The sequence below is a fragment of the Cyrtonyx montezumae genome, unplaced genomic scaffold (assembly GCF_038088225.1).
Source record: "Cyrtonyx montezumae isolate F1298 unplaced genomic scaffold, pur_monq_1.0 scaffold_3, whole genome shotgun sequence".
Taxonomy (NCBI): Eukaryota; Metazoa; Chordata; class Aves; order Galliformes; family Odontophoridae; genus Cyrtonyx; species Cyrtonyx montezumae.
The window spans coordinates 89,639,714-89,758,889 of NW_027072034.1; the positions used below are offsets into that span (position 1 = coordinate 89,639,714).

The following is a 119,176-nucleotide window of genomic DNA, read 5'->3' on the forward strand; positions in this document are numbered from 1 at the left end:
ATGGACGTCTCTTAAGTACTCAGTGAACCACGTGGCCACTGGATTTTTTCCACTATGTCCATTAGTATTTTCTCATGTACCTCAGAAATCATTCTCAGTTGCACAGTTCCTGTTCTCAAACTCTTTTTATTTTTATTTTTTTATTTTTATTTTTTGCTTTTTTGCTTTAATGAGTGTAATGCAATATCAAGTCAGCTATTCTCTCACAATATGTTCTTTAAGAGATGTGGATGTTTATATGGTCAGGGAACGCTAGGAAATGTGGTAGTAGACATGATCAGTGTAAACAAAAGTATTTAGAAAGTATGTGAGATGTTTCTGATGGATAAGACTCTGATACAGTGTAGTCTTGATTACCTTTTAAAAGGTCTTCTCTGTTCAGTGTTGTCCTTTTTTATTAATAATCTGTTGTTTTGACTAGTTTAAAGATGGTTTTAAGAAAAGTGTTCTGGTGGAATTAGGTATGCTGTGTAGACAATAAACTCACCTTGACCTAAATTTTTGTGTCTTGTTTTTATTCATTCAGTGTGCAAAAGATGATGTAATTCTACAGCTTTTTTCTAGATAGATTATGTTAGCAGATATATAAAATGAGAACTGTTGCAGTTTTCCTCTAGAACATCATTTATCAGTAATAGGCAAATTCTGACATGTTTCTTTTCCTTAAATCTCACTGGATCTTATCACAGAACAAATTCCTAAATATGATAAGGTTCTGGATTAAAATTTCTTTTTTGCAATTAAAATGAACTCCCAGCAGGAGCAGGGAGGTGATCATCCCCCTGTACTCAGCTCTGGTACGGCCGCACCTCGAGTACTGTGTTCAGTTTTGGGCCCCTCACTACAAGAAGGACATTGAGGCCCTGGAGCGTGTTCAGAGAAGGGCAACAAAACTGGTGAGGGGTCTGGAGCACAAGTCTTATGAGGAGCGGCTGAGGGAGCTGGGATTGTTCAGTCTGGAGAAGAGGAGGCTCAGAGGAGACCTTATTGCACTCTACCACTTCCTGAAGGGGGGTTGTGGTGAGGAGGGGGTAGGCCTCTTCTCCCTGATAAACAACAGGACGAGAGGGAATGGCCACAAGTTGTGCCGGGGAAGATTTAGATTAGACCTGAGGAAGCATTTCTTTTCTGAAAGAGTGGTCAGGCACTGGAATGGCCTGCCTAGGGAGGTGGTTGAGGCACCATCCCTAGCGCTGTTCAAGAAGCGTTTAGATGAGGTGCTAAAGGACTTAATTTAGTAGTTGGGTAGAGATAGTGATAGGAGGATGGTTGGACTAGATGATCTTATAGGTCCTTTCCAACCTTATGAACTTATGAACTAAGTACATGTGAGTGCACATTTTTGCAACCAGTTTAAATTTTATTTAAATTTCCACTTATTTGTTGCATTTAAAAGTCAACTGTAGGATTTCATAGTTTTTCTTCCTATAAGATTTGAACAAACAGTGATTGAAAGGAAGGGGTTTTACAGTGAAGCCAGTGGGAAGAAATGACCCTCCAGACTCCTTGCTTAGCCTGTGATTGGAAGACAGGACAGTAATTCTCTCCCAGTTTCATGCTGTCTCATGCAAATGCCTATGTGACACTTGTGACCTGTAATCAGTATCTCCTGCTCCACGACACTGTAAAAGAAGGGACTGCCTCCTTTCTACTGCATTTAAAGCTTTTGAGTGCACATAGGGAGAACAAAGAGGCACTGAAGAATGACAGAAAAATATTAGGGCACTGAAGAAAAAGTTAACACCATCATAAACTGAATAATTCTATAGATAATAATGGACAAATGAAGAGAAATAAAATGAAGGAAAAAAAAGATTTATTGAACAAGGAGAACAAAAATACTTGGAGGAAGAGAACATGTTGCTAAAATGAAAAAAACATAGGACCAAAAAGAAGTATGTATGACCAAATAGAAGAAAAAAAATAATTGATGAGATGAGAAATATCTAAATTATGAGATACGAGTCAGGAGATACTGAACCTTCTAGTAAAAATTACACAAAATTGGAGCTGTGGCTTCAGGCAAGGTACTCTTACAACTTCACTGGAAAGTGATTCTGAGCCTTCCATTTCATCTGTTACCAGCACCAAAGATTGAGATTTTAAAGCATAGTGAGCCCTCATTTTCCTCCGGTCACCACTTTGACATCACCAACAACCTGCAGTGTTTCATAGGTATAACCTAAGAGCCAAAGAGTTGGAATATGTAAAAGCTTATCTTTCAAATTCCATTTGTAATTTAAAGCTCAAGAGATGCCCACTGCTCTGATTTCAGGTCTTATGGAATTAATTCTTTTCCCTCTGTACAGTGTTGAGTAGTCTACTGAAACTTCAGTGATATGCTCTGCAGTTTTGTGTTTCAAGAAGTTTTACAGAATGTCTGTTGTAGCTTCAATAAAAATGTGTTGAAAATGAGCTATTGAATATAGCATGCAGAATTTAAAAAATTAATTGGACAAAAGCCTATTCACTTTCTTTAGAGAAGGCTGGCTAAATGCTGAGAAGCTACACATGATAGTGTTAAGTTTCATTATGTGGCCTGTGTGTATCACAGTCTTCTTACGATCTGTAAACAGTTTCTTAAATGATAATCTTATGTGTTACACAAGGGCAGCCTGAGGAGGGACAGCATAGCAAAATCATGCTGTAAAGCAACTGCATGCTAGACTGACTGACTTTTGTGTATAAGAAAATTATGGAGGCAAAGGGAAGAAAGTATTGAGATTAGTATTGAGATTTCAGGAAAAAAAAAAAAAAAGCAATTCCTCGGTGTTTCCAATCTATTCCTCAGTGTTTCCAATCTCAGCATATGAATTAGATTATGTTATATATTTTCCGAAATCTTTCTAAGGGGACTGCAGATGTAGTCTCTTTCTAAGTACAGAATTTAGCTTCATGTTTCAAAGAAGATACCATTCATGCTTTTTTCAGAAGTCTTTTCAAATGCTTCTGTTGCAGTTGCTTTATTTTTAAATGTATCAAATTATGTTACCACTCTTCATTCTGTGCTGCTCCAAAGAAGCAGAAAGCTCTACAAATCTAATACAACCTGTACAAGCAGAATTAAATTATATCCCTGCTTACGACTACAGGAGCTCTACTGCTGAATTTTAATAGGTTTATAATTTTCTCACTATCTTCATTTCTTACAGTGCTTTGTACTGTAAATTACCAGTCACATCAGTAACTGCAGAACTGGTGTGAATCTCTGATAAGTCTCACTGAGTAATTTCCTTTTTTTTTTTTTTTTTTTCAATAGAAAACATTAGGATCTAACATCTATGAAGAGAGGTGTGAAGTATATCTTTTGTAAATGACTGTCTAGAAAGTAAGATAGAAGATACATGAAAAAGAAACAGGTCAGGAAAGAGTATAGCCTTGCTTATGCAGCTGACTGTTGCTGAATAGTTTGCATGTTTTCAGTCACTTGCAGCCATAAATACAGGGTAGTTTTTAGATAAATTGTCTGTACTACTTTGCACATAACAGCCAGACAGCTAGCACTAAGGAAAACAGACTAGGCTCTCATTCTTTGCCTTCCATGGCACATTTCTTCCAGTTAGGGGAAAGTTTATTTCAAAAAGATTTTGGAGGTCCCTTTATGTTTCTTGTAGAAAGATGACTATACCATGTTTATTCTACACCAACTTGAAATACTAAAAGAAAAATAAAGCAACCTCTTCCCCATTGTAATGTTTCTTAATATCATGATATTTTTTAAATATTCTCAGAGATAATTTACATTACATCTGTGTGCAGCTACAAGGGCACAGATACCACAATATTTTTTTTAAGAGTGAACAGCAAGTGATCTTACGGTCACAACTGGCCAGGGGGAAATAGTGAAAATTTATGAGATCTTTTATAAGCATGTGCCAGGAAGACTGTCAGGTTGCAGCTCAGTATGGACTTCAGGTGCCCTATGGCTACTGCCTGTCCAGAGCTGAGTTTGTAAGGAAAGGTAACTCTTGGTTGCAGATACATCAAGCCAAGATCTGTTAAGATGTTAAAATAAGTAAAAGATGAGAAATTTCTGATGATGTAAGAGCTATGTTTAAGATGTGCAAGCCAAAGAGGGGCTGCAGTACAGTACAGTAAATGAAAAAAGGGAAAACATCTGTCTCCTTTAATGTCTGTCCTCCTGTGGAAATGATGTGCTGATAGCTCTGTGTTACTAATGATTTTTTCCCCTAAGAATAAACTGGGATGTAATTTTAGCTTTTCCAAAACATAGCATGCAGAAACTACTGAAGAATTAGGACAGAACAGTGAAAGAGAAAGGCCATTAGACTGTCTACGTTTGGGACCACAGTTGCTCTGATTATTTTATAATGCTTACTAGAGCAAGATCTCTAGATTTTCTGTCTGGAAACAGAGTCCCTGGAAAGAAAAAGATTGATCTTTCTAATTATTAGGTTTTTCAGCACCTGAGCAGAATTGTGAATGGGACAAAACTTGCTGGAGGATAAGCAATGAATGCAGCACTTGTTACCCCCACACATTCAAACAGTAGTTTCCCTCCGTTTTTCCAGATTCCTCATGATCAACCTCTTTGCCTCACTAAAACGATTTTTATTTCAGTTTCTTTGGATTTCCTTCTTACCTGTGGCTAAGTATTCATTTTACCAGAGTGCCCCGACACTATTATGTGTTTTCCCAAGTTTAGTTATTGGCCTTACAAAACATAAATTTGCAACAGAAATCTGTAAAATTTAGATGTGATTATCCTTGATAGCTAGCAGCACTGGAGCAAAAAAATACATAAAGTAACATGCAGAACTCAAATGTGAGCCTAATTCGAACCTGAGGGTGCATGTTTCACAAGGGCCACTAGATGGCAGTAGTGTAACTGACAGCTGCAGCTGTTCTTGGAGCTCCTGGAGGAAATGCTGCGGGTTTCACAGCCTTATGGAAAGCAAAGTGTTTACCTGAAACCTCTCACTTGCCCTAAGTTCACCTGATCATCAGCCAGAAAGCATGCATACGTGGCCTGAGCTTCCACAGTTCAGGGTCTATGCAAATCAGCTTGGAGTTCTGTTGAAGAAGTGCTGAAGGTTTTCTGTTGAGCAAGATAGTCACATAGGCCTGCAGCTGGTATATCACAATTAAAATCACCTAAAAATAAACACATTCTTAAAAGCAATTATGAGTATGAGGGCTGCTCCAAAAGTAATGCCTTGTATATTATGTTGATCTGTGACATCAGAGGTATAGAAGCTGAACCTTCCCACCAATATGCCATTAAATTTTGTCGCCATGTTGGCAGTGGTGGAACAATCTGACATTATGACGTCTGACATGGAATTGTGTATAAAGCAAAGGTGTGTAGCTGAATTTCTCCGTGCAGAAAAAAAAATACATCCATTGACATTCATTGATACTTACTGACTGTTTACAGGGACCAAACAGTGGATGTTAGTACAGTGAGGTGGTGGGTAGTGTGTTTCAGCAGTGGCAACAATGGCAGTGGGCTACCTCCTCTAGTCCAGATTTTTATGAATGCAGCATACAGGCTCTTGCCCATTGATGGTCAAAATGCGTAGCTAATGGTGGTCACTATGTTGAAAAGTAGTGTAGCTGAGTAGCTGAGAATTGGCTCTATTAAATAGTGTTATTGTATTCTTTGTATCTGTTGTTATTTCCATGGAAATACATGGGAGGCATTACTTTTGAGCAATCTCTGTATTTAGTGCAAAGGTATTACACACCTATGTTCTCAAGCTTGTCAAATTTGAGAACTGGCTAGAGCACAGTCTCCGTGCTGGGATTTGATGAAGTCATTAACTTTTTATATCAGCAGTTCCTTGAGAAGAGTATTTAGGTAGTAAGAGAAAATTCAGTGTAGGTTTCTGCTTGGCTGGTGTCCTTGTAAGAGCAGGAAGCAATATCAGATCCCAGAATGAGATGGAATACAGAGAATATAGCCCAGCTGATGACTTCTGTTTCATATTTCTAGTAGCAAGCTGTTAGTCCAGAAAGATGAGTTTCCCAGGAATGTTTCCCTGCTAATATTGTCTAATGTTAGTGTTATGCAATCCACGTGATAACAACTTCAGTATACAGTCACCATTGTTGAAATTTATTTTTTTTTAAATATGTTTCCCATTTGAAAAAAAAAAAAATTACAGCTCCACAAAAGATTTTTCTGCCTAAGATGATTTCTTCAAAATACTTTTCCTTACTTTATAAGCTTCTTTGCTTGTTTTAGCAGTTATGCTTTATAAACATTTTGTTTCACTGGGCCAATTTAGAACACAGGCCATAATAATAGACTGACATGATATGCTACAGCAGATCTGAGAAATAAGAGGAAAAAGTAAAAAAAATAAGGAAGGTGAAACACTAGAGAAATAATAAATATACATGCTGTGAAGATGAAGATGATGTCAACAAAGAGAAGATGATTGTTATGGTTTTATTATTTTTGCTGTATTATTGATATTCCACATCATAACATCATGTGGTATATTGGGAGTTAAAGAGTCAATGCTCCAGCTCCATGGATCATTGATAGTTATGGATATGCCTGTCTCAGAAGAGAAGAAGAACTACATTCCCCAGAGGACTTTGCGATGCTTTGCGTTTTTACATATTTACGCTCAGAGGGAAAGATAAAAACTGTCTGCGGTCACGGGACTCTCTCTTCCCTTCGGGATCAAGCTCAGCAGTGGGTGTTTGTTGCAGCCGTCTGCCTTCAGCATTAGCGTAAGGCCTTCAGTTCATCGGATATACTCTCTGTTGCTCATTTTATTTGATTCATTAGCCTCAATTCCAATTATATTGCATTATATTGTGTTATTTTGCTTTCTGATCTCTTATTTAGTAAATTAGCTTTCCTCCTCAGATCGTTGCTGCCGTTATGTTCCTAGGCCTATCTCCCTTTTCTCTTTCCCCTTTCCCCTTCCCCGGGTTGTGGGCCCGTGGGTCCCCTGCCTCAATTGTCACTGTACCAGGTCAAACTGTCCCGCAAACCATTGACAATGATTAAACAATGGAAAAAGAAAACATGAATTGTTTTTAATGGTGATATAATAGAAGTAGGTCAGGCTAGACATGTCAGTAATTTCACCCTTTGAAAATGTCAGTTCTGAGGCACAGGTTATACCTCAGTATTAAGGGAAGATAAAAGGGGAGTGAAACAGACCCACTGCTGTATTAAATATTAATCATGTGGTTTAAGCTGCTAGAAAATGAAATAATTATATTTTAGCCTTCAATTATATATATATATTATAATATATATATATATAATATATATATATATATTGGTGTTAGAAAACAAATCAGTTTCAAAGTTAGGTCAGATCTCTGGCAACCCAGAATTTTTGAAATGCCTCTTCTATTATGTTGTGAAATCCTAATGCAAAGACACTCAGCTGTCTGATTGACCACTATTATGGTTAATTAGAGTGTCTGCAAAGCATAGAAGTTGAGATTTCTGAATAGAATATGATTATCTTTGGTTGCCTCTGTTACTTCATCATTTTACTAGCAATTAGGTTGTTGTTCAGTGCTAAAGAATACATCTTCCCTATAGTATCCTTGCTGATTGCCAAGATGTATGTCCTTTTTCATAAATATATTTTCAAAAACAGGAGGCTGGAAAGGAATGGCAAAACAAACATGTATTTTCTAAGTCTTCTTTTCTTTTGCTTTGCTTACTTACACTAGGGAAAGTGAGAGTCTGAATGGCAAACCCTTAGCAACTGAATAAAGAATCCCTTTACTCACACAAGGAGCAATACATAGGCAAAAAGAATGTGAACTACAAAATGCAGATGTATCTTCCTACAAGTGCTATCAGTTGGCCCAGAAAGAAAACCACTAGTCAGCAGAGCTTATTTATTTTATGTAGCTCAGATGTTTTGATCTTGAGTTTCCAAACATTATTGTGATATGGATTATGTGTGAGACGTTCCTTGCAGGTCATAAGTAGGTGGGTGGGATTGTTCAGTTTAGTTTCCTTTTCACTCTGCCTCTCACCCCAGTTCCTCTTCAGCCAAAAGCAGTGATAGCTGCAGAGCAAAGCTGGCCCTCCAACAAATCAGTCTGCAACAGTCCCACCAACCTCCCATCTAGACCCTGTGTACTGAAAAGATTTGGGTAAATAGGATCAGAAGAAGATCACAGTCTGCTTCATTTTTCAGAAACTGCGTGGAGGCTCAAGATTGCATAAAAACAGGTGGCTGACAAGGGATTTCATTCTCCCTCTATATTCAGTTCTAGTGAAAACCCCCAGAGTACTGTGTTCAGTTCTAGGGCCCCCAAAACAAGAAGGACCTAAACCTGTTGGAGATGGCCTGAAGTGGGCCATGAAGATGATCAAAGGGATGGGGCACCTATCTTATGAAGACAGGATGAGAAAGGTGGGGAGCAGAGAAGCATGAAGAAGGCTCCAAGGAGACCTCATTGCAGCCTTTCATTACCTAAAGGGTGCGGAGGGGCTTTTTACTAGGGCCTGTAGTGATAGGATAAGGCATAACAGCTTTCAACAAGAAGATAGATTTAAACTTTAGGAAGAAATCCTTCACTGAGAGGATGGTGAGGCACTGGAACAGGTTGCCCAGAGAAGATGTGGATGCCCCATGCCAGGAGGTGTTCAAGGCCAAGGTCAATGGGGCCGTGAGTAATCTATTCCAGTGGGAAGTATCCCTGCCCATGGCAGAGATTGGAACTAGATGTCTTTTAAGGTCCATTCCAAACCATTCCATGACTAGTACCAGCATGGCCCCAGCTGCTGTGGATGTCCGCCTGGTCGTGCCTATACTGCCTGCTGCTTTGTTTTGTCAATCACTGCTCTGAAGCAGTTGTTTTGAAACCACTCCCCATCTCTGCTGTAGATCGCTGAGGAATCATCATATGGCTTCCAAGTTTTCTAACCAAATTGTGTTTTGAAGCTAAGTCAGCGTACTGTGGATAACTGTAAAGAAAGTATGCCTTAAGACTTTTAAATCCTGCCGCTGAGGGGAGGTGCGGCGGCAGCTGCCTTGTGATGTCACAGTCCCAGTGACGTAAACGGCGGGGCGGGGCGGGCGCTGCGGCGCAGAGCGGAGGCGGCGGTAGTGGGGCCTGCGCCCACCCGTGTGGCCGTGTCATGGTTCGCTTCGGGCTCACCGTCGTCCGCCAGTGAGTACCGCCGTTGCACCGTGTTCCCTCGCTGCTTCCGCCGCGGAAGCGACCGAGCGAGCCTCTCGCTCTTCCTTTGACCTTGCTCTACCCTCCCTCCGCACCCATCCGCCGCCGCTGCCCGCGTGCACCGTGACGTTAACGGACTTCCGTCCCCCTGCCCATTGGCGGTCTGTTTCCTGTGCCGGGGCTGCCCCTCATGGTGCGGAGGTTGGGACCGGTATGTGACTGTGGGGCAGCGCGGCCCAGTGGCAGAGGGATGAGCAGAACCGGTGCGAGAATCGGCTCGCGAGGAGGGTGTGGTACCGGTGCTCCGAGCTCCGCTTTGCTGCGGTCCGGTCAGGGAACCGCTCGACCGGAGCAGGCCGTGGTGTTGCGTCTGGTGCTAATAAAGCTCACTGTGTGCACGAATCTGTTCTGGTTTGTGCTGTAGTTAACTGTCAAGATGAGTCAAGATGGGTCAGAATAGTACTGACTGAAGTGCAGCATTACACCTAAATTTAGTAAGCGTAGTTTATGAACTCTGCAGTGATTGGTCATAAGACCTTTCTCCTGCCAAGAGGTCTCAGATGAACCCTGCACACTTAGGGGTGAAGAGTTCATTTAGGAGTAGTAGTCTAATCTTCTGTAAAACGTTAAATAACTGACATTTGTGACTTCTTCAGAACTGTTAAGGTGAGTTTCAAGCTTCAGTGGCTATTAACAAAGACCTGTGGTTAATGACTTAGTAAACAACTTAGTTTACTAAGTATAGTAGCAGAATGTGAGATATAACCATACAATATAATACAGTATGGTTTAAATTTAAGCTAATAAATAAAGTAAAATGCAAAAAAGAGAGTTTCTGAAACCAAAGCCCTTACTCTAATGCTGTAGGTGAAGTGGCCAGGGAACAGAGAAGGAAGTCTCATGACTTTCAGTCTGCTTTATATTTTCCTCCAAATAGAAAACAAAAATGGAAAAACGAAGTCTTCTGAGAGCTGTGATTCATTCTTCTCTTCTGAGACCAGGAAAATGAAAATATAAAGAAGTCCATGGAGCTGCAGCATTAACTCTTTAAATCCCAGTGCACTGCATGATGTTAGGATGTGGTATACCAGTGGATAACCATGACAGGAATGTTGAGAGGGCTTTAAACAAGATTCAAAGGTGGAAGGGAATAAAACCAGGTCTGCTGGAGATGAGTCTGGGGGCAGCATGTCAAGGTTGGGGGCTGAGACCGTTAACCCACCCGAAGTGCGACTACAAGATATCTGGCATACAGCTAGGCAAAAACATAACATGATAAATGAACAGCTGACTGATGATTCAGGCCCAAAGAGTTCAAGGTTGGTTCGCAGCCATCCACTAGTGGGGATCACCAGGGCCCCATTTAAGAGCAAGTTCTCTTTAAGAAGTTTTCATGAATAATTTGGATGTAGGACTAGAAGGCATTTTGAGCAAGTTCGTTGATGATACTTAGTTGGTAGGAGCTGTTGACTCCAATGAGGTTGGAAAGAACTTGCAGAGATCTAGACAAATTAGAGAGCTGGGCAATCACCAGTTGTATGAAGTTAAGCAAGAGCAAGTGCCAGATTGCACACCTGGGAAGGCGCAACCCTGGCTAGACATGCAGACTTGGGGATGAGATGTTGAGGATCTTGATCAACGTGTCAAACATGAGTCAGTGGTATTTCCAGGCAGCCAGGAAAGCCAACCATATTCTGGGATGCATCAGGCACAGTACTGCTGGCTGTTTGATGGAAATGATTGTCCCACTTTACACTTGAATGGTGTGACCTTGCTTTGAGTACTGTGTGCAGCTCGGGGAACCAGAAGGATGTAAAACTATTGTAGAGTGTCCAAAGGAGGGCTACATGATGGTAATGGGTCTGGTGGCGAAGACATACAAAGATTTGATAAAGTTCCTTGGTTTGTTTAGCCTAAAGAAGAGTAGAGTGAGGGGCCTACATCTTCCACATGAGCTGGAGCAGAGGGGCTGTCACTGATCTTTTATCTCTGTAGACCAACAATAGAACTCAAGGGAACAGTATGAAGGTGGAACAGAGGAGGATCAGGTTGGATACTGGGAAAAGGTTCTTCACTGAGGTGATCAGGCCCTGGAACAGGTTCCCCGAGCAGTGGTCATGAAACCAAACGTGCCAGAGTTCAATAAGTGTCTGAATGACACTCTCATTCCTATTATCTGATTTTTATGTAATACTGTCTGGAGTCAGGAATTTGACTTGATTATCCTGCATGGTCCCTTTGAACTTGGGATGTTCTATGATTCTAAAGCAGGTGATGTTCATTCTGTTAGTTTTTCTGCAGCTCTACCTTATGCTGTGCTTCATCAAGGTTTGCTGCCTACTATACTATCTTTGCTTATCTCTCAAGTTAGCTTCCTTCTAACACACAGAAGTCCCTTTGGCTAGTACAGTAGAGGACTAAAGAGTTTTCCTACTTCTTTCCTCTTTCCAGTGAGGAAAGTCACTTTAGTATACTAATTAATGCTGCAGTTCTGATGAATTTAAGATATTACTTTCCTTTTTGTTCCATATGTTATTAAATATTGATGACGTGTTTGTAGCTAACTACTTGAAAATGAATTTTTTTTAAGTCTTTAAATATATCCTTGTGAAAGGTGGCTGTGCTATACTGTACATCATTTTTTATATTTAGACTTCTTCCATTTGGCATGTAATAGTAGTTGGTGAACCTTGATTAAAATTATCAAGTCATGATTATTTTGTCTATAATCTATTTCAGTGGAGAAACAAGATACAACAAAGACAAGATACTGCAAGGTTAGTATCAGTTATTCTATTAACGTCTGTGCAATTGAAAATTATTCTTCCCTGCAAAATGAGAAATCCCACAATCAACAACTGCAGTGCTAAATAAGAAGGCTGCTCCAAAAATAATGCTTTGTGCTCATATAAATTTGCACAAGTGGACCTGACCCACTATTGCTGTTGCCACTGTTGAAACATACCGTCTGCTACCTCACAGTGCTAACATCCTCTGTCTGGTCTCCATAAATATTCAGCAAGCATTGATGGATGTCAGTGGGTGCCATTTTTTCACATGGTAGAATTTTGTTACGCACCTCTGCGTTATAGTCACTTTCATGTCAGACAGTTATGTTAGACTGCTCCTCTGCTGCTGTCTGTCGCAAGGCAACGAGGTAACAGAATATTGGCAAAAAGGACTGCTGTACTGCTGACATTTGCCTCTGATGTTGTGGGCCAACATAATAAAATATGAGGCATTACTTTTAGCAGCCCTCAGATTATGTTTGAGTAGACTCTCTCAGCTTTTCTTGCTGATGTTTTTTTGTTTTAGGTCAAGGAGTAGATGAGCCACTTTCTCCAACTGGTTTCAAACAAGCAGATGCTGCTGGTTTATTTCTCAGTAATGTGAAGTTTACTCATGTCTTCTCAAGTGACCTCCTTCGAGCAAAGCAGGCAAGTGCTTCTTGAGGAAACTGAATATAATTACAAGTTTCACATTTTGGTGCTTATTTGCTGTTGTTGATATAAAAATAATACCATGAAGGAAAGGCACGGGCTATTTTAATGGATTTAGAACTGAAGGTTGAATTTCATCAGAATTCTGTGTGTATGGAAACTTCAGTGCATGCAGCACACTTAGGAACTGATGAAGACCAACTCATAGGATGTTGTGCAATGTTTTCCTTATAGATTTGCCATTATTTTATATATGCTTATGTTGTGGTTTTGTAGTTTTGATGCCGGTATTCCACATCAGAACATCATGCAGGCAGTTAAGGAGTTAATGCTGCTGGGAGCAGCAGAGGGGCAGAGCTCCGCACCGGACGCCGGGCGAGCTCTCTCTCTCTCGGCTGCCGTGGAGTTTCAGCACGTGTGTTTCCCCTGCAGTTCCTCCCTAACGTAAGCTCCCAGTTTTTGGTTTGGAAACTGTCTCTCTCTTAGTTGTTCAGTTTTATTAGATTTAGTAAAGTTACTGTTCCTTCTCAAATCGTGCCGTTGTTTTTTTTTTTGGGGGGGGGGTTTGTAGACCCATCTATTGATTCCGTTTCCCCTCCCGGAGCGCACGGCTCTGCTTGGGCGCCGCGTAGCCACTGGCGGTGTAGTCTTTTTTTCTTTCCTTTGTCTCTCCCTTCTCTGTTTCCCTTGGGTCACTGTCACGGATAACACCGTGACAGCTTATGTCTCCTTGGTAAAGGAGTAATTGGGCTTTAGAGGTAAGACAGATCCGTTTGTTTGTTTATTTTGAAGGAACGAAGCAAATTGGCAGGATGTTGTTTGTACTGTTTTATGTATTGCGGCTATTTGTTGTGTTTTTCTAAAGAATGCAGGCCAATAAAGCAAAAATCAGTCTTATGGTGAAGTCTATACAAGTATCGTTAAATGTGCAGAGGCACTGGATTTTGGCAGGAACATGATATCTCTCACTTTGACGTGCTATTTTAATAAATTAAAGAAGAAACACTCTCAGTTACTGAGTGGAATTGCATATCGTTTTGTGTGCAAGAGCATAAGATGTGGGAAAATAAAAGGGGGGAATCGAGAATACAGAAGTTTTTTATGTAGTAGCATTGATCAACTAGCTGTTCTTCAAAGACCACATTTGCAGTGCAAGCTTTATGATTATTTCTGTCTCTTCCTGATTCTGTGATTTCAAGATATGTGAGAAGGCACATGATTGAAACTAAGAAATTCTTGAAAGCTTTGATTCCTTGCTTTTTTTCACTTCTGCTGCTTCAAGAGACTATAAAGCCATGTTGTAAACAAGATCAACAAAATCTAGGTTAGGATCTTTTATTTTTAACAGATTATCTTGCTTGTCTATTTTGCATCTCAGTCCCACTTATAGCAGCATATTTTAAGCAGAGAACAAGCTAGAAGTGGTGAGGAGTGAGAACTAGAAGAGATGCACAAGTAAACAGGTGCAGGACATGAAGAGAGTGGCTTTGTGGGGTGGCCTGAAAGCAGGAGTAAGGAGTCAAAGAATAGTTCCAGAAATCAGCAGTGTGGATGAGAACAGGCAGATGTGGAAATAAGAGAGGGCTCATCAGGAAGACTGGGATTTGGTATGATCAGAGTACATCTCAAAAAGAGCCATAAGATTAGCAGAATGTGATGCAGAAGTCAACAGAAGAATATTGGGCTCATAGTTATGATCTTGCCATTGGGACAAATCATCAGCAATAGTGAAAGTAGATTCAGGACTGGAACGAAGTGGGCCTTGGAAAGAACAGTAGAAAATTTTTGAGTCCTTTTCATGTATTACATGAGGCTATTATCCCTTCGATCACTGTGATACTGTGAAAATTCAGTAATGTTTCTGAAACAGGCTAGTATTTAAGAGTGGATGGTGTAGGAAAGGTGGAAGGAGGTGAGTATTCAAAGCAGATTCACTTAAGTAGATGGATCGTGAATCTTCGTATTTAGTGTTTACAGTTCATAGTATGAATTTATGCTCAGTATATGAATGTAGTCTATTCTCCATTCTGGAGAAATTTCTGGATATAATCATAAAATTAGCTGTATTATTCATATATACAAGGAAAATGATTCACACCTGTCTGAATTTTGATAGTATCGTGTGACAGAAATTTGAAGTTGCAACATGAAGTCTTTCATGAGCATTACTTTGGATAAGTCATATAATCTTATAGTACAACAAAGCTGATTATTATTTGACATAATCCAAGGAATGTTTTCAAAATGAGTTCATTGGATGCCTGTTTGAGTAGATGTGGACATTTGCTAAAGACTTCTAGCTATGGTTAGCAGTCAGTATGTGTGTGAATCCGTACCACCTTCATGTTTTGTGGTACATATAGGAACAGAAGCATATTAATCATCCTTTAGTTCCTGTTACTGTCTATACAGCAAGAAGCATCCAACATTCTAGAGCCCATATTAAGGAATACTTTTTACAGAATGGTATCAGAATTTCCTCTTATCAGGTTTCTTTATTAGCCTTATTTAACCCTCCTTTCATCCCCAAAATCACATCCTTCCATGGAAAAGAAATATACAGCACAAAACTCAAGACATCCAGTCTATTGTTAAAAGCAAACAAAACCCTCTGGGTTTTACATGTCTCTTTTTGGCCAAGCTATGAAAAGATAGGTGAATACAATAACCTAATCTCTTATTTTTTTCAAGTGTATCGACCAGTGTGTGTCTCCTATCTGACATCAAGGCTGCCACTTCTGTATATTGTCAGCAAACAATTTTTTCTGCTTTAAATGCTTCAAGAGTATAGCTGAGGTTCAGGTAGGATGTTATGAAATACTTCTCCAAGAGAGTGGTCAGATGCTGTAATGGGTTGCGCAGGGAAATGGTGGAGTCACCATCTCTGGGGGTGTCTGAGGGACATGGTTTAGCAGGAAATATTAGTGATAGGTGATAGATGGACTGGATGATCTGAGAGGTCTTTTTCAGCCTTGGTGATTCTATGATTTTTTTTAGGTTTGTTAAGAAGCCAATTGCTAGGTACTGTTTCATGTGTTAGATGCTGGATTTTTGCCAGTTGTAGTAAGTGATCCATTTTTAGAAATGCATTGATTGCAAGCACAATCTACATATGATGTAGATCTCTTAAAAAGTAATGCCTCCTGATTATTTCTATGGAAATTACAACATACAAAGAGCACAAGAACAGTTCTCATAGAGCTACAAAACACTTTTTCAACATAGTCATCTCCATTAGCTATGTGTTTATCTCCAGTGATGAACAAGAGCCTGCATGCCTTGTTCATCACAATCTGCATGATTGACTGATGTGGCTTGTATTTCACATTGCTGTTGCTAATGTGTGAAACGTACTGACTACTGCCTCCCTGTGCTAACATCCACTGTTTGGTCTCTAAGTATTCAGCAAGTTTTGATGAGTGTCAGGGGGTGCCATTTTTTTTCCAAATGGAGGAATTAAATTACACAGCTGTGCTTTATGTGCACTTCCACATTGGATGTTGTTTTGTCAAATTTCTCCTCTGCTGCTGCCTGTTGCATAGCAACAAAACTAAATGAAATATTGGTGGGGAGGTTCAACTGCTACCACAGTACCACTGATATTTGCCTCTGATGTTGTGGGCCAACATAATAAAATCGGAAGCATTACTTTGGGAGCAGCCCTCATACAAGTAAAGAATGTGCTGACATGATTGTTTTTTGAATGGCAGCATGCATAGTAAGAAATGTGGCTTTTTTCACATTTTAAATTGTACTGCTGTTATGGGTACTAAGTGTCTCCAATTGTTCTGGACTTCAAGTTGAGAAAGATCTTTCAGAAATTTGCAGCTTTTCTCCTTTTATGACCTCACACAGGCAATATGTACAGTTTTGACACTACTAGCTGGAAATTTTTAATCTTGTGTACTTGGGATCTTGGGTACATTAGTAGTACTAATGTAATTAGTACTGAATGTGGTGTTGTAATATGGTTTAGGCATTCCATGAGAAAACAGAACCACTCATTGATGTAAGTTTATATTCACTTTTTAGACTGCTGCCACAATTATAGAAAAAAATAAGTTCTGCAAAGATTTGGAAATCAAGTGTGATACAAGACTTCGAGAGAGAGTAAGTGCCTTAAGAATTTGCTTAAATACTGAATATTGTAAATGAGATTTGTTGCTACTCTTGATTTAGTAAATGGTAGATTTAGCAGTGAAGAGTGCTATGTGATGTGTTTTTAGAATTGATTTCTTTACCTGCTACTAAAAATTGTCTGATTGCAAAACTGAAGGAAAGCCAAGATTAAAGTGATAGTGGTATAAACTGTGATGCTCTGATTTAAGAATTGTATGGCTTGAATGTGAAGAGAATTACTTTTTATATATAGGGCTAGGAAACATAAGTTAAATGTGTTCCCTCTTTCTCCCTTCTCTAGCCTGATGTTAACTTTTTATTTGTTTATACCTTTTAATTTGCATGGAGACCAATAGAAAACTTTCAGCTAGTTGTGGAACAACCTTCTTTCCCGATTAGCCCTTTTGCCTCGTTACAGGCATAATAATGATGCCTATTTGTTTTTAACTGTTTTTATCAGAATAAACTCGGCTGTTGGATGTTTCTGCTAGTATTAATCATTCTTTAGGTGCTACACTAACAGTATCAGCTGAATTTTAAGTAGGGAAATGCTACAAAACAAAAAGTGAGATGGCATACTTGCAGTAGTTGTTTGAAGAGCGGAATGTGATCTCAATATTTTCCATTGTGATCCCCTTTGTCACAAATTCTGGTTCACCCCCTTGAATCAGCAAGTTAGGTGCCTCCCAGTATTCTTTAGTTACTTAATTACCTGGTATTTTCAAAAATGTTTTGAGCTGTGATAGAGAGTTTTACAAGGTATAATCTTTTGTTACTTTTTTCCCTTTCCTGGTGTTTGTACTAATGAGTAGAAATTCGAGTAAAGTTTCTGCAGGCTACAAGTTTTAACGCAATGCTCTGAGTAACTGAAATTAAATTTGAACATCATGAAAAGAAGCTAACTCCTTTATAAGAACGTATGTCATTGATTCTTTTAAAAAAGCTTTATTCTCTTATGTCTTGCATTCATGAGAGAAGTCCAGAAAAGTCTTCAAGATTAGAATCTTCAGTAGTTTCTGAAATTTTTTCTTTACATCTTAATGTTCTTAAACTGTGAATTTTGCTTTAGGGAAAAGAATTGAGAATCTAAAGTAAAAGTGCTTCAGTACAGTTAAATTCTGAAGACTATAGTAAGTTATTATGGCAGCAAACTGCATGTCCACAGCATAGAAATCAAAAAATTCTCAGTAAGTAAGCATGTGTCTGTGTCACAGTCATCAACATCTAAATCTGTGAAATTGCATAGCTGAGGGTTTTGACTGTAGAGCATAAGTCCTTACTTTATCAAAATATTCATAATGATAATGTCTTCAATGTCTTCAGACCTTCCAAGAAAGGACCAAAGCTATCTACTTGGATTCATTTTTTCATCTGTTAATGTTAGTGAAATATTAATCTTCAGTGGTAGAAATATTAACCTTTATTGCTGCTTTTAAGAGATGTGCCATGGAGATACATTCAAGATAAAAAATGTTAATATGCATCCAAGTGTATCTCTTCTAAAATACATTAGAGATTATAAACATTAATTTATGATGTGAGTACTTTTGATCCACAATGACTAGTTACTGTAAATGTGTTGTTCTTGCTGTTTCTCATATGTGCGTTTCATTTGGAAGTGATTTAGTTTCATGTTTTGATCTTTAATTTCATGTTTTGATAGTTCATTTGCATGTTGTTTTTAAGGTCATTTTTGTCGTCTGTTCTCTAAAAAATCTGTTTGTAGAAGGAATGTATGTCCTGGAAATGGAGAATAGAATTCCTTCTGTCTTGTGGAGGTTATGGAGAACTGTAGAGAAAATATTTGTTTCTTTTGAGTAGTCCCTTGTAATATTTCTGCGAATGAAGAGTAAATGGAGTTTATCCTCCTGTGAGGTGCTTGCAATGCAGCCTCAGTTGAATTTTGTATACTAAGAATTTTGTGTAGTAGAAATGAGTGTCAGAAATATGAGTCCAAAATATATGTAGAGAACCTCGTCTGCCAACATTGTGATAAGCTTCATGTTATCTAGAATCTAGAAAACAAATCTGGGTGAGAGATGTTTGCATTAGAAGTGCTATATCTTGCTAAATTCTTAGTAATTTGCCTCTTACAGAAATATGGTGTTGCTGAAGGAAGGCCTTTGACTGACCTCAAGGCTATGGCGAAGGCTGCTGGAGAGCAGTGTCCTGCATTCACACCTTCTGGAGGAGAAACACTGGATGAAGTGCGGTATTTATGTATTCGGGCCTCAGTTTCTAGGTCATTTCATTAGGGCTGATACAGCTATTACTTATTTAGGAACATCTTAATGAAAGTTTAGTCCAATTGATAGTAGTTATTTTTCCAAGCTAAAAACACTGTTTGACCTAGTGGTAGTGGCTACCCATTAGAGAATTTCTTTAGAGGTAAAATATTGATTCTGATGTTGATTCTTCATGAAGCTGTTGTATGCAGAAGGATGGTGGCAGTTGCTTTCAAGCTTGCCTTTGAAGGGCAGAGCAGTTCTTAAACAGCATTCAGTAACTTAACCACTAATTTCTGAGTCTTGTCAGTGATAAAGCTTTTGATTGAGGTAGTAATATCTTGGGTTACTGAAACTTGAAATCTCTTAAATTCTTCACAATATACTGTTCTGACCTTTCTATTTAGGTAAGAGAACGTGCGAGGGATTTTTTTGAATTTCTGTGCCGGCTAGCTGTGGAAGTGGAACAGAAAGACCAAGAGGTGCATGGGGCAGCAAGCAGAAGCTCAGGAATGTATGAAGAAGGGTCAGTTTTCCCTTGGACAGGTCACTGCAGTGTACATGAACTTAGCTCTGCTAACAGTGAAGCTTCTGAATTGTTGTTAGATGCCAATATCTTGGTGGTGAGTCATGGAGCCTACATGAGGAACTGGATTGGTTATTTTGTTTCAGATCTCAAGTGTACTTTGCCAGCAAATTTAGCAAAGACTCAACTGTCTTCTGTCAGTCCCAATACAGGAGTTAGTCACTTCATAGTAAAACTTGAAAATAGAACTGTTTTAAAACCTGAAATCATATGTGTTTGTCTTAATCAAGATTCTCACTTGGTGGATGTTGGTGCTGAATGTGTAGCTCCAAAAATGTTTTAAGAGTTTTTATAGTGGACATAGTTCTCAATTATTGTATAGACTTGGAAAAAGGTATCTACAGTAATTAATGAGACTGACTGGAGTTTTTGACACTAAACTGCATAATGGAAGACACGCGTACCATCTTAAGCTAACATATGGTACACATGGTCCTAGAACCTTTATCAGTTGATACTGGAGAAATAATACATTAAAACGTTCTTTGTGAACAGAAACATAATACTTCCAGTCACTTGCATGTCTGCTCTTACAGCACGTACTTTTAAAACTGCTTTTTATTTGCCCATAATTATTCTGGTTATCTCCAAGAGAAAGAATTAGGAGTGGAGGAGAGGAATGGAACCTAGAATATAAGCTATACTGTATTCTTGTTTCATTGCAAAATGGTATATTGTAATATTAATATTGCTATAAAAATAACATTTTTTACTATGGTAACATAACTTAAAAAGGAGGATTGCCTAGTGGAACAAGTTCGGTACAGAGCCAGGTGATGTGTTCTTGGCTCTGATACTAAGTAACTGTGAAACTCAGGGCAAATCTCTTTTCCATTTGTAAAATGGGGATGATGATACACCTACCTCGCAGGAGTTTTTTGGTATGAAGTTGTTAGCACTGTTGAGACTTCTTACTGAAGAGCACTGCACACAACATAAGATATTTATTTTTAATTATAAGCAGAATGAGCACGTAATTGAAATGCTAATCTGTATTTTGAAAAGTAACTTTATCAATGTTGCAAACTGTGCTGACTGGAATCCTGTTGTCAATTCAAGCAATATACTTAATGGATGAATATTTTGGCCTAGAATTATGCAAGTTTGATTGCTTGATGGTTGGTTGCTTATAGTTTGTGTTAGTGCTGCATTCCTTCCCCACTGGGTTGTCTGTAGTGTTACTGTGTAAGCTTATCTGACTTATTAAAAGGTATGTGAAGGTTATAAGTCATTTGCATATTTTAAGCTTTAAAAATAAATGCTCCTGAATAGAACTCCATTTCCTTGGAGATCATAATTCTTGTTAATAACAGTTCATGAAGCCTTGCCCAGATAATATAGCTTCTGGTTTTTGTTTTCTGTTGTTGTTTTTCTGGAAAACTCAAGGCTATTCTTCAGTAATTAGATGCTGTGCTTTTTTACTCATGAAAGGCTGATGGATCAGTGCTATTCTAATTCTTATACACACACACACAAAATAACACACTGATGTTAAAATATCAAGGATAAATTGCTAGCAGTTATATTAAATCAACTATTCAATTTAAGTCTTATTTTTTTCTTAATATGCTGTTCTGTGTATTTGACCCTATTTGGCTCCTTTGTCTCGAAGAAGACACTTGAATTTTGAGAAGGAAAATGAGATTGTTATTGTTTTGTTGAGTACATAAGTACATATGCCTAAATGCTCCCCAACAAAATAAAATAAAATAAAACAACCAGAATTGTTCAGTCTGACTGTAATGATTGTACTTTGCTTCCTCCCATTCTGTGACTGCAATTCAGTAGGTAAGTTCTCTTAGGAATCAGGTGAACACTGAATGGGAGTCTGCTTCTGTTCTTTGTGTTGTTGCTTATTTGTTACTTAAGTGTAGAGAGTAAAGATGAAGTGTTCAGCATTGTTGTAATCAGAGGTAGTATTGTACAGCAGAGTTCTCCAGAATATGGAAATGAACCTATTGCTTTTACTTGCAGTGGGGCTTGTTTTTATAATAAATTATGGGGAAACCATTTGCTGCTGTGATTGAAAACTTGTCCATAGGGAGGAAAGTAGTTTGCCTGATGCGTAAATATGGATGCTAGTAACATGTCAGCAAGGATTTGTCATTCAATTTGTAGGACATTTAGTAAGGACTGGACTCTTTTAAAATTGTATCAGCAAGCTGAATTTGGAGGATTTCTACATTGGTACTACTGATTGGTCAACTACTTTATTTATTTACAGATACAAAGGAAAGCTTCTTATGACTCCTATTTTCCAATATGAGATAATTCATGAGTGTACAGGAATATCTGGGAAGGTTTTATGAGTTAAGGTTTTACAGCAATGTAGGATCCTGGAAAACTTAAAGATTTCCCAGTTACATAAAAACAAGCTTTAATCAAATGACTTAATATAAGCAGTCTTTGTCCAAAGTAAAGATGTTCTTGAGTATTTCTTTGTTGTTATTAAAAATTTTTGAATTCAGATAGTCAAAATAAAATGTTTAGAAAATTAATAATATTTTTTCAAAAAGCCAACCAACTTAGCCAGCTGTTACTGATATTATGTATGATTATATATGATTGAAATTATAAAGGACCTATTTCATCAAAATAACAGAGATGACAACACTAACATAAGGAATTAGTCATGTTGAAAAGCATCTAAAGATTTTTTTCATAAAAGAACAGCTACTGATTTCTTGGCATGCTAAAGGAAATCCACAGGAATGAAAATGGGAATGTGAGCTTTTACTTAAAATGCTCAAGCTTTTCATGAAGTGCAGTCCATCACAGTTCATATTTATTTCAAGGAAACTAGTTACGTAGCAAGGGGCGTCAAATTGCTTCAACTTTCTGTAATTACCACATCCTGCATTTTGTCAGCCAACTGAATTGACCAAATTAACGAAGTTAGAACTTGTGTCCTTTATCAATTAGATAGTGAATGGAGACTTAATACACTTTACTACTAAAGTCAGGAAATTATGTTGGATATTTCAAAACACACTGGCAATGTCTGCTTTTGTTTGTGTTTCTTTTTCTTTCTTGCTACCTTTCTTGCTTGATTACACTTTGCTTCTACTGATGAAGTATATGCGTTAGGGCAACTTGTACATATTGGTTAAATACTTTTCTATTTCGTGGGTAGCATTTCTCAATTAGAGTAGTTTTGTGGCTGTTTGGAATGTAGACCCAGCCTGGGAAATGTATGATTATGATTTTTTTTTCCAATGAAGTTATTATTAAAAAATGGTATAAATTTTTTTGCTAGCTCTAGGCAGGCAAAAGGTACAGTAGTGTCATGGAGTGAAAGTCCAGTTTTCTACATGGTTTCTACATTAATGAAATAACATTGCTGGGTGAAAATGTGTGACCCAGAATCTTTCCAATAAGGCTTTTTAAGTTGTATGAGCCCACCATTTCTAGTTACAGGTGGTATGCAAGATACAGGAAGAGGTCTTACATTATTGCATTGTGAGCTTTACTACTACAAGTAATACTTCCAATCCCTAGAAAGTGTTGAGAAAGCTGTTCCAGATATCTGAACAGATCAGTGAGATTTTTTTTAAGTGTTGTGAGACAGATAATGTTATTAACTCCCTAAACGCTACACTTCACCATTACTGAGAGAGCACCATTACTGAGAGAGCGTAAGCAGTCAAGAATGTTCTTGTGGATGCTCTGTTGTATTTTTTCCCTACCTCTCCATTGCTGAAGACATGATACTGGCTTAGGTGACCCTGTAGCCTACTTCTAATACAGTGCCTACTTCTAATACAGTACTTTTTTTCTCGTTGTTACATTTGTTGTAAGCTTCTCTATGAACTAAAAAGTAAATTGGTAATCTTGGAAGCTTCTGAAGTAAACTGTAAACATTGTTTTACGTAAGTGTGTATAGATCTTGTCTTCTTAAGTCTTGGAATTGAAGCTAAGATTAAATCTTTTTTCTTGCTCTTGTAATACAGTGAATTTCTTGTACATTTGAACTCTGCAGTTTATTGGGATCATGGGAAAGGAGAACTGGAGTTGTAGATGATCAGCTATTATTCTCAAAGAATCATAAATATTTGAGGAATTACTTAGTGGAGAATGAAGTCTTTTCCTTGTGAAATGCCAATCTCAAATTTGCAGCAGGAGATAAGATGTAACTGTGGGATGCATTTTCTGTAGTAGTTGCCAAGATGTATGAGAAGTTGTGAAAGCAGGCTGTGAGCTATTAAACACCTTGCCAGGATGATAGGAATTTCAAGTGATAAGGAAGAGGTACTTTTATTGGGCTACAAAGGTGAAGGGTGTGGAACACCTCTCTCTGGAACACCTTTGAAAAAAGACAACTCGGAGGGGATCTGATCGTTTCTATAAATATCTGAGGAGTAGGAGGCGAAGGACGAGGCTGGACTCTTCTCTGCAGTGCGTGGCGATAGGATGAGGGGAAATGGTCACAAACTGAAGCATAGGAAATTCCGCACAAATGCACGTAGGAGCTTCTTCAAAGTAAGGGTAATGGAGTGCTGGAACAGGTTGCCCAGGGAGGCTGTGTAGTCTCCTTCTCCGTAGATATTCAAAACCCACCTGCACACCTACCTGTGCAACCTGGTCTAGGGAGCTGCTTTGGCAAGGAAGTAGGACTAGATGACCTCTAGAGGTCCCTTCCCCTACAATAGTGTGTGTGTGTCTGTGAAATGTCAGAAACATTTCAACTTGTTCATGTAGTGGCCTGTAGTCAGATCTGAAAGAACCAATGCTTATTCTAAATTTATCTGTTAAAATGATTAAAATGTGTATTTTGATAGCATGGTGTTTTTTTGTTTGTTTTTGATAGCTCAGTTGAAAAATAGGAAAGATGGCTGCCACAATCACCAAGATCAAGAAACTGAGTCCATCTTAAGGATAATAATTATCTTAAAAGTTATCTTAAGGATAATAATTTTTTATGCTGAAGGGTTCAGTAGTAACAGTGATGCTTCAAAATGTAGGGAGTCCTTGTTCATGTTCAAGCAGTGCTTTAGGAGGCTAGGCTTGATTTGGAAAATGTGACAGGAGAGCTGAGTACAAAGTTCCTTGCATGAAAGCACACTTGTTTCTTAGTTTGGGCTCCACTAACACCATCTGCCAGCAGGTCTGCTATATGTCTAGCAGTCATCAGGAATGCTTTTTGGCAGAGTCCATTGGTAGTATCCTCTAAAGTTCTTTTTCAAGATATTTGCTCTATTCCCACAGTTCTCCACTGAGTTTATGTTTTCCAGATGTAGTCCTATACTTGCACTAGTGGTTTTGGTTTTTTGTTAGTTTGGTTTTAGTGGTTTTTTTTTCTCCATATATTTATTTACACAATTTAGATTAGGTGCTTTCTCTATACAGGTTTTTGATATCCAGTAGACAGCCTTGAATCCACAGTTCACAAGCCTGGACTTGAAATATGACAGGTTTTCCCCAGATGTGTCTCATGAAGATTTTGGCATTGAGCCTCATATTTTTGTATATAGGATAATCCAAGGCAAATAGCAATAGCTTGTGCACAGATCAGCTGCATGTATGGCAAACCTCTGTGGATTATCTACACATGCATGATAAATCCAGCACTGTTCATACAAGTTTAGTGTATTGTGATATCTTTAGTGTCACAGACACCTGTAGGATTCCCTAGCATGTAGAAAGCTGTATTTGAGTCTCTGAATGTCCTACCTGAGTACCAAAAGCCTATAGTGCAGCTGTTGGAAGCACAGAGAATAACAGCAAAGGATGTAAGAATAAAGACCCAGAGTGATACTAGGACTCCCAAGGATAAAGACACAATCTGTGAACAGACAATTACAAAATTACTAAGATCAGATTTAAGATCAGACTGTCTCAAACTTGCATCCCAGATAGGCAGAAATTATGAGAAAGGTTTCTAGGCCCAGCTGCATGGATAATCATCTGAGTCACTGTAGGGCAGATAATTCAAAAGGATGGAATTCAGAGGAGATATCGCAGAGGATGGTATATTTCTGTAAGGCTTTATATAGATGGTACACAGGCTACTGGTAAGTAAAGGGTGGCTCACCTTTTATGATGGTTGAGGCCCACCGATGACTCCACTAGGGAGGGATCTCCAACAAGAGATCATTCCCTGGTGGTGGTTAGCCCTTAAAATGGGGTCTGGGAGAGGTGGAGCCAGACTCTACCCCTTCCCATCACACAGGTACGTTACCTTCACCTGTGCCCCTGCAGCTGACTCAGTGCTCGCCTCAGGTGATCAGTCAGTGGTTCAGGCCATGATTCAATAGTTCTCATACAGTCACTAACAGTGAGAACAGTTAAGAACTGGAGAAGGTGTTGAATCCATGCTGGCTACTACTGATAACCTTCTTTTCTTCACTGGCTTGGAGACAACATTCAGAGTAAACTGCTCCGTCACCTTTACTGGGGGGGATCTGAGGCTGACTGGCTTTCCTCCAGCCCTCAGGCACTTCCGTTTTCCATTACCTTTTCTATATTAGATAAAGAGTGTTTCAGAAGTCACTTCTGCCAGCTTCTTCAGCTGTCATGGTTGCATCATGCTGGGGTCCACAAATTTGTTTCAGTGCATTAACACCCTAATTAACACCATAAGTAGGGCACCTTCCCTAGTCGGTTCCCACACTACCTGTGTAAAGAAGTTGTCATCCACACATTTCAGACATCTCCAAGTCTGTTTCTTCCTCTCTGCGTGATTGCTGTGCAGTATGCTTTTTCTTATTTCCCTGCGCACATTAACTCAACAGGTCCCAAGTCAACACTGAGATTTTGATTGTGTGGGATACTAAGTGAAAATAACTGATTTATTTTTTATATATATAATACCTTGACATCTGTGCAGTTTCTCATATGCTTCAATACATATTGCATATTTCTGTTGTGCTTCTTTCTCCTTTTATGTCGTAAATATGAAGTTATAGCAATGGGAGGAGAAAGGGATCTTGGAGGAGAGAGAAGAGAACCCCACCTACCCAATCTCTCTCCCACTGAAGCCCACTAACTTTGAACCACCAAATACAGTAGTACTGTGTTACATAGTAAGTAATATGATACTTCTCTTGGTATTGAAACCATGGAAGATGTGAGAGATGCTACTAATGGCTGTCATTAACAGTTATAGTACAGTACAGACCACCATAGATTATCTATGGTGAGGGAGCACTGCAAGGAAATAATTTGTCAGACCCACAAGTAATTTGTCATTTTGAAGATCTCTGTTAGGTCTTAGTGGGAATGGGCACCATTGTGTGAAAGGGATGTTCTGTAAATTATTTAATCTGTGATGTGCCTGGTGCAAAACAAAGCCTGAGTACTGCAATATGAATGGAGTTAGAATATTTTATATGAGCAGTAATAAGATAGCAGCAACTGTAATTTGCCTAGTCCTAAGACCTTGAAGCCAGAATCTCATTTCCTAGTAAGGCTGAACTGCTAGACCAGTTGTTTTTCATTGCTATTCTGTTGAAGAAGCAGATCACAGTAGATGTGACAATCCCTTCTATTTAGACCTATTAAGGCTTTGTTTTTCTCATATTTCACACAGTCTTCAGAGGTGTGGTGCATGAAACAGCCAGGAATCAGCAATTTTTAAAGTTCAGAATCACAGAGGATAGTAGGACACGCATTATCAGACACAAGAAGTACTGTTCTTCATTATCAGAATCTTCATTATTAGAATCTAGCCTGACATCTTATGTATTATTTCTATGAAAAAGGTTGGATGAAACATATCATTTTCAAACTGGTGTCAGGATGTCAAATATGCTAAGTAAACAAAATGGAAGAACCTGGACCTTGAAAGAAAGTGCACAAACATCAAAAGTACAAAGATGTTCTCACGTATCTGCCATGCTGAAATTTTCTCCAGCTATATTGATTTTTGATGATATTGAACAACAGTATAAGAAGTACTTGTTCATGCAAGTTCTTCTGGAACAGTGAGCCCAAATGAACAACACAAAAAATACCATTTTTAGTGAAGGAAATATTTATTGGTACTTTTATTTTAGTAGTCACTATAATAGTCACAACAATTCATTGTTATAAATATTTATAAATATTCTGTGGGACTTAAGACCCACTCAAATAAATAAATAAATATTGAAATATTTAAAAAGTAATGTTTTCTAACTAGCTGGTGATGGCCAGCATCTCCATTGAAAAAATAATTATTTTGAGACTTCAATAAAGTTATTTATAGTTACAAATGCTTTTTTGATGCAAAATTTACTGTGGATTCTCTCAAAGCATAAGGATTAAATCTCTAAACAACACTTCTTACCTTCTTCTAATGCACTGATATAGAGATAGAATAGTGTTTTTACCTCAGATTTTTGTCATCAAAGCTTGCTATAGATTGAGACAGAACATTTCATGATTCAAACTGTTGTAGCTCTGTTGACTTTGAGTCCTAGAGAACTCTGTGGAGCACAAAAAAAATTATGCTTGTGTAACTGTAGTAAAAAGTTCTCAAGGAGAGAAAGACAACAATGGTAAAGGAATTAAGTAAAATTATTAAACTGGAACATAAAATCATGTCTTCCCACTATACTGACAAGAAGATAAAAATTCTTGTGGTATTTTAAATAAGCAAGAAAACACATAGCTATCCCCTGACCTGCAATTCACCAATCCATTAGAAAAAATTCTTTCCTTTAAAAACTAATTATAAATATGATGATAATAAATAATAATTTGTGAGGCATAACACTTGATCCAATACTAATCCTGTATGAATTAAGAATTTGCACTATGTGGCAAAACCTTTGTAGCAGCTGAGTAAGGTTTATTGTAATGTAACTACATGGAGGTTGTAGATGAAAATATATTTTATGTGTATGTATTTATATATGTATGTGTAGATTATTTAAGATGCTGTCAGCAGGACAGACCTTGCACTGAATCTAGAATAATTTCAATGAAAACAACACAATGGGCCTTACTTTTGATCTTGTAACACTATTGGAACTTCAGTGGCTTCAGTGAATTATTTCACTAAATAATAGCAAGAGAAAGGCTAGAATCTAGCCTGACATCTTATGTATTATTTCTATGAAAAAGGTTGGATGAAACATATCATTTTCAGACTGGTGTCAGGATGTCAAATATGCTAAGTAAACAAAATGGAAGAACCTGGACCTTGAAAGAAAGTGCACACACATCAAAAGTACAAAGATGTTCTCACGTATCTGCCATGCTGAAATTTTCTCCAGCTATTGATTTCTGATGATATTGATTTCTGCTGGAGTACATCAAGAACTTTTTCAAAATCACTCATATTTAAAGTTCCATGAGTATATAACTACAAGCACGTGAAACAAAGGAGAAAAATTGCTAAATATGTATACAATATTCAGAATTCTCCATTAAAACCAGTGAAGCTATATCAAATTAAATGAATTTTCACCTAAATTATGATGAAAAACTCTACTCTGCAAATATCCTGTCTTAGCTTAAGATTGGTAAACTTCAAATGTATATATGGAGGTTACATTTTGGTAACTAACTTACTCATTACATACGTCAATCTAGATGCCTAGATTTTGTCAACATTTAGAGATGTGATATTAAAGTCATTTCACCCTTAGATACATAAAGCATCTGATATCTGCTCAGAATTAGATAAAAACTTTTATGTCAAAATTAGGTGTTCCTTTTCTAAATACATGCTTAATTCTTCCCTCATTAGATGAGAGTCGGCATTAGCCATTAATAATTTGCCTATGAGACGTAATTTGAGGGCATTTTTTTTTTCTCTTGGAGAATTCAGCACTGTGCAAAATTAAACTAACCTATTTGGCATACTATTGATCCTGGGTTAGAAACATGCAAAACTAATTAATGTTTCTATATTATATTTCTATATATTCTATATTATATTTCCACATCGTGTTGCTATAACTAAATGAATAGACAGGTGTGATAGAGGACTTGAGAGCATGGTGAGATTCAGCTTTTCTTTTTCCAAACCTCAGCTTGGATTCAATATGTGACAGAAATGATTGTCTATACAGGACCATTTGATCCCTGTCAGCTACTCCAGTTTTCCATGTGCACTTCTTTTTTTGACACTGGAGTGGTCACTTTTTTGACTTCTATAGGCATGAAAGGAGACTGAAGCTCCAACCTCAACAGCTAAAAATATATATAGTAAGTTTTTTATGATAATGTAACACACTGTTGCTCAGTAAGTCTGCTGTGCTTGCAAGTGAGCTAGTAAGAACATTCTCTACCTCTTCTGGAGTTTCAAATGTTTCAGGGCTCAAGTCTTCTCCCAGATACATCAGTAACATAACATTACTTCCTCATTACATTCAAGTGAATTCTATTGTTCACTTACACATACTAAAGGTAATTCAGGCCCTAAAATATTTGGTTTCTATTATTATTCTTGAAAATGGACCTTATTTCCAGTAAAGCAGAATACAACACTTTTTTTCAGTAAAATATTATGTATAAGGACAAAATTTGAAATAAAAGATTTTTTCCAGTGTCCTTTAGGTTTCTAACAGCTGCCTTGAGGGTTAGAAATCAGAGTGTTTTAGGTACTTCCATCTATTATATTCATCCATGTAATCAATTTGCAAGTAGTTGCAGTTATCTTGTAATGTAAAGGCGAGGACTACCATACCTCCTGGCATCCATCATAGCATGTGGATCATCTGGATTGACCACATCATTCTGATTGACTCTCATGGGTTCTCTGGGCACGTGGAAAAAGTCCATTTGCAGCTGAGACCCTAATGCAGCGACTTTTCTCTGTGGGACCAAGATCTGGTGAGGATCCATTGGATCAATATCTGCACTTCTGGTGTTTCTGTGGGGTTCAGGTGTGTTGAATCGAAACAAAGGAATTTCATTTCTCCTGGACAAAAACTGGGAGTATGGTGGTGGATTCATACCAGGGAAGAAAACTTGCTTAATTCTGCCTAAGCTAACCAGAAAATTGTGCTTGGGAGATTGGTACACATCATATCCATTTTCCAGTGTCCTCTGGTTGAACACGCAGTCCTCTTGATTGAAATAATGCTTAAGGGGAAAAAAAAAAAAGAACAGGTGAACAAAGGGATTTGGTGAAAGACAAGTACCTGTTAAAGAGGAAAAGACAGATGGAATCTTACAGAAAGTGTTTTCTGATCTTTCAGGTCTGTAACTCAGACAACTCATGTTAATCCAATATGGATGTCCACCTGGCCTAGGGAGCCTGCTTTGGCAAGGAGATTGGACTCGATGATCTCTGGAGGTCCCTTCCAACCCCTACAATTCTGTGGTTTTCAACAGAGGTGTTATTCAGCCAACACTGCTTTTCACAGAGGGCTGCATTGTTTGAGCTACCACGAATCTATACTACAGCAAGACTACAAGATCTCACTGGATCTCTTTCTGCTTTCATATATTCCAGCAGGAACTCAGATAAGACAAGCTCTTTATCAGCTCTACAATTCACTGCAACTAAAGAAGTAAGACAGTTTAACCTAAATGGCAGGCTCTCAGTTTGCCAAAATCTGCATCCTACTGCTGTAGTTATACAGATTTGCCCTAACTAAGGAAATGGGTTGCACATAGCAGACTGTGTCTTTCACCTGTGAAGGTAACTCACCGATCCAAAAATGTCTCCTTTCATGTCCATGCATAGATAGCGTCCACTCTTCACACCTGTGATTATTACACAGCCAGCACCCTCAGATTTGATCATTAGGGCACCTGTTTGTGAAAGCAAATATGTCAAATCCAGAACTGCATTTTACACCATATTCTCGCCTTACTGGTCCTTACACTGATTATAAATGTCCTCTGGGGAATTTGAACCTGTCTTCCATGTCAGTTGGGACTATTGTGCACCCTAGATCAGGTTAGATGTGGCTTTGTTTGATCTTTGGAAAGTTCCTAGAGTGGAGATACCACTACATCTCTTGATGCCCTTTTCCAGTGCTGCACTAACATTCCAAATAATTTTTTTTTCTAACATCCCAATTGAAACCCCAAACTCCACTCTAGGACCATTTTCTCTTTGTTCTGTCCCTGGCCATGACCAAAGTGTGTATGATTGCCTCATTTTATGACTGCCTGTAGTGACTGCCCTGTGTTATTCACCTTAAACTACTTTTTACATCACATAAACTTAGCTCCCTCAATCTTTCCCAAAAATTCTTATGTTCAAGGCCACTGACTATCCCAAAAATTCTCTGCTAGACCAGTTCTGATTTCTCTACATCCATCTCAAACAGAGTTTTTTATAGTACTCCAACAGCAGGTTCATTGGTGGCAAGTAAAGGCTGAAAAGTAACTTCTCTTGATCTGCTGACCACAATAGATGGCTTGCCATCTTTTCAAACTGAGTTTGTGCCCTCTGTAATACTTAGTCTCTACCCAGGAGGGCTGCACACATCCAGCCTCCTCCCAGCCTGTGCAGCACTTTGAACTTTTTATTTACCTGGAATCTCTGTAGTAGTGGTAGTGTGGTGACCTGGCAGAAATCTAGTCACCTTCCCTTTCATGATCCCATTAACTGTTTGATTTCAACCCCTCCTGCTCACTCATTCCAAATATATGAGTCTTTTATCATGACAGATGCAGGCAAAAAAAATTTTTTTTTTGCTGTCTGTTTTCTCTATTGCATCTCCCTGTTCATTGCCCATCATGCCTAAAAACAAACTTTATAAAACCCATACATATACAGGAAAAATAACAAATATCAAGACAGAGCAGGCATTCCTACAAATGCTTCCTCAGTAATTCCTTAAAAGAGAAATAATGGAACTTGTTTATTTTTCCTCTTTGATGAAATAAACTACTATAATTGTATTTTGTTCCATATATTATTTTGCAAAAGTATCACAATATATGTTTATTGAATATATTGTGGATGCATTCAATATATTGAATAATTTTGTGGATGAAGGTACACAGTAGTAATAATAATGAGTTTATGATGCGTAGCTACTTGTGATCTGAGTGCTGCTAAGGGAGAAGCAATTTTGGAATATTATCTAGGAACTCTGTGTCCTAAACAAAAATGACTTACCACAAAGCCAAACCAAAATACATCCCCTTTATTTTTTAACTAGCTAATGTGTTCAAGCAAGTATTCAGCAAAGAATATCTGAATTTTCCATGAAAATAAAGTATAACAGAACCTTTTAGTTACAAAAGAGAATGATTACTTCTTACGAACTTCATAGCACTTCATTTATTACAATCTGGACTTCACAGTTTCCCCCCATTTTGTCAGCTGTTGCATGCTCAGTTACCCACATTCTATGCACAATTGAGTGCCTGCCATGCAACTGCATTAAATACACATTACTAAAGTTTCTCTTATAAACCAATTTTCAATTAAGAGTGGTACTGATACACTTGGAAGAAAATGACCTCATTATAATAGTTAGAATACCTCCACCCCAAAATAAATATTTTATGACCATAATCAGGTTTCCACAACTACTGTGGAGATTTTTCTCAGTGCAATGCCATCACTGCAGTGTGAAGTAGCTCTCTGGGACATGTCAACACTAACTACTAATAAAAAATTCCACAAGAAACTGTGGGTAAAATCATGAAGTGAAGGATAATTCAGATAGAAATTCCCCACCTGTTTTATTTCTTTGAAGCAAATTATTTGTTAAACAAAATGAGTTTTATAATTGTGTGTTTTTGATTCTATAGCTCTGCTCCTCTGTCTGCATGCCTGAGAAGAAGATGTAATTTTCTACAGGTAGTGAGAGAGGAGAAGTATTTTTCTCCTTCCCCTGCTCCCATGAAGACAGAGGATTCATAGTAAGTTACTTACTGTAAATGGTTTGGTGAGGAACACCACTGATGTGGCCATCAGCATTGATTTGGAGATGGAAGCTGTTCCTCTCTGAAGAAGTGTACAAGTGCATCAGGTGATCTTCATTCCTCCAGCCGGAATTCAGCAGTGGAGAGGAGTTGGGGAAGGCAACTGAAGCCTTCAGGATGCAAAGCACAAGCAGCATGTACTCCAGGCAGCTGTAGGGACTGGTGTGTGGCATGGTTCTCAGCTCTTAGTGGCTGTTCAGGATCTGAAACTTGATACTCCTTTGTGCTTCCCACTTTCCCTTGTTTGTCTGTGTCTGTAGCGAGAATCTTCAGATAAGTTCCCTTCTTTGCAGGGGCTTATAAACAGCAGGAAAAGTGACATCACACAGGAAGAACAGAACTTGTCCACATCCTTGATTTTTGTCAAAGCAACATTTTAAGCTTTCCAAAACCTCAAGGGAAGGAAAGCACGTAGGATCTCTGGGCAAGGTGTAGGGGGAAAAAATATAAGGTTTCTAAAGACAGCTCATGAAAGCTAATCATATGTTCAAATGTTATTGACAAACTTGTGACATCTGAAAGTTTCTCATGCCCCTACTGCTAAATACAGAAAGAGCAATCCACTGTAATTTCCGTGAAGAGAAAGGAATGACCCATTAAACTTATCTTTTTTTTTTACCCTCAGATTTAGATTTCTACTTCCTCTCTTGGTTTCTAAACTACATTCAGATTTGTTGAAAACAGCAAAATAGAACAAAAAACAAAAATTAAAAAAAAATCACAGGAATATCAAAAGCTGATATTCTGTTCTGTATCCAATTCCTTCATTATGGTGTGAGTTTAGCAGCGAGCTTGTTGGACTGATTCCTGTGTCACCAAATTTAAGCAAGTGAAACTTGATGTGGGCACACCCCGCTCCAATTAAGCTCTCCCTTTTATTTCTCCTGTTTGAATCACTTAAATCATTTGGAGTTGACCAAACAGCTAAAGATTATCTCCAGAACACCTATAATTGCTAAGTTTGTTCCCTCACTGTATATTTGGTTGTTAGTCTTTTATAGAGACACATAGGTTAGCATGGCTAGAAGATCTAGGATCTGAATCAAAACAAAATCACTCATATTGGCACCTTTCTATTGCTTCAGGTATAGCAAGAAAGCTTGAAAAAGCTACAAAGGGATGTGAGTAAACTGACAAGTAATTAATGTAAAGTGATGTTAAAATTGTTCCAAGATACCACATCTGCTTTTCATTTGTCCTGTCAATGTACTATGGTTTCATCGACAACTTTTCTGATTTAAAAAAATATTGTTAGGCTTGTTGTATAAAAGTACTGTATTAATGGGAAACTGGCTATTCAGGTTAAACAATAGCGATAGGAATAGTCATCAGAATATGCTGTATTTAGTTATTTGTTTGTTCGTGTGTTTCAAAAATGAATATAGAAAAGAGTACTAAACAATGATTGAATCTGTTTTTAAGGAGAAGCCTTGAGATTTTAAGTGTTGCAGTCCTAGATTCACTACTTTCAGGCAGAGATGTCAGCAAGTTACAGGTTTTAATTAGAGACTGTGTAAAGTTTTTGGCTCCATTAATACCTGTGGAGCAGTGCTATCAGCACAGGATATATTATAGCTTAATAAAACTGTGATAGTTGATCTGATTTTTTTTTTTTTAAGTTTAGAATTAGCAAAACTCTGCCAAATTCTTCTGTCACACCTGTGTAAATCTAGAAACTTGCACCTGTGTAAATGATACCATTTTTCAGCCAAAGTGTGTAAGGGTCAGGTCTTAAACTGAGCAGACTGACGAAACTGTCTTTACTGAGAGGCAATCTAGGCTACAAATATTTCACTGGTTGTAGCATCTGAAATATTTTGCCATCTTAATTTAAAAGCTATCTTAGAAGAAAAAGAGTCTTTTTTTTCCTGTTTTGTTTTTTAAGTGGTGTATCTATTTAGTGCTCAAAGTATTTGCTAATTTTTTTTTAGTCTGGTACTCAAACAAATATTTTTATTCTCTTCCATTTGACTACTTTAGAAATGTGGATATGAATACCTCAGAAGCAGCTATAAAGGTTTCCACAAGAGGTACATAAGAGTTATTTTTTATTATTTGTGAATGTAGTTTTTCTCATTCAGTTATTTCATATGGATCAAAACCCCTTCTGTGCTTATCATTATGCAGTATTCTGAGTTCTCTTTGACAGCTGCATAGAAAGAGTTCTCAGGTGAAAAACATTCAGCCCATTTCTTAGTGTATGTCAGTTTTGACAGAATAAGTAGGCAATCTCATCATCAGCCAAGGGCCTTTGTGCTGTGCAGCAGCGATGACATAGCATGTGAATTATGTGGCTAAAATTACTTCAGAATTACTGTATTTGTTGCTCTTTACCACTCCAGATTTATTTTTAATGGAATCTCTTTGAAACTAAAACCTGGTTTAAGAAATATTTACTGTGGAAATTTTGAATCATTTCTGAATCTGAAAATCTGAATAGTAATTGATGAAGCCCATGACTGAACCAAGTAATGTCCAATACCAATACTTCTACGGCAAGGAAAATAGAAAGGCTTCACAAGCTACTGCAAGACTGTTGTATAGTTCTGGACTCCTTCAAAGCAACATTAAGGTCCAACTTTGTGAATAGCAAGACTAGATAAATAGTAGTATGTAACAGTTTTTCCACTAGGAAAATGGGTACTGATAGCACATACTGCAAGGACTGATTAGGTTGAATGGAAGCATGAAAAATACGTGTCTTGAATGCTACCCTAATCCAGATTTTAAATCACATAATGGCTTCTCAGATATATTTGCACCTCTTTGCAGCCACAGTATTTCTTTGTGTTGCCTTCTCACCTGAGAAAGATCCCGTGTGACACACAGTGCCCGGGACACTGAGGTTCATCAACTGCTAGGACACTGATCCTGCACCTGGCCTCTGTTGATCTTTGGCCATTTTCACAGCTGGCACAAGTTGGTGTCATGCCAGGAGTGGTTGGGAAATGCATTCTGTTTCAAGGAATAAAAGCAGGCTGATTTTTATCATCTTTATTGACATTTTGGACTCATCAACATGCTCATTTTTGCAGAAACTAGGATTTGCTGGCTTATATTATTTTAAACTTAGAAATATAACCTAAAGGTTTTATTATTATTATTATTATTTATTTTAACATTAACATTATCCATTCCTTTGCCCTAATATACTTCTTTAGATGTCAGACGCTGACTAACCCATTTGTCTATCCCAAACATGTCTGTGTCTCTTTGTCCCTTCAATACCCCTTGCTCCATGGTTTATTCAGCCATTTTCTTCCTCTATGGGGAGAGAGATGAAAATAAACTTAAAGGATGGAAAATTAAAAAATGATAATGAACTTAAATGAAGATTGAAATGAAGGTAATGTCTTCTTGACAATTGATAATAAGCTCAAAAATAAACTGAAAAGTTGTTGTATTTTTACAAACATACATAAGAAATTTAATAGAAGAAAAATTTCACAGTCACACAAAGGACTTTTAGACCTGCATGTTGGCTGTTACAAGATTATGAAAAATAAAATAAAAACCTGCTGTACAAAATGTCTGTAGCTTCAGTCAAGAATTACAGAGCATGACACACATATATGCCCCCTACATGTCAGCCATTGTAAAATACTGTTTTCTGTTGAGCTGCTATGAAAGGTCTGCAGCTTTTCTCTCCAGATTCTGAAATCTGAACTAAATGACACTTTGTCTTTTACTGGCACATCCAGTACTGTTGACCAGTGTATCTAAGTAGTGTTGTAGCCTACAGAGGTGTATTCTTAATTGCTAAGGTTAGCTGCTTGTCAACTGTTTACAGGATGGTACAGCCTGGTTCTTTGACTAATAGGGTGGGGGAACCATGGACCCAAGTCTCAGGGAAGGGGAAAGGGAAAAGAGGAAAGGACGGGGAGATGGGCCTAAAAACAAAACAGCAGAGGAAAGCTTATTTATTAAATACAATAGCAGAATGCAAAATAACACAATATAATACAATATAATTGGAATAGAAGCTAATAAATCATATAAAATGAGAGAGAGAATGCCCAAAACCGAAGGCCTTATTCTAATGTTGAAGGCAAGACAGCTAGGGAGCACATGCTGCAGAAAAGCAAAAGGGAGGTGTCTCCTGACATGTGAAGTTGTATCTTTCCCTCTAAACAGAAAATGGAAACACAAAGTAACACAAAGTCCTCTGGGATAGTAGTTCTTCTGTTCTGAGACAGGTATACTCAGAACTGGAGCATTAACTCTTTAGTTCCCGGTGCACGACATGATTTTATGATGTGGAATACTGATAACAAAAATCATAAAACCATGACACTGCTTCAGAACCAACCTGGCCAGAATTACAGAGACAGATTGTGAGGTTCAAGGGGATTTCAGGAGGTTCCTTTGGCTGGAGAGCCCCAGGAAAGCAGAGTGCTCTGGCAACTCTGACAAGAACAGTTGACGTAGCAGGGGCATTGCCAAAGCAATGGTACTGCATCCATGTCCTTTGTCTTAGAAAAAGCTTCTGGGAGGGCAGTGACGTGACCAGGTACACTGAAGATATGGTAGCTCATGCAGCACCCACAGCATACTGCAGCAGCAGGTGTAGCAGGATGTGGAAGTACTGTCCCTCCTCACTCAGGAAACAAGCTTACCCATTGGCAGTCTCCAAGACCACAGATTTACCATGGTCTCCGTCAGGCAATGAAGTCGTCCCACAAAGGCTGTGGCAACCCAGACAGAGGCCCTGCCCAAGAATGTGGTTGTTCAGGTCTCCAGCTGCAGGTAATGCCTCAGCCTGCTGCTGCCTGGGCAGGGTGGTAGAAACTCCAGCTGTGTGAGGTGTGAGTAGGTGGAAGATTTGTTTTATATGGTGGCAGAGCTCAAGAAGGACGTGAAGAGGTTAAGAACCATCGGGGAGTGTGAGCAAGAGATGGACTGGTGCAGTAACTCCCTGGCATGCCAGAAAGAAAGGTGTCAGGGAGATACCCCTTTAAAGTAATGATCACCCTGCCCCATCACTGTTTGGCAGAGGAGGCGGAACTTAGAGACAGGGATAGTAGTTAGACAGTCCCAGCTCGGCATTGTGGGTGAACTCCTTCCCCATCAATCTTACTTTCCCAGGTGCCCCTGAGGAATAAGTTTGAGGCACTGGAAATAGAAGGGGAGGTGAATGATGGGGCAGGGGAAGGTTTGCCTAAGATGTAGCCAAGGGCAAGGCAGCTGACTCTGCATCTCCAGACTGCTTCTGCCAAGAAAGACAGAAGGGTTATTGCTGTAGGTGATTCCCTCCTTGTGGGAACAGAGGGCCCCATATTCACATTAGACCTAACTCACAGTGAGGTGTGCTGCCTTCTAGTTACGTAAAGGGCATAACTAGAAAACTCCCAAATCTGGTTTACCCCTCCAATTACTACCCATTACTGATAGTTCAGGTAGGCACTGATGAAGTAGCTCAGAGAAGCCTGAAAACTATCAAAATAGACTTCAGGGTTTTAGGGTGGTTGGTTGAGGGAGCAGGAGCCCAACTGGTATTCTCTTCTATCCCTTCTGAGGCAGTGAGGGACACAGAGCAGGTTAGGAAAACCCAGTTAATGAATAAGTGGTTGAGATACTAGTGCTGCCACAGGAACTTTGGGTTTTTTGATCACGGGACAATTTATTTGGCACTTGGCCTAATGGCTGCTGATGGGTGTCACTTGTCAGAGGGAAGTTCCCAGCCCAAGAGCTAACAGGGTTCATTGAGAAGGCTTTAAACTAGGTGGGATAAGGGAAGGGAATGCAATGAAGCTCGCTAGGGTAGAGTGAGTAGTCTGGGGCTTTATACTAGGTCCAATGGGGGAAGAGAGTTGAGTGCTTCGAGATAGAATTGGGGTGGCTGTCATGCCAGGAGACCGTGGGGAAAAACCTCTAAACTGTTCTGTAGGATCTTCTGGGAACTCCTCAGAGGAGGTAATGTTGCTGACCCCCCATCCAAAACCTTCTCATGTGCCTGTGAAAGGCAATTGTTTTTTCTTATGGCTCAAAGCTCACTATTCGACCTTTAAGAAAAGCATGGTGCTTGGCCCTCGTTATCAGGAATGGGCTGGACACAACAGAACTGACATAATTTGCGGAGTGTTTCAGACCATATAAGTGTCCTACAAAATGAGGCTCATACCTGAGCCAGAAAAGGAAAATCATCTATTTGTGCAGTACTTAGGGCTGATTTAAAAGCTCCTTTGGAGTTCCAAGATGAAAAGCATTTGGCACAAACCCGAACTATACAAGCATTGCAGGAATAAGTTAAAGTAACACATGAACTGGTGAAAACTCTGAAGAATCATACAGTAAATCTTGAGGGACCAGTACAAAGCAAGTGAGGTGGTACAGCTTTGTTGCAAACGGCCTTAAAGGGGCTGTTAATGTGTAAGTATACCAGTGACACTGTTATCTGTAGTTCATCTCCAGAAAAAGATGTATCCTCTGGAAGGATTGAGAGAAATAAAGGCAAGGCTAGACAAGACAGAGGCAGCCCAGTTGTGTTCTTTGCTAAAAACTGAGTATACATTTGACAACAGCGATGATCTAGACCCTCAAACGAATGCTAAATAAATTTCCTACTCGGTCACTGAATTCACAAAATTGAGAAGAGATTTTGGCTGCTTTCCAAAGAAATCAGAGTATATATGGATGGTTAGTCTCACTGGTGGAGACCAAATACTATTAATTGAGGAATGAATGCATTAGAAAGCTCACAACATAAGGAAACAATCTTTGATTTAACACCTTCTGCCTCAAGGCCCCACCACTCTTTCCCATTACTCCTGTGAGTCACAATTCAGTTGCAGATATGCTAGAGAAATCCTCTTATCTCTTTGGGCAGCCTATGTTGGTTGACTCACAAAATGTGTGGCAGTTCCCCTAACCTTAATGGAATCCCTTAATAAACATGCTTGGAAGGCTAAGAACACACAAGAAAAGGAATATAAAACCAACACTTGCTGGATTGTTCCCTCATTTTAACCATAAAAAAAAAAAATCCCAAAAGGCAACTTGGTATCTTGTTTTGCTTTTCAGAAGACCACCATGGGACCTTGACTGAATGCAGAAAGGCTGACAGCCGACTTTGTTCGTGTTTTGTGACAGAAAAAATTTCAGTTTTGAAAAAATTAGCTATTTGACCATGCTAGAATGCTGAATTGGTTATGTTATGTATTTTGGTTGCAATAGTACTGTTTTGTGTTGTTGTGCGTGTGGGTGGCGATGGATGTCAGTCATTGGATCTGTTAAACTTCAATTTTGAGTTCAGAGTTTTCACAGGTCATCCTGGCTTTCTGGCCACTCCCTGCACATTGATACCATTCTATTTGTCCCTTTTTTATCAAACTGAATATGATTTGCATGCAATTCCTCTATGTTGTTTCCAACTTCCTAATAATGAACTAAGAGACCCACCTAATATCTGTCAGATGTGGTCACAAAAGAAACCCGTCATAAAACCCTTTGCAACATCATGTTACTACTGTTTCTCAATGTCAGAGAGTTGTTGATTGTAACACCAGTTCAGAAGTTCAAATCAAAATATGGTTGTTGGAAAGTGTCTACGTTTTGATAAAAGATGTCTGTTTCTAGGATTACCTCTCTTGTGGTTTATATTGTGAGGAATCCTACACACATTATCCCATGGAAGTTCTATAGACTGTAACAATACTTGAATTGGCCAAACAGGTATATATACCTCTCAGCACTTGAATTACTTTGGAGATGCTCAAATGGAAAATTATATTCATGTTTAACTTCAGAGCAACATGCAGTGTTGCAGTATGGTATAGTGATACCTTCAGTCTCCCTAAATAGTGTGTTCTGTATTGCTAACTTCAGGATGAAGAATTTCTATGGTATTAGAAAACATATTTGTTCCATCTATGGTCCTGGCAAACCACTAAATCATCTTTGAAAATATTACATGGTAAGTCCACATATTGTCAAGTTGGACTAGATATGCTTTTGGAGAGTTAAACTCACAAGCATAAGAAGTACTGAAAATGTCATTGCAAAACCAGTTGGTGCTTGATGTGTTCTTGCTCAAGGAATAGGGTGGATGTGGCATGTTAATTTTCACCTGATTCTGGTTTACCACCCTTCCACAAACACTAGAACTTCTCAGGTGGGGAAAACAGCTGACACATATCAGACTTCTATGTTTTTTGTTGTTGTTGTTGTTGTTGTTTTTGTTAATTGGACCTCTATTATTTATTTATTTTTAATTAGTTGGTATAACTATTGTTAAATATATGTTTGTTCAGCTATTTTCTTCTTCATCATTTCACTTTCTCCCCTCTATTTGTTATATCGTATTCATGTCACCACTCCTGAAGATGAACATTTTGCTACTCATTGATTAATTTGAGCCACCAGGTAGTGCTTGTGTCAAATTGAATGACTAATTATTGTTTAAAAACTGATGATGATGCTAAAGTCATACGTGGAGTCCCCTGCGAGCCTTGTCATCCTAAAGGTGAGTCATCTTCTCTTTTGTATTATTTGTATACTGTTTATATAGAACTACTTAAAATATACCATCCTCTATACTATCTCCTTGTGGAGTACCATCCTTGGGAGTTATTTACCCCACAGTAACCAAATCCGCTTCTGCTGCCTCTCAGAGGCTGAGCCCTTTTTGACTCTAAACCTGAGGCGCAATATCTTGTACTTCGGTCATTTTCCCAAGGAACAAACTTCTCTTCAGTTAAATACATGGACATTATTTCTGTTTTCTCTTATTCAAATTTATGGAGAATATTCATTCAGTAAATAACACAAGCAAGACCAAGAAGAAAAAAAATACAAAACAGAATTGAAGTTCTTTCCTTTTTCAAACTTACCTTGTATTACATGGCCAGTACTGACCAGATCCTCAAGAGTCACTGAAACATCTTTAGATAACGGTCTACATCTTTCTGTCAAAGATGTCAAATATCCCCTGCTATCTTTAGCAACAGTGGGAGTGGGACTAAGCATTACTAAGCCAGAGGGCTGAATTGTTTCACAGGAGTTTATTTCCTCTTTCAAATCACTGTATGAAACTGAGAAACTAACTTCACCCTATTGTCAAGCTCTTGCACAAAACTGTCTAAAATGAATGTCCAGGTATTCCTGTGAGAGGCTGGAAGGGGGATCTGCAGTTTATAGACTCTCTGCCTGTATCAGCCAGTATCCTCTGAGACTTTGTTATCAATCCATCCATTAAAAAAAATCATATTGTTCTGCATTAGCAAAAGTGCAGCAAACAGATTGAAGGAGGTGTTTATTTCCCTTCTGTGAGGCCAAATATGAAACTGACTGTTTTGGGGCTCCACGTTGCAAAGAGAGATGTTAACAACTTGGAGCTTAGCCAGAGAAGGTCCTCTAGAACTGGACTGGAGGATGAGATAGAAGGGCAGGCTTTTGGATCTGGGATTGTTTAGCCTGGAGAAGGCAATGGGGGAAATCTAGGTAAAGTTTCATTATATGAAGGGGAAATTATTTTGTTAGTATGTGAAAAACAGTTTGATGGCATATTTACCACATTCCATTTATAAATGTCCCAACACAGAATGTATGTCTGACACAGTTATTACATTATCATTTTTTAGTGTCCCCTGCCTACAAAATACTGCACCTTGTCCTCTGTCATGTAAGAAGCTTGTGGCATAGCTAAGCACTGATTCTTGATTTCCCAAATGCTACTCCACAACCTATAAACTGTTAACTGATGCCTCTTCACCTACAAATCTCCAACATGAACCTTCTCTCAGAACCATCTTTCTCCTCCATTTATGGAATCAGAATTGTAGATTGCACAGAATTGTAAAAATCCATGGTAATCTCTTACTCTAATGCTATTAGTTTCTGAAAAAACAAACAAACAAACAAAAAAAAACAAATGGTGATGTATCTCAATCCAGTTTTTATTTAAGCATTGTATGATCGTGCATGTATGATTGTGTAGCACAGAGTATCTGGAAAATGCTTTTACTGTGTGAAACATTAAATACTTTGCCAAATGCATCACCAAAATCTATTAAGAAGAAAATTTATTTTCTCCAAAGCATTTGATGCAGAATCCTGCTAGGATATGACAACCTTTTAACAGAAAGAAGTACTTCTCTTTTCTGATAATCACTCACCGTAAGTCACTGTGAAAAGCAAGTGTCAAGGAACAGCATGGGCTAGGTCTGCTCCTTAGCAGAAAATGACCTGAGAGCTGAGGTGAAAAATAATAAGAATAAATCACAAGTATAGCTGGTCAAGTCCTCACCAGCCAGCAACTGTTTCAAAACTGTCAAGGTGGGGAATAGGGCAGACACAGAAATGATGATCAGATCCACTCACAAAACGATGTCATGGTGGCAAGAAGGTCTAGAGTTTAGCAAATAGGTCCATCTGTCCATCAGGATCAGGTCCAGTGATGGCTAGGGAGGTCCACAGTTACAGGACTGAGCAGAGGCCAGGCTGGAAAGTCAGCTCATAATTTTTGGTACAGATCAATGGATTTTATGGCTGAGCTAGAAATGAACTAGGAAAGAATATATGTTGAAACAGCTTATGTAAGAAGTGAACTACTATAGAGCCCTTGGCCATGGATGTGGGAAGAAGTTTTAGGCAAGTCTGGCCAAGACGATCAACTGAGATTAAGTTTTTCGCTCACAGGGTGGTGACACACAGGAACAAGTTGCCCAGAGAGGTTGTGGATGCCCTATCTTGGGAGGCATCCAAGGCAAGGCTGGATGTAGCTCTGGGCAGCCTGGTCTAGGGGTTGTCAACCCTGCACACAGCAGGAGAGTTGAAACTAGATGATCTTTAAGATTCTGTTCAACTGAGGCCACCCTTTAAGACTAATTAATGTCCACAGTCTCTGGCAGCAGACTCCCCTCCCAGTGAGGCATATCCTCACACAGATCTGGGCTCAGGAATGGTTTATTTGTTGAGGGGAGTCAGTGGGTTTTCCACAGCACAGAGCCAGCACAGGGACAGGATACTGGGAAGGGACATGGTAAAAGTGACTTAAGCCTGAGTGGTAATGACAGTAATAGTGGAGTTTGGATTGCATTTGATGAGCTTGAGAGATCAGATGGGCCCAATGGGGAAAATGAAGTTCCCTTAAAGGGCTGGTGGTGTGAGGAGATCAGAGCCCATAGAGAGTCTGCTGTCTTGGGAGAGTTCATAGAGTCAGGGCATCTCCATAGTGCTCAGTTTGGGAAAGCCTAAGCTCAAGCCAGAAAGTCGATTTACTCAGTGATGCTCATCTCTTCAGCTCTCCTGTTGTGATGAAGTGGGAGATGAGATCTGATCCTCACCAAGTAGTGAGGCCATTGAAAGGGCACACCCAGCCTAGTACAGGCAAGACAGGCCAAGACAACCTGGATGTGTATTACTTGCGTGATCTTCTGAGTTTAGTTGTTCCGTGGCAGGCTCAGGGAACCCTTCTGCTTACACAGGGCTTTCCTGCTCTTTGAGAAACTGTACCAGGATCTCTCCTTTGATGTTTTTCTTATCATGGTCTCTAGAAGACAGGCTCTTCAGAGCAGCTGGTGACTCTTAGACTCTTTAGTGCTGTACCAAGTTTTAGTGAGGAGGAAAAATTTCCTAGAAGTCAACTAGGTTAGATTCTATGGGATTTCACAATTTGCCTCTCAACTCTAGTCCAGCTCCTAAGATCAGTGCTGGGATCCTGTGAATAAACTCACAGAGGTTGTACTGAAGACTTAGATTAAATATAAGCAAGCCTGAAATGGCTTCCTACTTTCATTCTGGTGGCATATATAAGCTTGGATAGGAGAGAGGTCAGCCCTTGCTTTCAGACATCACAGAATCACTGAATGGCTGAGATTGGAAGGAACCTCTGGAGGACATCTGGTCCAGAACCTGCTCAAGCTGGGGCACCTAAATCAGGATGTCGTAGACTATGGTCAGGTGACTTCTGAAGATCTCCAAGGATGTATACTCCACAACTTCTCTGGACAAGAAATGCCAGCCTGTCACTTGCTAGTAGATTCACTTTTAAAGAGGTAAAAAATTGTCTAATCTCTAAAATGTTTCACATATCTGTGGTTTAAAATGACGAATTCTTTTTCTTTTCATACAACACAGAAAATATGAAAATATTAAATGAAACTTTGTTTTCTGACAAACTTTCTTGTTCTAAAAAGGAAATACGTGGAAACTTCTGATAAGTAAAATAATTTCAGGTATCACTTTTTCAATGTATTCATCTATATATTATAAGGAAAGTAAATAATTTTTGTTGAGTTTTAATTGAAAACCTATTTTTGTTCATTCAGAAAAGATCTGGCTTTTTTTATGAAACTCTAGAACAATAATCTGCTGCTATTGTAGAAAAATTGAGCTTGCTCAGTAGTTGGGCAGACAGCTGGTAGTAACTTTTCTACAACGTTGTAAACTTTGCTGGTGAGCTATATTTCTGCTCAGTATATTTCCTAATAATTTTTCACTTCAGTATACCTATTTCTGCATGTGTAGACTCCTTCCATGTTTTTGTTTTTTTAATTTCCTCTTGAAGTTGTGGTATCAGAAGGTGGCACACTGGCCCCTGGCAGGCAGTGCACCTATATTTTCCCTGCAGCTCCTAGTGTTTCAAAGTGCGTCACTGGTAGCAGATAAACAGGAAATTGTATATTTTCTGATCACTTGTGGCTCCACTGTTCTATGTGAAATAATGTACTCAGTGGAATAAAGGAAGAAAATGTTTTCTTAACATTCTTTAAAATTTCTGTGTTCAGAAGAAAAAGGCTGCTGCTTTCTGCTCTCCTCAAGGTGCTTTGTGCTGCTAAACATTATTTCCTGACATAGATGTCTTCTGAAACAGCAGGGGGATACATTCAGCCTTTTCATTTTGTGTCTTTTAAAGTGTTTCTTGTGGCATTGTCTTTGATGGATAGGATCGAGCTTTACTTTCTCAAAAACCTTGGCAAATCATCAAGTTAGAAGATTTTGAGAAAAAAATAATTTTCAGTATAATTTACATGCCAGATGTTACCAATAGTAACTCATAAATAACATATCCAAAAGTCAAATACTCTGTTCTATGGCATCTCAGTTAAAATTTTGACTCTCCTGAACAAGGGTGCAAAAGATGCTGACATGCTGAAGGCCTTGAAGCCCAAACCCAGCCCCTGAGGTCCTAGCTACCTTTTCTTCTTGTGACTAGGCTCACGGTACAGAACTCATATCTACTTTTTGATGCCTACCTGTTAAATGACAAAATAGCTACCAAAGTGCAATAATAGTAACTGCCAATAAAAAAAAAATGCAGTAATCAGTCTCAGGAAGCCAGACTCTTTGCAACTGTCTCCAGCACCATAGGTGTTAAGGTAGTGCTGATTTTGGAAAGCACTGCTGCTGCCCTATTCTCTGAAAGTGCTCTGGATTTGCACTGAGGACAGGCAGTTTACCTGTCTCTATCCTTGCCTAAATTTCACATGCCTACACACGAGGAAGCTTTACATCTTGGAGTTGTTGGAAAGTCAGGGAACTGAATCCTTCATATGATTTTTACAGTGATCTCTGCTGGTAAGAGTGAGTTCCGGTGGGAAAGACATTTTCTGCTAGAGCACAGGCCAGGTGTAGTTTCTACCAAGGGATGATAAGAAGGAAGATGCTATTAATTCTGAGTGTGCTTTCCAGTAAAATTCAACTGCATTGTTCACCACTTCAAGACAGTTTTCTCTGTTTGACCTCCTGATTGACCAGATTGAGGTTAATGAATCATGAGGATATCACAGAGGCAGTGGCTATAGAGGATTTTTCCTCTGAAGTTGGACCTGGTTTGATCTGAAAGTTGACTTGTGTCCGCCAGCAGTTCCTTCTACTTAAATATCTGATTTGATGGCCACGATGTTTCCAGGGAATTACCCATTTAACTTGTAGCTTTCTTCAAATAGATAATATTGCCTGCTGTTTCTTACATATTTATTTATTTTTACATCTATTTACTTACTTTTCAGTCTTGCTACCATTGCTGAGCAATTTTTGTTGGCTTCAAAAGGTGTAGTGATTTCTGTTTTCGTGTGTGCTTTTCACAGTGTAACCTGTCAGCTCAGATCATGTCTATCAGGAGTTACTGACAACCCAGGGTCATGAGTATCATGAGGATCATCCCTCTGTACTCAGCTCTGGTGCGGCCGCACCTCGAGTACTGTGTTCAGTTTTGGGCCCCTCACTACAAGAAGGACATTGAGGCCCTGGAGAGTGTTCAGAGAAGGGCAACAAAACTGGTGAGGGGTCTGGAGCACAAGTCTTATGAGGAGCAGCTGAGGGAGCTGGAATTGTTTAGTCTGGAGAAGAGGAGGCTCAGAGGAGACCTTATTGCACTCTACCACTTCCTGAAGGGAGGTTGTGGTGAGGAGGGGGTGGGCCTCTTCTCCCTGATAAATAACAACAGGACGAGAGGGAATGGCCACAAGTTGTGCCGGGGAAGATTTAGATTAGACCTGAGGAAGCATTTCTTTTCTGAAAGAGTGGTCAGGCACTGGAATGGCCTGCCTAGGGAGGTGGTTGAGGCACCATCCCTAGCGCTGTTCAAGAAGCGTTTAGATGAGGTGCTAAGGGATTTGATTTAGTAGTTGGGTAGAGATAGTGATAGGAGGATGGTTGGACTAGATGATCTTGTAGGTCCTTTGTTATACAATCTGACTATCCAGTAAATTCCTTACAATCTTTGATCTCTTCCAGTAGCTGATACTCAAACTTACAAGCCCCTGAGTCCTGCAAGCTCAGTTTCTTTGCTAGTGCTCAGACTTCCTTGCACACATACACAAACACATGCACTACAGATTCTGCCAGTAACTGGACTTAGATGCTGAGTCTTGCCAAGCTGCCCTTGGATCTCTAGACTCCCTTTTGCCCTATGCACAGACATACACAAACAACTGTGTATGCCTCTAAATTAGTTGATGCAGACCAATTGCCTCTCAAGTAGCTGAGTCCCAGACACTACTGTCTCCCCCGCAGCTGACTCTCAGATGCTCTGATTGCTGATGGCTACACAAATACCTGGCTCTCTTTATTTATTTGTTCCTTGGCAGAGAAGTCCTACTTCTGTACATATTTGCTTGTACATAGTACTGTATCAATCTCTTTGACATGGGAACTCAGATTTCAGCCCACTCTTATCCTATTTGTGGCTAGTCCATTGTGACACAAACAAGTGCACACACTGATGTACCTACCTGCACAGTAAGTATTCTCTCCATCTACCCAGTTGCTGGCACCTCAGACTCAGTCATTTTTACCCAGGAGCCCCTTGCCAGCAGCTGGTTTTAGACCTCCATGCACACACATCCACATGGAATAGAGCCCCTCGCTCAGGAAAATAGGAACAGAGTTAAATAACAAGAGAGAAGACAATATGGTGTGTAGGTGCTGGGAATGAACTAATGAGTGTACTGAACACTAACCTGTTTATAAGCAACTGGCCCCCTTTTTCTCCTTATCCGTTTTTCCATACTTTTTCCTCTGTAATCCACCCTCATCCCCCTTTTCCGCATCTATTTTCCTTCCTCTAAACATCCCATATTTTGACCTGAACAATCCCCAACTTTCCCACTGAGTCCCATATCCATGGTAGGCAATAACCCCACTGCATCTGTAATGTGATGTGGAAAGAGCCACAGTAACTGGCTCATCTGGTGGACCTCGCATCCAGACAAAGATGCTGATCATCCTCATTAGTAAATGCCTACTTCTCATTAAATAAATATAGGGAGAAGAAAAACTCAAAAATGCCTACTTGTAGCAAATTATTCCGTGCTGTCAATCAAAAATAAAATGTGTTCATCTAAAATTTGACATACAGAGATAAAGAATCAATATTAAGGAAACTTTCTTCCTTCAAACTTGTTTTATGTGAATGCCCCTAATCAACTCTGTACATCTCAAATGCTTTTTTTTTTCCAAATTAACACATTCCCTTTAATTGTAATACAGGTTTGAGATCATATTATCATAGAAATGTTAGTTGGAAGGACCTCTGGAAGTTACATAGTTTAACCCTCCACTTGGAATGAGTGTTGCCAGGTATAGAAAAGATCAAGCTGTGGCTGACCTTCATACTGTATTTCCAGCCATAGAGAGAGACCCAACTGATCTAATGTATGAAGATCACTATAGAGCTAAGAATAATTCTTTGACTAGGGTGCTCTTTTGAATAAAATGGATGGTGTCTGACCTTCTGCAATGGATTTTTTTTTCTTTTTTTTTCTCTTTCTCCTTTTTTCCTTTTTTTTTTAAACTGCACTTTAAATATTCAGAAATTTCCCTTCTGCGAAGAAAACTTGTGAAAACTTGAATAGCAACTGAACAGCATAACTAAAGTGAATGAAGCGTGGAAGAATCTATTGTTTTGTTTGATTTTTCATGAAATTTACATTACCTACACCAATATACTATCCAAGGGAGATTTGGGAATTATATGCTAGAATGGTGAGGAGCTGTATATATATATAATCACTGGAAAACCATACGTCTATTGGAGCTTTAACTATGTTTTGGCATTAATCTGGCACTCTTTTGCTTTATATCTCAGTTTTGCAAGGATGAGGTTCATAACCCATGGTTTTCAAATGAAATTGAAAGGAGAAATGTTAGCAAATGATGCCTTGAGACACTAGTGACACTGAGAAAATGAGTCGGAAAATGAGGCCCAGACTAGATTTTGAGCTGTTAGATCTGGCTGCTGTATACATTTTCTACCTTTTCTTTAGAACAGTTAAAACTATTTGATGTCATAGAATCACAGAATCGTATAAGTTGAAAGAGATCTCCAGGTATCATCAAGTCCAATCCTTGTGCTAAAGTAAGTTCCTCAGAGTACATTGCAAAGGAAAGTGCCCAGATGGCTTTTGAATATCTCCAGAGAAGACTCCATAATCTCCCTGGGCAGCTTGTTCCTGTGATCTGTCACTCTCACAGAAAAGAAGTTCTTCCAGTTTCTGCTTGTTTCCCTTTGTTCTATTTCACACCACCAAAAAGAGTCCATCCCCATCCACCCCAACAATCCACCCAACTGTCACACTTTAGATATTTCTAAACAATGTTGAGATCCCCTCTCAGCCTTATCTTCTATCAGAGATACTCCAGGTCCTCCGCTGGATTTTCTCTAGAAGATCCCTGTCCTTTTTGAACTGAGGAGCCCAGAACTGAACATAGTGTTATAGATGTAGTCTCACCAGGGCAGAGTAGAGGGGAAGGATTACCTCCCTTGACCTGCTGGCTACACTTACATATTTCACACTCATTCATCTTTTAAACCACAGCATATTTCTAGAGTTAAAGGGGAATTAAGACCTGGCCCCATTGAAAGTAATACAAAAATATCCACAAAATTCAGCAGTGCTGGGATTTAGAATTACCATATCATAAAAAGCCCTGAATTTGGCTTAAACATGTGGCTGAATGGAGGAGACTAAGTGCAAAATCATCTTGTTTAATGGTATTCAACAAAACACCATCATTTAAAAGCTTTGTGCTTTAAATTTTTGATTTCTGTGATTTCTGTGTAAATGGCCTTTAGAGAGGAAAGAAGCTTAAACAGATTCTGTAGGAACTATCTGTTACAAGTTTTCTCATTCATCATATTGAAAGCCTTTCCTTAGCATTGTTTTCAATCATCCTTTTGAACACAGTGTTTTATTTTTATAAGTATTATTCTGTTGATCAGCAAATAATTTTCTTACCTTCACAAGGTTTTTCTATTTTGGAGGGCATGTTGTTTTTCTTGTATGTCAGAATTAACACATGCTCATAAACTGAACTGTAGTTAAGCTGGTAGCTCAGAGTTAACAGTCATAGCAGAGCAACTGAGCAATTCAAGTCCAAATCTTGCAGTTTTCAAGGGGTGAGAGAATGGCTGTTATAATATGTTGATCTGACTGGAAGCCTCTTGAAAAGGTCTTGTAAAGCACTGAGTGAGTATGTTGGTGTTCTGTAGTATGTAATGGAGTTTACCATGATAGAACACAATGTCCACACGATTTAAAATAATCTTAACATGTCTAGAGCCTGATAATGTTCCCAGGCAGAAAAGTTTTTCTCAACTACTTCTTGTCTTTCCGTAATCTGCCCTAAGATTACATAGTGTATAGAATGTAGTTACAGTGCCAAACCCTTAAATCTGCTGCCTGTCTTCTGAGTGACTGTCTACCATATATAAATCTTTCAATCAGTTGAGTCCTTCAGTTTTACTATTGACTTGGTAGAATAAATTGTTCTAGCCAATGCCAGGTTATTTTAGAAGGACTAGATAATCTGATACATAGAGTTTCACTTTCCTGGGTGTTTCCTGACAAAAAACAAAAACTTGTGGTAACTGGGTCATAAAATTTTGTTTTCTATACTGCCATGGTCACTTGCGTGCCATGAGCTAATCATACTGAGAACTGGACACTCTGGAGAGTTGGGCAAAGAGGAACTGTATAAGACTCAACAAGTGCAAGTGAAGCATCCTACACCTGGAAATGAATAACTGAGTACAGGTTAAGGGCTGGCCTGCTGGAAAGGAGTTCTGCAGAGAAGTACCTGGGATGGACAACAGGTTGATCAGAATGTGCCCTTGTGGTCAAGAAGGCCAATTTCATCCTAGAGAATGATAGAAAGAACACGTCCAGAAGGTTGAGGGAGGCTCTCCTCACCTCTAATCCACACTTGTGAGGCGCCACATCTGTAATACTGCATCCAGTTCTTGGATCTTCAGATGAAGAAAGGGAAATCTTAGAGAGTCTAGTGAGAGCTATGAAGATGATCAGAGGCCTGCAGCATCTCCCTTATGAGGAGGTTGAGAGACTTGGATTGTTTAGCCTGGTGATGAGAAAACAGAGAGACCTTACCAACGCTTATAAATATTTACAGGGCAGGTGTCAAGTGGATGGAACCAGGTTCTTTTCAGTGGTGCCCAACAAGAGGGAAGAAGGGCACAAACTGGAACATAGGGCATTCCACTAAAACATGGGAGAAAATTTAGTGGCAGAGGAATAGAACAAGCTGCCCAGAGTGCAGCTTGGAGTATGGAGTACTCAGTATGGAGTCTCCTTATCTGCAGATAATCAAAACCTGCCTGGACACTTCCCTTTGTCTTACTCTAGGGAACCTGCTTTATTAAGGGCTTGGACTAGATGATCTCCAAAGCTTCTTTCTAATCACTACAATTTTGTGATTCTGAGTGGAGTGCTACACACATCACTTAGCTTTGCCTGCACATCATCTTTGATGGGATTCATGATAACTGCCAGCTACCAAATGTCTTACAGGCAGTAGGTACTCAAGACTGTCTATCTTGAGGACTGTGCGTAGTGCTCATTATTAAATGCAGACCTGAAGAATCAGCGGATCAGATGTGCACAGCAACTTCCATCTGCTGAAAAAGATCAGAAATTGACAGTGCACCAAAGAAAGTAAAATATTGTTTAGTATTATTCAGCACTTCCCTATTATTTTATATTTATATTATATATTATATATTTATATTATATTATCTTATATTTATATCATTTTATTATATATTTATATTATTTTATATTTATATTATATATTTATATTATTATTTTGAAGGTTTAGAAATCAAGTGAAACTTGCAGAGGTGCGGCAATCGCCAAAAATATTTTTATCTGCAGTTTGTATCTCTTACCAAGAAGGCTCCATAAAGAAGAAGCTGAGCAGGCTACTTATCAACAGAAGAGTGGTGTGTAGTATTTTGCATTTAGTAACAACAGCTTGCAGGACTTACCCATGATTTATGGACTGCTTGAAAGAAAGAACCACTTCCATGGACAAGAAGAATTACCCAAAATGGCTAAAAATATATCCAAAACAACAACCGGTTGTCAAACAGTGGTTTTCAAAAATCTCATCAACAGAAGCATTCACATACTGTTATGTAGCTCGTTAAGCTTGAGGGAAAGCTCATGTCATTGACCTTCTGCAATTTCCACTGTTCATTGGTGAACAAGGAAAGATTTATGTCCCAAAAAAAGGTGGCTTAGTTGGCTTGTGCTGGTAGGGATTTTGCTGTGGAAATAGTCATGCAGAAGAGTGATAATATGGATGCACACAAGCAGTGGCTGAAGAAGGCAGGCCCCTGTTTGTGGAGTGATGCTATTTCTGCCTGGATTTAAAACTGTTCTTTGGAACAAAGTTGAAACAGTCACTATAAATTACTTGTATGAATGAGTACAGAGCATTTTGGAGAATTATAATTTATGCTGGGCAGATGCTGTTATGGTTCAGTTTAAGGCACTTAAAATAAGACTTTTGGGAGACTACCAAACCAGCTTCAAGTCTGTTAACTACTCAGTTCAAGACACTAAATTTATATGTACAGGCTCCACTACTGTGAGGAGAACAGTTCTGGAACTCCAATTGAAACCACTAGGTTTCAAAGATGTTCTGATGATATTTAACATTGCTGCAAATGAAGCAATGTACATTAGGAAAGAGATGATAATGCCATGTAACATACGACTCTCCTTGTTCAGACCTGAATAAATTCTAATAAAGGATTTACTACCCAACACTTTGTCTTTCACAGTAAAAACATCTTGAAGGGATGGGGGAATTTTTCATGGTAAGCTGACTTGTGTGCATTTGAAACTGGTCAGCATATCAAGCCAACTTGGAAAAAAAAGACTGTCTGTCTGGTTCCAGATGATCATGCATGTCCTTCCCAAAGACAGAACAGTAGGAGGGAGAAATCAATCAATTACTGGATTGATTCTCTGCTGAGAAATTGGACAGGAAGACATGAAGCCCTATTTTGGTCTCCACTAGGCAGCTTTAGAGTGCTTTATAAAACAATAGCAAAGCTGTAACCTCATGTTATTTTGTGAATTACACAGGGGATGTCCCTCCATTCACAGAGAACTGCTTACACATTATGAGACTGATTTCTAAGCTTTTTAGAAATAATGCTTCCACAACTTCTACATATTTTACTTTGCTCAGTTTTATCTCTGTACATTAAGTTAAAACCCTTCTTGGAACATGCAGTAGAAAACTGCCTCCTGCTTAATCTTTAAAGATTAGGAAGAATATAAAAATCTGGAAGATTCTAGAAGACATCAGTGGCTTTTCTGACAAGTTAACATATGATCCATTAGTCTGCTTTGATTTCATTTACTGTTTAAAAAAGCTTTTAAGATTTAAAAAGCTGCTAGCTTTTTTTTTTCTTTCTTTTCTGTTACAGATAATATTTCATTAGCTACTCATATTTATATGCATGCATTACAAATACGACAAAATAACTTTATCCTGTTCTGTGGCTTTTTTTCCTTTACAGGTGCAAAAACTTTTCCACACTGGAGAATATTACCCAGTCTTTCCTCAAAAGCATCTAATATTGGTCGATAGCATTGTTTCTCACCTACTCTGAAATCTGAGAAACTGCTAAGACAAGATCCTGCATTGCGTACATTTGTCTGTAGTGCATCTCCCATTGAAAAAAAAAATCACAGTGAAGAAAGTGCCCAGAGGAAGGTTTGCTTGCTATAGTTATCTCATCATTACCCTTAAGATGCACTTGAATTGTTAGAGTAACAAGGTCGAACTTACTAGACCTACTTTACATCTTATGTTGACTAGATTCAATGGCTTTTATATTTTAAAGCCCTTATGGTGAATGACGTTTTTTATTACTACTATTGCTATTGCAGCAGATCTGTGAATGGAAATAATAAACTGTGAATCACTTGTATTTTCCTAGATTCAGGACTAATCTCCAGGAACTAATCTTTAAAAGAGCTTTACAGTTTTCTTACGGGCTCCTCTGTAGCCTGAAGTCACCAGAGCAGCATGGACTGTGCAAAGAAAGAAGTTACTGCATTCCAAATGGGAAATGAAAGTTTGTAATTCTGCTGTCCATGTTTAGCTGCTTCTCATGTACAGAAATGTTTGGGAATGTAAATTTTATCAGGAACTTAAAAGATCTGCTTTTAGGTATTCATAAACTAACCTTCATTTAAAGAATTACAAGCACACAGGCAAATCAACTGGCTATGTCTGAGCTCAGTCAGATTATCAATTAGGTTGTCTTCATTAGACATGCTCTGACTCTAGTTATGTGCTGAGTTTTTAATGTAGATCTTGACAAACACTATCAATGTATAGTTTCCCAATAAGTATAGGAGGAAATCTGATTCTTGCTTAACTTGTCAATTTGTTTTTCTCCATATGGAGATGCTCTTCTACAGACTTATTCACTTAAAGAATATTGATGAAGGTAGCCCATGGAGGTAGTCTTCAAGCATAGCATATTTTACATGGATACTTAGTTTATCATTGTCTTGCTTTTTCTGACTGACAGGAATGATTTTTGAATGCAGCTCATCATGATGCATGCTTGCTTTGCTCCACCTACTTCTGAACTCTGCGGTAAGTTTACAATTTCATGTTTAAACACAATTTTAGCATAATGTCAAGCCCTTGCACTTACACAAGCAGAAACAAACTTGTTTGTAATTGCACTTAACAACACAATCTTCTAATTTTGTGGTCCCACGGGACTGCAATTTTGTGGTTGCTACTGAAACCTACCACATCCAGTATGCAGGATGAAGTAACAAGTTTATTTTTGTACAACACTGATGGTCATCCTGATACCACAATGAAGAAAAGATACAAGAAGAAGGTAGACATTTTTTTACATTTCTGACTTGGCCTGAATACCAGGTAGTAGCATTTGGGTACAGAAGAAATAAATATAGAAGAAATAGTACTAATTGTGGCTTTTAAGACCAATTCTCAAAAATATTGTACAAAGATAAATTAAAACATTTCTCAAACAAGGGGAAAAATGAGGCATAGAACAAAAGAACTGATCAGCTTTGTGCTCACATAGCTCACTCACATGCTCACAGTCCTAGGTTAGCTGTAATTTCACAGAATCACACACAGGATCACAGAATTGTAGAGGTTGGAAGGGACCACTAGAGATCGTCTAGTCCAACCCCCTGCCAAAGCAGCTCCCTAGCCCAGGTTGCACAGGTAGGCATGCAGGCGGGTCTTGAATGTCTCCAGAGAAGGAGACTCCACCACTTCTCTGTGCAGCCTGTGCCAGTGCTCTGTTACCTGCACTGTGGAGAAGTTTCCATGCACATTTATACAGAACTTCCTATGCTTCAGTTTGTGTCCGTTTCCCTGTGTTCTATAACCATACATTGCTGAGAAGAGTCGAGCTTCATTTCTTTGCCTCCAGCACCTTAGATGTTAATTGACGTGGATCAGACCTCCTCTGAGTCTTCTTTTTTCAAGGCTGAACAGACCCAGGACTCAGCCTTTCCTCATGACGGAGGTATTCTAGGCCCTTTATCATCATTGTGGGCCTGCGCTGGCCTCTTTCCAGGAGATCCGTGTCTCTTTTGTACCAGGGAGCCCAAAATTGGACACAGTACTCCAGATGAGGCCTCACCAGGGCAGAGTAGAGCAGTAGGATCACCTCCCTCAACCCACTGGCCACACTCTTCTTAACGCATCCCAGGACCCATTGGTCATCTTGGCCAGCAGGGCACACTGCTGGCTCATGGTCAACCTGTCATCCACCAGGACACCCAGGTCCCTCTCCTCAGAGCTCCACTCCAGCAGGTCATCCCCCAGCCTGCACCAGTGCATGCGGTTATTCCTCCCTAGGTGCAAGATTCTACACTTGCTCTTGTTAAACCTCATCTGGTTCCTCCCTGCCCAGCTCTCCAGCCTGTCCAGGTCTCACTGAATGGCAGCACAGTCTTCCAGTGTGTCAGACATTCCTCCTATCTTTGTCTCATCAACAAACTTGCTGAGGGTGGACTCTGTTCCCTCACTGAGGTCATTGATGAAGATGTTGAACAGGGCTCTGCGCCAATGATCATAACCCTCTGAGTTCTGCCAGTTCTGAACCCATCCCACCATCCACTTTTCTTGCTGTAGGGAAATTTATGTAACAATGAAAAGTGTTTTCTCAGTGTGAAGCTTTTGGATAATTCCTGCAATTGATAGATTTAACAAGCCTTATTTTCTCTTACTTTCCATTCATTCCTTTATTCCTTTACTTATTTATTTCACAAAACATACATTTTAAATTTGTCTCACTCTGGTTTCAGTCTTGGCATCATCTTATTTTCCAAAATTACTTTTCTGTCAAAATTGCTACACCAAAATTCCATGTAGGCAATTAGGAAAAAAAAATATCCTTCGAGATTTCTGATTGTATCTTTCAACCTGAAGAAACCAAGTCCTGCTGGCACATGGGGTTATTTATATAAAAGGTTATTAAAGAGAATGCTCAGAAATGACCAAATTAATTGCAATTGTTACAATAATATTTTTAAACAGTGCTACATAGATTTTTCCATGCATCGTTTCTCTAGTTGCTGCACCATGGTGGGTTGTAGAATGTACTCAATTTGAGGATCACCTCCCTTGACCTGCTTGGCCACGCTTTTTTTAATGCACCCCATGATCCCATTGGCCTTCCTGGCCACTAGGGCACACTGCTGGCTCATGGCTGGCCTGTCGCAAACCAGGTGACAAATTTCCTCCTTTTAGTTATATTCTCTCTCCATAACTGCCTTTGGCGGCTTTGCTCACCTCTCATACAATGGCAAAAGTTGTAAAATTACATATTGCAGTTGTTATTCCAGTTTAATTAACTTATGTTCTACCATATAGAGTGAACTATTGTAGACGGAAAGATCCAATTTCTTATCTCCCTAGAGCAGCAACAACTCCCAGCAGTGAAACTGCTGGCATTACAATAGTGCAAAAACATTCTGGTGAGAACTACGTCTATAAATCTGTTCTTTCTCTTCATAGCATGAACAACTTATTTAATGCAAGCCTAGCCACATGCACAATTCAAGACATTTTTAAGCTATTCAATAGTGTTATTCTTTTAAGGAATGCTGATGTACATACGCTAACAGAAAATTTGGCTCTCTTTTCCTCTTAATATCAAACAGTTTCTTGTGGACCAAATAGGATTTCTCACATGGCTGTATTTAAATTGCTGTTTGTGGTACTACTGGCCTGTACAGCTGCCAGTGCAGATTGATCAGAAATGACATTTTAGGTAATCTAAGTTCTGTATTCTGTTTTTCTACAACAAAGGAGAGCTAAAGACAGCTGTTAATACTACTTTCTGAGAACACACACACCAACAGGAGAAATAATAGATTTATCAAGAATTCTGTTGACAAATTTTGGCAGGTCAATTCAATGTTTAAAAGGTATAATCTTCCATACAATTTTAAGCATAACTAATTAATTAGTTTCCTTGCATAACCTCTACTATTTTGCCTTTCCAAAACCTCACCACAAGATCCTGTTCTTTTTCTTAATCAAAGACCAGTTGGTTATTAGAGTGAATTTTACGTATACACCACTGATACAGAAATCCCACAGCTTCAAAAAATTAAAAGTTTATCACAGAAGGTAAATTTTTTCTTCAAAAAATTCTTGCATTTTTACAGCAAAAATTTCCAAATTAAGTAGCATGTCTTAGAATTTTGTTAAAGTAAAAGGAGAACATGGATGCGGTTTTTATTAGTAAAAGCCAGATGATTTGCTCAAGGATTTTTGGTGTTCCATGGGTTATTTGCTGGTAGATAAACAAATAGGAGAGAAGAAAAAAAAAAAAAAGCACCCAATTCCACAACCCAGACCTCTTTTATAACACAGAGTAAGTCTTACAAATGATAAAAATAAAGAAATAATATTCTCCTACCAAATCTTTCAGAAACAGAATTGTGGTTAAAGCACTTCCTTTTCTTGTACTGGAGTTTGATTTCAGCTTCCAACCAGCAATGTAAAATGAGCTTTAATAGGACTGATAAAAATTCTTAAATAAATGTACCTCCTTATTTTCCAGAAAAGCAAATTAATTCATTACTTGCATGACACTTTTTTAGAAGCTGCTGGCACAGCAAAAGAAATCATTTGATAGCTCAGCAATAGGTATCTGATGGGAGACTTCTGAACAGCATGAAGGATTCAATAAAAATACTAAGCTAAGAGTTTGTTACTTACATAGTGAATTTATAAATATTGTGAACTTATTTCTATCACTTTATTTCTATTATAATTCTAAATTGTAACTTCCTTAGAACAAAATTTTACATTCTTCACATTTACTAAACTAAGTAAGATAATAAGTCACACTAAAAAGATATAATTTCAAATTGATTTGTAATTTTCAAATACAGAATCTGGCAACCCATATAAAGATTACCTATTCAAGGCGAGCTCTGCCAGGATTTCCAGTTCCTTCTATAGAACAGATCTGTGGACTGAGACCTGAGACCTCTGAGACCTCAGCTGCTTTCTTGTGATGCTAACTCCTCTTGGAACACCGTAAATACCAGCTTCAGACAGGGCTTTCCCTATGCCTCGTCTCTACATTTAAGAAATGTTTCCAGTCACCAGTGTTCATAAACAAGTCAAAAAAGCTTTAGTGTCCAAGACGAGGTAAAAGCAGCTTTTCCAGCTTCCCATCAGGGGAGGTAGGAGGTTATGAGATTGTTTAATTTTTAGGTAAAACTTGAATCCTGTCAGAAATAAAGAAATGTCATGCAAACATCCTGAGCTGTCTCCCTGTCATTTCCAAACCGATTGTTTAGTGACAAAACAGTAATACGCAGCAAAATATACTTGTGCAATAGATTCCAGAATGCTGTTGTGTTATCACTAAGCTGAGTGACAGACGTGAGATGTGATTTCTTTAAAGAGAGCAAAAAGATGATATACAATAAAATAAGTGATAATTAAAAATATATATATTCAAATTATAGTTACATTAATTTGATTACTTTTTAATAATTCCAGTGATTTACAAAATGCAACATGTTAAAGAGTTCTTTCATATTTTTCATTTTATAATTGTTAAGTGCTGAAATAAAGCAGTAATACATTTTATTTTGTGGTCACCTTGGAAAGATGACTCTGACAAATGATATCAAAATTATTCAAAGAAGATACCTGACATTTCTTTCCTCCTTTAACTATCACTGAGCAAATTCAGAAAGTGTTTTTAAAATGAAACAACTTGAGTCACCTGTTTTGCCCAGAAGATCCTTCTTCTTCCGTAAGTTCTTATTCCTACTATTTGACTATGAAAATCATTTCTGTGGATTCTGTAAGACACGCTGCATTTAATGTCTTTCAGAAAAAACATAAGGAATTCAACGATTATGTGTGCTGACAAAGAATGAGAGGTAAAAATGAAATGTTAACATTCAAGTACAGTTAGCATTTTATCTTCTATTCCAATAACATTATTCTTGAAATTGCAACAAATACCGATTCAGAATCACCAGGCTTCAGAAAAAAGACATTCCAGTACTGATATTCCAGAGCCTCTTCTTCTGCCAACAGGATAAATCCTGCTGTTGCACAAAATTCAGTGCTTAGAGGTTAGAGTTAATGTAGAAGATACTCGGAAGATTTGGGGGAGCATGTTACTCAGCTGATAAAACAATTCTTCAGAAATTGCCTGGAAAAAAAAAAACCAAGAAAAAATAAACTAGTGTCATGGTTTTATGATTTTTGGTACTGGTATTCCACATCATAGCTCCAGCTCCGTGGATCATCGATAGTTCCAGGTATACCTGTCTCAGAAGAGAAGAAGAATTACATACCCTAGAGGACTTTGCGATGCTTTGCGTTCTTACGTGTTTACGCCCAGAGGGAAAGATAAAAACTGTCTGCGGTCACGGGACATTCTCTTTCCTTTGGGATGGACTCAGCAGTGGGTGCTCGCTGCTGTCTCGCCTTCAGCATTAGCATAAGGCCTTCGGTTTATCGGACACTCTCTCTTGCTCATTTTATTTGATTTATTAGCTTTAATTCCAATTATATTGTATTATATTGTGTTATTTTGCTTTCTGATATCTATGTAGTAAATTAGCTTTCCTCCTCAGATCGTTGCCGCTGTTTTGTTCCTAGGCCCATCTCCCTTCTCCCTTTCCCCCTTCCCCTTTCCTGGGGCGTGGTTCCGTGGGTCCCCCACACCAATCATCACGGAACCAGGCCAAACCTGCCTGTAAACCGTTTACAACTAGTAAGCTTTTTTTTTTTTTGCTGTACTTTAGAAGAATTGAATCTCTCTAAACTTTATTTCTTTACATTTAAAAGTATCATTTTTCATAAGGTCAAGATCTTTTTTACATAATGCATGCTATTATTCAATTTAGTTCAATCAAAAGATCGACCAAAATAGTGTTTGTGTATTTATGTGTTCCCAGTAGATTTCTTGTTCCAAGTACTTCTGTCTAGAAGAATGAGACTAGTGCTCTTTCTTATATACAGGACTCCTGCTCCCTGAATTCCAGAATTCTATTCAGCTTCATTTATTTTTGGCTTTCTCCTTGTTCGTAAGTTTATTATTTTGTGAACAAAGTCATGTCATTTCTTTCCTAGCATAACACTGATTTTTTAGACAACTTCCAGCACCACTTCTCATAACAAAAACAAAACACAGAAAACCACCACCACCAAAACCAAAACAAAACAAAATCTCAGTGTTTATCACAGTTGGAAAGATTCCTGTTTTTGAAAATGAGTATAAGCCCCAAATTCATTCATTTAGGAATCTTTATTACAATTAACTTCAAACATATAGTGTAACAATTTTGTGGAAGCATGACTGAACTCTCTTCACTGCAATTTTACAAGATATTCAACAATAAGACTAACAAAAGCCTAACGTTATTATAATGCAATGTTCATCTCATCTCTTCAGAGAAAACAAGAGCAAAAAGTATCCTTTTCAAAGGTTAAATATTCATTGTTTGTCAAGACAAGCTTCCCAGTTTGAATTCTTAGTACTCCCAGAGTATTCTAAAGGATACCACAAAATATAAAACCCTTTTATTCCTACTTTGTGAGCAAGGAATCAAAACAACAGTGACTTGCTTAAGCTCAAACAAACAAACAAAAAAAACCCAACAGGACACAGGAAGGAGATCAAACCTAGGTATACTGACATTTAACTTCTTGCTTCAGTAGTCTCCTAGATACAAACTTAGTTTAACATACCTGTGGTACCAAGAATTGTACAGTCCGAGAAATTCCTCCATCCCATGAGGCCATTTCCATCATGAAACCTAGAAAACAACAGTCATATTACATGGATTACTTATATGATCTTCCATCCCACTCTTACCTAGCAATAAAGAGGTTAGGAGGAAGTTTTCGTACACTGTCAGGATTTTAACTGTTTTAACTATTGCCATTATTTGTAACATTCAAATCCAAATTGGTTAATCTACTTTGAAACCTTATTTAACTGGAAAATCTAATTAGGAATTACTGAGAAAAATTGAACACCCTTGTAAAGCAAATACCCAGCTATAGTATAGAAGAGTGTATGTCAGCAGAAGTGAGAGGTTTCTCCAAACGTGATTCTACAATTTCTTCCAATAGTTTGCTTTCATTTGAGAAATAACATCTTTAGCTCTGATATCCATATGAATGAGTGCAAGCCTAAGTGTGCCAAAAGTCCTCTGGCCGTCTGGCAGGAAAAAAAAACTGCCTGAACTAATTTATATGGAAAAAACTCAAGTGTTCATTGCTTAGCTTAAGATTTTGATTTTATGCTAGTATTTCTAGGGAGCCTGGTTTAGCAGGGGGGTTGGACTAAATGATCTTTAGAGGTCCCTTACAATCCTTCCAACTCTGTGATAACTGATGAACTACAAGGTCCACAGGAATACATCAGTGTCAGTTAAGGATTTCTGGAAAAATACTTGTATAATGAAAGTGGATACATGGATGATATTTCACTGTGAATCACTAAAGGTCACAACAGCACAAGGTTCCTTAAGTACGTAGCGGAGAGAACACTACTTTAAATGCTCTAAATGGCCGCTTGCTGTATTTAAGTGCAGGACACAAGAATGTAGTAATAATACAACTGGAAGCGACAGTTAATAAATGCTAAATCTGATGATTTTCCAGCAAAGAGAACAGCTAGCGTTAAACTAGACCTAAAAAAAGCATGTGCAGTTCTCATTGTTTGAGGAAATTAAAATTAAAAAGACACTGGAAAGTATACTGACAACTGTTAGTTCCTGCCCTCCTTCAGAGATTGCTCAAAAGCAGGGCTTTTCTTTTGCCACATATGATTTGTAAAAATATTTTTCTTCATTACAAGTGTGAGATTATTTCTGATGCTTAAACTAGTCCCATAATAACATGGCAGTTCATAATTTTAAAGAGAAAATAACATTTTAAGAAACAGTAAGTTACTGAGAACTTTTTTGGAGCAGAGGGAATACAGAGCTTGAGCTAAGGCTGGATGTCATCAACTCTAGAAGTGAGCTGAAGAATTCACTAACATACCTTTGACACACTTGAACACAAGTTCTGCCCTCTTTAAGCACCATGGAATGGTCATTTCCTAAAAATAAATGAATAAGTGAAAAGGCTCAATGCAAATGGATCAACCAACAACAGCAAGAAGAAAATTCTTTAAAATAATAAATCGCCATAGAAGAGTATTTTCCTGTCAAGTATTTGAGCAGCATCACCGTTCATGAAGAAGGATTCAGTTTTCTAGAGAATTCTAGACAGATGTTTTATATTATATATATCACATATATATGGATATTATAAGAATATACATATTTTATATATATTGTATATAACATCTGCATAAACATCAGAAAATTGTAACTGCCAGATTTGTGCTTCAGTTAGCCAAGAAGAGGCTCCTTAAACAACTTAATGGCAGTACCTGATGGTTTCCAGGTATTCCTAATGATTCTGGTTTGGGCCTATTGGCATACCTATGCACCTTATGTAAAAACTTCCTCCTCTAAATGTGAATTTTTTAAACAAACAAAAGCCACCTGAATCTGATGAGTGACTTTCAGATAAAACCAGCCAGCAAATTCTTACCTCAAGTTAAATAACAAGATAGGATATGAAAGCCACGCTGGTATAAGTTACTGCAATACGCGGCTGTGTGCACTAGTCTAAACAACTTAAGCAACAGTTAAAATGTTACAGTACATAAAGCACTGTTTTCCTGTAAACTATTACATGAACTGTATTAAGTTGAGTATTCCTAGTTAAAGGTGGAAAGGCTGTCACTGTAAGTACTTCTCAGAGAAAATAAAATCTGTAATAAATAATATTCATTTGTTCTGATATGCTCTCCAACATAATGTGTACTTTCTAGTCTAAAAACAGGAATACACACAAGGAATTAAATTTATCATTCTAAGTATCTTTTCAAATTTATGCTTTACATAATTTTCTTTTCACTTATTTTTTGACACTGCAGAATAAATATGTTAAAACCAGACTAAGTTTAGAAATATCTTTCCAGACAGATTTTTAATCACATAAGCCACTACATCAAAAAATGCTGCTTTTAGGTTACATGAAACAGTCAGAACAATGCAGACAACACTATTTTCATTTCTGATCTTTAAGGAAAAAACAGTTTGTCTTTGTTATAATTTAACTGCCTACGTTTGCCTTCTGTCACAAACAATGTAGGTGTTCACTGCTAGTTTTGAGCACTGCTTTGGCTTAAGTTAAAAACAAATGTCTAAAAAGAAAGTCTCTAAATTGCCCTTAATGTAACAGAAGTACATTATGTAATCAATAAAAGGACCTAGCCTAAAAAGGACTGATGGAAGCAGCAGGATATGACACTATTCCTTGGACTATTTCAGAGGAACATAGATGCTAAATCTTGTGGGCACTCAGGGAAATAATAGGTTGAACCTAGAACGTCATACTATGCAAGCCACAGGAACAGACAATGACACAGTAGTGATTCAGTTACAATCTATCTTTAAAAAAATATGTTCTCCTGATTTTGACATGTTGTTATGAATTTTCTCTATACGTAAATTAATAGTGCTGAAATCAAAGGATTGAGGGAATACCAATTCAAAATCAGCACAAGGGATAGGAAAACACAAAAACCTATCACTTTTGGTAAGCTTTCCTTAATGACATTCCAGAAAGTAAAAAAATGAAAATAAATGCCTGGGGCTTTTGATTTTATTTACTGTAGAGACTATACACCACTCCATTTTAGGATGAAAAGATCTGCTGTCAGATTGACAACAACTTCTGTTGGTAAAAATAAAAAAAGATCAACTACATTCATTAGAAAGATACACTGCAAAGCTGCATCAACAGACTCATTACATGGGATTACAGCTTTTTTAAACTTATGAGCACGTTTAAGTCTTTGCAGAAAACCATGTCATAACCAAGTAATGAAAACACTAAATTCCAGAAACCTTTTGTGGAACAAAGATTTGAAATCCTTTTTCAATGGTTAATTTCCAGAAGTAATGAATTAGCAAGGTTTTTACTTGAAATACACCTAGCAAACACCTACGCATTATATGCGCAGCTACACATTTCAAGGTGCAAAACTGTAAAAGTTGAAAAAATAAAGGTTAATATACACGTTGGTAATCTTTCTCATAGTTGTCAAATCTTTTGACTTGCCTGAGACACACTGAATGAAGAGAAATTGTCTTAGGCCACATATAAAATATATAATATAGTAACGTATGTAAGTAACAAAACATTTTTTTTGTAATTTTTGTCTTGTAATTTCATATGCTTTATATTTTATTATAAAATATTTAATTTATTATGTTGCTTTCACATGAAAAAAAATTGCTGTTAAATACACAATTCAGTGAATTTACAGTTTCTGATAAAAAGTGAATAAATGTAGGTAATACATGCATTCTCTGTAAACTTGCTTTTTGCACGCCTGATTAGCAATTGATGTTTGTTTAGGTGACTATTACAAAAATAATAATCAAATACATACTGTATAATTAATTAAAACATACTGCTAATTACAATGTTTGTGAGCTTCTGGAGATGTTGAAAATTACAAGGTTTGTCAGCACTGCACAAGAATTCTGGGTATTTCTTCCCACTGATCACATTAACACAGTAAATTATTTTATGAAATAATACAAGCCCAATTTTAACAATTAAATAAGAAAACTGACACGCCTGATTAATAACAAAGAACACGTCTTCACAGGCATGCACATGTAGGTAAGCTGAAATATGTTGTGGTTTAACCCAGAAGGCAGCTAAACACCACACAGCTTTTCACTCATTCCACTCCCCGCCAGCTCCTGCTCCCATTACTGGAATGGGAGGAGATAACTGGGACCAAAATGGAACTCATGGGTTGAGATAAAAACTATTTATTAAGACTAAACAAAAGGAAAATAGGAACAAAAATGTGATTATATATATCTGTGTGTATATATATATATAAGAAATATATATTAAACTACAGGGCAATTAGTTGCTATGCATTGAATGGAATTCAGCTAATCCCCAAGCAGCTGCCTGGCCCCTGGTCAACTCTCCACAGCTCTATAGCCTCCTGCATGGTGTTATATAGTATGGAATAAACCTTTGCCCAATTCAGCAGCAGCTCTTCTGCCAAGCAGCCTGGCCTGGTCCCAGATATGCTGCTGTCAATCAGCAACAATCAAAGCACTGCTGTGCTATTCACACTCTCTCAGCTGAGACCAGGACAAAATGCCAATACTGGTAATCACTGCACTTTATTTGCCAAGTAGCACGTGTGCATGCAATGTGTAAAATATCTGGCTCAATTAAAATGAAATTTAATTGATTGTGTACAGCAGGTACAAGAAGCAGAGTTAGTCCTGCACTGTACCCTCCTCTTTACAACATTCCATTGTCATCTACACAGTCTGTGCTCAAGCAAGTCATTAAAAATATCACTGAAAAAAACCAACACTTTTGTCTTAACTTACAGAATCCTTAGTTAGAAAAAATCTTTAAGGTCATCAAGTCCAACTGTCAATTCACCACAACCATGCTTACTAAACCATGTTCCTAAAGTGTCAGATCTGTGTGTTTCTTGAACGTCTCTGGGGGCGGTTACTCCACCACCTCCCTGGGCAGCCTGCTTCAATACCTCACTATACTTTCTGAGAAGAATTTTTTTCCTAATACCTAATACTGGTACAAAACAAGGCCACTACCTCTCATCCTACTGCTAGTTACCTGGAAGAAGAGAACCAACTCCCAGCTCACTACAGCCTCCTTTCAGGTAGTTCTAAAGAATGATGAGGTCATCCCTGAGCCTCCTCTACTCCAGACCAAACAATCCCAGCTCCTTCTCCTTGTAAGACTTGTGTTCCAGAGCCTTCACAAGCTAAACTGCCCTTCTTTGGGTATGATCCAGGGTCTCAATGTCTTCTTTCTTGCAGTGAAGTATCCCTAAAACTGAACACTGAACCACTGCTGAGCATAAAGGGACAATGACCTCCTTAGTCCTGCTGACTACACTGATTCTGATACAAGTCAGGTTGTCCTTCTTGGTCACATTGGCATACTGCTGGAGTATGTTCAGGCATCTGACAAATAACACCATCAGATACTTCTCCACCATACTGCTTTCCAGCCACCCTGCCCCAAGCCTGTAGCACTGCATGGGGCTTTTGTGACCAAACGGCAGGATCCAGGATTTGATCTTGATCATATAACTGGCTTCAGTCACCAATCCATCCTATCCAGATTCTCCTGTAGGGCCTTCCTGATCTCAAACAGATCAACACTCCCTCCCCAGCTTGTGGTCATCTGCAAACTTACTGAGGCTGCACTCAATCCCTTGGTCCAGATCATCAATAAAAATATTAAACAGGACTGGCCCCAGTACTGACCTGTTACCAGTTGGATTTAAGTCCATTCCTGGTCCTGGCAATCCAACCAGTGAAGAATATATCTGACTAAACCATGACCTGCTTCTCCATGAGAATGGTGTGAGAGACAGTGTCAAAGTCTTTACTGAAGTATATGTACACAACATTGATAAGGAAGGTCACCTAATCAGAGAAGGAGATCAGGTTGGTCAAGCAGAACCGACAGATAGTTTCCTGAGAGCCTTGAAGTGTCCTGTTTTCTTCTGTGTTGCTTTACGGAAGACAGCATAAAATGGTCTGCATTGAAACTACCAAGGAACTATGCCAGCTCTAGTATTTTTAGTGATGCCATCTTTTTAGGACCATTTCATTCCTCAGTTCAGTTTATATTAATTCCAGAATAATAATCGGACATTAATATCCCTGTTGTCTTAAATTTGATATTGTTTGTCTTCCCCAAATATCAAACACAGTTTCTTTCCTGTGTTAAAATTAGTGCTCAGAAAATAAAAAATAAATCTGGATTTCTTGCTGTTCTAGTCATAAGAAAAATTAAAGAAAACAGAACCTGATTTTGTCTTACAATAAATAAATAAATAAATATAAAAAAGTAGCTTTTTAGGAAGTTCCAATAATAATGAAGTGCGATACACTCCTTCTGTGATGTTATAAACACTACTCATCCAGCCATAAAAGAAAACCTTTTGGAAACACACAAAGCAAATTCACGATGAATGCCTGCCACAGAGAAGGTGGTAAATATCTCTGCAGCTGTGCTCCTGGTTAACCACTTTACAAAAACTTTTTTTTTTAAAATGTATGTGGTAAATGTAGACTCAAAACTGGAGCTGCTGAAGGCACCAAGTTCACGCTAACCTTCAGAAACCTGTTATTATTCACTTCTCCCTCAACAACAAGTCACGGATTTGTGAGTTTCAAATTCAGTCAGTCAGCTGCAGTGTAATTGGCAATGCTGCTAATGCAGTTCATTCAATTCAGTTTGGGCTTACCATACAGGCCACTATCTGCTTAATCCATAAATACTTAAAAAGTTTAATATTAAAGGTAAAGGGTTTTACCAAAAACTTTTAATAATCCAGCACCACATAAATAGGTAATTCTTCAGTTTCACACATTCAGCAGCAACACTTTCTGAAAGCAAACACATGATCTTATTGTGTTCTACTTGATTTTAAAATGCATACATATAATGCAAGCTAAAACTAATGTGTTTAAAGAAAGAAAAAGATGAAAATAGTCATTTGGTGACTTGATTAAGGAAAAAAAAAGGTCTACACATTACTGAAATGCAGTAATTTGGTTACACTAATAAGTCAGGCTGCTGTCCTGCAGAGTTAGTTAGTTAGTTAGCTAGTTACCCTAGAAAGGGCACTAATACAAAGACATAGAAGTATATTTCTGAAATAATATAATCTGCTACTAACAGTTAATGCTTACACAGAAGAACATCCTTTAGAATTTTCTCTATATTTTGCACATTTTTAACTTCTGCATTGCTTGAACTTTCACAAATCTTGTAAAAGGGGTTTGTTTTATATGTGTTCAGATCAAATTTTGTTAAAAAACCCCCCAAAAAACAACGAAGAAATGTTACTCCATCCAAAGATGAGCCTTTTTCTTGCTATGAGTCACAAACTTCTACAGAAGGAATGGCAGTCTCAACATTTGTAAGGTTATTTAAAAAACAAAACAAAACAATAATAATTATACACATAGAAGGATAACAGTAATAGCACCGTTGTTTTTTTTTTTTTTTTCCCTTATTTCTTTGATTCTAAACTTATCACTTAAGGAAGTGTGGCATATAGCTGTACTGCCTGTCTGCTAGTCCTGTCCCCACATCCATTTCTTTTCCTGCCAGTACCTTTTGAACCAGATCTGACAGAGAAAAGAAATTGCCTAGTATTAACTATAATTTATGAACTGTGAGAGAACAGGTGAGAGACAAGTTCCATGCATTAGTGTCCCACAGACAAAAGTTCAGTACACTAACCACATGTTTATCCACAAAGTACTTCTCAGTTTGCAGCTTTTCCAGCTGGTACACTGGGAACACAGAAAGGAAACAAGGGCAGAATCTTAAGAATCTTATAGATGGTTAGCCATGAAGAAGGTGAACATTCAGGACAAAGGTGAAATCTGGTTCCTGCTGCATAGGGCTGAGGTAATAAAGAATGGTGTTTAGGGATAGAGAATTCAAATTTCTTAAGAAATCAATCATCGCTAGTTATGCTGTAGCTAAAAAATTAGTTTTAAGATTTTCTAGGATCTGGTATCACTACTGTATCTTGCAGTTCCTAAGCAGCAAGTGTTGCCAAACCACTTCTCTTGTAAATACTTGTGCAGCCATGGCAATAAGCTGGATCAAGGAGGGGTGGGATTAAAAATGAAAAGATTCAGCTAACTAAAATGCTTTAACTGGTTCAGTTCCTTAACTCAGGTCACCATATAGATACCAATGCTATCACAATGATGTGGCAGGAGCACATGACTGGGATCAACTTCCTCATCTATATCAAACAGCACGAAACATGCCTTTTCGAAAAAAAAAAAAGGCAAACAATTGCACTCTAGAAGCCAAAAAGAAAACAGATTTACTTACTTCTGACATATCATGTACCAACAAGAGAGGAATACTAATGGTAGTAATGTCATGTGTGCAGCAAACTTTGAGAATGTTTCTGAGTCCCATGATTGCAGGATCCCGAGCATTTATGTTTCCAGATCTTACATTATCATCCACACAAAGATGAAATGCAACATGAATTTCAGAAAGATTTGAATGGCGAGTGATATAGAATTCTCCTGCAGAATAACGTAATAGAAGAAGGCAGTGTATGAGGGTAGTGAACTATACTGAAACATATTTGCTATGCAGCGTAAGTGTAGAGTCAGACAGTTAAAGAGCCAACAGAAGTACACAACATAGATCAGAACACATACCTAAAGAGAGAAATAAAAGAAATGAACTGATATAAAATTGCTGAGATTATCATTGTTTTACATTCATCCAGCACTCAGTTCTCTGCTTTGATGAGTTCCACTAGCATCACAGACACCTGGTGTAGTAAGATGTAATAGTGTCAGTACAGGCGGATATGATCTAAACATAGTACGAAACAGAAAAACAAACACAGAGGAGGTATAATACTCAAAATATATTATGTAAGCACTGAATTGCAGACAGATGTGGGAGGCGGAAATACCAAAAATTGATGGGTTAAAATAAAGGATACAAAAAGTAAATGGAAAAAGGGTAAATGGTTATATTACACACATGATACATACTAGAATACAAAGGTATCAGTGATTATTAGAATTTAAAATAATTTGCAGCAATGGGAAGGTGAGTTACAGATTTGTTTTTGAGAAGACATCTTAAGGGAAATTTTTCAAATAAGTTTTCATTTATCAACAATAATGAAACAGCAAGGAGCAGTGAAATTCACGTTTCTTCATCTTACCACTGTTGGAGAGCAAAATGTCTATACTGGAGTCAACAGAGAAGCAGGTATATGATAGTCCTGCTGTTTCAGTCAACAGATAAGCCTCTTTCTTTAAACCTAGTTTCACTGGCAAGTCAAGATACTGCCTTTGCATTGGGATATCTGGAGAATTGGTATATAGTCCTTCCTACTGACTGCAAAGGAGGAAGTAATCCACAGCAATGACCATCTAAGAATAATGATATAAAAGTCACTGCACCAAGATTTTACCAGGATTTATCTGTTAAGAATCCAGAGTAGATTTATAATCTCTTAGGCTACCAAGACATAAAACAGCCATGAAGATAATTTTAATAACCCCTCATATTCAGCTATGGATTATATGGATTTATCTCATTTCCTCACAGCTGAGCATTTATCTTTAAGCTCCTCTGCAGCTTCCTTTACTAAAAATCACAACATATTCAAAATATTTCCTCTTTTAGAGGAATGAATTCTTACATTCAAAGATCAAAAATAAAATACCTTCTAAAATGCTTTACTGTGTCAGAACAGTAATCATTTTCTGAAAGAAAATAGTTTGCCAGTATTTAAGCTTCACCTTTTTCCAGGATCCTCGGAGATGGTTTTTTCTCCCCTCAAATTCTGAAAACAAATTTTAGGCATAGAGAAGTTAAGTGATTTGCCCCAACGTCACATGATGTGGTAGCAAAGCTGGGAATAGAAACCAGATGTCCTGACACCCAGTTCTCTGCCTTAGCCACAAGAACGTCCTTCTCCTTTGATTGAGGTCAACTCAGGTTTAGTTTATAATTTATGTTCTGAGTTTTGAGCTAAAAATGTGCATCTATAAAGCACAATTTGCTGTAAGAAGAGAGGGGAAATGCAATGGAACTCACCTTGCAAAATATTTGACTGGTTACGTTCAATATTCTTGGATTTATCATCAATTCCACTATCTTTGTTTCCTGTATACAAATGAATAATACAAGTATTAAATATATCATGTACTAATGTATTATCTGCTTTAGCATATGAGATGTACTGAGCTGATATGTAGCTTAAATTTTCACATAACGGTGGGGGATGAAAAGGAAGTGCTCTTGCTCTCTTCAATAAATGCTGAATTCAATCTTGAAACAAATCATTAGCTGCCTTCTCCAGTCACCCTTAATCAGACAAAAAGAAACATGACGTTCTCAAACATATTACTAAATTCTCAAAGTTAACCCCACAACTACATTGTACATTGCTATCACTTTTTTAATAACACATCTACTTAAAACAAATTTGTTCCTAATAGTAAAAAATAAAATCAACAAAAATTTGCATGAATCATCACTATAAAAACATTTATCAGTATTTTACTTAGACTACAGCTATATGCAAGTTCGTAAGATAACTTGTTTCTTCATGTACTCTTATGGATCTGTTTTTTTTACTGATGTATTTATAAGTAGTTATCTGCAAGAAAAATAAGATTTCATGATGTACAAGTACTGCTTCAACAACATGTACTCAGATGATTTCTGGGCCATTTATAAATATAACTGCAAAGAAACCATTGTAAGAGACTATTATTTTATGCCATTGCCTCAAAGTTTGCTGATTAACATGTCCAAGCAAGTCCTGGGCAAGGGTTGTGAAATCCTTTGTCTAAGGCACAAGCAGATGGGCATGTCCTGGGGCAACGAAAGTAAAATAAGCTGCAGCTCAATGGCCTCTGAACACTTTTTTGTGTGGTACATCTCCGTGGGAGATAGCCATCTCAGGAGATGCTTGTCTGGCATCCTAGCACGGGATTTGTCAATGTAGGCAGGAAAAATGGAGGACAAAAGAGGGACTGACTTCCATGAGAGGGGGTGTTCTTCCATCGGAAACCTCATGAGCTGATCCCTGCTGCTGAACTCCCTCCTGGGCCTGCTGCCTGAGACATGCTGCCTTCTCCTGGACCTCGCCACTCCTTTGAGGTGTTCTACCATCTGAACCCTCACGAGCTGATCACTGTTCGTTGCTTCTCCGGTGCTGACTGACGCTGTTCCTGGACTTCCCCCGCGCCGCTTCTCCCGTGCTGACCCGGTGCCGCTTCTCCAGGACAGCTGCTTGCTGCTCAGGGCTGCCCGTCGCTGCTGCTGTTCTCCCCGCTTCTGCCTCGGACCGTCGGAGCCGCTTGCAAACCGGACCGCCCCTAGGATCCTGGCTGGTGACTTTCCCCGCGTTGTACAAATCCTTGCTTCTTTCCTATCTTTTCTATCGTTTGCCTTCCCTTCCCCATCACCCTTAACAAGTGTCCACCTTTCCCACCTCCCTGGTCAGTATTGGTAATGAACTGGTCGGACCAACATTTGAACCTTTGTTTCTTAATCTCACGCCGGGTATACACAATCTAAGAACCTTAGCTCCTTTATATTGGAGCATGACAACCATCAATAAGGATTTAGTCAGCACTAAAGAGAATACAATTTTAGTGAATGCATTGTTCGGTTTCTAGCACTTATTTATAAGGAGGGGGAAAAGTCACATGTTCTACAATTTTCAAAGCTTTTCATTTCCACAGAAAGAAAAAAAAAAAGTAAAATAAATTCCATGCTGTCATAGCCAGTTTAAATTGCAGAGAAAAGCATAATGAGCCTATACACTTTGCAGGCGGATTGTGATGTAAAGCTAGTAATGAGTGTGACTAAAAACTAAGGACTATTCTTTTTAAATGTTATGTATGTGATGTAATCAGAGACATCACACAGACCACGTGAATATGTAGTCTGTAAACACAGAATTCCATGCAGACTTCTTTGAGTTAACTTATAAATTAGAATATCACGTTTTATAGGTAAGGTAGCAGAATAAGAACAAAAATAAGTTGACCATAACCACAAATATTCCACTGAGGGCTATTATAGTACAGTAAAGAAAGTAATTTTGGTTGTCACTGACCATGATGCTTTTTCGACTTATTGCTACGCTGTGCTCTGGCCTTAAGTACAACCTTCTGGACAATTTCAAGTTGTTCTTGAATTCCAGGAAAATGAAAATCTGTGCATTCTTGGCAAACAGTTGCAAAATCTAGGAAAATAAAAGATTTAAATCAATGTCACAGGGCAATGCTAAGTAATATTACATAACTCAGTTCTAGCATTCAAGCCATGCCAGTTACAATGGTAAAAAAAACAACAACAAAAATCCCCTAAAACCAGACCAAAAAAATAACAACAAAAAAACCAAAGCTCTTTGTATTTCACTTTAAATCCTAATAAACAATAAACATGGGAGAGACAAAGCACCTATTGAAATAATAGAATTATTTTAAAAAACAACACTGCTTAGTGCTCAAACAAAATAGTCTATACAAAAAAATCAAGAACAGTAGCAGTAATGTGTTTAACTGTGCTTTAAAACCAACCTTCAATCTGCAATACTTTATTAAAACATATATAGATTCTTCCAACAGCAACTACTGCATTTCAACAGCAACTACTGCAAAATGACTGCTGTTAATTAAATTCATACACAGTTTATCTAGAAATTTTGAATTACTGTTCTTTCCTCTTATGTTCTCAAAACTATTCCATTCTCTGAAGAAGAGTACCATCAGCTGAAGAGAGCTGCAAATCTTTTTTCCCAAACTGAATTGATAATTTCACTAACATAATCAGCATTACATGCTGCCCCTTGTAACCGGTAATCTGAGTTCCAAATCCTGATTTCTATCCTTTTCTCCAAACAAGTCAGTGACTGTCAGAAAAAGCCATTAGCAGGAAGTTTAACTAAGCAATTCTGACTTGCTTCCTTCTTTGAGGTACCTGATCTAATCCTCTTGAAATACTTAATACACTTTGATATCTGAAGACCACCATATATACAGGCTGTGATAGGAATAGGCAGGATATAAAGAAAATCTTAATATACTTCATGTATTGTCTCCATCATAAAACATTTTTGAAATGCTTTACTAAATTCTGGTGTCCAAAATCAAAGGAAGAAGCAGCTCATATTCCAAAAGATTGTTTTCTGGCTGCATCGAGATAAAATAAAGCCAGGACTGAAACAAACAAACAAAAAAGCTGTCTCTTATATTTAAACTAAACTAATTGTAGTTAACTGTTTGAATGTGCTATATTCACATCTGAGTCATAACACCCCTACAAAATCCTAATGTAAGAGATTTGCACTAAGCAATGTATAAATACCAAATATGTAAGGAGATAACTCCTGCACCTTACAACAAAAAGCTGAATGAAATCAACATACTGAAAGATCAGTTTTCTGTTGAAGGCTATTTTTCTAGAGCCTAAGTTCAATTTCAAAAGCATATTCTGCTGCTTATTGTTTAGACATTGTAAGAAATAAAGTCTACCCAGAAAACACCATAGTCACGACTTTCAGTCTTGCTAGTACCTCACACAATATGTTTAACTTTGACATAAATTGAACCATCCTTGGATAATAGATTTATCAGTGATGCAATATAAAAATGTTTGCAAGACAACAAGAGGTAGCAAAACATACTAAACAAGAAGCACATTCACTAGCTTCCTCAATATGAAGTTAAACAAATAGAATCATAGAATCATTAAGGTTGGAAAAGACCTGTTAGATCATCTAGTTCAACTGTCTACCTACCACCACTGCCACCCACTAAACCATGTTCCTTAGTACTACATCAGCCAAGTAAGTTGCAAGACTTTGTTGGACTGGAGCCCATCTCAGCCTAATGTTTGCTAAGTTATTGATGTTGCTCAAAATAATGCAGGATGCCTGGGAAAATAGCTTGCTCATAAGAAGCTCATCTGTACCATCCTTTCCTAATCTTGCAGAGATTTGAAAGTCATTCTAGCCTATCAAAAACAAAAGCTATTAGATCTGTGATCTTCTGTTTTACAACAGAAGTAGAAAACCACTTCTACACTTTTGTAACCCCAAAAATCTAAAGCACACATACCATTAGCTTTATTTAAGCAACAACATCAATGTACTATTTAAAGGTCTTCTCTACAGTATTTTTGCCAATGTTATGAACTTTCAAACCTCCAAGCATATTTATACCTTAGATGGCCTTTTAATAAGGAGAATGTTTTCTGAGTAGTGCTCTTGTAAGAAATAGATTTAACTGTTTAAAAGGAAAGTTTTTTCTCAAATGTGATTATTACTGACCTTCAGTCAAAAGCCACCACTCTCACCACATAGAACATATGAAGAAATACACCCAAACATCAATTGCTGCCTCAAGTTGTTTGGGGTCTAAGTATAACCAGATGTTTATTATTGATTTAATATATTTGACTAGATTAGAGGAACATAGATGTGAGACATTCCTTTCTGCAACATTTTTAAAAAGAGTGATGGTGCAACAGTTACGGAAATTGCTCAGTTAAGTTTGACAAAGTTATTTCAGATCTAAAAGAAGTAAAAACTTACTGAGCATTATATTTTATTGATTGGCTGGCAGTCCCTTACTTTCTAACTCTCAAAACATAAGAGAGTTAGAAGACCTTATTGATAATTAGCTAGTCTACAGTAGGCAAATCAACATTAACGATTCTACTCTTAACATCCTCCTTCCTAAAAAGCAAAACCTAGGACAGAGGTGAAAGTTAACAGCATATCAGAGTTCAAATTCCTTATTGCAACTCTGTTCTCCATCTGTTTTTGCATGTATTACTCTTCTGTGATATCACACACAAAACATTAGGTTCTCTAGCAAATTAATTTTACTGCACTTTTAGTGAGAGAAGACAGCAAGTCTTTTAAGAGTGACATTGGCTTTTAATGGCATGTTGTACTCCATTAGAAGACTCACCTCTTTTAATGCCGCTATATGAACTGATACGGTTATCAACCAATAAAACCAGGCCACAGAGAGAAGTTGAATAGAGGGACATTGCAGTTTGAAGTCTGTGAAGCTTTACTCCATTTCGATGATTACGTTTATGTTTACAGAAATCCAGCATGTCGGCTCTTAGTAATCTCAAATTATGCATGGTCTTCAACTGAGCACCTTCATGGAATATAAATAATTTTAATACAAAGAGTAAAGGATGAAACTCAGGATTGTTATTAAAATGCTAGGAACCAAAATGCTCCTCTAAGTTTCACCAGAAAGACCCATAAGGGAAATATAAAGAATAATACACAAAGTTCTTAACCAAATACATAGTTTCATATGCATATCAGCAATATATAAAAGAGAGTAAAAATGCAATACGTTCACATACCATTACAGAAAAGGCATATCTATACCTGAAATGAGTATTGTTCCCTATGAGAACACAAGAAATTAAAACAATTTCAGAGCAGTTAAAATAAAAAGCTTTAAAATCTTTAATGCATAAACAAAAGTAAAATAAAATAAAATAAAAATAATTTTAATAAATCAAGCACCTATTATTTTAGGAATCAAATCAACACTCATTTTTATTTTTTGATTGTTATGTATTTTGATGTCACCATACTTTTCTATACTAGTCACCTTAGAAGAAAGGAAAAAGATTTACTTTTAGAATGTTTTCCAGTAAGTTTTTCAGATAGCTGGACACTATTATAGTTCATGACGTACTGTACTTCTCTTACATACGCAAACAACAAATATAAAACAATCTTAGTATGTAATAAAGGGCGAATAATTCTAAAGAAAGGAATTAAGATGGAATAGTACAGAGGATGGTATATTTCTGTATGGCTTTATACAGTTGGTACATAGACTACAGAAAAAGAAAAGGAAGGTTCATCTTTATTATAGTCAAGGCATGCTGAGAACTCCACTAGGGAGGGATCTCCAATAAGAGATTCTTCCCCAATGGTGGTCACACCTTAAATGGGGTCTGGGAGAGGTGGGCCAGACTCCACCCCTTCCCATCACACAGGTACGTTACCTTTACCTGTGCCCCTGCAGCTGACCTGTGCTTGCCTCAGGTGATCAATCAGTGGTTCAGGCCATGATTCAACAGTTCCCATACACTCCACCTCTTCATGACATGAACCACTGATCAAGTAACTAAAGTGTGAGCCCTCCTTAATACAGAGACCCAATACATTGCGACGCTTACATAACTGCCCATCGTGATGCATATCGGTGTAATCCAGGATGAGTGATGATGGGAAAATAGATTGTATTCTTCTTTGGGCCAGTACTCGGTGGTGTCTACTGGAAGCATGCAGTCACATGGTGCAGGTCCATCCTATGCTTCATCAGTCCCTGGCAGACCATCACCAGATGTTGCACATGATCTTATAGCAACTCTGGAACACTTCAGCATTATTTGGTTCCTTCCAGCAACTCATAGACTCACGGGGAGTAATATAGGTGTTTCAAAGGTATCAAGAGGGGAAGGTCCGCCCCCCAGGGCAAGATACAGGCTGTATTCCTGTCTTGGGTCAACACTTCAGCTTGTACAGTGGCATGCCCTGGCTGCCTGTACCAAACCTTTTGGCCCAATGTCTGTGGCTGCACGACTGTATCAGGCACCAAAGGGGGTGTCCTGATCTGTCACAGAGACATGATAGGGGTCCCTTTAGCAATAAGGACTGGAGTGTTGACCACTATCTCAGCAGGCCGTGTACCAATTACCGGAGGAACTACCAAACCCCCCACCTCCAATAATCTCCCCCAAGGTGCAAGTAGGTCGCACCATCGTGGTCCTACCTGCACTTTCCAAGGCCATCTTATTTTATTCATCATTGCACCCGTGAAGTGACTCCCTTGGTCGCTCTCAATGACTTGTAGTGTCCCGTAGGCAGCCATCAATCTCGTGAGTGCCTTGATGGTATATGCCTGATTGACTTTTGGTACTGGATAGGCCTGCATTAGCTCACTTGCGGTGTTGACACAGGTTAGGGCATATCTCGCCCCATCAGACCGAGGGAGGGGCCCAATATAATCAACCTGCCACCTCTGTAGAGGATTGTGTCCTCTAGCAAGATGGGCTGTTGTTTCAGGCAATGACCTCGGTCTCATTTTGGAGCAGGCGTCACAGTCTCGGCATGCTTGTGCAATGTCCGATAGTTATACGGGCAGTCCCCATGCTTTAGCGGCTGCCCACATGGTCTTCTGCCCAGCATGTCGCAGCTTTTGATGTAGCCAGTAAGTGATGTTCTCAGATGGTGAGTTCTCGACCCATATAACTCGGGCCAGTGTGTCGGCTTCATCATTTCCTGGTGACTGTAGGGGTCAATGACCAGAAACATGGTAGATATGTACAGTTCTGTGTTTAACTGCATTCCATATGTCTAACCACATATCTTTGCCCCAGATTGGTTGGGAGTAGTCCAGTCCTGGGTAGCCCACAGCACGATCCAAAGAGTGAGCCCCCGATACACAGCCCAACTCTCTGTGCAAATATTCAGGATACCATCACCAGGTTCTTTGGTTATAACCATTCACGCAGCCCACAGCTCTGCCCACTGGCTGCTTTGACCATCCCCCTCTTCAAACCATATTTTATCTGTGGCATGATGATATGCTACTGCTCTCCACTTTCTTGGGTTGCCCTTGCTGGACCTGTCCGTGTACCAGGCATCTTCAGGAATAGGATATTTTCCTTCCTGGATGGGACTCCTTTGTGGCGGAGCAAACAAGGTTTGTTTTGGTGCATCACTGTGATATGTCACTGGGCCTAGAATCTTTTGGAGTTCTTCTTTCAACGGTGAGGAAGACAGACTACTCCTCTGAGGTGACCCATCATGCCACCATCTGTGCCTGGGCCACCCCTGTCTTAGGAAGGTGGGTCAGATCTCTTACCCACCCTTGAATTGGCAGAGTGGTCTTAACTATAACTTCGGCCGTCTGGGTTATTGGCTCTACCGTTTGTAATGAGGAATAGGCAGCCAATAGCTGTTTTTCAATCATATTATATCTTTCTTCTGCTCCATGCCAGACCTGAGACCAAAATCCAGTGTGGGTCCAAACAGAACTCTGATGTTGCCACAGGCCCCAGCCAAAGCCATCCTGAGTCACATGAACATCCAATTCAGCTGGGAGAGTAGGATCAAATATACCCAATGCCTGGGCTTGTTTAACCACCTGTTTTGCTTGTTGAAAAGCATCCTGTTCTGTTCTCCCCCAATCCCATAACTGGCCCTTTTTTGGCCTGTTGAACAATGGCCTCTGAAGCCACCAATGGGTTCAGTATGGAGACCAACATCCCATAAAGGTGGAAGGGGGCTTGTTGCAATATTAGGTCTTGCATACCTGCTGTGAATTTCTCTGTGTCAGGGCCTTCAAACGTGTCAGAGTACATAGCCTCCCTCATGCCCAGTTCTCGAATATATTTTTGGAGGTCCTCCATAGAAGACCATAGACCAGTATTAAGTGGTATGTCTGTTTTATCAGGCCATGTCAAACGGCATGCTGCCATCAACCAATCTATTGTAGTATGGGTTTCATTAGTATAGTGGATGGCAGTGTACAATCATTGCCTTAAGGCGGGATGTCAACTTGGACATCTCCATTCCACTGACTAGTACACTTTCAGCTCCTGCATCCCATAATCTTAGGAGCCATGATGGTATGCTCTCTCTAGGCTTCTTGATGGAATCGCTGTACTAGGTCCATCAATTTACTTGCCATGTATGGGTGAGCTCTTACATGTAAGCACGTTTCAGCAGGGGCCACTGGTCAGAGGCACCCCTGCTAGTCTATCTTTTCTTTGTTTTTTGAGTCATGATTGGTCAGATCTCAAATGGATCCATCATAGACGGAGCTTCAAGATCCGATTTAGAGATCTTACTCTCTGAAGTATCCAGATTCGCTATCTCAGGGACCTGGGTATCCTCAACTGAGACAGTATGTATCTGTCTTGTTGGGACATTCAGTCCTGGTTTTTTAGTTGTTAATGTACCCAATTGCTGTTCTAGTTTTTCAGTGTGGTCCCTTAATAACTGGTTTTCAGTCTCTATGTTCGTATTTGTTGTTTCTAATTTATGCAATGCCATTATTAGAGGCCAAGCTACCGCAGAAGCGGCTAGCCGAAGCTCCTTCCTTAATAAGTATATTTTTCTGGCTTAGATAAGGATAATCTGTTAAACGGGCTGGAGAAGGAGAGACGGAGAGACATTCCCTGTAACCCACAGGGGTCCCCATTTTTCAACAATGGTGGCCAAACCATAATAGGGTGACCCCATAAACCCTGGAATTTGACCAGGGATTGTTTGGTCTAGGGGAGTAATGTTCTCCTCCTGCCCCAATGTTCCAAATGAAAGGACATGTTTAATATATATGTATTATTATTTTTTTAAGCCTGCCTGGCTCACCAATTGTAGGTCAGATAATTCTAAAGAAAGGAATTCAGATGGAATAGTACGGAGGACAATATATTTCCATATGGCTTTATACGGATGATACACAGACTACTGGAAAAGAAAAGGAAGGTTCGTCTTTATGATGGTCAAGGCATGCTGACAGCTCCACTAGGGAGGGATCTCCAATAAGAGATCCTTCCCCAGTGGTGGTCACACCTTAAATGGGGTCTGGGACAGGTAACATACCTTCCCATCACGCAGGTACGTTACCTTCACCTGTGCCCCAGCAGCTGACTCAGTACTTGCCTCAGGTGATCAATCAGTGGTTCAGGCCATGATTCAACAGTTCCCATACAGTATACAATAAATACACTGACAATTAAATACTGTAAATAAGACACTGATGTATAATTTACTAGCATCTATTATTACATCTTGGCTTTGCTGTCAATTTATTTTACTTACCCAAGTGAATAGTAAAACTTTCTTCTAAAAGTCTTTGTTCTTCATAAATTCTTCCATTTCCTTCTAGAGATTCTCTCAATTGACTGGGCTGAACCTTAATTTCATCGCTAAAACAATAAGACACCAACTGAAAAGTTTATACTAGCTTTTGTTCAACACCAACAGTATTCCACAAAGGCTACAAAATTTTTTCTCAGTTAGTCTGTGGAAATCAAGAGACTAAACCTATATGAATGAACACCACATATCTGAAGTTTTACCTTTCTGTCATGCTGCAATACTTATCTGCGTTTCAGGAAGAGAAAACTTCACTATTAGATTTATATTACGAGCCTTCTTTATATATAGACTGAAGAATAAAAAAACCCTCAATGTCCAGTTACAATACAATGATAATAACATGGAATATGAGAGAAGAACAGAGTAAAAGAACAAGGTGGTATGGTAGTAGATGTTGAACCTTCCCAACAATATTCTGTTCAATTTTGTTACAATGCAAGAGATTGGCAGCAGAGGGATAGTCTGACAAAATGGTATCTGACATGGAAGCGTATATGAAGCATGTCACTGAATTCCTCCATGTGGAAAAAATTGCACCTATTGACATTCAAAGATACTTAATGAATGTTTATGGAGACTAAGCCGTGGACATTAGCACAGTGAGGCAGTGGGCACTGTTTCAACAGTGGTGACAGTGGCAGTGAGTCACCTCCACTGGAGCAGATTTTCACAGTAGTGGCGTGAGCGCTCTTGTTCATTGGTGACAAAAATGCACAGCTAATGGTAGTGACTGTTGAAAAACAGATTTTTTTTGTAGGTGAGAATTTGCTCTATCAGAGTTGTTCCCTTAGAAATATATAGGAGATACTACTTTTGGACTGAACTACATAAAAGTATGTGCATACATAAGCAACTATCTTTCTATCTCCAAGTTTCTAGTTGATCTATGACAGACATCCTATGCAAAACTTCCACATGCATTAGGGACCTATAGTTCTCAGAACTCAACACAGTCTGAGTGACCACACTTTCTGTTATAATACTTCATATACACTTCACATCTGTTAAGATGAATGGAAATGTCTGATACTAAGAGTACAAAAATATGAAGACCAATCCCTATTTTTCTCAGGGGCACTAGCTACTGGACATCTAGCTGCTCATTTCTTCTGGATTTCAGTTTAGTACCTCCAGCTTGGTCACATCTTTCAACAAAAGCTATTCACATAACAAGTACGGACTTTGTAATTTTACTGTCTTTGAAGCCTCATGGAAACACACGACAAAGCTGAAGCTTTATGGAAAAATATTTAAGGACTGGGCATAGTTTGAGCAGACCGGCACTGTTACAGCAACGTTTTTATCTAGTCAGTAGCTTAGAAAGAAGTCAGCTTGACTGACAGGTGTGCAGTCCTAGGAAAATATTCTACAACTAGTCTGAAAACTGCAAAAGACTTCCAAACACTCTTGAGGAAAGTACTCAGAAATCTAAACAGACATCTATTGTCTTCCAATATATTTCCCCTCATCTCTCTCTCTTCATGCTCCATACGCTTTGCATTCCTATCCTGAAAGGAAAGACTAAGGAGGAAATACAAACTACTTTGTCACTTCATCATGTTCCACGGCATTTTCATCCTATCACTGGCATCCACTTGGTTCAAAGGTTTCACTTCCTCATAAATCCTTACTACATCCACCTAAACTACCTGCTCAGGCTCTTTTACCAGTAAGAGATATGAAAAAGCATCGTGTTTTACTCCTTTGATTTTAAAATCAGTAACAAAGATGGTAGACACTAATGATAAAGAATAAGGATCTTCCCAAGTTACAAATTCTCATATCCTTACTATTTCCTCAATGAAAACATTTTTCAAAAAAACATTCAACACTCACCATAAGTGGTCAGACTGAAAAACTCTGAACTTTTAGAACATCTTCTGTGATGTCTACATAAAACTTTAAAGAGGTTTATGAATAAAAAATTTGTGATACTGCTATCACTTATTAAACTACAATTATGCTGTGTAATATCAGTAAGCATTAACAGAAACCACTGTAGAGTAGTGTTAAGCAGAAACACGATAAACATGGGAAAACAGGAGGAAACTCCTGCTTAGGCAGCAGCATAGTGTATTAGAGCAGTTTACTGTACATAAAGATTGTAAAATATTGCACATATATATTTAATTATCACGGTTTATTTGCCTTTGATTACCTTGGATTATCTTGTTTAAATGGCTACTCTAGAAAAAAGATTATAATAATGTCTTTTGAACTCATATAGACAGCAGTAAGCTTCACAGGGGAACTAAATACCTGATTGAGCTGTTGTTGGGATTCTTTAGGTCTTGATGAAGTTTTATCACCCACTCCTGATATTCTTGCTTCTGGATAGCGGTAGATTGTTTTAATTCATTGGTCCATTTGTTCTCCAAATCCTAACAAGAAGACAGTATTTGGCTGTTTTTAATTCTATTTTTAAGACAGTTATATACATGATGTTTTTAATTTGCTGAACTTAGTTTACCTGCTGAGATTCAAAATGCCGAGCTGCTAATGAATTTACATCTTGGTCTGTTAGAGATTTCCCTAGTTCCTGCATCACCTTATCCATTTCTGCTCCTTGTCTGAAAGGGAAGCAAGTGCAGATTTATAACAAGTAACACTTATGAACAGGGAGTATAGTGACAGAAGAAGAAGTAAAGGTTTTAAAAGTGTAGATTAAGATTTCAGGAATAAATTCTTTACTATGAGGACTGTGAGGCTCTGGAACAGTACACCCAAAGAAGCTGTGGAATTCCATTCCCCACTATGGTGTTCAAGGACAGGTTGGATGGGACTTGAAGCAGTCCAACCTACTGGAAGGTATCCCTGATCATTTTAAGGGGGTGGAAATAGATATTTAAGGTCTCTTTTAACCCAAACAATTTTGTTACTCTACAGAAAACTCAACGTAGCTGAAAGATATATTATGCACTACTTCAAGTACCTGCGCTTTTTGGAATCAGAATCCGCACATTTCCAATTTGCCTTCACATATGTCAGTTTCTCTATACACTCTAATATCTGGATCACTTTACTATCCTCATCATTAGAAAGGTTTACACTAATAGGTGGTCTGAACTATCTTTGCTGAAATCCAATTAAGTGCTCCTTGTGTATTGTTCTAAAAGGACACAGAAAAATCAACAAGTCTTCTCAGTAGAAACAATCCTTTACACAATGTAGATTGACAAGGGATCTAGAAGACAAACGTGATACAGGTTTGAGGAATCCAATGAGGACTGCATTTTGTATGCAGAGAATAAACTGCATTTTATATCAGCTATTTCGTAGTCAGACACTTAAAGAACTACCCTCCTAACAGTGGTAGAATTATTTAGTTAGCTCCTTTCAGTTAACTATTTTATCCAAAAATAATGCAAGAGTCACTGGACATTAAAAATAAAAATATCACAAACAAACAAACAAAATCCCCAAACACCTAAACACTCAGTCCCAGAATCTGATGAAAATTTTCCTTTTAATGAGAGCAGTTAAAAAACTAATTATCTCAAACTTTAGGTTAGGAGCACACATTTTCACTTCAAAATGGTTATTATGTTTTTAAAAAGCCAGTCCTCTATAGTTTTTTTTTTTCCAATTAAAAATGAACTTAAGAGTTCAGAAGATCAAGTAAAATTTCCCTGCTCTATACTATAACCCAGACATAACTATTATTTTGAAATAAAATTTCTCAACCCTTTTTATTTTGTTCCCTTCTAAACACAAATGATGCAAGCATGTAACCACCAGGAAGTAGGCTAAACACATCTATTTTTAATAGCAAGATAAGTTTCTAGCTCATGCTGTATTCAAAAATGGGCACTGAAGCTAATGAACAGCCCTGCTATCATCAGTTCATCCAAATACCTCATCTCTCCTTCATCTTCCAAAGTTATTTACTTCGCTTTGTCTTTTGTATACATCCTAGTCTTCAGAAATAAATAGATTTACTATAGAAAATTTAAGTTAAGGGTCACAAATTCCAAACCACCTCCTGTGTAAACAGAACATTACCTGTACTCAAAAAAATTTCAAAAAAGAAAAGAAAAAATTATGCTTACAAACATTACTGGAGCCTTTCACCTCCAAATTAGAGATATGTAAGATTTGGTCTGGAGACACATTAGAAATAAACAAATAAGCTACATAAATAGATATCATATAAAAGGAGTGTAAGAACAAGAATAGTGCTGAATACAATGCTAAAACTGCTGTTTTGAATATTTTGGTATTTTACAAGCAATGCCAGCATTTCTATTTACAAAATCCTGCAGTGTGTGTTCTCCCCCTTGTGGGCAAAGCAGCCATCTGCAACTAGAGAACTCGGGCTCCCACACAGATTTCTGAATTGAAGTTGATTCAGTTCCATTCCTTCTTCTTTCATGTCGTGGAACTTTCAATTTCTCATTTAAGTTACAATAAATGCAAAATACAGTACATACTTATACTTCGTTTACTAGATATCCTTAGTACTTATTTATAGAACAAATGGAAATCAAGCCCATCAAACCCTGTATTACTCAGATGATCTTTTATAATTCTCAGTGACCAAGTAGAATGCAAAATAGGTGACCCTAATAATATAGGTTATGTACTTATTACACGTTTAAAGACATAAATATAAAACTGATCATGTGCACCCCTATTTAGTATAACAATAAAATAAAATAAAAAGAATACCTTTCCTGTAGTTTTTTCAATTCCACATCTCTTTCACTTATTAATTCTGAGATGCTAACAAAATAATTGTGTTCCAGGTTTAACAGTGTCTCAGAAGCTGGAGAATGTATCAAATCATGATAAACATCTGCAAAATCTTCATCCCAGCTGTTTTCTTCAGGTTTTGCATACTCTAACGTTGTCTGAAAATTATAAATGACACATCTTTAAGGGTTCCAAATGATTGAAAAATAAAGATCTCTTATATTGGTGGCACAAAACCAATTGGACATTCATTCTGATGTATATCCTATCTCTTTCCTAATTTATCTGTACTCCAGTTTAGCTATTATTATTTTCTCTCTTCCCTTATACTTTCTTTTTGAAAGCATCTAGCAGCAGAAGAATTTTTATTACAGTGAGGAGTAATCAATTTTCAGCCATCAATAAATTGTGAAGTAGAAAATGTAGCCCTTTTTTCATAGTACCTTAAATAATATCGGAACAATATTTCATCATTTGATGAATTCTACATTGGGTTCAAAACATCAGCTATGCAAAGAAAAATATTTTATTAGAAAGGAGAAACAATTGTTGATATCATTAGAATGTGATCAAGAATTATTTCAGAAAAGCAATTTTTAGTGAACAAAGAATGACCCAAAGATGTCAGTTCAGCGAGATCTTTCACACTGAAACACTCCGTATATTGTTATCTGTGGGAATATTGCCTTGTGACTCAGCACTTCTGTAGCTTGTGAAAACATCATGAAGCCCTGAGAGAAATGGAAATAAGTGATGTAGTGAAAAAATCCTTGGGCGCCTTGCAGTCAAGAAATTATAAGAGTTGCTGTTGTTTAGCAGAAAAGTTAACTAATGAGTTGTTAAGTACCATACATGAGCACAAGGGTATAAGAAGGGAGCCTGTTCATTATATAATTAATTATTAAAAAAATATTAATTTTTCAGCCTTTATCTTACCTCCTTATAAGCTTTAGCCCAAGTATCTGCCAGCTGGCTTATGTCTACTTCTCCTAATTTCACTGCTTCCAAAGCCATTTCAGCTTCTCTATCAAAACCTTTTATAGTTTCATCTTCTATGAACTTACTAAGAGATTGCTTCAGATCTATTGTAACAAGAAGAGAACATTCCATCAACAAAACCATGTCAGTGCAAGTATCAGTAATCAAGTAGGAAACATACAAAAAGTTTTTATATGAAAAGCTTTCATTTGGGCACCATACTTGCTCATACTGAGAGCCATATTCATAAATGTTTTGCTGTTACTATTTTTAATTAAAAACAAACAAAAAACCCCACAGAACTATGTTTTGTTACTTGTTTCTTAAAGTATGCTGTAAAACATTTATGGATGTTGATTTATTATATGAATTTAAAAAAAAATCTGTTCTTACCATTTTCTATGAAACACGGCAGATTGTGCAGAAACATTAAACGCCCATGCAAATGACTAATATTCTCTTGCACAGGAAATTTGAGAGGCACTGTAAGCACAAAATGTTGATTTCCAGCATCGAGTGTGTACTCATAGTCTCTCTCCCCAGCACAGGTCCTTCCTCTGTTAGGCTTCATCTTCTTGGGTTCATTTCCTGTGGTAGCAATGAAAACCGTATTAGTTACATTCTCGTAAAATCATAATGAAAAATATGCTAACAAAAAATAGCATGGCTTTGTTAATAATTTACAATTTCTATCAAGAAAACATTCAATCCTGCATTTTTCATTAATATTCACCTCAGCTTTGACTTCCAAACACACAGGTAGAAGCTGAAGAATAAACACCAGTTTCCATAAAACTGAGTTATTCCAAACCGATTGAGTACATTAGGGTACTTACTTTCAAGAATTAGAAAATAAACCTTGTGACTTAAAGGCAGACCCAAGACAGAAGGGGAACACATAAAAAGCTACCTTTAACTGAAACACTGTAACTGCAGACAGCTATGTCTCAAGAACTGAAACAATCTGGAGTGCATTAGGATTTTATTGCCTACCCTCCACTGGTTGTAGAGTTGTGGGGAGGGGAAGGCAGCAATAATTTCTGGAAGAAGCTTACTTGGTCATTTTGAAATTTGCTTTAGGATAGATTGGATTTATTTTTAAAGGTTAGGGGAAAAAAAGAAAAAAAAAAAGGAAAAAAGAAAAAAAGAGAGAACTGTCTACAGGACAAAATTGAACAGTGGGAGCTGTCTTCGTAATTTTTCTTTAAAAGAGACCAAAAGGTCTCCTCCATATATTTACATTTCTCTTTTTTGAACATAACCTGCAAAGCTGGACATCCTATTCTAAGTGAAACCTCATCAGTGCTAAGAGCCACTGTCTAAGGAGAAGAAAAGAAGAAAACAAAAAAGTTTATTTTCCACAGAAAAGTTGATAGGATTAGGTTATATAGTTTATAGGGTCATGAACAAGTCCACATGCTGGGAATCAATTAAATAAATGACTTTAATACCGTTTACCCCACCTGGAGTACTGCATTCAATTCAGGGACACCCAGCACAATAGTGATATACACTTGTTAGAGCAAGTCCAGAGGAAGACCACAAAGATTATCAGTGTGCTGGAGCAACTCTCCTATGAAGACAAGCTAAGAGCTGTTTATTTTCTTGCCCAGAGAACAGAAGGTTCCAGGAAGACCTTATAGCAGCCATCCAGTATCTAAAGGGAGCTTATAGAAAAGCAGGGGAAGGACTCTTTATCAGGAGTGATAAGATAAAGGGTAACAGTTTTAAACTAATAGAGGGTTGTAAGGCGCTGGAACAGGCTACCCAGAGAAGCTGTGGATGCTACATTCCTTGAAGTGTTCAAGGCCTGGTTGGATGGCACTTCAGGCAATCTGATCTAGCGGGAGGTGTCCAAATAGTTCAAACTACTTGATCTTTAAGGTTCTTTCCAATCCAAAGTGTTCATTGATTCTGTAGAAAACTCAACACATAGCTGAAAGATATATCATGCTGTATTTTATCTACCAGTTCCATACATGAATGAACACTCCAAAACAATCAAAATTAAATCGAGGCTAACACATGTCCAGTTGCAGAGAGATCTAAACAGCACCACACAGACATGCAAAAGCGACAAATGCATTTGTGTCACTCTTTGAGTAAACTAACTTTAAGAGGGGAAGACAACGGATGCGAAAAGGTGACAGCTACTGTCTTTGATTCTCATGCAACAGAACACCGTCTGCCCCAGGAGAGAGGACTATACCCCCTTAAAAAAAACAAACAGCATTCCTGTCCTCAAATCCACCTCAGGCTCAGGGTTATCAGGCTCAGAGGAGAGGCAGCAGTAGCTCTGGTTACTGAAAATGCAGGATCAAAATTGGTGACGGGAAGGAAGAGAAGGGCCTGCGGTAACGTGCTCCCTGGGCGAACAAAATCCCCTGCCCAGCTACGGGGTGAGGTCGTTCAGACACGAGACTGCAAGGGTCAGCTGCGGAGGTGTGACACAGTGCAGGGCTGACTGGGCTGGAGCCGGCGCCCTCATAAGAAAGGCAGGGGCGACATCCTCCGCCCTTCACCTCTCACCTGGGTCCTGGATGAGGAACGCAGTTCTGTGACCGGGAAAGCGCCGACACCAGGACCTCCTTCCTTCCTTTCAGCAGCTTCAGATCAGGAGACGCAGATTCGACGCCGCAGAACCGGCCTCCTCCGCTCCGCCACTCTGTGTCGAATGTGCCGTTCTGCTAGCCTTAACGGCGGGGAGCAGTGTCATCCACAGCGCGCGTTTTTCGCTGCTATCGCCGGCTGCCGCGGCGATGGCGAAGCCGATGAGGAGGTGCGTGACGTGGTTCAGGTCTGTCCGCGCGGACGTGGGCGAGGGGCACGAATCTGTATTGCGGGCGCTGGCGCACTTGGCCACCCACCTCTCGGGGCGCGCGGGCGTTGGGAGTGCACGCCGAGCGGCGCCGAGCGTCTTTTCTTCGAAAGCCGCACGTCGCTGTGCCCTGCTGTCGGTCCTGCTGGAGCTGCTTTTGTAGACAACATCTTTAATGTGGGCTGCTGCAGAACGAGGCTTGTGGGAGGCTTGGCAACGTTTCTTCACCGGCTGAAAGCGTTGGGCTCTTCCTACAGTAGGAAAAAAAAAACAAATACCCACAGCACAACAAATATGCAGCAGGGATTTCTCTGTCGCTCGAAGTTGATGTCCCTCAGGTGGGCTCTGAGAAGCAGCCTTACACTTCCTGCAATGGGCCCTCTGCCACACCTGTGCTGGCAGCAGTGCGGCACAGTAAGACATGTAAAAGCTTCAGGATAAACACACCTTGAGCATGACCCAGGAATTGAATATATCTCTGAGAAGATGCATGTGTAGAGAGAATACCTTGCTTCAATAAGGAAAACAACTAAAACTCTCATTAGGAAGCTATTCAGGATAGAAGATTAATCGATTGAGACCAGTACTGCAGAGGTTTGGGAGTGTTTGCTGATGAAAAACCCAACATGTGCCAGCAGTGTGCCCAGAAGGTCAGCTGTATCCTGGGCTGCATCAAAAGAGGGATGGCCGACAGAGCGGGGAAGGTTATTATTCCCTTCTGCTCTGTGCTCTGGGGCCCCATCTGGAATACCATGTCCGTGCTTGCAGCTCCCAAGAGGAGAAGGATGAAGAGCTGTTGGAGCAGGTCTGGATGAGGGACATGAAGATGATCAGGAATGGAGCACATCTCCATAAGGCAGGTTCAGGTGGTCTGACTTGTTAAGCCAGAAGACAGGAAGACTAGGAAAACCTTATAGCAGCCTTCTAGTACCTAAAGGTACTACAACAAAACTGGAAAGGGACTTGCAGGGAGCCTAATGATGGGACAAGATGAAACAGTTATAAACTAAGTAAGGAAGTAGAGACAAATATCAGAAAGAAATTCTTCACTACGAGGGTGGTGAGGGATTGAAATAACTTGCTCAGAGAAGCTGAAGTAGGGTAAATGGGCGGCCTGATCTCGTGAAGGTGTTCCTGCACTCGGCCTGGAACTAGATGATCTTTGAAGTCCCTTTCAACCCTTTCAACCAAAGCTATTCTATTTTTCTTAATGACCATATCTTATGCAATAGTAATAGATACACAAATATTTGGACGTACATTGCTTTTCTCTGTAAGTACATGAATTAAACCAAATAAAGAATTAGCTAGTAAGGATTCTCAATATTAAAGGCCTAATACTGTGTTCTTTTGTCACAGGAACAGGAAAATCATTAATTATTCAGAATTTGGGGATTTTGAAGATGGTGGTAAGTGATGTATTCCTGTGCATAATTGAAATGCCAAGTACTAATGCCACAACCCAAAGCTTCAGCAGAGTGCTCTTCTTTTTCATGAATTAGTTAAGTGACAAGGCTGTTACTATTTTCAACAGAGGTAAACTGGGCATCTTGTTAAAAATCCTGATTCAACAAGAATATGATTTCTGTAAGCTAGAGCATAACAACAGTTTGCCAGGAACTGTTGAATGCACTGCGTCTTTTGATTTCAAGATCTATTTCTCTGCCTGCATCAGTTTTCAGAGGGAGCTACTTGTTCCACAACTTCCTGATGATCGTTTCACAAAACTGCATATCAGAATATAAAGGGAGTTATGTAGTTGTCCTTGTACAGACCTAACATTTCTCAGCACATATGTGTCTTTAAGGATTTTGGATGAGAACTTAGCAATCAAATTTTGAGTTCTATACATAAGAAAAATAGATTGCATTGTTTGTTTTCATGACAGTCCTTCACCTCTTAAGCCCTAATGGGTATCACATCATTTTCCTTTATGAATTTGGTTTGTTAAACTTTTTCCTTGTCAGTTTCTGGTATCCACTGAGCAGTTGAAAATTATAGGAAGGGGAAGGAAATATTAAATGATGCTGAAGGGTCCTTATGAGTGGGTTAATGCAGAACCTTAGTTTGACTAGTTTAAATATGGTTTGTGACTTTTCTCATGTTTTTAAGTGACCACTTGTAATATTAAAGAAAAATTGTTTTCTTCTGTCTCTTAGGTTTTTGTTTTTTCTTCTGTCAGAAGAGATCACATGTTCTGTGGCATTTGGAAAACACATTATTGTATCTTTCCTTATTTTCCTAAGTTTTTGTACCTTCTAATATTCTTCGAAAACTGGAGAAAATGTTTTATATTTGGTGTGAGGCAATATGAGAAAGCTAGAAAATGGGAAACAGTCTACATTTCTTTGAATGGGAGACATTAATGTAATTAATTTCAAAAACACAAAGACTATAAAACTAATGAATGACATGATTGTTATAGTAATCGATTATTGTTAAGTATATCAAAAGATAAAACTTGCAGCTATTGAAAAACTCAACAGCGAACTGTTTATCACATATCATTAGTTAAAATGGAAACAATAGCTTTTAACACAGATGCAGAAGAGGTCTTCTTACATTTTTATATAAATTGCATTTAAGAGCAGTGTATTTACACTTGTCTCTATTTTGAACAGAACTAATTTCAGAAAGGTTGTGTGTTTTGTATTGTCAGGATATGATGAAATTGAGTTGAGTGACTTCTTTTTGACCACACAGAAGAACATACAGAAGAAAAGTTAATTAAAGCTTGTTACTGTCTCCTTTATAGATGAAGACTTTGCATGCATAGCTGCACCTTTGACAAAAAAATCCAGAACACAGCTTAAGGAACCAAAACAGGAGAAAAAGAGACAGCAAAAAATACAAGAGGAATTGACTCCATCACAAAAACAGATGCCTATTGGAAGGTAAGAAATACTGAAATGTCGCTAACTATGTAAGGAACCTGAATTTAAAAAACAGCATTTTTCCGTTTTTTCCTTTAGTTTTATGCAATTTAGAATAAAGACCCAAAATGTGATTTTAAGAATTAGCATGTTAAGAAACAACTGCTATAAATGAGAAAGCATATTTTTTGACCATTTATCTTCATTAAACATACTTACTGTGCATTTTATTTTCAAGGACAGCCTTTTGTGCATATCTTGGATGTGATATATGATTTTTATCATAGAGAATCATAGAATGTCCTGGGTTGAAAAGGACCTCAAAGATCATCTAGTTTCAATCCCCCTACTGTGGGAAGGGTTGCTAACCCGTAGACCAGGCTGCCCTGAGCCACATCCAGCCTTGCCTTGCATGTCTCTGGGAATGGGACGTCCACAGTCTCTCTGGGCAGCACATTCCAGTGCGCCACCCTCCTCTGAGGGAAAAAACTTCCTCCCAGCATCCAACCTAAATCTCCAGTGTCTTAGTTTAAAACCATTCCTCCTTGTTCAATCACTGTCAACCCATGTAAACAATTGTTCCCCCTCCTGTTTATACACTCCCTTCAAGTATTGGAAGGCCACAGTAAGGTCTCCGCAGAGCCTTCACTTCTCCAAGCTAAACAAGCCCATTTCCTTCAAACCTTCCTTCACAGGAGAAAGGCTCCAGCCTTCTGATAATTTTAGTGGCCCTCCTCTGGACCTGTTCCAAGAGCTCTGCATCTTTCTTGTGCTGGGGGCCCCTGGCCTGGATGCAGTACTCCAGATGGGGCCTCAGGAGAGCAGAGTAGAGGGGGTCAGTCACCTCCCTTTTCCTGCAGCCCCTCCCCCTTTTTTAATGCAGCCCAGGATTCATAGATTCATAGATACATTAGGTTGGAAAGGACCTACAAGATCATCTAGTCTAACCATCCTCCTAGCACCATCCCTACCCACTGAACTACTAAATCAAATCCCTTAGCACCTCATCTAAACGCTTCTTGAACAGCACCAGGGATGGTACCTCAACCATCTCCCTAGGCAGGCCATTCTAGTGCCTGACCACTCTTTCAGAGAATAGATTTGAGGAAAAAATTTATCTAAATCTTCCCCAGCGCAACTTGTGGCCATTCCCTCTCGTCCTGTCATTATTTATCAGGGAGAAAAGGCCCACCCAATCCTTACCACAACCCCCCTTCAGGAAGTGGTAGAGTGCAATAAGGTCTCCTGTGAGCCTCCTCTTCTTCAGACTAAACAATCCCAGCTCCCTCAGCCGCTCCTCATAAGACTTGTGCTCCAGACCCCTCACCAGTTTTGTTGCCCTTCTCTGAACACGCTCCAGGGCCTCAATGTCCTTCTTGTAGTGAGGGGCCCAAAACTGAACACAGTACTTGAGGTGCGGCCGTACCAGAGCTGAGTACAGGGGGATGATCACCTCCCTGCTCCTGCTGGCTACACTATTTCTAATACAGGCCAGGATGCCGTTGGCCTTCTTGGCCACCTGGGCACAATGCTGGCTCATGTTAAGCCGAGCATCAACCAACACCCCCAGGTCCTTTTCCTCTCTACATTCTTCAAGTCATTCTGCCCCTAGCCTATAGCCTACAGGCCACATGTTATTGTGGCCAAAGTGCAGGACCCGGCACTTGGCCTTATTGAACCTCATCCCATTGAGCTCAGCCCAGCTGTTCAGCCTATCCAGATCCCTCTGAAGGGCCTCCCTACCCTCAGGCAGATCGACATATCCTCCCAACTTGATGTCATCTGCAAACTTACCGAGGGTACACTCAATCCCCTCGTCTAGGTCATCAATAAAGATATTAAACAAGATGGGCCCCAATACTGACCCTTGGGAGACACCACTCATAATGGGACACCAGCTGGACTTAACTCCATTAACCACTACCTGCTTGGCATGGCCCTCTATCCAGTTCTCCACCCAGAGAAGAGTAAACTTGTCTACACCACGGGCTGACAGTTTCCCCAGGAGAATACTGTGGGAGACCATGTCAAAGGCCTTGCAGAAGTCCAGGTAGACTACATCAACAGCCTTTCCTTCATCTACCTGTCTGGTCACCCAGTCATAGAAGAAGATGAGGTTGGACAAGCACGACCTGCCCTTTGTGAACCCGTGCTGGCTGGGTCTGATCCCTGGTTGCCATGCACGATATAGTCAGCCTTCTGGGCTGCTTTTATGTCTTTTATTTTATAGAAGTGGAAGTCAAGAGATGGATGATGTGGTGTATTGGGAGTTAAAGAGTTAATGCTGTGGTCTGGTGGTTAGGAGTTGGTGCTCACACTGCGGCAGCAGCAGCAGCAGCGTGGGTTTGATTCCCGGTCAGGTATACCCAGAATGGAGCTTGAGCATTAACTCTTAACTCCCAATACACCACATGATGTTATGATGTGGAATATCAACAATACAACGAAAATCTCAAAACCATAACATGTTTGTCTTGTTGTTTCTTGTAATAATACTTCTAAATATAGTGTGCTTTTAATATCGGTAGATACTTTTCAGGAACTAATTCGTGGTGCGATATTTGATGAAGTTCATATTGAAGTATTAATTTCTGTAGAGATATTGATATTTAAATCTTAGCAAGTCAGAATAGATAAGTAAATATTGTCTCATTACACTTTTATTTTGCATGTTTGTTTTTTCAGAACATCCTTGGATGGTAGTTTCTGTGAAAGGGATTTGAACGTTACCTTGGCCTTGTCCATCAAAGAAAAATCAGCAAATATCCTCAAAGTGCAAAATTCAAAAGAACGAGGTTATTGTACAGTTCAGTACAACATTCTATTTATTTGTGGTAAAATCAACATGACTTGTTTTACAAAAAAGTAGATTGAAAGTCATGATTTGTTTCAAGATGTCATCATGAGGAAATGTGAATTTCTAGGTGGTGCTTGTCTTCTTATGTTAATGCTTTTTTTCTGTGAAAAAAATAAGTCTTCTATATGATCTTTCAGATAGTTTTTTTAGAGACAGATAATTTTATTTTCATTTCTTCATGACTTCTGTTTTTATGGTGTTATTTTTTGATATTAATATTTTATATATTTTTAAATTTCTGGATACCTAAAACAAATAAGAATATTGACTCACGAGATAGGAGACATGTTTTTCCAACTGCAGTGTAGACAGTGAACTTTTAGGTAAATTTTCATACTCTGTCCTTTCAGAAATAGCATTTGAAGTGACATTTAAGTACATTTTTCTTTCTTGTGTTTTCTGTTTATCAATTCTGTGGGGAAAAAGAGAGGATCTATATTTAAAAATATGCTTAATGTCCTAACATTTTAATTTCCTAACATTTTAATGTCCTAACATTGTGGGAAAAAACGACTCTGAATTAAATAGTTGCAGATTGCTAAATATTAACTGGAAGCAACAACAGACATGCAGTGTTCTTAGATGATGAGTTTATTTACTTTTACAAGAAGTAACACTTAACGCTTAATTTCTTTAAGTGTCTGGAATATCTAAGCATCAAATAGATGCTTCCAAAACATTTACTGTGCCACTGGAAATGTTCTCATATTTCTGATTTTATTTTGGCCTTCTGTCTTTTCATTAGTTTGATTATAGATAAACATTGATCACTTTTACTATCAGAAATTACAATTTCACCTTTTAAAAAAGTGAGCATGTAATAAAAACATGTGCAGGTAATATGGTTCTCTAATAGTGTACTTCAGAAAAAACACAAATTCAGAGCCTCAAGACTCTGCTCAAGACCTGCGCCTGTTCGAGCAGTTACTGTGAATTCAGATTAATTAGACCACTTTCTGTTTACTAGGTGTCAGTCAAGTTCTATTGTGTTGTAGGTCAATACGATTCCAGTAGGATCCAATTACTGAAAGTCTGTAGTGCTCTCTCTCTTATTCCCCAATGGTTGATGTGTCCATTACAGAAAGCTTATTAGAAAATATTTCTAAAATTATCAGTTAAATAAAATACTTGGGGAATAGTCCAGATATTTCTTCTTGGAAGATTTGCTAGTGTATTTTTAAAAATCTGCTTAAATAATAAATGTGCAAAATCTTTCTTGCAGCTGAAATTTGACATAATATTTTTCCTCTTTAAATATTCATGACCAAAATTATGAGAAAATCAGAAGCTCTGACATTTTACTTTTTTCATCTTGCACATGGGGATTTTTTTTTTTGGACTGATAATTAAAAACTGTTAATTACATTTTATACCAGTGTTGAAATACAGAAATACAGGGAGAGAAATCTGTAAATGCAGAATATTTTATGATAGCTATTTCTTTCACATTTTGTCATTTAAACATATTTTACTGTATTCTTCATATACCTTCTTTACATTCAGCATGAGATTGGAAGACTCTAGCTAGAATAATAATAAAATCTATTTCCTCTAAAGAGTTGAGATCTCTTTTCCTTGCTGTAGATGAGGAATCAGAAGATTCAGATTATAGTGAAGGTAATGATGAAGACTGTGCTATGGGAAAGATGAAAATCAAAGGAAATAAAGAGAAAACCAAACAAAAGAGGCAGACTGGAAAGGAAGTCAAGACTCCTAAATCTGAGAATAACACTACAGGTAAATTTCTACTGTGAATTTGAAACACGCTTCTTCCACAGTAAATATTTCATGGTTTTTGGTTTTGATATTTATAATCATTTTTCTTGTTTAAAAACAGAGTGTCTTAAAAATGAACTGGAGGGACAAGTAAAATTGGCTGACAAACTGACTCTACAGAGTTAAGGGAAATGGGGATGACAAAAAATCTGAAAGAAAAAAAAAGCTTTAAGTAAACACTGCTTACAATAAAAAACAGAAAAAACTGAATAGGCTGAGTTCATTTCTTTAAAATAAAAAACAAAATGCTTAAGAAAAGGCTATATAATATTGAGTGATATGATACATACACAATTTCAGAGCCTGTTCTTGCAGTTGTATGTAAATGCACATGTTAATCTTGAATTCAAAGGTAGCCAAACAATGCTAGTGCTAAAACCTGTTCACAGAAAATGGAAAGTATTCATGCCCTTCAGTCTTAAATTTTTCTCTGAATTGCTAACTCAATTTTCTTTCACCTAAATAGCTTATTGTCATGTTAATCTTGTCTGACTTGATAATCTGTTTCAATTTCAGGCATGAATTCAGGTAATTTATTTTACATTTACATTTACAACAAGGACAGTTGTTTGTTTTATGTAACTCTTCCCTCATGGTAATTCAATATCTGGGATATCTTTAACAAGAAATAGTTCCAGTGCTTATTTAAAAACGAGGATTGAAATTCCAGAGTATAATAAGTGTAACTGTTCAAATACATATCGTTGTTTGGAAGATGTGATCGTCTATTAATGTACGCATTAATTTAATTCAATTTGGAATGTCAGAAAAGACACTTTTTTTTTTGCAAATAAATTTTGCAGTTTACTGCAATTTTGCAATAAAAAGATCTATCATCTTATACAGTGTAATGATTTCTCAGTAAAAGTTTATTTCCAAGCTTTTTTTTATCTGTATTTACTCCTTTCAAAGTAATGGAACTAAAATCTGAGCCAACACAGAAGATGTCCAAGTCTTCAGAGCCAGTTGGAAGGCCTTTACATACATCAAGTCCTGTAACAAACAAGAAGCCCAAATGGATACCACCAGGTACATTAAAGGTTGTAACTTTGACAGATAGATTTTTAGAAATGCCTCTTTAAAGCACATAAACAAATACACTGTATTTCAGAACAACTATTGTCCTCCAGAGCATAGATCAAATCGTAAGCAAGAGATTGTCTTGTGTTCCCTTCTCTCTTATTGAGAGTTTTCTTTATCTCTGATATGTGCTGTGTTGTTATGTATTCTAAAATGATATTAGAAACTTGTTGGAGTGTTTTAACTGCTTTAGTAAAAATAGAAGTTTTAACTTTTAAGGATGTTTAAGCATGCTGACTCCTGATTCTTACTTTGGTTTTCCTTCTTATTCCTTTTCTGCATGTGTTTCCTCTTTGACTCCTTTCTCTTAAACCTCCTTATCCCACTTGACAGTATGTTCCATTGTGTGATTGTTTGTGATACACCTGAAAATGCACAGTATAGTAGGCAGTTTTCCTGTGCCTGTCCAGTGCCGTGTAGTGTTACTGCTCTGATATGTTGCTGGTTATTTAAAAATGTGTGCTATGCCTGCTCCTTTGGCTCCTAAATTGATGTAACTAAATTGATTCTTTGTGAATATGCTAATTTTCTTGTACTTTTATAGTGTATTGTTCAGGGTTTTTTTGCAATTCCTTTAAAATGTGTTTTTTTGCTCTGCTTTGAAAGCCATGGAAAGACTAAATTTATATGGTTTTTTTTTCTCCATCTCCTTAAAACTGTTTTAAAATTATTTTCAGCTGCCTCAGGAAGAAGTAACAACTCTGTCAACTATGCATCAGTTAAATCACCTACTCATGGTCTTAGGCTTGGCCTTTCCAGACTAGCAAGAGTCAAACCACTGCATCCCAGCGCCAGCAGCAGTTAGGTGGTCAGTGACAAGGTGCCATGTGAAGGACTATATTCAGAAAAGATGGGAATGTGTTTTGTGTATAAAGAAAGGGTGAAAAACCACCGGGCAACAAAAACTTGATGACATCGTTGGTTTTGTAGGATAGTTGTTTGGGTACAATTCTAATATTACAGGGTTTTTATTTTGTAAAATGCTAGGCATCCTTAAGTGCTACTGCATAATATTGTTTAATCAGGGTGACATCTGCATCACCAAATCATTATGTGTTATACTCAGAGATGCAGGTTTGTAGTCTAATTCTCTGCTATATGAACTCAGCTTTAAAATAGTCTAAACAGCACTATGTCAGTTATGGAATTCACTGTCTCAGATTCAGATACAAATAAAAGTGATCATTTAAAAAATACTTCTCAGAAGACTTAAGCCATCACTTTTATCCTCTCTTCTTCACTTTTAGAATTTGTTAATGTTTGCATATATCAAATGTGTTTTTAATTGTTTTTTAAATGCATTTTAGATAGAAATTGTATTTAAAATGTTGTATTTAAAAAAAAGAAAATAAAATATATAGTCTAATGAATCTTCGTAATTGATTTTATGAATTTTGAAGTTAACTTCCAAATTTTGGCTACAGCCATGCACATATGGCAATAACTTATTGTAAGTCAATGACATTAGTTAGGCTCAGACAATGAGGATTTTGGCTGGACTCTTTAGCCTTTGTTGAAAATCATGATGTTCCTGTGTGCATGTGGGATTTATAAAGCTTGATGTGTTTGTTACTGAGACATGAGTCTTGAGTTTTTAGACAGTTTCCCATCTAAGCATATTAAATATTGCCAAATGCCACAATTGGCCCTGTATTAATTAAAGGGTTTTGTCATGAGCAAGTTATTTGCATTCACAGAACTCATGGTATTTGCTTAAGAATGCATGATCCTATTGCTCAAAGTAGTTATGCAGGCAAAAGCATGGTATTACTTAAGGTAAAAAAGTATGGTATGACTAATTTTTAACTGCATAGTATGTACAAGATAAAACAACATACTAATAAATGCATAGATATTAAAAATAATGTACATCTTACTTTATGGAAGGAATGACATAGTATCTATAGATGAAAAACTTCCTCAGAAACAGGGAAACTTGGGGTTATGAAGTATAACCTCATTATATCCACATGGAATCACAAAGCCCTAAGTGAAGAGGAGCTTGGTGAACTGAGCTAAGTGAGTTTAGGGAAAGCACATGCCTTCTGTTTCTAGTACCTGTCTGCCTCATTTGTGAATTGTTTTAGCTTGCTGAAATTACACATAAAAAAAAACACCTTTACAGCAAATTGCCAGCAGATGAAACTGCTTCCAAACAAAGGTGTAACAGAAGTAACCAAAGGAAAAGAAAAACTGGGAGGTTATGTTGTGTTATTCCTCTCCTTGATTCAATTATTTTTGTGCTTACTTAACTAGATCCCTTCTGAAATGTATGTTGGTTAAGTAGCTGTAACAGCACAGGAAACGCAGAGCGCCTTGAGCCTCAGTGCAGCATCCCTATCCACTGCCTTACATTTACACCTCAATCATTTTCTTTCTACTGGGAATGATCATGCCCTACTGCCCCTTATGGCATCACAGTCACGTGGTCTCTTTCTATTGAAATAAGTCCGTCAAGAATTATTTTGCTTTTCTATTTATTTTTCAGAATGTTTATACACATTTCATGAGGTTAGATCTTTTCACAGAATCAGAAGTATAGGGGTTGGAAGGGACCTCTAGAGATCATCTAGTCCAACTCCGCTGCCAAAGCAGGCTCCCTAGCCCGGGTTGCACAGGTAGGCATCCAGGTGGGTCTTACACGTCTCCAGAGGAGACTTCACCACCTCTCTGTGCAGCTGTGCCAGTGCTCCGTCACTGCACTGTGAAGAAGTTCCCATGCACATTTGTGTGGAACTTCCTGTGCATCTGTCTGTGACTAGTACCCCATGTCCTGCTACCACACACTGCTGAGAAGAGTCCAGTCCTTTTGCTTCCCACACCTTAGAGGTTTATAGACATGGATCAGATCCCCTCTGAGTCTTCGTTTTTCAAGGCTGAACAAACCCAGGACTCTCAGCCTTTCCTCATGACAGAGGTATTCCAGGCCCTTTATCATCATTGTGGGCCTGTGCTGGCCTCTTTCCAGGAGATCCATGTCTCTTTTGTATCAGGGAGCCCAGAACTGGACACAATACTCCAGGTGAGGCCTCACCAGGGCAGAGTAGAGCAGGAGGGTCACCTCCCTTGACCTGCTGGCCACACTCTTTTTAATGCACCCCAGAATGCCATTGGCCTTCTTGGCCAGCAGGGCACACTGCTGGCTCATGGTCAACCTGTCATCCACCAGGACACCCAGGTCCCTCTCCTCAGAGCTCCACTCCAGCAGGTCATCCCCCAGCCTGTAATGGTGCATGCAATTATTTCTCCCTAGATGCAAGACTCTACACTTGCTTTTGTTAAACCTCATCTAGTTTCTGACTGCCCAGCTCTCCAGTCTGTCCAGGTCTTGCTGAATGGCAGCACAGCCTTCAGGCATGTCAGCCAATCCTCCCAACTTCGTATCAACAGCAAACTTGCTGAGGGTGGCCACTATCCCCTCATCAAGGTCATTGATGAAGACATCGAACAAGACTGGATCCAGCATGGACCCCTGGGGGACACCACTGGTTATAGGCCTCCAACTGGATGCTACACCGCCAACAACAACCCTCTGCCAGTCAGCCAGTTCTCAACCCACTTCACTGTCCACTCGTCTATCCCACACTTCCTTAGCTTTGTTATAAGGATGTCATGGGAGACAGTATCAAATGCCTTGCTGAAATCAAGGTAGACTACATCCACTGCCCTCCCCCCACCCACCCAGCCAGTGACAACATCATAGAAGGCCACCAGGTTGGTCAAGCATGACCTCCCCTTGGTGAACCCATGCTGGCTACTCCTGATAACCTCCTTTTCTTCCAATTGTCTGGAGATGGCATCCAGCACAAGCTGTTCCATCACCTTTCCAGGAACAGAGATGAGGCTGACTGGCCTGTAATTACCCGAATCTTCCTTCTTGCCCTTTTTGAAGACCAGAGTGACATTGGCTATCCTCCAGTCTTCAGGCACATCCCCCATTCTCCAAGACCTCTCAAAGATGATAGAGAGCGGTTCAGCAATAACCTCTGCCAGCTCTCTCAGCACCCGTGAATGCACCCCATCGGGTCCCATGGATTTATGAACATTAGCATTGCCTAGGTGCTCATGGAACACCTCTTCCCTGACTAAAGGAAAGTCTCCCATGCCCCAGACCCTCTCACTATCCTCCAAGGTCTAGGACTCCTGAGGGAGAGCTTTTTCACTGAAGACAGAAGCAAAGAAGGCATTCAGTATCTCCGCCTTCTCAGCATCCCCTGTTACCATAACACCCACCCCCACCTAGTAGGGGGCTCACATTCTCCCTAGTCTACCTTTTACTGTTAACATACTTAAAAAAGCCTTTTTTAATATCCTTTATCATTTTTGCCAGATTCAATTCCAGATACGCTTTAGCCTTCCTCGTTGCATCCCTGCAGGCCCTAACAACCTTTCTATATTCTTCCCAAGGGGTCAGACCCTTTTTCCACATTTCATGGACCTTCTTCCCTTTGAGTTTGCACATGAGCTCCTTGCTCATCTACGCAGGTTTCCTGCCACCCCTTCCCAATTTCTGTAATCTTAAACCAGCGAACAGCAATGATAAACACCAAGAAGACAAAGAAGATGAAGACTACCCATGGAGTCCCTCTGATGTATCTTTTTATGCCTGCTAAATTTGCAGGTGTATTGTCCCAAGGTTGTAAATAAGTGAGTTTGCAATAGCACGTTTGTCAAAAATATGTAGCCAAAATTTTCTTGTGGGAAGTATAGGCCTGTTTGTCAGAGAAGCAGGACTAGCCCATTGAGAGGTCAGGATATCATACTTGCTGACATCAGCCTTTCACTGGTTGTCATGGTGATGACCTTACACTGTGAGTGTTTGATACATATCAAGCACATCCCAGAAAATCAGAAACTGTTTTTTGTTGGTCCTTTACATTCACACAGAAAGGGTTTTTCTCTGTTAAGTAAAGCAAAATTGTTATTATATTTGACACTACAACATAGCACACTTCACTTTCAGAATGAAGGTATGAATCAGTCATTGTTGTGAGATCACAGAGAAAATATTCAATACATATTTTATGAGTTTGAAGTGATACTATGCTTACCATGACAAGTTGCTGTCCTACTCTATTTTTTTGGTTTACTATTACAGAAAATTTTTGGAAAGGTATGGCTGATAAAATGGAAAGTGAACTAAGTTAAAGGTTGATTCTCGCTGTGTCTTCCACAGGCAGAGCAGACAATGATTTGCAGAACAGAAGGAAACATACTATTTCAGATAAATTTTTGGTAACCCAAGTAGAAAGGCCTATCAAAAAGGATCAAACAGAATACAGTGATGAAACAGCTCTTCCGATTTTTTTTTTTATCTTCCCCATTAATTAAGTAAGAATACAGATCAGGTAATGATTGGTTCAGTTGCATACCTGGTATATTTTCATAGGTATCTGTATCTGCCCATGGGCTGTGCATATTGTAGGTATATTTAATGTTCATTTAACTTCAGAATTGTCCAGGCAATCAAAATAGAATTTGAAAAGCATTCCTTTTTCCTAACCTATATCGTTGTTGTAATCAGACATCCTTCACAACTAGCTGCAATGAAATGGAGACGGTAGAAATAGAAAGGGACTTGTTCTTGATGTTCATAGAATCATAGAATAATAAGATCACCAAGGTTGGGCACACTGTTGGCTCATGTTTAGCTGAGCATTGACCAACAACCCCAGGTCCATTTCATCCACACAGTCTTCCAGCCACTCTGCTTCAAGCCTGTACTGTTATCTGGGGTTGTTGTAACAGGACCCGGCACTTGGTCTTGTTGAACCTCATCCCATTGGCTTCAGCCCAGCAATCAAGTCTGTCTAGATTGCTCTGAAGGCCCTCCCTATCCCCATGCATATTGACACTTCCTGCCATCTTGGTGTCATCTGCAGACTTACTGAGGGTGCACTCAGTGAACCTAATTCAGATCATCAATGAAGATATTGAACAGGACAGCCCCAGTACTGACCTCTGGTACTGACACTCGTGATCAATCACCAGCTGGGTTTAACTTCATTCACCACCACGCTCTGGGCCTGTCCATTCAGCCAGTTCCTTACCCAGCAAATAGTGTTCCTGGCCAAGCCACAGGCTGCCAACTTCTCCAGCAGAATACTGTGGGAGACAGTGTCAAAAGCTTTGCTGAAGTCAAGGTAGACCACATCAACAGCCTTTCCATCATCCACCATGTGGGTCACTTGATCATAGAAGGAGATAAGATTGGTCAAGCAGGACCTGCCCTTCATGAGATCACACTGTCTGGGACTGATCCCCCAGCTGTCCCACACATGCCATGTGATTTCCCTCAAGACAATCTGCTCCATAACCTTCCCTGGCACCAAGGTCAGGCTGATGAGCCTCTAGTTTCCTGGATCCTCCTTACAACAGTTCCTGTAGATAGGAGTCACACTGGCAAGCCTCCAGTCTTTTGGGACCTCACCAGTCGGCCAGGAACAGTGATGGAAAGCAGCTTGGCTATCATCTCTGCCAGTTCCCTCAGCAGTCTCGGATGGATCTCATCCAGCCCTGTGGACTTGTGGCAGTCCAGGTGGAGTAGTAGGTCTCTTGACTGTTTCCTCCTAAGTCATGGGGGAGTTTATTCTGCTTCCCAGCCAAGACTTCCAGGTCAAGGAGTGGAGTACCCTGAGGATAACTGGTCTGACTTTTAAAGACAGATGTAAAGAAGGCATTGAGAACCTCATCCTTTTACTTATCCCCAGTGGACCGTTCCCAGCCGCATCCAGTAAAGAATAAAGAATCTCCTTGGTCCTCCTCTTACTGTTGATATATTTATAAAAGAGTTTCTTGTTCCCTTTTACCCCAGAGGATAAGTTGAGCTCAAGTTGGAAACTCATCTGAAGGTCATCTGAAGTCTATGTGCTGGCAGGAGAGCAAAAACTTGAGAGCTGGGCCAAGGTGCAAGCATGAGGGAGAAAAGGCATTGGGTGAGGCAATAGGATGATGATCCCTCATACTGCCTCCTTGATGCAGTCCAGTTCCTCCAGAGTGAAGGGCAAGAGAAGGGCAGGTACCTTATCTAAAGAGTTTAGTGATCAGCACTCTCACCTGGTTCAGCTGGTGAGCGGCATTACCAAGGGTGAGAGAAAGGCTGAGGTACTCAATGCCTGCTTTGCTTCTGTCTTTAATAGACCATTTATCCTCAGGGTAACCTCTGGAAAACAGGAATGTGGAGAAGATTTAAACACCTATAATTCAGAAGGAAACCTGCTTTTCCACCTAGACTATTCTAAGTCTATGGAGCTGGATGGGTTAGAGTTAGGGTTAGAGCCCGAGGGCACTGAAGGAGCTGGCAGAGGTGCTTGGCTAGCCACTTGTCATAATTTATCAGCAGTCCTGGTCAACAGGGAAGGTCACTGGATCACTGGATCACTGGAAACTTTCCTCTGTAAAGCCCTTCTACAGAAAGGGTTGGAAGGAGGATCTGAGAATACAGGCCTGTCAACCTGACTTTGATTTTGGGGAAGATTATGGAGATCATCTTGAGTGCAGTTACATGGCATGTGCAGGACAACAAGATCAGGACTATCCAGCATGGGTTCATGAAAGGCAAGTTTGCTTCAACAACCCTCCTGATCTCCTTCTATGACCAGATGACCGGACTAATGGATAATAATTTTTTGGTTCAGGGAGTATAGGGATTGCATGAAGTATGTTCGCTTCCGTCCCACTATTTCTGGGATTGAGTCAAAAGACCACATCTTCATTTGGCAGGCACCAGGTTCACCTGCTTAAAACATTAAAGCCTATAAAATTTTCATGATAATCTTTAATTACAAAACAAGTAGCTGATGCATGTTTCTCATTTGGAAGCCATAAACTGACCTTGGTAGTCTGGCAAACTTCTCTTACTCCATTAATTCCAGTAATTAGTTATTTGCCATCCAGGTCACACACTCAGCATCTCAGCATCTTTTTTTTTTATTATTGAGATTTGGGCTCCCATATCTTCTTAAAAATGTCATTAATTCTCTTCGGGAACCCACTGGAATTAAAATATTTCATATTTTAATGCCATCATAACTTAACCATTGATAAGCCTCCAACTGCCAGACAAGCAGATCCAATTGCCTTCTGGGCATTACTTGTTTTTTGGCTTCATACCCTGTAATTTCCACTCGAGGGAGTGGAAGGCATTATTTCCTTTCCTGGGAATTGGTGCAGAAGGAGTTGAAATACACTTTTTAACTGTTATATTGTTTTTGGAATGCCACAGTGAGACTCAAATTAATGATAGCTTGACCATTCATTGCAAATCTGGGAACAAATCACTTACAGAGGTTATGTATTGGTAAGATGTCTTGATGTTAAGGTGTTAGGGATCTCTGTGCAGACACAATGTCAGGAGGCATCCTTGCACAAGGACAGATCCTGTCATGCACCCAGCTGCTGTGCAGGAAATCTCTGAAGTTTGGACTGCTCAGTATGTGGGGTAAGACGTTTGACTCATAGTCATAGGTCTCTATTTAGGCACATGCTCATCCGGTCTTCAGCTGTTGAACCAGGTGTCTATCAGTGCTATCAGCCTCGCCTAGTTTTTGATAGATTTGTGGTTGCTATCAGTACTGTTGCCCATTGTCTTCCTGTGCAAAAGCTTCTGTTCAAGGCCAGGCTGAAGAAAGGAGTTGAGGGAGTGAGTATGGGGAAAGCACAGGGGTAGGAGTGGGAAATCCCTCCCACTGTAAGAGAAGAACGATTTTGAGACCACCTGGCAGTGAGTGGTGGTCAGTGACTCAGTGTCTGGATGGAGACTAGTGACAATTAGTTACAGGTCCTTTCCAATTTGGAATATTCTATGATTTTATGAAAATGATTAGCCCAAAATGAAAATGAAAATGAAAATGATTAGTGGAGACAGGACTAACCCAAGAAAAAAAGTCTCCATAAGCTTTGTTCCGGGGTCCGGGAATCTGGTTCCGGGGCCCTCAGCACAGGAAGGACATTGAGCTGCTGGAGTGGGTTCAGAGGAGGGCCACAAAGATCATCAGTGAGCTTAAGCACCTCACCTATGGATACAGACTGAGAGAGTTGGGGCTCTTCTGCCTGGAGAAGGCTCCAGGGTGAACCTTATAAAGGCCTTCCAGTACCTGAAAAGGGCCTATAGGAAAACTGGGGAGAGACCTGTAGTGACAGAAAGGCATGTAGTGACAAGACAAAAGGAAATGGTTTTACACTGGAAGAGGGTAGATTTAGACTAGATATTAGGAAGAAATTCTATACTATGAGGGTGGTAAGACACTAGAACAGATTGTCCAGAGAAGCTGTGGATGCCTTCTTCCTGGAGATGTTCAAGCCCAGGCTGGATGGGGCTTTGAGCAACCTTGTCTAGTGAGTGGTATTCCTGTATATAGCAGGGGGTTTGGAACTAGATGATCTTGAAGGTCCCTTCCAGTCTAAACCATTCTATGATTCTACGATAATTGAATAAGTGACTTCTATTTATACCTCTAAGGAGTCAAACCTTTTGTTATTATTCTACAATTGTGAACTCTAGATTTTACTATCTCTAGTTAATATCTTTTTCTATAGTTCCTAGTTATAAAATGTCTTCATTATTGGAGGCCTGAAGTAATGAGAAAGCGTAAGATAGAGATGTTTAAATCCACTTTCCTTAATCTGCAAGATTTTTCTATATGATAGTTTTACTTTTCAAGAGATGCTGGGATGTTTGCCTGTTCTCTTAGGAGTTTTTCAGTGTCTGATAAAGCAAATACCCTCAGAAACAGTGATAAATGACTGTGGCAAAATACTAGCATTATAAATAGCAAAATGTTTGTCTTGCATATCTTAAGTCTTATCTGCTCTCTGATTATATTTACTAATCTAAGTGTAGACAACCTTCTACAAGTCTTTCTGCTATTTTTTTGCTGCAATATCTACTGGCCTTGGTTTCTCTAACCAGTTCAATAAATTATGCTGCACTTAGGCACTAGCTTTCCCCAAATACCATATTAAGCCAGGAATTCTCAGGGAGTGGTGATCCCCTGGAGTAGTCATGAGTCCAGCAGCAAATTTGAAGGGGAGAAGATTGCAATGAGAAGTTGACTGGAAACATCAGTAAGGCTCCAAGACAAGGCTGGAATTTCTTTTGAAAACCCTCTATAAAGCCCTCTACCCCACTGTTCAGAAAACTGGGGAAGGGTGGATTTTGTTAAGCAGAAGTTATAAAATAACATTTGTTTCTGAACTGACTCTGCATTGAGCTGATCTCTGTGCACATAGACTTACATTTGTGTCCATGTACCTGAAACTGCAGTCAGTAGACAATCAAATACAATGTTCCTTTCCCCCCCCTACTCTTCCTCAGTGGAATCTGTATATTTTTGGAATCACAGAATATCTCAAGTTGGAAAGGTCTTATATGGATCATCAAGTCCAAGTCCTGGCTCTACACAGACCTACACAAATTTCCAACCTTATGTCTGAGAGCGCTGTCCAAATGCCCTTGAATTCTGCCAAACTTGGTGCCATGACCACTTTCCTGGGGAGCTTGTTCCATTGCCTGAGCACCAGAGGGTGCTCAACAGTTTACGGGCTGGTTCGGCTTGGTTCCACGACAGTTGGTGTGGGGGACCCATGGGCTCACACCCCGGGAAAGGGGAAGGGGGAAAGGGAAAAGAGAGATGGGCCTAGAAACAAAACAGCGGCAATGATCTGAGGAGGAAAGATAATTTACTAAATAAGATATCAGAAAGCAAAATAACACAATATAATACAATATAATTGGAATTGAGGCTAATGGATCAAATAAAATGAGCAAGAGAGAGTGTCCGATAAACCGAAGGCCTTACGCTAACGCTGAAGGCAGACAGCTACAACAAACAGCCACTGCTGAGCTCGATCCCGAAGGGAAGAGAGGAAGGCCCACAACCGCAGACAGTTTTTATCTTTCCATCTGAGCGGAAACACGTAAAAATGCAAAGCATCGCACAGTCCTCTGGGGAACGTAGTTCTTCTTCTCCTCTCAGACAGGCATATCCGTAACTATCAATGATCCACACAGCGAGAGCATTAACTCTTTAACTCCCAACACACTACATTATGTTATGATGTGGAATATCAATCATATAACAAATAATTATAAAACCATGACAAGAACCTTTTCCCAGTCCTCAACCTGATCCTCACCTGATGCAGCTCCATGCCATCCCCTCAAGTCTTATCACTGTCACCAGAGAGATCAGCGCCTGGTGCTCTGTTTCCCTCATGAGGAAGCTGTAGGCTGACTTAGCTTCCTCTTCTCTGTGCTGACCAAAGCAAGTGACCTCAGCCACTTCTCATACATTTTGCTCTCTAGACACTTCATCTTTGAGTGCTCTCTAATAATTTTATGTCTGTCTTCTATTGTGGCACTGAAAACTGCACCACAGTGCTTGTGGTTAGGCCACACAAGCAAAGAGCAACATGTGGCAATCCGTTCTATTGACTGGCTAGCACTGCTGGGCCCGATGTACCCCAGGGTGCAGTTGCCCCTTTTAGTTCCCAGGGAACACTCCTGACTGAGATTCAAATTGCCATCAACCACAACCCTCAGATCCCTTTCTGTGGGGCTGCTCTCCAGCCTTTCATCTGTGCAGATCCAGAGTTGCTGGATCCAATGCCCAAAATCTGCCTCTTGTTAAACTTCACAAGGTTGGCAATTTCTCAGCTCTCTGTCAAGACCCCTGTAAGGCCTCTCAAGTTTTGAGGAAATATGTATTTCTCGCTAATTTAGTACCATCAGCAAAATTGCCTAGTATGCATAGACATGGCCAGTATATATAGATGCAGAATAATGCCCTCAAAGTGATTTATTGTTTTCTCCAGCTCTGTTCTTGTTTAGGCAGACAGAAATCACTACTAGGTGGCTTTTCCAGAGCCTTGATATTGTCTTATTTAATCTTCATTCTGGGTTATTTTTAAATTACTCTTGTTGCATCTGTGTCTGGATGAAGCTAATGTGATTATCAGTTCACTGTGTATTCTTTCTCCTGAATGGAGGAAGTCAGTGTAGTAAACTACAGGAACTTGCATCAAGTAAACCCTGGCAGGAGAATTAGATCAGTGTGCACCATCTAATACATGCAAATAGAACACGAGTTATTTCACCTCATCTACAGGCAACCAATGTTTCCTTTGCTTTGATTAAGTAGGTAGGGTGTGAATGCTGGACTTCAGAAACCTACTTTTCTCATTGTGCCACAGAACTTCCCTCAGTCAAACTTGATTCTGGTAGTTATGAAGTGGGACCTTTAGGGTCCCTTCTTTATGAATAGCAACAACTTCTGATTGTCCTTAGTTGAGGGAGATGGGAATGATTGTCTGGGACCTCTTCCCTTAAGATGTGGTACTTAATATGTCATATGACCTACAGTATATAGCTAAGGATTGGTTCTCTTCCATAATATCACTTCCCCTATCCCATTTTAACTCTTCTAGAAATTAAATATGAATACAATTTGCCTAGTTTATTTAACTGATTATTTGGCTTGGTAGTGCTCTGTCATCAGAATGTCTGAAGGAAAGCTTTAAATGTTGAAATCTGCAGGTTGACTTTTAAGTCTTAGTTTTTTAGAATGAATTATGCCTTCTTGCTGATAGTTTTAATTCATTGATGCATCTTAATGGAAAATTTATTTTTTCCCTAAAAATGGCATTTACATTAGAAAAGGAAAATTATATTTTAAGGAAAGATTTGATAACAAAATGAAAATGATGTCTTTGATTTACGCCCCGAGTTTCATGATTTGAAATTACTTTTGTTAAGAAAAGGCACATAATAATGCTATGATTTTAATGCACAAAACTCTTTGCTATATTGCAAGGAAGTAGACTATTACTAGACAGCATCTCTTCTTTCTTTACAGAAGAACAACATCGTGAGAAGCACTCTCTGTTCTTAATTTTCAAACCAGTAGGGATGAAAATCTAATTCTCAATTTGTGCTCTAGAAAAAAAATACAATAAAACAAGCAACAAACAAAGAAGCAAACTAATCCACAATATCCATCTCTTTTCTCAATGGACTATGACCTAATACAATGTGAAGCCTAGAGCAACAGTGGGATGCTGTTCTGTTGAAAGAGTATTGTTAGAAAGTCAATACTAAATACTAGTAAGAGTGTCACTAACTTAAGAAGAATGATGACAATTTATGTTTCAGTTGAATAGCATGAGTTCAATTCTGTTTTCTATTCTAAATTCTGTTAGACAAGATTGGAATAAAGCTACAGTAACTGTAGCAGTAGCAGGAAGCTGATGCAAAGGCACTTCTGTGTGGAGTTCTTCTATACTAACAGGGGACTGTTCCCCTCTTCTTTCTCTCCTTGCTCCTACGTTTGCTTTAATCTACATCTAACAACTGTGGACCATCAAGTGGATATTCTCAGGCCTGAAAATGTCAACTCAGCTAACTTTCTTCTCTTATCTTCACAGTAAAGCTATGAAGAGCCAGCCAACGTTCCTTCTAACCTTGGCCTACAGATACTCCAAGGCTCACTGAACTCTCCTCTCTTTCTTCCTCTTCTCAGATAGAGATGTTCTTATAATAAATGAATGATATTCATATGTTTGGAGATGTGTGTGGGGTGAGGAGAGTGAAGCAATCGCGAAGAGAGAGTAAATAGAAACTGCGTACCTTTCAGAAGAATGAGAAAAATGTGAAATTGGGATAGCAAAGGTAGTGAGGTAGGAGAAAACAGAAAAATAGCCATCTGATTGTCTTAGCAAAGATGTGCCTTGGAGAAATGTAACAGCAAGGATTTGTCCTTGCATCATGGTTAGTCGAATTCCCTTGTCTGCAGCACTGGATTAGTCTTGCAGAATTTGTGGAACTTACAGCTTAGATGCATGTATAAGCACAGATGTATATACATCCATGTGCACATCCACACACATTCAAAGACATTCCGACTCACATGTTATTATAGCCTATGTTGTTGAGAGGACAAAATCTGTATTTGCCAGCACTCTATGTGCTAAATGTTCCATATGACCTTAGTGTTTAAAAGAAATGGGTCAGCTGATGATGATCAATAGGCTATTTGCATAATTGTCTATTTACACTGCAAGAAGAAAGTCTTCTCTTTCAGAATTAGTGGTATGTGCCAAATACCACCTCAGTTTTCCAGCTGTTCTGGGATGTTTTTATTTTAGAGTTGCCCCAATTCATTCCTGTTTTTTTTTTTTTTTTTAATCTAGTTTTCAAATAAAACAAAGAAAGAAAAAATCAGTCTTTTTTCCCTTTGGGGGAAATCTGAATGAAAATATTTGTGGTTTGGCAAAAAGAGACCAAGATGGTAAACTTTTGACAATTTGATGATTGTTGGAAAAAAGTTAGTGAAATGACTTCTGATTCTTGGGAAAAAAAAAAAGAAAAGAAAAAGAAAATTCTTGGAGAAAATATTTCAGTGTGCTTTTTGAATACCAGTGGTTTTGAAAAATAACAAACATGTACTTCCATATTATTTTTTTTTCTTGACTTGTGTTGGACAGAAACTGAAAAATACTAGTCCATCCAAATCTACCACCCTGAAGACTGGGTCACCATAATGCCTTTAGAATTTAATAACAGATGTTTTTGAAAGCAATTTTAACTTCTAGCATTGAAAATAATGTCTGAAGAAGCAACTACAGTTTTGGTCACCAAGTATATCCAATTTTAAAAATTAGGCAAGAAATAGTTTATCTTTGAACTGAAATTAAGTCAACTCTGGCTACTTTTTCTAAAGTTAGCTTCCTGTATCATTTATTGGTATTGCACACCATGTCTCTATTTACAGCATGCTTGCACCTCACTATATCCTCCTGTTAAACTTAATTGTAATGGCCATTAATATTAAAACACTACTGTCTTCTTTTCCGGAAAAAAATATGAGGAAATTTGATGATACTGAAATTAGATCAGCCCTTTTTTCCTGTCTCACAATGCTTTGTGGGTATGAGCACTCATATGTTCCTCCACAAATACACAAATGGGAAATGTTTTGACCAGTCCTGATTTGAAACAATTTACATATTATTATACATATGTATATAAGATATATATATATATAATATTACAAGTTTTTGAGATTGTTGCAAAGAAGCATTTACTAGACTAAAACTTTAATGTTTGTCATATTTTCAGCTGGGATGGATTTTTCTTCAAAATGTCTAGTATGGTGCTGTTTTTGGTTTGAAGAGAAACGCAATGTTGGTAACAGACCAATGTTTATAGTTACTGCTAAGCAGCGGCTGTACAGAGCAACAGCTGTTTTCAGAGAAGGGCCCAAGGAGCTGGGAAGGAACAGAATTAGGACTGCTGACTTAAACTGGCCAAAGGGATATTCTATACCACATGACATCATACAGAATTAGTATTGTGTAACTTAATGGAAATATATATGTAAGTAATATTCAAGTAAATGCACAACATATTTCTCTGGACTTCAAAAGCTTTTAAATGATGTTAACAACAAATGAAAAATAAAGCTCTTACCTTATAAAACTAAGATCTTGGGAATATTATCAGATGAAAATAGTATATTTTTCAGGAAGTTGGTTGAATTATTACCAGTTTGTTCTTGCTGAAGACCTGTCCCTATCATTTTTTGGGGATTTATTTAGTTGTGATGCTCCCATCCTGGCTGTGGGTATCTGGATTGATGTCTCGCCATCATTACTTATAAAAGTAGAGACTTTTCTCCGCTGCTTATTTCCCCTGTCCTTGCCTGTGCAGGAGGCGCTTGTGCCGGCAGCTTCCTGTAGGTGGGGCCCCGCTTCCACGTAGGCTGGGTCCCGGACGGCAGCATGGAACAGATGTGATGCAGACGTGAAGCCTATGCTGAACTGCAAGTAACCAGCTCCTTTAGCTACTAAGGTAAACAGATACCATAATCACAGTTTTAAAATATTCTGTTTTATTAAATGTTTAAAGTAACATAAATATCATATTAACAATTTTATGGCTAAAGGTCTCAGAATATGTGAATTTGCCATTTTATTTGATTTGTGAGCTCAGAAGCTTACACCTTTACATTAGAAACTTTGTAAGTAAGATTTATAAGATTTATAGTTGTCTCATAGCTAACAAGAGAATAGAAATAGCAGATAGAACCATATAAACCTTGGACAGCAGGAGAATATTTGTTTTACTATGTAAAACTGGAGTCTGCCAAGATTATGTAAGAACAAGAAAATTTTTATAAGCAGCTTCATGTTAATCTGAACAAAATAATTCACAGTTGGATTTTTAGCAATAGAGAAAAGTGTGATACTACTTAATTATTCCCCAAATACTATTTTTTTAATTGTCTCAAGTAAGACTGTATCACCTTCATACCAATATTTAGCACCATATAGTGAAATATTCTTCCTCTTAATTTATGGTGAATGTATGGTATATTACTTACTTTGTACTAGATTAAAGGATCTAATTGTAATAAGAATTTAAAAATTCACCTTTGCTTTCTGCAGCAGAATGTCAGTGCTGGAAGAGCAACACCATGCGTTCAACCAAGAAGCTGTAGCATATTTACAAATAAAAGAATTCCCCCCCACCCACCCTCCTCTTTTCCCAATTGCTCATTCATGATAATTATTTCAATATTTAATAGTACTACAGGTTAGGTTTTCTTTACATTTGAAACTAGAATAGGTTTTCTTGCTTCATCTTATACTGATTTAGAATAGAACGTACCAAAGAAGTGTGGCCTGTCATTTCAGAATAAACTCCTCCATGTTATCCTTTTTGTATGTTGTATGATGAGAACACTTGTGCTGAATGATGTAAACATGCACACAGACAGCTATGTTTTCTAGGAAAATGTAAAATAACAAATCCATTGAGGAGATGAGCAATGTGCCAGCAGTAAGCTGAATATCAGTATGTCTGTTAACTACTACTTCTACCAAGAAATAATGCAGTTCTTCACAAAGTTATCAGGGTGAAGGAGGATGGAGGAGAGAAATTTTATATTTTACAGCAGACATGTTAAGAGATAAACAGTCTTGGCTGTCAATCAAATAACAATTTTGACTCTGATTCATTTTAGGGATTTCTGCTGTTGTTGTTGTTAGAGCAGTTTAATAAAAAACAGATAGTTCTTAATTGCAAGCTTGTATTCACTGTTGACAATGAATTGATATTCAGTGTTTCACTGCTTTCATACGGCATAGTGTTTACACTGAGTATTAACAGAACATGAATACTCTGGGTTCAGCAGTCATCCATGCTATTTCTGTAGCAGCACTGCAGGCTTCTAACACTGAGTAGCTACACTGCAAGTCCATAGCGTACAAACAGTCACAGATGGTTATCCCATTATACGGTCTCATGGCAGATATTTTCTTTTGTGGCTATGCAGAATGACTGTTAATACTGATCTTCGTGTTGCCTGTTGGCTGTTGAGGAAAGAACTGAACAGGTTGTTGGGGAGCCTTTTAATTTATCTGTCTTATTAGAAGAAACAAAAATTATCACAAAATGCTGATGGACCTCTTCCCCTGCCCCCTGGGTCCTCTAAGTTTGGCAGCTCATGCTTTGATTTCCTCCATCTCCCTTTCCTCACTGGGCTAGATGCACTATATCTAGCAATCTTTCTGCTATGAGCACAGGCTGTAGAAATGCCCCTTGTAGCTTCTCCCTATAGCACTGGCCATGCTACCTCTATAGAGGGGAAAACAAAACAAAACAAAAACAAACAAACAAAAAAAGCCTGAGTGAGTCCTGTTTACAGGTAGTAAAACCTTCAGCCTTCAGGCATGAGTAGTATCCATTCCTGAACTGTTCACAGTAATTTGTACACAAATCAGAGGTCACCACAGGACCTCTGGTTTAACTGAACAAGAGCCCTAGCATGCTTTTCTTTTGAGAAAAGAATGTAAGTATACATGAGAGAGAGAGACATGGAATCAGAAAAGAAAAAAATTGTCACTCAGCAGTTTATATATTTTCTCCAAGACTTGGATTTCTTCAGAGTACATGTAAGTACACTGAGAAGCACTAAGTAAAACATGTCAAAGGTAAGTCACAGCCAAATTCTTCTGCCAGGTGCAGCTATCCAAAACTGCTCTCAGAAATGGCAGACAAATGCCACTGCCACGTGTCAGTTTTTCTGGGTTTTTCTCCATTGATTTTTTTTTCCTATGGTTTTTCTCTGTTGTGAATCAGACAATCATCTGAAAATATCTCAAGCCACAGGAAGAAAGATTCAAGTTTCACATGTATTGTGTCTGTGTTAAGACAAGCTAACAGCTTGATCTCCCCATAGGCAAAGCCAGAGCACTGGAACTTGCTTCTAGCAATGCTGCATAGGCTATGAAAGGACTCCAGAATAGCATACACCATCTGCAATTGCAATATTTGTGTAACATCCCAGCTGTTTTTCAAGGATGACTAGTAGCTTTGCAGTAGCTGTTATCTTCAGCAAAATGCTGAAGTGCTTTAGAATATGATACCACCAATGTTGTGAGTGAATCCTGAAGTGTCCATTTTACACATGCAGAAATCAGGTCCAAATGTACTAATAGTGAGCAGAAACATATCAGACTTGTTGGAACAATACAACCTGTGCAAATAACTATGAATGCCTACAGGCATATTTGAAGGGCACATGGCATAACTAGCATTGGTGAAGGGAAGGCAGGAAACTGTACTCAGCCAAATAGTATGTCTGGTCTACATCAGCCATCTGTTGTAGGTGTAACAGATCTGCGGCATTTGACTTTTCTGTGAGACTTGGTGTTTTTCTTACAATATGTACAGCTTAAGATCTTTGATCTAAAATCTTAAGATCTATGCTTAAGATCTAGCTGTTGCTTCTCCTTGTATGTAAATCAGGCACTTAAAAAGACGTTTTGGAGATTAGCTAGAATTCTTACCTCTTTTTTTTTTTAAATGAAATTTGTTTCAAAACAGTCCAGTTTTGTTTTGTTTTAAGCCTTTCATATAAGACTGGAGGCTGGCTGATGATCTGATTGTTTACTTGAGGGAATGCAGCCTTTTTAGAGGCATCCCTATAGTGACCTGCCTCCCTCTACTAAAGTAACCATAGTCCCAGTTAGTCAAGTATAATGCAGCTGACCTTCACTGTAAACACTGCTACAGAAGGAGCATACATAAAATATCTAGACCCCAGCTTGTAAACCTGGTCTCCTAGGCAGTGACATCTTACACTAGTGCAGTGCACAAAATGCACTGCCAGCTTTCTGGCACTGGAAATCTGACATCTAACAACTAGTACAGTTTCATTATGAAAGTATATTTTCAAGTCAAGAGTTTAAAAAAATGGCATCTTTGTAAACTGTGTGCTTAACCTAACTGAACACAGATCAGAAATAATGTAATAGGGGCCTTTATGTGCAAATGCTGGAGTCCTGCCATTTTGGATACCAGGTTTCTGGTTAGGGTATGCTGCAGGCATCATTTGGCAGCTGCTTAAAACTGGACCCATGGGGCATACAAGCATAAGATTACTTGCATCTTTATGAAAACTTCTGGATCAGTTTGGATGCCCAAATAAATGTACATTGTTATCATAACTTGCTCTTGCGTTTGCTTACCAAAACCTTTTGAAGAATGCTAGCTTTGTAACTATTCTCAGCTCTCAAAAGAGACATTATATCATTTTTTTGTGATGCAGCATTAAGACAGCTAATGTGACGCAAGTCTAGACAAACTGGGGGCTGAAACTGTTTCAAAAACAAGCTGTTTTAAAGTCTCTTAACGTGTATTCAGTGCAATCTGAATAAAGTATATTCCAGTATTACTTCTGATTTTGAAAATCTGACAGCATGAGTAAACTTAGTGCACTAAGGCTGTCATTCACCAGCTACTCTGAATAAAGCTTTTTCTTTCTCCAGTCTTTCCCAGGGGAATTCATAATTCACTAGTTGAAACAAATATCTCCAATAGCCATGAGCTTGAATAAGATCCTTGAATTC

The 119,176-nt window shown here is 38.6% G+C and overlaps 4 protein-coding genes across 4 annotated transcripts; 2 read left to right on the top strand and 2 right to left on the bottom strand.

Annotated features, from left to right (window-relative positions):
* Window positions 1–9,043: 9,043 nt before the first annotated feature.
* TIGAR (TP53 induced glycolysis regulatory phosphatase) lies at window positions 9,044–19,969 on the top strand. The gene is made up of 6 exons (XM_065742374.1): window positions 9,044–9,126; window positions 11,875–11,912; window positions 12,451–12,572; window positions 16,608–16,685; window positions 18,791–18,901; window positions 19,327–19,969. The coding sequence occupies exons 1-6, from the start codon at window positions 9,095–9,097 to the stop codon at window positions 19,786–19,788; spliced, it is 843 nt and encodes a 280-aa protein (XP_065598446.1). The 5' UTR covers window positions 9,044–9,094; the 3' UTR covers window positions 19,789–19,969.
* Window positions 19,970–30,033: 10,064 nt separating this feature from the next.
* On the bottom strand, window positions 30,034–33,502 carry FGF23 (fibroblast growth factor 23). Its single transcript, XM_065741015.1, has 3 exons — window positions 33,280–33,502; window positions 31,090–31,193; window positions 30,034–30,518 (listed from the first exon to the last, which is right to left on the bottom strand). Exons 1-3 carry the CDS (start codon window positions 33,500–33,502, stop codon window positions 30,087–30,089), a joined length of 759 nt encoding a protein of 252 aa, XP_065597087.1. The 3' UTR covers window positions 30,034–30,086.
* Window positions 33,503–60,191: 26,689 nt separating this feature from the next.
* FERRY3 (FERRY endosomal RAB5 effector complex subunit 3) lies at window positions 60,192–90,452 on the bottom strand. Its single transcript, XM_065742321.1, has 14 exons — window positions 90,391–90,452; window positions 88,255–88,449; window positions 87,820–87,965; window positions 86,860–87,041; window positions 84,662–84,761; window positions 84,451–84,572; window positions 82,132–82,238; window positions 77,231–77,428; window positions 74,368–74,496; window positions 72,333–72,401; window positions 70,590–70,792; window positions 63,630–63,687; window positions 62,325–62,392; window positions 60,192–60,780 (listed from the first exon to the last, which is right to left on the bottom strand). Exons 2-14 carry the CDS (start codon window positions 88,430–88,432, stop codon window positions 60,688–60,690), a joined length of 1,653 nt encoding a protein of 550 aa, XP_065598393.1. The 5' UTR covers window positions 88,433–88,449; window positions 90,391–90,452; the 3' UTR covers window positions 60,192–60,687.
* Window positions 90,453–90,552: 100 nt separating this feature from the next.
* On the top strand, window positions 90,553–100,084 carry RAD51AP1 (RAD51 associated protein 1). Its single transcript, XM_065741016.1, has 7 exons — window positions 90,553–90,640; window positions 92,039–92,088; window positions 93,435–93,573; window positions 96,238–96,347; window positions 97,994–98,146; window positions 99,098–99,214; window positions 99,943–100,084. Exons 1-7 carry the CDS (start codon window positions 90,621–90,623, stop codon window positions 100,068–100,070), a joined length of 717 nt encoding a protein of 238 aa, XP_065597088.1. The 5' UTR covers window positions 90,553–90,620; the 3' UTR covers window positions 100,071–100,084.
* Window positions 100,085–119,176: the final 19,092 nt, after the last annotated feature.

Coding starts and splice junctions, on each gene's coding strand:
- FERRY3 (XM_065742321.1), bottom strand. CDS start 88,432: ATGAAGCCTAACAGAGGAAGGACCTGTGCTGGGGAGAGAGACTATGAG. Junction 77,429..82,131: donor AAGTTTTACTATTCACTTGG/GTAAGTAAAATA, acceptor TATTCCATGAAG/GTGCTCAGTTGAAGACCATG. Junction 72,402..74,367: donor TAAGTCGAAAAAGCATCATG/GTCAGTGACAAC, acceptor ATTTGTATACAG/GAAACAAAGATAGTGGAATT.
- FGF23 (XM_065741015.1), bottom strand. CDS start 33,502: ATGCCACACACCAGTCCCTACAGCTGCCTGGAGTACATGCTGCTTGTG. Junction 31,194..33,279: donor TCCTCACCAAACCATTTACA/GTAAGTAACTTA, acceptor TTTCACAAACAG/GTGCCCTAATGATCAAATCT. Junction 30,519..31,089: donor AAGGAGACATTTTTGGATCG/GTGAGTTACCTT, acceptor TTTCCCCTTAAG/CATTATTTCAATCAAGAGGA.
- TIGAR (XM_065742374.1), top strand. CDS start 9,095: ATGGTTCGCTTCGGGCTCACCGTCGTCCGCCA. Junction 9,127..11,874: donor GGGCTCACCGTCGTCCGCCA/GTGAGTACCGCC, acceptor AATCTATTTCAG/TGGAGAAACAAGATACAACA. Junction 12,573..16,607: donor ACCTCCTTCGAGCAAAGCAG/GCAAGTGCTTCT, acceptor TTCACTTTTTAG/ACTGCTGCCACAATTATAGA.
- RAD51AP1 (XM_065741016.1), top strand. CDS start 90,621: ATGGCGAAGCCGATGAGGAG. Junction 90,641..92,038: donor ATGGCGAAGCCGATGAGGAG/GTGCGTGACGTG, acceptor CTTTTGTCACAG/GAACAGGAAAATCATTAATT. Junction 99,215..99,942: donor GCCCAAATGGATACCACCAG/GTACATTAAAGG, acceptor AATTATTTTCAG/CTGCCTCAGGAAGAAGTAAC.